Source organism: Anser anser (assembly GCF_964211835.1).
Source record: "Anser anser genome assembly, chromosome: 3".
Classification (NCBI taxonomy): domain Eukaryota; kingdom Metazoa; phylum Chordata; class Aves; order Anseriformes; family Anatidae; genus Anser; species Anser anser.
The window spans coordinates 60,072,574-60,216,752 of NC_139722.1; the positions used below are offsets into that span (position 1 = coordinate 60,072,574).

Consider the following 144,179-nt stretch of genomic DNA (forward strand, 5'->3'; position numbering starts at 1 on the left):
AACAACAAATGGACATAACATATATGGAATGTACATTACATATATGGGATGTACATGACATATATGAGATGTACGTGACATATATGAGATGTATGTGACATGTACGAGATGTACACAACAACAAATGTACATCTCGTGTCAGGACACGCTATCTGGATGCCTCCACTGCGTACAGGGCAGCTGGACAACAGCACACCGCAGAGTACAAGCTGCAGGAACAGCACAGGGCACAACACACAACCGAAACCCGCGCAGGGAACCCTCATTCCCCTCAGCGCCGCCATGAGCGCCGCCCCTGGGCGGGCCAGCGGCGGGGCGGGGAGCACCGACAGGGCGGCCCACCCCCGCCCCTCCCGCCATGCCCCACGCGGGGCTCCGCGCGCGGGGCACGCCGGGGGCTGTAGTCCCGGGGGAGCGCCGGGCCCCGTCCCCCGGCCGTCCCGCAGCGGGGCGCCCCGCCGGCCCCGCCGGGCATGCAGCGGCTGCTGCGCCGCCTGCTCCCCGCGCTGCGCCCCGCGCTGCGCCCCCGCGCCCTCCTGGCCCCGCCGCGGCCCATGGCGCTGCGCCCGGCGGCGGCGGCAGCGGGGGGCGGCGGGTCCCCCCCCGCTGGGTCCCCCCCCCGGGAGCACGGTGAGGAAGCGGCCGGAGGGAGGGAGAGGAGGCGGCCGGGCCGGGCTCGGCACCCCCGCGCCGTCCCGGGGCTGCGGCCCGCGTAACGGGACCGGGTGGGCTCCAGGGGACGCCCGGGCCTGATCCACCCGGCCTCGGGCGGGCAGGTGGCAAGTAATAAAACGTGGTTTACGGCTCCCCGCTGGGTGAGCTTCCCTTTCCGAGCTAGGTGTATCTTTTTTTTTTTTTTTTCATGGTTATTTTTTATTTCCTGCTGGAACAGATGGCTCGTGGAGATCAGGAAGCACTTAAAGACAAGCATGGGGATAACGTAGATGCCTGCTCGTATATAAACCCCAGGCAATACCATTAAACGTGCAGTTAAAAAGAGTTCATCCTACAATAGCTTGGTGATCAAGGAGCTCCTACTTCTTGGGTTACTGAGGTCTCAGGTTACCTGCATTATGTCAGGAATCCTGAAAAGCTTTGTCCTCACCTTGTGTTAGTGACTAGGGTACAATCCTTGGACTTTGTTGCTGCTTCCTGCGGTATTTTATGCCAGGAAAGGGGTGGGATGAGGCTTTCTGCCCGGGTCTCAGCGCGTGTTCAGCAGCAGTGCCCCTTCGGACGAGCCGGCCGCTCGGAGAAGGGGCGCTGCTGACGGCAAGCTGTGCCGCTGCCGTGCCCACCTGCCCCTGGGAGCCGGCAGAAACGTGCAGGCTGCCTCCGGTGTATGGCTTTTCCTGCGGACGTCTGCAGTATACACCCCTCAGATTCATGCGAGCCCCGGTCTGCAGCCGGTGCTACCATGACAGATCCCTTTTGCTCTCGGCTGGGCACGGTTCCGCATTTCGGGATCTCGTTGGTAACTTCTGTGCCCCAGACCGACCTACCTGGTTGCCAGTTTCATGGATTTTTTTTTTTTTGCCCCTTACTTGGTGATCTCTTTGAAGGAGAAAACATTGTTTTCTGTGTGCTGGTAGTTCACCAGCAACAATCTGTTGCGTAAGCTTTAATGTATATGTTAAGTAATAAATTTATTATTGCTTTAGCATCTCTTTGTTGCACATAGTTTTTAGTGTCTACAGGGGGAACAAGCAACCAGACTAAATAGTTTGCTGCTTTTTAGTTAGCCTCTGGCACAAAGTTAGGTGTCAGATCACAACCACAGAGTGATTTATGCCTCCCTACTTTAGGCTGGAGTGAATTAGCATTGAACCAGCTTGTTCTTTTACTTATCATCCCTAGCATAAAGTGATAAACACACACACACACAAAAACACTTTGTAGGGTGCTAATAGCCCAGGCTGGGTCTGTACCATTGATTTTACACGGATAGTGCAGCTTTGCATGGCACAAGAAAATAATATGCACTTTCACTGCCAAATTTCCCCCTTGGGCCAGATTTGGACTATCTGCACTGGTCACAAGAGGAGCTTTGAAAGTGTGTTGTCTGTAGTAATGAGCTGTCCTGGGATAAACTGCAATTCTGACATAAGGCTTCTGCCACTACAGTAATCCCATTGTGGAGTTGTCCCAGAAGAATATTGCTGGATGTTTGGTTACGTGCACATTTTCTGTTGCTAGAGGAGATTTTGATTTTTTATTTCTTGAGGTATAGCTTAGTACACAGCTATTAGCGTTTACTGATGCAGAAATATGAAGCAAATATAGGGAAATGACTCTGCATAATTAGTACTCTTGGGGAAAAAAGGCCTTTTTGAAAACTTGTTAGTAGAGTTTGTTCTGTCATTGTGGTATTTTTCTGAGATTCATGTTTATACATGCACGGTGAATTTAGATTTGTATTGATTCCATCTTAAATGCTATTAGTTTCTAGAACAGGTTGAAATCGTTGCCGTCTATAACATGTTAATACTGTGTGGGAGATGCAGGAATAGAATAATCATCTCATTCTTGCATGATGTAGTCAGCTGAGAATTCTTTGTTTTATCTGGAACTGTAGGATTCCCGTTGTGCTCCTCCATGCCTCATTTTCGGTGTGTTTACACTGCAAGTCATTTGCCAGTGTTTGTCTGCATTGAATTTCATATGCCACTGCTGTTATCTAGAGTGAACTTTACATGATATGTAAAGGCTTACTGTTTTATACTTGGCCATAACTGTCCTCTTTGCACGTAATTAATTGCATTTACTTAGAACTGAACAAGAACAAGTTACTAAACATAGAAAGCTAAATTCGCTTTTTATGCTATTTCACATCGAGTGTTGAAGTCCTTTTGCTGATATGTTGACAAGGAAATGCTGGTAAATAGAGGAATTTATAAATTGTATATTGCTTGTGTATAATGCCACTTGGCTGTTTATATTGAAAACTCAGACCCAGTGTCTTAAAATATATTACAGATGGGCTGGAAAATGTACAGCAAAAGAAGAAAATTTTTGCCGAGATTAAAAAAACGACACAACAGAGAAAAAAGCCACGTCCATCTGCTGATTCAGTAGACTCTCTGATGGCAGAAATGCCGTTTGCCAACACAGATATCGAAGAAGAATTTGCTAGTAAGTAAATTTAAACAGAAAGAGTGTTTGTGGTTCTTGGTTCTGCCTGGTGGAGTGCACAGGTGGGCCGTGTGCGTGGGGTGGTGGAGCTCCTGCAAGCAGTATCAAGTCCGGTGTATCCGTTGTTAGTAGGCAGTCCTGCAGGTACATGAGTGTATTAAAAACTTACTATTTTATGATCCGTTGCAAGAATGAGTTGCAGAATAAAGACAGCTTGTATGTCTATTTGCATTACTACATGCGAACTTTTCAATTGATGGCTTCCAGCTGATGGTTGGAAGAGCTGTTTTCCAACACGTGTGTTACCAGCACGTAGCTATGAATTAGCGCACCTGACATTGGACAGTGGATGACTGCATTCTGGTCAGCTTATGGATGTGTATCGCTCCATGTGGTGGGAGAGGGTCTGCAAAGTCTTGAGGAAATAAGCTGGGAGAAAAGTGATTTATGGTACAGAGAAGAACTGAGCGCATGCACTTTTCTTCCTGTGGGAAGGAGTCTTTGGGAAAGGAGACAGACAGTAGGTCTTGTTTGGAATAAATCTTCTTCTGGGCTGGGTTTGTTCCATGAACTGTAGGTTGGCCAGTCCTAGTCTATTGCAACCTTTTCCTTTAATAATCCTGTGTATGATCTTGTTTTGAAGTCACGTCCATTTTCATGTGTGGGCAGTTGCAGGCCAAGTCCGCTGCAGAGAGTTGACAAAATGAAACATGGGAGTAGCTTGGAAGCTGTGTTAGCAGTTTATGAGCCCTGCTTGGAGGTAGACGCTTTTATTTCAAGTATGGTACTCCACCTGCGTGACTGTTAATTCAGGTTGGAGTCGGATCCCAATCAGACAGTTCAGTGCATGGGCAGATCAGATGCTTCAGTCAGTTGACTGAAGGCAGTTCCTGTAGGCATGACGTTATGTGTATCTTTGTTCCGATTTGTCCATATGCTGATTTTTTTAATTAATTTTTTCTTTTCAGTGCATGCAACCTCTGAAGTAAATACAGAAAAGAAAAGAAAGAGGACTACTGGAAGGGAAATCCCAGAAGGCAGTGAGAGAAAGAAGAAAAAGAAAAAACAGTATCAGCCAAATTATTTCATTTCTATTCCAATTACTAATCCAGAGGTGATGTTCTTTATGATTGTAATTTGGTATAACCAGAATTACTTTGACAGCTATATGTGTTTGTAAGAAGAGAGGTTTATGTTTGTCTTTTTATTCAGTTTTATGGATTTCATCCTGTTTTGATTGAGGCTGGCTTAGATTTCCCCTCTGCACTTTTCCAGTATTGTATATTTTGTCATTCATTTAGAATAAGGAAGAGAGACATTTCATTTAATAGGAAAAACTCTGCATTATTTTTAGCTCTGCTTATAGGTAGGAATCTAAATTTGGATCTGTTGTTGTTTTAACTAGGCATTTTGCAGTTTAAAAGGTTTCCCGTAGAATAGATCATCTTACTTAAAATTCAAACAAGCTGTTGTTTTAGTGACAAGCTGTTTAAATGGATTCAAGAAGTGCGGTGGACTTTTAAAGAACATGTATTTTCCTATAGTTGGCGTATGTTGTTTCATTTAACCTAACAGTGAACAAAGATGATGTTTTTATGTGCTGTGGGATGTGTCTGATACAGCTTTGGCATCTTTTGTGTCTTCAGCAAGGAAAGTAGGTATGTTATGTTTAAAAAGTTAAAAACAACAGTTTACCACCATTTCCAAATTTAGATTTATATTTTAATATCAGAATCTATATCTTTCAGGTGATTTTTAACTCATTCTACATCTGTACTGTTTTCAGAGAAAGTCGAAAATTGAGAGAATCTGAAATGAAAATGATGTAATCTGGATTTGAAAGTTATGATGCAGTCTTTGATGCTTCAAAAACATTGTGTGAAGAAGAGATTGCAGAGGCTCTCTTCTTCCTCTTCAGAATAGATCTCAGATAGCCTGACACAACTATTTTTAATGCCATCTTGGTCTGAAATGGCTTTTCTTCCCATCTCTTCCATGATTTAACAGCAACAATTAATGTAAGGGTTACCTAATCTGTTCATTGAGAATTGCTGCTCACAATTGTTATGTTGAATTGCTGGCTGAGTAGAAAAAAATCTTAACTAAACATTCATTTTTATATGCCCTGTATTGTTTACAAAGGTGAAGGAACAACTCTAAATCTCAGAGCATTTGGGAATTCCAAGACTTTGCTAAAAAGTTTTGTTTATACTTGCCTCAGATGTAGAGTTGTTATGAAAGTACAAAATACACGTTGGAATTTGTATAGGCAACATTAGCCAAAATGTAGACTTAAGACACCTGGCTTCTTGATAGCCAGAGGGGATCTGGTAATTACTAGTAGCATTTCAGTTAGTAAGGAGAGGTCTTCCCTTTGTGAGGATCTAATTTTATTCCAGTGAAGTGTTTTAGGCATTACTACTCTTCCTTCATATTTTATATATGCTTTTAAGCTTTACACAATCATTTTGTAGTAAGGAATATCCCTGGAACATTTAATGAACTGTTCCTGCTGGAAATTAAACATTTTCCTTGCTTTCATTTTAATTATGTTTCAAATCTTCAAAAGTAAAATGAGGTATTCCGTTAATTTGGGATTTATATTTAACATTTTATTGGTTCTGTAAGAATAATTAAATGTTATCAGTTGGTAGGTTAGTCTTTCGGGTTCTTCCAGTCTTGATTATAATTTCAATTAATCTGTTAAATCTTTAAAGCTCACAGTATTCACTTCCCAGTAGCGATCTTGCAGTAAGCAGAACCATTTTTTTATTACTCTTCGGAATAACATATCCCAGGAAGTGGGAGAGGTTACCTTGAAATCACTATTTCAGTTCTTATTTTGGGGGAAGTTTTAAAAATAATCTGAGTGGAGAATGGTTGAGTATGATCTGCCCTCAGACGTTTCTTTTTGGAAATGAAAGTTAGGAAATCTCAGGTTAAATGAAGTTGTTGTCAGCATGACAGCAGTTGAAATTTAACATAAAATTTCATAAGGTAATGTAAATAGCAAGTTAAAGCAATTTAAAGTTCTCATTCGTGCATGGGCTATAACTAGGTATTACAAAGATTCAGGAAGAGTCCTAGCTAGCTTGATTAAAATTCAGTGCTCTCAGCTGTTAAAAGCACCTTGGATTTATTGAAGAGAACAGAATTGGTCTGAAGTCGTGACAGCACAGCTAAGCTCTAGCTGTTGTATTACATTTTGATCACATAAGTTCTGGGAAAACACACTTAAAATAAATTCCTGAATTCACAAAAATGGATTTGAAAAGTTCTTTTTTCCCTTCTCTCTATACAATCTCAACATAGATCATATCGAATGTTGTTGTTCCAGCCAGAGAACACGGTCAGTCGTCTTTCTATTTTGCTGTTACCAAGAAGGCAGCTCATTTTATACTTCTCTGCTGGGTTCAACAACAGCTTGTCTCTGGACCTGCTAACTGTCCATCTTTGGAATTAATCTTCTTCCAAAGGTGCGTTATTCATTAGGTTTTAGCTTGTCAGAGGTCCTAATTTCCTACGGTGTTTTGTGGAATTGTTGGTGAAATGAGAGCCTTGAAGGAACGTGCTTGTGTTACAGGCTGCAGTGTGAGTATGGCAATTACCTGTTCTTTGAGATCTGACAGACAGATGATGAATAAATATATGCATATTTTTTAGGCAGTCAACCCCCGATAACTGAAGATCCGCCACAGCATGTGTTCTTTCTTGCCTGAGCTAGAACTGAGCTATAGGAGGGACCTGGGGGTAGTGCGGGGAGTTTAGGAAATGAGTAGGAAGAGATTTGGAAGTACTACTGAAGGAAACTGTATGGGTGAGGGAAAGTGGAGTGTTGGCTGAATAACTGAATGCTGAGTAATACTGATCTTTTTCTGAGCTAGGATATGGTTTTATCACTGTGATAACACAGCTCCAAACCTGTTTAATGTATTCTGAAGGGTGTGTATACTTACACATAGATATATTTTTTTTCCTTTGCCAGCTCTCATGTACAAATTAAATTTAGAAACAGTAGTCAAAAATAGTTGAAAATGGAACGAAACTGCAATTGTTATGATAGAGCATTTCATTTTTTTTTTCCTTTACCAGGGTAATTGCATTTGCTTTAGTTTATAAACTTAAATAATTATGCAGTCAATACACTGTAGCTATCAGGGATTGTGTTTACCAGTTTCTTGTGTAAACATGGGTTAAATTTCTCCTGCATCTTAGACTACAATAGAAGCATCACGTATCTATGATAAGTTCTGACTATGAAGGAAATGGTCTTATTACAACAAGAGTTATAACCAGAGTGCTGGTGCAATTTTCTTCATGTGTCTCATACTACAAAGACATTTCTGATTTTGTAGGTGCCATATTACTTTTTTTCTGGCAAGTGGCTTTTCTTTCCTCCTTCCCATCCTTCCTGGAGTTGGTCCTCTTCAGCTATAACTTGTTTTTATTTATATGGTGCTTTACCTTAAATAAATAAAGTGCTACTAGATATATTAGGTAAATCTCCTGCATGGCAAAACTCATGATAAGAACGTGGGTCACAGAAGTGCTGACCACTCCCATTATAGTGTACTTTTCCAGGAAATTTGTGTGTTAATTATCATTAGCAGAGTAACTCAATTATAGTTTTTTTTTTTTAGCCCAACAGCTACTTGTGCTTGTTGTAAAAATTAATATATATAGTATATTCGTTAAGCATTCACCAATGAGTTTCAAATAAAAATCAGATTCAAGTTTTCTACATGCTTCTTTTAGACTATATACCCCAAAGCTGGTTTGACTGTAATATCTTTGCTTACCATCGTTTAGAAATAACTCATTTTGTCATGTGGTCAAGGTTATTGGATTTGATTTAATTTCCACTAACATATTCAAGCATTCATGGATGTTTTTTAAAAGTACTGTAGTACAAATATCATAACTGCAAGCACAGTAAGCAATTTGGATGCAATTTATAATGCATGTATAGCTGTACAAATAATTTTAATTGAAGAAAAATGTGAACCAAACACTTTTAAAGAAAAAGACTGGTGGTGTTAGAACTGTATAGGTGTTACAGAGATTCATTAAAACGTTTGAAGAGAGTATATAAATTATACAATCTTTTGGACAGTATGATCAGAATTGTAAATCTCCACAAATAACTTACTATTTGCGTGTTTCATATGTGCCTGATACTGCAAAGACCTCTTTAGCTTTTCAGACACTTGTCTGCTCATAGCAGTATACGTGTTTAGCAGACAGTAGAGAAGCTCCCTAAAGAAGCCTCTGATCTGGACTACTGGAAGTGTAAAATTGGATGATTTTAATCTGTTCCGGGAATTTGTCATTTTACGGAACCTAACTCCTGTTAAGATGTGATGGGAAATGTCCTCCTATTTGTTAATCCCTGCATTTGTACCCACTATGAGTTTACTCAGGCCGATTAGCACAGCTTTATCAGAGGATAAAACTTCCTTCTGCTAGGATGGTTTCTGCATAAACATCTGACTTCAGTTTGTGTGCTTTCTTGTTCGCTTGCATTACGGGATGCTGTAATTGCTAACTGCTGTTTCTGTGCCTGTCTGTCTTTCCAGATTACTGATGGTATTCGGGCCGTCCAAGATGCAATAATACAAAAGGATCATAGGCTTTCCAAAGCAATGGTTCGCTGCGGCTCATTGCATGTCACCATGTTGGTGATGCATTTATCCGGTGAAGAAGAAATTGGCATGTAGGTATTTTGGTGTTAAATATGTAAAAGTAGTTTTGTTGGAGGAGTTCGTAAAAAGACTAGGAGGGGTAACTGATGCTTGTTTTTTGTCATCCCTAAATTACTAGGGCTACTGAACATTTAACTCACGTTGTTCTTAAGCTGCTAATCTTAATATCAGCTATTTTCCTAACTTACGGTATGTCATAAGCTCTGCACAAAGTACTCTTTTTGTTTCCTTACATTTTTCATAACTGTGTGCTGAACTTGCATGCACAAATCTTATGTTTGCTAAAGTAGTTATTTCAAAACAATGTTTTGTTGTAGGGGACGTTGAACAGATCAACAGAGGAGCTTTCAGAATTCCGTAGCTCAGCAGATATTATAGGCCAAATTAGTCACTGTCACTGAAAGACCTCAATGAAATAAGCCTTAGCTGCAAGGTAATGCCTCATGCAGTTAGTTTTTAATGCCTCTAAATGAATTTGTTTTACTCAAAATTTAAGTACATTAAAAGAGTGGTGTTCATTAGGCCTTATCAAAAGTACAATTTTTATATTGCTTTAGTGAAATAGCTGAGTTTTTGCTTATATAGAAGTCCTAACCGTCATGGAAAGGGCTATGTGTTATGTGATGTTATCATGTATAAGTGTCGAGTGTGACTATTTGCTTTATAAAAAATGCAGTTCTTTGATGGCTTTTACTGTTTATCACATGCTGTATAGCTCTCCGACAAGCCTACGTTAAAGTACAAGTTCCATGGTTAACATGAAGAAATTCAGACTTTTAAGTCTATACGGTTATAATTTATGAATGTTTAGAATAATAGTTTGTGTGTCTAGCTGTACGTTTGACTTGAAAACATACTTCATGTTTCATAGTCCTGCTTCACACAGACTTTCCTGGCAGTTTCTATTGCGATGTGGTGCCCAGTAGCCTGCGTATTTGATGTCTATATGTGTACATGCTAATTGCAGGATTAGAGATCACAAACACTTGGGTACCTGTAACGGTGTTAATTAAAATGCTGATAAATGGCCTGCTGGCGTTATACAGACATCTGGGAATCCTCCATTGCTTATGTATCAATTTTGAAGAGAATTGGTAATGAATCAAAAGTCCTTACATTGTAACTTTGTGAAAGAAAAGCATTACTTTTGCATCTCCCCAAGATGAGTTCTTTCAGGGGGCTTCCGTCATCTATATATCATAGTGGTTTTCTCTGCAGTATTAGAAGACATGCAGTCCGTATGCTGAATTACCCAGATCAAATAACGAACAAGTGCAGTGAGACATTGCTTGGGTTATGGTCACACAGTTACAAAATAATGTGTATAATAAGTGTGTGCATTGAATCATTTCCCCCCCCGAAGGTTTTGCTGTTGAAGTACAGATCGCTCATAGGAAAGCCAGAATCCAAGGTAGAATGTGAAAACAATTAGTAGAAGGTATTTTGGCTGAAAGCATTTATCACACCTAAAAATAATGAGATATCAATGTATCTAAATCAATTGCCCTGCTTGTTTTTTCACACCTTTCCTTGAATGTTGCAATATTGAATCATTGAGGCAGCTATGCTCTCACCTCTTTTGTGAGGTTACAAATCTGTCGGCTTCTTCCTCCAACACTGCTCTGAAGGGAGAGACAGAGACAGCCAGGAGCAGGGAATCAAAAGGAGAGCAAAGGATTCTAGATTTGCTGGGCTCCCTCTCCTCTCCACGTTCCTTTTGTCTCCTGGAGTTGGCACCCAGGCTTCCTTCTCTGGTTGATGAGTGATCTTTGGTAGCACCTGAAAATCGGAGAGAACAATCACCAACTGTGTGAGCACTTTTTTTTTTTTTTAAGGGTTTTAAGTATGAACTTTTGAAAAAGGGAGTGTGAGAGGATACCTCAAAGGCAAGTATGCCTCCTCATGACTGGAGTCGTGAATTGTGTAACAGAATGAATATTGCCAAGTTCAGTGTCGTTGGCTACATCCTTTGCAGCTCTCTGTCCAGCTGCCACTTGGGCACTTACTTATGGAGTTCTTCTCTGCCTCTCCCAGCAGAACTCCACAGTCCAGGCATGCAGGAGCTGTCCTCTAGTCGGCAGCAGCTTCCCCGGGGATTCACCCCTTTCCTGGCCAGGTGCCTACTACAGGTATCTAGCTCAGCTATCCTCAGGTTGCATTTCTATTATATGGAATTCTTATTTTTCTCGTAACTGATGTTTTCTGCTTAATATTCTGTGAGAACTTGAAGAGTTAAAACTTGAATTTTCCTTTCCTTGCATCACCAATTTTTGATACCACATTAATGGAATTAAATCAAAATCCAGACTGGCAAAAGAACCTGTGTGTAATGTCAGGTGACAGTAATTCCCCAAACAAAGGGCAACTAGTCAACTAGACTTCTAAGAGTTCACAGATCCAAAAGTTCGGATGCATTATGTAGATATCTACAGTTTTTATACTGTATATGCACGACAGTACTTCTGTCTGTATAGAAATGAAATGTGTTGAATGCTATTTGAAGTCCAAATGCATGATAAGAATGTTCTAAACATAATATTCAGTTCAGCACAAAGCTCTTTGTATGATGTTTTAGTACATACAGCTTTTGCCTTGGAAATAGAAGATCTGCATTTTAGGTTTCTCCTTCTAAGGGAATCCAGACCTGGCAATTTGCATGGGAATTTTCTAACTCACAGGCTGTAGTCTAGCTTTTGTGAGCACACATTACATCTGTTTTTATAAGACTGCATGAAATCAAGAATGTGAGGTTTAAAATAACATAAAGAAAACAAGCAAAAAAGAGTCATGACAGCACACCCTTCAGGCAAAGCAGTTGTAGTCCATGCTAACAGCATGTCTTTTATCCATTTACTTTAATGTCAAATGCATTCGTAGCATACTTGGGATCAGGTATTAGAAATTGGGATACCAGCCTTCGCAGTAAGTGCCTTCATTAACAGACTACAGCGTTAAGTTCCTTTTGCTTGTTACTTGTCAAAGACTGTGAATCTAACCTTTTTATTATAAATATGAAAGCTATTGAATTCTAAAGTAACAGTTCAGAAATTTCTGAGAAGCTACACCAAACAAATGCTATAATGTTTACATTAGAACAATACAGAAAACAAGAAGCACTGCTTCTGTGACCCTTGTTTGTATACACTTAGAATATACTGCCTTTTTAAAAATTTTTTCCTTTTCTAGTTTGAAGCAAAATGCATGTAAGCTCTTTTGTTATGTTTGTGGGGTAGTTGCACTGAGTGTAATTGCTGTTTGGCATTGTAAGTACTATTTGGTATGGAATAAGAAGAAAATACCACTGTTGTGTTCACTGCTGTTGAATTCAGCGGAAACGTTTGTCCTTTGTGCTTTATTCTTACAAAGCAATTGTCAGTTCACAGATTCACAGATTCACAGATTTTTCTAGGTTGGAAGAGACCTCAAGATCATCGAGTCCAACCTCCGACCTAACACTAAGTACTCCACTAAACCATATCCCCAAGCTCTACATCTAAACGTCTTTTAAAGACCTCCAGGGATGGTGACTCCACCACCTCCCTGGGCAGCCCGTTCCAATGCTTAATAACCCTTTCGGTAAAGAAGTACTTCCTAACATCCAACCTAAAACTCCCCTGTCGCAACTTTAGCCCATTCCCCCTCGTCCTGTCACCAGGCATGTGGGAGAATAGACCAACCCCCACCTCTCTACAGCCTCCTTTCAGGTAACTGTAGAGAGCGATGAGGTCGCCCCTGAGCCTCCTCTTCTCCAGGCTGAACAAGCCCAGCTCCCTCAGCCGCTCCTCGTAAGACTTGTTCTCCAGACCCCTCACCAGCTTGGTCGCCCTTCTCTGGACTCGCTCGAGCACGTCCATGTCCTTCCTGTAGCGAGGGGCCCAAAACTGAACACAGTACTCGAGGTGCGGCCTCACCAGAGCCGAGTACAGGGGCACAATCACTTCCCTCGACCTGCTGGCCACACTGCTTCTTATACAGGCCAGGATGCCGTTGGCCTTCTTGGCCACCTGGGCACACTGCTGGCTCATATTCAGCCGACTATCAACCAATACTCCCAGGTCCTTCTCGGCCAGGCAGCTTTCCAGCCACTCATCTCCCAGCCTGTAGCTCTGCTTGGGGTTGTTGCAGCCCAGGTGCAGGACCCGGCACTTGGCCTTGTTGAACTAAAAGTTGTTATAAAGCAATTGATGGAAAAAGAAAAATACAAAATATTCTCAATAGAGATGACAACAATTTTTTAAAAAAATAATTCAGTGTATTTAAAGATTATTAAAAAAAAAAAAAGTAGAGCTAAATCTTCAGTGACAACAGTGCTAAACTGAAAACACACTGCTCTGTTTGAGTTGACCTTTCATAAACCTCACCAACTGGAGTTGGGCTGGTCAGTGAGTTCTGCAGCACACCCTACAGTATGGAAATAGAAATCTTTATTCAGTTAGGTACCAGAGCTTTCTATGGCTGTCTGTGTACCAGTTCTCAGATGTAAAAAATCCAGAGAGGGGTATTAGGGCACGATTCACTACTTAAAAACCCACTAAAGTCTTTGATACTGTTTATTTGTAGTACCTGTACTTATTTTGGAATGATTTTCAGGTTCATGTCAGTAAATAAATACAGAAATAATAATCTGTAAAATAATCTGACAGGTATAATCAGTATTAGATGGTGTTTTTGAAAAGTCTTGAAGTATAGCAGACACGGAAGGCACTCAGAACAATCTCGTCTTAAGGTGATGAAGGTGGCAGAGATAATGCTCTTTGGCAAAGAAATATCTTTGCCAAGGAACAAGTAATAGCATTGTTGCTTAAAGTGATCATACAGGAGCTAAAATACTTCCACTTTGCAGATTAAAGTCATAAGAAAAACCACAGGAGAACGATATCAATCGAAGATTTTTTGTCATGTACTCAACATGCTTTCTTAACGTGGTCTTGATTTCAATTAACTGCATGGTTCTCATCAAAACTCTGTTTTGTTAAACATAATGGAAAAGTGAGTAGAGTTGTTTGTATATGTACAGGATTAAAAAATAGATATACTTCAGAAATCATGGTGATGGCTTTCATGCAGTTACTGTAGAAAGTAAAATAAACCCTCGAGAGTTTTAAATCTGTTACTGCCATCTAGCGTTGATAAAGTCAACATTGGCTTAGTGAAAAGTTTAAATTTAGTTTCACTGAATAGAACTGAAAACTTGGAGCATGCGAGAGATTTTTAGAAGACGCTAAGAATATATATATTTTTTTCCCTCATGAATCATTTCAAAACAAGTACATGTACTTAATAGGGCTAATTAAAATGATTATTAAAAGGTTACCAGGCTTGCTACAGTTTAAGTTACATGTAGATTGTGTGTGCATGCAACTTCTCTCTTAAAGGAAGTAAGCATTAATTTAGATGGTACCTCCTGATAGCTCTCAATGAGCTTAATAGTAATTTCCATCTAATTCCATCTAATTTTATCATTATACATATATTACATATAAAATGTCACTAACCTCTGTTTACAGTATTAAGTAATATTCTGTAGCAGGTTTGAATGAAGTAGAATCTTAGAGTGTCCCACTGAGATGTCAGGAGATGAACAAAAGTAGGCTGCTTTCAGAATGGAAAACCAAATGCTTCTGAATTAGCATCTTACTAAAATGATATGCACAGAGTAATAGAAATATTGTCATCTTATTATCTAGTCACCTTGAGAATTGAGAGAAATTCTTTCAAGGAATTGTACCTGCTGCTAAGTCTGCTTTGTAGTTTCCATGATTTTACAACAGGGCGTATGAACCAGTTTCCCATTATAAAATGATGAGAGTAGTACTGACTGCATTGATAGGAAGTAGTGCAAAAGTACCCGAGTAGCTAATAAACTAATACTAATAAAGCTTTCTGAGACTTTTGTATGGAAGGATTAATAGAAATGTAAACGTTAATATATTTGACTTTCACACAGATATTTTCTTTCTTCTTGACAGAGCAGTTGATGCTCTTTCAGACAGCAAGGATTTTGTAGAAGATCTCCTAAAAGGAAAAACAGTGGACTTGTCTTTTCAAGGAATTGATCATTTCAAAAATGAAGTTGGATTTGTGAAGTTGACAGAAAATGATCATACAGCTATACTTACAGAAATAGCAGGTAAAAAAGTTATTTCTTACACATTGTGAAAACAGGCTCTGAGAGTTGGGGTTGCTCAGCCTAGAGAAGAAAAGGCCCAGGGGAGACATTACAGAGGCCTTCCAGTGCCTAAAGGGGGCCTACAGGAAAGATCGGGAGGGACTCTTTGTCAGGGGGTGTAATGATAGGACAAGGAGTAATGTCTTTAAACTAAAAAAGGGGAGATTTAAATTAGACATTAGGACGAAATCCTTTACTCTGAGGGTGGTACGAAGTGTGAGAACAGGCTGCCCAGAGAAGCTGTGGATGCCCCATCCCTGGAAGTGCTCAAGGCCAGGCTGGATGGGGCTTTGGGCAACCTCGTCTAGTGGAACGTGTCCCTGCCCATGGAAGGGGGGTCGGAACTGGATGGTCTTTAAGGTCCCTTCCAACCCAAACCATTCTGTGATTCTGTGATATATGTGCACCTGCATGTGCACTAACTCTCAGTTCTGTCTTAGCAGTGGAGCTAAGGCTGCTTCATTTGCCAGTCAGGTAAAATGCATCCAAAATATAGTTCTCAAGTCAGTAGAAATATATAAATTAAAAGGCGTATAAATATCAGCTGAGTAACAGTAGACAGTATGTAGATCAAACCAAGGTACAGTGGAGTTTTATCTGTGTACAAGACTGTACTTAAATTATGTTGTTTACAGATATTAAAGAAAAATTATCAGTAAACAGTACTGTCTGTAATTCACCAGTGTCCTTTAAAACTATCCCAGCAATTCCAGCTATTCTTTGAAAAGACTCTTTAAAAGAGTTTTTCAGTATTGATGAATCATCTTTTGTGTTCTGTGGAATGTGAGGTCACACCATTTTTTAATAGTGCAATAACCCATATCAGGCATTTTGCAGAACAGCAAAGACTACTGTTGTCACGCTACATCTTGTGCAGTCCAGTACAGAGAAAAAATGGAGAAAGTCTTCATTAATACAGTGCTTTATCTAGCAGTTCATTAGGTTAATTTTTGAAGTGCATTTCCAAAATGTTTAGTATTTTTTAACTTACATTTTGAAGAGAAGAGTGTGTGAGAGAGCTTTCCAGCTTACCAAATTGCTTATGTTATGATTAGGTGATGCCTTCTTATTTTAAGCAGTGTTTAATAGAGAAGTATTTCTAATATTAATTATGGTAGGAATTGAGCAGTACTTAGAGTTCCAGAGAGGCTTTGGTTGTCAAATAATACCATAATTATTTTAGGGATTTAATGTACCAAGTATTTTTTCAGTCATTTGGAAGATACACTTCCTCATCCTTGTCTTTGAGTTTGTCTTTAGATTTCTTTTAAAGGTGACAGAATACTGTGTGTACGCTGTTTTATGAACAGTGAGAGTTCATGCATAAGCTGAGTTCCCTTTCAGTACCTCTTAAGAAAGGAGATGAATGGTTTCTGTTAGTCACCGACTTTTGATTTTAAGGATTTATAGTAAATTATTAAGAACTCTAAAACAACTGAAGTTGCTAGACTCAGACAGCCAAACATCTTTTGGCTTCAGGAAATAAAGAAGTTGTTATAAGTGATTTACTATACATTTTAGACCAGTTAGACAGATTTTTATCAGAATATTTGGTAAAAGATGAGGTCAGATTTCAACTTTTGTTTTATGTTTGAAGGTCCTTCCCAGTGGATGAACTCATGGTACAGTCAAATTCAGTAAACAAGCAAACCTATGTTTTCTAAAGTATAACTACTGGTACTCATTGGTGAACTTCCTTTGCTTATGTTAGAATGACAGCTGTATATTACTGTTTTCATTAAACACTGCTCTTTAGTAAAAACGTTTATTATTTTAGTGCTTACTTTTGCCAACTGAATGGAGTGTTTCTTGCCTTAGGACTGTCTTTTAATTTGTAGACTTATACAATGACATTTGTTTCATCCAGATTTGATTCTGAAACAGGGTAGGGAGCTGAACATTACCAGAAGAAAATGGTAAAATGGCCAAAAGTGTTAAATGGATATGACTTAGCATATTCTCTCCTAACATTTCTTTACTGGCTGTCAGAACTGTAACTTCTCAATTGCTGCTGATTTCAAAATATCTTTTGTTGCTTTCTTGGAAGTGCTGGTATTATTTCATAACAGGTAGCCTATATTTTGTGAAAGCAAATTCAGCTATATGTTGATACTTAAGCCAGGAAAAAGTTTTCAGGTTTATGATCACTGGATATCAAGTATTATACAAGTTTTTCAAAAGTTAGTTTAGTTGCATGTTAAATTATTGGAAAAATGGAGGAGGAAAGTAAACGCACTAAATGTTTTCAGTCTATGTCTTCATTAAGACTGAATTGGAAAGACTTTAAGATAAGTAACCTGGTTAAATAGATAAATTGTTAATACACATATATCACAGAATCATCCAGGTTGGAAGAGACCTCCAAGATCATCTACGCCAACCTCTGACCTAACACTAACAAGTCCTCCACTAAACCATATCACTAAGCTCTAAATCTGAACGTCTTTTAAAGACCTCCAGGGGTGGTGACTGAACCACTTTCCCTGGGCTAAAGGGAAACATCCCCACAGGTTCTGCTGAGGCTTGAACTCAGATCACTGGATTCAAAGTCCAGAGTGCTGCCCATTACACCACAGAACCAAATCTGTGGGTAAGAGTGATTTTGATCCTGTAGCTCACAAGACTGTTTTATCATTTACTACTGCATAGCCCGGCAAGGATAAGCAATTTAATTGATAAGCGAAGGCACCCCACACAGAGCACTTCGCAGGAAAGGGCTTGTTCCTTCAAGGTAGTGTGATTTAAAATAGTAAATAATATTAAACAAAAGAATCTCTGTGAACTCTTCAAAACTGATGAGGCAAATGGGAGTCATTAGGGTCCCCCCATCTCCCAAATGTATCACATATATAGTTCCTTTAGCATAATGATGCACTTACAGGGCTAATTACAGCACGTTTACTTTGCAAGCAGTTTTTACAAAGCATTAGCGGACAGTCCCCTAGTGGCCAAAACTCCTACTATGGGTAGTGTATTTTGGAAAAGATGGAATTATAACAGCGTTGATCTGAATGTTTTTAAAATCCTGCAAAATTTAAATAATGATGTATACATTTTTTCCAATCACATCCACAAATTAGGAAAAAAGTAAAAATGTCATCAGAAATTAGGATTTTCTTGTGGTCAGTGGAGGGTAGACGTATAATAAAAATGGTATTTTTCAATTTTTCATCTCCAATAGTAACCACCTCCTTTGTGTATAAATGAGAACTAGGTATGATAAGAAGGGAAATGCATTGTAATCATCCTTCCTCTGCCTTTATGAATGAAATGAAATCAGATGTTATGGGTAGAGTGCAGGGAATTTTAGGCTGGCAGACTGTGATTGTCTAAAATATTATCCCTCTTACTATGGAGAATCAGAGAGCAAGATAGAAAGATGCAGTAGAAACTGAATGAGAAGTCTGTGTCTTGCTACGCACAGAATTTTCCCGAACTGGAAAAAGGGCGATCCTGGTTTGCAGGTTATTCGTCTGTTATATTTCATGGTTGAGTTTTATAACACTTACACAATATAGTAGAACTACTTACTGTGAGAAAAGAACTTCTTGAACTTTTCCTAACGTTTACAGCAAACAGCAATTTGTATTGACATTATTGTAACAAAACAGTAGGCTTGAATATGAGGCAAATCACAAAGCATCTAGTGTAATGAACCTACTTTCCTTACTGTTCAACCTTTTCTAGTTGACTATACAGACACTAAGCATACAGCTACTAAAAAAAAAAAAGTGAGTTCACAATTGTGCTAAATAACTGTTTTCTGAAAAAAAAAAAAAAAAAAGGCTAAATTCCTTGAGGCAAAGTGACATTTTACATGATCCTTCACATGCAGCAAGAATCATCTTGCCTTTTAAAAAAAAAAAAATAAAAAAATTGTGGAACTTTCAAAATGTAGTAACATACCATATGGATGCTAGAGCTGAGGCATCCTTTTTTTTTTGGCTGTCAGGAAGTGTTTTTAGTACTTGCGCAGGAAGTTGCAAGTACATTAAATGAAACTATTATTTGTCTCCACTTAACAGTATTGCTTTGTAGATGGCATGAAAGGATATTAATCATTTTCTCTCAAATTTAAGGATCCAGAGATCTGATGGTACAATTTTGCATACTTATGAAAGAATTTTTAGTGTATCATTTTTATAACACTTTGAAGATAAGTTGGCGGAGTTTTAAAAATTCTGGTAAGCTTTAATTCTCTTTCTACTTGGAAGCTCTTATTTTACTGAATGTGCATTTGTTCATTCAGCTTCATGCTGCACATAGTATATGACTTTTTTTGTATGAATTGTCTTATCACAGTTTGAGTGCTCTGCTTCTCTCCTTCTGAAGTGGAAACACCTTGGAAACACCTAACACAGCCTTTCCTTATGACTATGGAAAATCTGAATTTTCTTGTCATTTTTCTCCTGGACATGATTATACAGCTTATAGAGGGCTTTTAGAAGGATAAACCCACGTTTGATTCTGTGATATACCAGCTTCAATTTTTCTCCTCCTATATTAGTTCCTCTTTTGTTGTTTTCCCTGTATGTTTTTCATGTCACTTTTCTTAGCTTGGCGTTCTTTTTAACCATCATTTCTAGACACCACACTTTCTGCTTTAGACTCTAATCTTAGGAACCATTGTCTCCCCCACCCCCCTTTGTTATTAAAATCTAATTTCCTAACATTTCTTTTTTCCTTCATTCTGCAGCTTATAATTACTTAAATATTTTTTCTCTTTTTTAGCATTTCTATGTATTTGTGGCATGCGTTTTGTTTGATCTGGATTGATTCTTCTTAGGCTCACCTGTGTGAACTTTTATCTACAAGTGCTAAAATTGTGTTCTGTCATCGTAGAACTGTGCTCTGTTATACTCTTGCATGTTTTTGAGTTCAGAATGTCTAGAACACAATGTCTTGAATTAAATCTGAGTATGTTCCACATATTTTCTGAGTTTGTGTTTAGTTGGAATTTTGTGATCTTAGTGTTGTTTTTCAAGTCCTAGTGAGGCTTTCAAGGTCTGAAATATAAAGAAAAATCCTGACACAGCTTATTGACAGAATTTATAATAGGAATGTTTTTTCTTCGATGTTTTTCTACATTTTCTTCACTCTGATATCTTTTGTTTGAGTGTGCCCTATTTTTGGAATATGCTCTTTCCCTCTCTAATACAGTCACTGTATTCCAATCATAGTTGTTGACCTTTAGTTTGTATTATAGCCATTGAAAAGAGTGGATGAGTATTTTTTTGTTATTTTAACTTCTGGGACTGGTAATGTTACCTTTTGCTGGTTTGGATGTATTGGATGCTTCATCTGACAGGTTGCATGGGCCCAACAATGGATATTTTTTAATGCTTATGTTATCAGCAAAATGAGTCCAATAAAAATGATCACATATTTCATCTATAGTTGTTTTCCTTGTATATTAGAGATTGTATTTTGCTGCACTGCTCCTCCGCTTATATACCATGTAGTACTTTCTGAACTGTACTTGAAATAATAAATACATTCTAATGTGAAGAAGCACATTAGCAAAAATGTACCATTTAGTTTGTTTTCTGTAATACATTTCATATATTCATTCAAAAACAGGCCGTATGTCAAAAATATGCCTAGCATTCCTGTTTTGTGGGTAGTGTCCTGAATACATGATTTTAGGGACACAGCTACCAGAGACAATACCAGATACTCTTTGCTGCTGGGATGCTGGTACCAGGATCTGTATGATGAGTGCTGCTCACAGCCTACTGCTGTGATGCTGTATATGTTTGACATAAACTAATTGTTGAAAATTTATTCTCTTGTCTAGTACAGCTTGTCTGTGATATAACTTGTGTCCCTGGAAAACTAGTTTTAAAACTGAAGCTTACAGAAATTAAAAAAATATACAGTATTGCTGGTAGGTTGTTAATCATTTTGTTGTTATCCATGAAGCAGTAAAGAGAGATCACTCATGTAGTTGGTTTGATTTTTGGCAAGAACTAATCTTAGTTTATTACAGAATCACTGTTCTACTACTTCAAAATTATACATGGTTTCTCTTGTACTCTAAAGTGAATTCTGACTTAACCTGTGATTTTGTTTTCTGTGAGGATGTTGAAAGAAAAATATGGATAACACTAGAAAATATATTAAGTTCAAATTAGCTTTCTGTCAGATAACTCTTAGTTCCATAAATTACATGGAAATTTGATACTGATAGTGTCTGGATATGGTAAAATATTATAATGGTAAGTGCATGTCTGGTAATACCAATGTAAATAAAAGTTTGCCGGAGACAAAAGTTAAGGAAAAGCAGCATTAATACGGATCTTCTGTTGTGATTTGCGATTTATTCCGTAGCAATCCATTAACAAACATTAGCATTCTGTAATTATGTACTAGAAATAATGCAATTATAGATCTAAAGTGTTAAGTCAGAAGTTTGGAAACTATTTTAGCACTTTTTGTCCAAGACCTCTTAGAAATCCTGAGCTAAATGGTACACATACAGTGATTCAAACAATAAATAAATCATTTCTTGTGCTTTTCGATACTATGGAATATTTGAAATACTAAGTGAATTTGGGAAATATAACAAATTATTTGGCTTAAATTTTCATTTTGATAATTACATTAAAAATACTCTTTGAAGCTGATAAAGTAAGCAGGTGAATCCCGTTTTCTTTTTTTAACCATAAGCTTTGCAGTGTTGGTTATATGAATGAACGATGGAGTTTATACTCTGACCATTAGAGGGAGCCTGCATTCCATGAACAAGTTACTCTTCTGTTTACGTGGATAACTATTTCATTTGCTTTTGATCCTTTCTTTTTTTTTTTTAATAAATACTGATTTGTTGGATTAAATATTTTAATTAGAATTACAGAAGGAAGACAAGTAGTCACTTCCAGTCACTGTAGTTTTCTAAAAATGACATTTAGTCTAATCTCGCTAAATTGGTTTTCCTAACTGTTGCTACTAGAGAGAGAAATGGAGAGCAAGTCACACTGCCTATCAGTTGCTTTACATACATTACAGCTTTACGCAAGCTTAAGTTGGCATTGCCACCATACCAAAGCAGCCTTTATCCCCGTTGTGCTGGGGATTTCTGCAACCACACAGTGAATTCAGATGTGGTTAAATTAAACATTTGTCCTTTGCCAGGTAACTTTAACCCATTCAGTTTCCCAGTGCAGTTTACTGAAAAGATGCATGACTGTCAGCACAAAGGACAGGAGTGGTGGCTGGCATGGGGCTAGAGAGAAGCAGCCTGTTTTGGCAAGGATGGTGGTTTATGCACTTCTTTAAAGATTATGTAACCACAATATTTAGCATCTGTTTTAGGGTGAGAGCCTAGAGAAATAGTTTAATTCAGTTAATTTGGTTCACTTCAGTTCCAGATGGCTGAAGCTAAGATAAATGAATTTTGCCTCTTGTCAGTTACTCTTAAGTCGTGTCATGTGATGTAGAGTTAGTGTTAGGTCAGAGGTTGGACTCGGTGATCTTGGAGGTCTCTTCCAACCTAGATGATTCTGTGATTCTGTAAAAGTTGCAAACTCAAACTGTTGTAATTTTCCATTAAAATAACTCATTTGTACAAATTGAACAAAAAGCTGCTAGTCCAAATCCCTAACAATTGTATTGGAAATACCCTGCTGTGGTGGGTTAGATTTTCTTCTAATCCACGTGCCCGTGTTAGTTGTAGTCCCTGTGAGCGTCTGCAGCAGAACTTCGTAGGTCTGTGTAGAAACTCGGTTCATCCACAGCACAAAGGGAATCATGCTGTAAAGTTGAAAGTAACTGGCAACGTTTTTCTATCTTAATATAATCATCTGTGTCAGCAAATACATATATACTGTATCGTGCGATGAATATAAACATCAGAAAAATACAAGTGTTTTTGCTGATTTTATTACAAGAGCCAAGACACCTCCCTGCTGGTAGTGTTGAGCATTGTTCATGCCTTTTGATGCTATGTAGTTTTCCGCATGCCTTCTTTTTCTAACTAAGCTTTGTGCTACACAACAGTTTTCTTCGTTTTAGGTCCCTTGACCAGACAAGTGCTGGCAACAGGCACAAACATTTTAGTGAAGATAAACAATTACCATTGAGGCCTAGTTTAACACCAGTTAATATTAAGAGTTTGTACTTCCAATAGGTAATAGTTACAAAATACTGATAAGCTCTTGAGCTGAATACTTCATTAGCTGCAGTGGGCTACGAATGCTGTGACCAGCAGAAGAGGCTGACGTGGGTATGAGGAGCATTGGGCCGGGCCGGGGCCTGGCTCTGGGGTGCCGCACTGGGCCTCTCTTGCCCTTCGGCTCTACGGTGCTTATACTTCACACGAGGTCTTAAAATTTGGGTCCAACTGTGTGGAAGGAGGCCGAAAGAATGGAAAAAAAGAGTCTTTTCAGTTTGATTTGGCTCTATAATAGCGGTGTTTTCAGGGAGGTACAGAGAGGGCAGTTAACAGGGGAAGAATGAGGTTTTACTGGAAAGGAAGACAGGTTGGCAGGGATGAGTGGAGGATCTGTTTGTAAGGCAAGGAGAAGGTTAATCTCCCAGAAGTTTGTTGGCATTTACAGACCAGGTAATCTCTGCTTTGCTGTTGTGTAGTCAGGTGGGACTGGAAGCAAAGTTTTCAGTTGTTGCAAGTAATTTATTTAAAAACTAGGGAGATTTAAATATCTACAGTTTGTCATAGTTTCTTTTCTTTGCACTTTAATGTCATTGTGACTTTTATTGTCACTTTAACTGTGGAATATATGAAACTAACTGGCAGGCTCTCAATCTGCATATTAATTTCTCCTTGATGGTTTACTGTGAGATAGTTTTGGTTGTTAACATCCCTCTGATGTTGCCTGAACACAAACAATTATCTGGGTAAAGGCTGCTGAGCACTGCTCTATTGTTTAATGAAACTGGATGTGCTGTTCACGATGTTCATTGCCTTCACTCCTCTAAAATACCTTTCAGTGATCACCACATTGGTTCTTTAATGCTGAAAATGTTGAGTCCCACGGTCCCTTGAAAACAAGGACAGCAAATGCTTTTGGGTTTTCATTTATATTATTTTGTGTACTGCACTACCAAACACAGAATAACAGTCACTGTGATAAACACCTTATTAAAATGAAGCAATACGATATGTTTTTGTGGAGAATTGAGTTTTATCAAGAAATCTGACATAAGTTTCTATTTCAGTCTAGTACTTCAAGCCTTCATACTATCACTGTCTTGTAAGGCTTACCTTACACATTGGCACCTGTGCACAAAGTGTGGATTGCTTGGTCCAGGTGTTCTTTGGATCCTACCGTATGAATGAACACGTTTTTAATCTATGCTCTTGTGTAACAATGGGGTGAAAGAGAAAAAGCCACAAATATTGATGATACGTGGTTGAAAGAACCATATTGCTTGCTGATACATGATAGTGGTGTTGCATGTATGGTGACAACTCACTATAGAAAAGCCTAAACAATACATAACCAAGTAACCATGAAGAACCATTGGGAATCATCTTGACTGTGGTTTGCCTGCTGGCACAGTGCAAAGCTGAATGAATATTTGAGGAGAAATTCTAGGGATGATGGGGAGTAAAAATAGCCACTGTTCATACAGAGAAAAGAGAAATAAGGTCCTTCCTTTTCTTATATTCTGGAGACCAAAGCACATCAGGTAGTGACTGACCCTGGTTTAACCACCATTTTTTTCCATTCCAGAGATTGAGTATTGCTGAGCTGTTCATGAGTCAATAGGTCTTGTCTGACAGTAGCTAGGGTCGCTCGTCAGTCTGACACAGTCCTTCCTTACCCTGTTAAGGGTCTTAGCAGTAAGGCGGTGGGGAGATTGGTGCTTGGTGCAGTGTTTGACTATATGTTCCAAGGATAAAGTGATTTCTGAAGTAATTTTTTTATCGCTTGGTACTCACTTCTCGTGATTCATAGATGAGGTTTTGAAAAATCTTACCATCTGAAGTGGTTGGTGTAGATTTCTTCACTGGCTTAGATATTGGGCCTTGTGAGGCTTTGTGTGTTATGCTCAGTACTATTACAAAAAGTAAGGATAACTAAAAAGCTTCTTTGTAAAAACCAAACTTCTGCCAGTTGGTAGCCAACACTCTCTATACTCTTAAAATACTCTTAAATACAAACAAACAACTGAAGAACTTAACAATTTGAACATGACTTGACATGCTAAAGTTATAATCGTAAGTTAGCTATGCTTAGCTTCCTCTCTGTCTTCAGCTTTGAGTGTATAGTCAGAAATCTTTCAATAAAGAGACAAAATGCTGTTTCTAAATTCTAAATCTTTTAATTGAGGTACAAGCAAAAATTAATAGACTGGAAGAAAATGTGTGTACATAGTAGTTTTTCATATTTAATGAAATCTTGGAAAATAAAGCTACTTGCTACTTACTTGTGGAATATTGCTCAATGTGCAGATCTTGTATGAATCATTCTGTATTGATCTGGCTGTTTAAGTTCTGGGCCTTTCCAGTATATAGCTGTTCTGAGTGAGCTTCATATATCACATTTCAAGTCTAATTATGGGAAAACAGTTGTCTAATGGATTCAGCCACATCCAATGTAAGAGATGCAGATGACATTTCAGTAATTTTGACATTATAAAAATAACGTACAAAATGGTATTGCAGAGTACTTCAAATTGCATGAAAGATGCTCTGAAAGCTGTCCAAAAATTTGTTCCAGGAAGTCATTGAGCATGTAAAAATAGCCTTAATTTTTCAAGGGTATACTTTGAAGCTGCAAACATCGGTCAGCCTGAAATTAATGAGGGAAAACACAGATTCTGTTTTGTTTTCCAGTCCAGCTAGTAATGCTGAAGTCTGGGGTAAATATGGCAGATCCTTATCTGTTAAGACCAATCTGTCTATCATTCTTATAACTGGCCTTTTTAATTTACTTCAGTTTGGGTAATCTCCATCACGGAGTTTAACCTTCGTATACTTGCTTAGTCTTCAAATCGACTTTCATGCTGTCCCGTAAGCTTTCTCTTGCCCACAATATCAATGCTTCCTTCCCCTGTTCTTTTAAAACCCTCCTTGTAACCACCTCTTCAAAGGGCTGCGTGGATATTAATAGCATTGCATTATCTTTTACCCTTCCTGTACTCTCAGGATAACGTTTCCCTTTGTTTCTTCCCTGAGACGCACACACACACATTGCCCATCTCCTCAGATTTCTTTCTGTTTTCTTTATCTTTGAGGGGGGGAACACTTTGGTAGTTATGTCTGTAACTCACCTTAACCAGCAGAATGTCACGCTTTCCTTAAGTGTCAAATACTACAAAACTGGAGCTATTTGTAGTGCCAGCAGCTGTGGCCAATCTCTTGAGCCAGTCTATGCCATGACAAAGCTGTGTTAGAAGGTTATGTCTGATGACCGTAGGAGCGTGTGGACACACATACACGTGCAAATCAATCACATTTAAAACGACAATCTCTCTGTAAATCCATGTTATCTATTTTCTCCCAGTTTTTCATTATGTGTTTTCTTTACTAGAATTCCCAGGTAGGAAAAAAGATGAATTTAGGAAGATGAATAGAAGCAGATAGCAAATAAAGTTGGTTTATTTAGCACAAAGCAAAGATACCCAGGCCATGTGGTTGCCGTTCAGCAATATAAAGTGAAGGTGCCCTGCTGTCCAGCTGTAACACACATTATATACCATAGGATCATTTTACACTGTTGAAACTGCTGTGTTTAAAATCCCATGATGAGATGTGTTGGGGCAAACCACTGGTCTGACACTGAGCTCTTAAAGGAGTTACGGGGAGACCTCTAGATGTGCCAGTCTTCACCACTACAGATGTTAATTGCAGAGGTGAGAGATAAAACATGCTGGCCGTAAGACATGGTAGCAGAAAGAATTGAGCTTTTTAGGGGAAAAAAGCTACAATCCATGAGACAGAGTATCAGACGGTAGCATGAACTTTTTTTTTAACAAGACTAATCCTTTGCTGGAACATCAAAGTCGATGAGTCCCCAAATGATGCTGTTAAGGGAATGAAAGAAAGGGACCAGAAAATGGGTTTGTTACAGATCATTTCAGTTTTAAATAAATGTAACACTTTTTTCAGCACTTATTCAGCTACCAACATCAGAAAATAAGCAGGCCATCTGAAGCATAGAAATACATGCACAGCATTACTAAATGACTTGATTTGAACTTCTGTATCTCAATTTGAAGAAGCAGCAAACATTTATTTATAGTCTTCTCTTTTGATATGTTAATCTGTTGTTCAATAACATTTGTGTGCACAGCTCCACAATAGTTTAGCGGGGATTTAGTGCAAATTTAGAAATGTTTCCTGCAGACACAAACAAGTAGGTAAGCTGTATTTAGCTATACATACATGCCTATATGTATAGATATACAGTAGATCTAGATATATAGATCTAGATATCTGTGGATCTACAGATGCCTGTATATACATATATACGTACATATGGAGAGGGAGGGAGGGAGGGGGGGGAAGAAAAAGGGGAAGGAAGGAAATGGGCATAAACTGAAACCCAGGAGGTTTGGGCTGAACATCAGGAAACACTTCTTTACTGGCGCAGGTGGCCCAGAGAGGCTGTGGAGTCTCCCTCCTGGGAGATCTTCAAAAGCTGCCTGGACGTGGTCCTGGGCACCCTGCTCTGGGTGATTTGGACCAGATGGCCTCCAGAGGTCCCTTCCCACCTGTGATTCTATATTATATGCACGTGTATATATGTGCATGTATATGCGCTTTTATATAATCCTATCTTGTAAATAGAGGAATAAAACCAGAGGAAAGCATAACGACATCCAACGTAACACAACAGGTTTGCATCATTTGTGCAAATGAAGTCTAGATCAGTTTTGTGCCTCATCTCTTGGGCTGCATCACACCTTCACCTTCTTCTGTGTTACGTGCCACATATACGTATGTCCTGCAGCGAGAGGAATCTTGCAGCTGAATTTGAAACCATGCACTCAAACAATAAATGTTGGTGCTCTTCTTCATCTCTGTTTTCTCAATGTTTATCACAAAAGTTGTAATCAAAAAATGATTGTTTACTCCACTGACTCTTAGAGTGTTGTATATTAATGGGTAGTATAGTAATAATTGCAAGAAATAAATGTAGATGATAAATGAGTGAAAAATAAAAACAAAAGACTGAAAACAGATCTAAATGCACTGACTACCTCGGAGGCAAGTGACTGTTTATAGCATGTGTTGTTACTTGTGTTTTGAACAGTGTATTGTGGATTTGCCTGAATTAGTTATGGAAGAAGGTGGTTGCAGTGCTGAAAATTCACTTTGTCATACAACCAAATTCTCTTCTGCCCAGCTGTTCAGTTTTCCAGCAGAGGCCTAATACTAGCTTCAACGAAGGACTGAAAGAGCTTCATGAGTTCTGTATAACTTTTTGTCTCTGTTCAATTGAAGTATATCAGCTTTACTGTTTTAAGACTTCTGTTGTTTGGCAGAAGAGAGAGGCAAAATAGTTTTGATGCATTATATATTCTGCTCTACTGGTAAAAGGCAAAATTTTGTCTTCTAGTAGGTCACTTTCAGTGTTTGTGATGGTAATGTGATCCTGTTACCATTGTCTACATGCTTCATGGTTTTTAATCCTACTGACTTTTCAGCTTTCTGTGAGGTAGAAAGAAAAGGGTATACTTTTTTTTTTTTTCTTTGTAAAATACATCAGTATCTTTTAAGTGGAGAATGAAATTTGAAAGAGAATCTTCAAGTGGGCTTCTCTAGGAAGTGCCGTTTGGGTCTTTGATTTCCTTGGCATTTTTCAAAATCCCAGCCTCAGCTGCGTAGGCTGTGGAGCCTAGGTTTATACATCGTACGCAGCAGAGAACAAGAAGTGAATTTTGATCTCCAGGTCTGAGGAGGATACTCTGAGATTCTTTTAGAACTTTTCTGTTGTGAAGTAATGCACAAACTTGTAAAATCTCTTTTTATGTGTGATTTCCAACTAACTCACAAATACCTCACTGAAGCAATTAAAAACAAAGTAAGAGTAAGGACTCTGGAACGACACGTCACATGAGTGTGAGCTGGCAGACTTAGGCTAACCAACTTTATATGCCTGAATTCCTCTTCCTTGGGCCACCCCTTTTTTTTTCCACCCATCTTCGCTGTGTACTTCCCAGTGTAACGCATTTCCTTCCAGGCGAGAGAATAATGCGGTTTCTTTCCATTACAGCTGAAACATCTAGCCAAAAAGTAATACACTTTAATGCAAACACGTCATTATAGTAAGGGCTGATTAAATTCATGTGATAGGATTGATTTTTTTCCTTATTCTGCATTTAGCTCAAGGACAGCGTGAGTCAACTAGACTTAGAGCTAGAGAAACAGTGTAAGCTGTATTTGCAAAGAAGGAAAAAGATTTACAGTTTTTCTGTTTCTCAGTAACAGAAATAGTGTACTTACCATTATTATTTTTGCCACAGGTTTTATTAATTTTTATCTAAAACATTTCTTTTCAAAATTACAGCAGATATTTTTCATGTAAAGTATTTCAGTTAAAAAAAGAAACAGTTCAAAAATGAAACTGAAATTTACTTCCAAGAAATGAAATATTGTATTGAGCAGATAAGCTGCAAAATAGTAAGCTAGGTCTATGCAGTAGAGTTGCTTAGGCCTTTGCTGTAGATAGGTAAAAGCGTACTTTAAAAATAAGAAGTGAGCTTCAAAGGCAAGTGAAGCTTAAGGAAAACATAAGAAAAATCATCCAACTTCAGTATACTTGATATGTCCTCAAACTCTGCCATGTAAGTGGCAGCTCAGCACCAGATTTTATAGCTTCCAATTTCAGATTTCCTTTGGTCTAAGTGGGAGATTACCCAAATACAGAGAGTAGAGCTTACCACAGAACAGTGTTTTTGAAGAGGGAAATTTCCAATATATTCTCAGAGTTTTCCTGAAGTTTGCAAATTTTTTTCAGTGGGAGTAACTCCTGAACTGTTTTATTGTGAAATTCCTAATTTGATAGCAAAAGCAGACAGCATGAACAGCTTTTTAATTGCCATTATTTTAATAAAGCCAAATTGTGACCCATATTAACTGCAAATGCAAGAATATTTTCATTTGGAATAATATGCACCTTTGAAGCTAACTAGAAGATCTCTCTGCCTGATAGTACTCTTGGTTGTTTTTTGTTTTTGCTTTTAATGTGGTGTGGCTGTGACTCATGCTACAGTTGCACATTTTAAACATTCTGTCATCTAGTATCTGAGTTCCTCTATATTTTTCTTCCCACCTCAGAGACTATGAAGAAGATATTTCAAGAAAAAGGCATCTTGGCAGGAGAAGGAAGAGCTTTTAAACCCCATCTGACTTTCATGAAGTTGTCAAAATCAACACAGCTACGTAAGGAGGTGAGCTCACATTTCACATAGCTCAGCAGCAATCTAGAAAGCTTAATTTGGAGACAAACACAGGAGTTGCTTATGCTGTAGCATCATAGTTATTATGTCTTTGTAACCAGCTGAAGAGGTAAGACTTTAAAATGCTGATATTTTAGAAAAAAGAATTAGTACATCTACCATGTAAACAGCAGTCTTGTACTGTACTGCAGGTTAATAAACTTGACATTCTCAATACAGTAAAGTCATGGTCTGTTTTCTTCCATGAAACTACACAGAGCCAAAGGACGTAAGTACTTGCTCAAAATTACAGAATTAGTATTAGGGTATAGATTATATATTTATACATGCTTTCACAGTATTTGTATGCGGTTTGTTTGAATAGTGTTGTTATACTGTATGAGAGAAAGTAAGCAAACAAACAGTAGAATTTGTATTTAGATGATACATAATATGCAGACTGTCACTTCTCTCAATTGAATATGCTTTGGTGAATTCCAGGGTAGTGATGAAACGCAGCATTTATATTCTTTCTTGCAGGTATATATTTCTTGAGCATTTATTAGCTTTTTTGACAAGAAAAAATAGACAAATACATACAAGTTACAGTAACTGTAATGAGAAGTACATAGACTCAATACTAGTATATCTAGGGTTTTATTTCCCACTAGTTTATCAGTAATATAGTATTTAACATAAGGTATATCTCCATAAAATTTCTTTGCTGACATTGCATAGAATACTTTATGTGACCCTTCAATATTGACCAGGAAAATAATTTTCAGAATAAATAATTTTTTTTTAAAATAAGAACTAAAAAGTATGCAGTATGAATATCTTCAGTTAGCAACCATTAAAGAAAAATACTTTAAAATTTTTGTTAGAAAAAACCTCTAAAAAATAATAAAGGTGCAAATTTTAATTAAGTAGTATTGTGAAATCATTTGGAAGAATGGAGTGAGTTCTGAGATACATCAAGAAACTTCAAGGACATAACACATCTGCTCTGAAACAGAAATAAGTTGTATAAGTGTACACAGGTTGTAGGTGGTATGTTATAGCTCTCAAAACTGTAAGTTCAAATAAGCTTTTGCTTGTATTAACAGCTGCTTTTAAAAGTACAGCTCTTCTAGAATATTAATTTAACTGTTTTGTTAAAACCTCTCAGATAACCAGGGTGCTTTTTTTATTTTCCATTCTGTTTTCTTTTTTTTTATAGCTATTTTTTATTATTTTAATGTTTATCTACCTTTCATGAACTATTGGCCAGGATACATATTTTCTGTGTTCTGATATTCATGGCTACTGACAGAACCAGGTCAGTGTCATTCCAAATCATCTTCCTTAGTCCTCCACAATACTGGATAATGCATATAGTATTCTAAAGATATACTGTTTGGAAAGATATTATGTATTAAAAATCTGTAAATTATTTTAACAGGAGTTTGTCAATCCACTGTCTGTCATAAGCATCATAACCATTATTTCTAGTTGCATTGTCTATGAATTCAGTAAGACAGTTTCATGCATTTACTGAAAACAATAAATACAAACATGAAGCACAAAAGGAAAAACTGTTTTGTAGAACATTTTAACGTAATGTTTAATTGCATTCTCCGATCATTCAACAGTATGAAAAACAAGAAATGGGGATGGAGAAACGAGAAATGGTGGATGAAATTTGCATGAAAACACGTAAAAGAGCAAATAGAATGAAGTAGTTGACTATAGTTCACAGCTACAGCTTCATAACTATTTTAGTATTTTTAAAATGTATGTTTTCTAATTTGAAGCAGTACCTTAAGACACCCTCCTAATAATGACATCTGAGTTCCACCAACACTTCCTTTTGGAAGAAAAAAATCAAATTTCTTCAATGCTTAATATAGATAAATGCATTTAGAGATGCATATATTCTGAAAAATATTTGAGCTTTCCCTAGTTGTTACTGGTATTTAGAAAGAAAAGAGTGTGAGAATACAAAATTAATAAAAGAAAACAGCTTTCCACTTTGAGGTCACAGCATTAAGCTAAGAACAGACTAAATGGTAAATGCAAAAAGAAGAAGAAAAATCCTTGGAAATATAAATTAATAAAGGGTAAAAATTTCAGATAAAGTCCGTGAGGAAAGAGCTATCTGAGTACTCTTAGCTTTTCAGGTTAAAGAACCTTCTTAACTGCTCAGAAGTGGGAGCAACTCACAACTCGATTTGACAGTTCCAAAATCTCATGTGCCACTGAAAACTTCCCCACTTGCCACTGAAAATTAAGAAGGCACAGTATGCCTGTGGGTGTCCTTGTGGAAGGAGATAAAGGGAGATAATTTACTTGCATGTGCTTAGCTGTTTCCACACTTGACTGGATGATAAGAATCTTGGATTGGTATCATTATCTTCTGTACAAAGAACCTAATGAAACAGTGAAAGAAGCAATTGGAGCTTTCCACTTAAAGAAAACATTCCTATTCCTGCTTCCCTTACAAGCCTGCTGTGTTGCTGTAGGTCAGTCACACCTTCTCTTTTTCATTCACCCAGACTGCTGTTTATTTCAGGGAGTGGTGTGAGGCACATTAGATAAATGCTGTATGACATTTGGAGATCCTTTGATACATAGTGCTGCCAGAACTGCAGATACGGTGAAATGGATTTTTTAAGTAGATGACTGACAGCTAAACTGCTCAGATGGCATCTACTTGGTTAGTAAGCAGTGTATCCTTAGCCTAGACAGAGGCTGACAAGGAAGTATTCAAAAAATACCACCTATGAATATTTAATATATTTAATATATAGTACATATTTAGAGTGCTGCGTGTATAACTAGTAAAATATATTACTGAGAAAAATGCTTTTGTATTTAAAACACTTGTAAGAGTTCTGCATGGCCTGTACACTGCTACCGTTCAACTTCAATGGTAATGTTGCCAATATGTTAGATATTATCTTGCAGAGGGTATTATTGTGATAGCACTGACAATAGCAGCAACTGCATGATTCAGTCATTTACTCGTGTATTTTAGTGTGAATTATGTTAAACTTTTGTCTCTATCCTAGTTTCATTAGAGATAACAAAAGTTACTTATTTTGTAATACTAAAGCACATCATAAAGGAAGAAATTCTGCACTGAATCAAAACCAAAGCAGTGTTTCTGAATCCACATCTTTTGGGGGACACATTTGTCTTTTTGCTATCTTCAGTGAGACATACCAAATAAATAAGATGTTTAATATTGATAGTATGAAGATAATTATTTTTTTCTCATATATTTTTTCTCTCACTGTATGTGACTAATATTTTTGGTTCTTGAAATCAGATACAACTGAAGAGAGATGTAATATATCTGCTGATGTCTCTTATGAGCCATATTGTAAGCAGTTATAGCAAGTTTTGGCAGTCAGACAATTGGTTAGAAATATGATGTCTTTTCTGTCTTACTCTTAGGTAAGGAATCTCAGGCGCTTAGCCCATTGCAGGGAAGGTTATTACTTCTGTGGTACTTAGATATCACGGCTGCTGCTTCATTAATTTGTTCATGAATATTTTTGGCAAACTAATTCATCAAGTGCTGTGTTCAGTAAAGATCGTTTGCACTGACAGAAGTGAAAGGGAATGCTATGGTTCTGGTATTATTCCCTTAACCATAACTTTTACTCAATACTTTAAAATAGACTATAAAATGTCAGTTTCTGTCTTACATCCCTAGTATAGTTTTCCATTTCCTAGACTTGTAATTTTGTTTTTATTTATACTCATACAGTATAGATAGTAGTCTTACAATAGTCCTACAAGTCCTATAGATAGTAGTCTTACATTATAGGACCTGAGGAGAAGAGAGTGATTCTCAGTAAAACCAAAGCGCTTCCCCTGTAATCAGTCCCTGTTGATTCTGACTTCCAGCATTCTTTTTATAGCAACTCTTGGGATCTCTGGCATTTTAGCCAGAAATGCTGTTTTAAGAAAAGCCACAGAGCTCATTAAATCCCTCTCTATATTTCCATTAATCAGCCTTTACTTCAGAGGTTTGTATTGCGACAACTGTTACTTGCTGATCTGGGAGTCTGAGGCACGTATTTGTAATGTTTTGATGCTGATCCTAAAATAGCTGAAACAATCGCTTTGACACAAACACAAAACAATAAACACTTTGCTTATACAGTCTCATGAGACCAGCAGAAATATTTTGTGATTTTTCTACAGTATTTTTTTCAGTCTGGGGATCTAACAACAGGGGCTCAAAAAGCACAAACTGTGTAATCCAACAGGTGGAAGAGGTTCTTGAATTCTCTTTGTTCAGTCTTCTTGTTTTCATATCATAGACCATGTTGCAGAGATGCCTAACTACAATACTTGTTTTAAACAAGAAGAAAAGACGTACACTATAGATAGTTTTTTACAAGTGAAATGTAGTGTGAGGTGTTAGTCATTGTCATCATTGCTTAAATTACCAAACTGGCCTACTAAACGTGGTAGATACCATGTAATTCATGCTTTTACACAAAGCCCTGTTACAGAACTGAGGCTGCAGAAGGCAGCACCTCTTTACGCATGAACTCTTCTAAGTCCAGATGGGGATCATCAAGGTCTAGACAAAGAAACTTTTCCACAACAGACTTGCATTTTTCCATCTGGTCTCCTTTTGAAGGATGATCGATACGTTTGATAGCTTTTCCATTGCGAATCAGTTCTGATACTTCCACTCCTCTTTCAATAATTTTGGCTGGCATTCCAGCTAATGCAGCGATGTTGGCAGCATGACTGACAGTGGACACGCCTTGTTTGATCTGATAGAAAAATACCAACTCGTCTCCATCTTGGTGGGTCTCCATGGTCAGGTACTCCAGAAGAGGTGTTGCAGGCAGGAGTTCTAGCTGCATTAAACTGTGAAAATTCGTGGAGACAAAGACCTGCGGACAGCGGGTTCCTTGGTTGATCCAGTACCTCAGCACAGCAGCCAGAAGGGACAGCCCATCCAGTGTGTTGGTCCCTTTACCAAACTCATCAATAAGCACCAAGGACCTCTCTGTAGCATTGTTTACAGCCTTGGCAACCTGGTTCAGATCAATCATGAAAGTGGAGAGCCCTACAGAAACAGATTCCCTACTGTGGATTCTTGTGTAAATCCCGTCAATCGCTCCAATCTCTGCCTCTGCTGCAGGGACATAACTGCCAATCAGAGCCATAAATATTATAAGACCTACTTGCTTTAAGTAGACACTCTTTCCAGATGAGTTGGGCCCTGTGATGATCTTTATTCGTCTGGCAGCCTCACCGCTGTTCACAGAATTGGCCACAAAAGTCTTTGCGCACAGTTCCATGAGCGGATGTCTGCCATCCTTGATGTGGAAGCCGTGGCGGTGAGTAAAGCACGGCCGGCAGTAGGAGTTCTCCCGGGCCATCACTGCCAAAGCCAGCAGCACATCAAGGTGTGCAGTGTACTCGATCACGCTGCTAAGCACTTCAGACTTCTCCAAGATCTTTGTCTGCAGCTGGTGCATAATTAGTGTTTCCTGGTCTCTTATCTCACAGTGCAAGTCACCCAGCAGGCTGTCTAGCTCCTTAGTCCTCGCGCTTCTGTAGTGCAGTTTATCCTCTGACAAAAACATGAAGTCCAAGCCTTCGATTTCAAAGTCAGTCTTATCCACCATAGTTGGTAGCCGTGGAATGGAGAGAAGGAACCCAATCAGAGGAATGTAGATCACACAACAGGAAGGAATATGATCGTCCAAGGTTTCCAGTTCTTTTCGTGCCACTTCTGTAAGGAAGTCTGACAGTCCCATGAGCCTTCGTTTCTTTTCGTCAATGGTGGGATCCACGTTAGGTCTAACAGTGAAGCGGTTCTCTGAGATGCTGCCTTCGAAGTCCACCACTTTGCTGATGAGACTGGCAATGTAGTGCAGATCATCAGTGAAGACACGTGAAATAGTCTGAAAGAGTTCAATGTTACTGGGCAGAGAACGACACGTGTCTCTAAGGCACACTGCGCTATACAGTGTCTTATAGAGAGCTTGCCAGTCACTAACTTTTGTATGGGAAAGTGTCATTCTTTTTAGAATAAGAGGTACATTTTTTATATTCCTGAGACAGTCTTGAAGGGTGAGAACTGTTTCATGGTTCTGAGCCAGCAGGAAGAAGTGGATAACATCCAGCCTTTTATTTAGCTCTGTCAAGTTCCGAGTAGGTCGTGTAAGCCACAGCTTCAGCAGTTTTTCTCCCCATTTGCACCTGCAGCGGTTTAAAATCCCGTATAAACTGAATCCTTCTTTTAATCCACTAGACAGCTTGTACACAGAAGGATGGATATCACTTTTAAATATCTGTAGGACACAGTAAGCGTCTTGGTCCATATTCACAGTATCTGACAGCACAAACTTTTTAAAGGCCAAAATAGGAACAACAACACTGCTTTCTTCTAGCTCAATTCCAACCCTTCTCCTGTCTAGGAACTTAAGGAGCCCCCCCAGAGCTCTTATAACGAGTGGGCTCTCAAAAGGGATGACTGAGGACAAGTAGAGAATTTTCTCTGTTGCAGTCATATGGGATGGGATGAATGGAAATTGCCTAGATAGGATTCGTTGTTTGCTGACTTCTAGGCCAAAGTCTGTGTTAGGAAACAAGACAATTTCTGGTTTTCCCATGTCTTTATCACTATCACTAGCTGTTAGGTCGGTCAGGAATTTGGCAATATTCTGGTCCTGTTTTGCACTTGTCACTATGCATTGAGGATGAACTTCCTCAATTACTTTTTGCAGTAGGTCAAGGTCTTCATTATCAGGTGTGTCAGGCATGAAGTACACTGAGCAGTCTTCTGTATCATAGTAAGTAACTGCAAACTGCCCTGCGTACCACAAAACAGACATATGCGTCTCAGAACACTCCTGGTCCTCTTCTTCGGGCACAAGCAGTGATGGCAAGGGACAACTTGTGGTTGATGTGGAGCTCATTCTGTTGGTGAACAAAATTTTTATTCACAACTCATCCTAACAGTCCTGGGAACTAACTGTAATTGACAACAGCAAGTTAACACTTATTCTTCCAACCCTGGAGAAAGTAACATGCTACCAGTAATTGAAGACAGATGTTAACAGTTCCAGTGAAAAGATGCAGCCAATAGCTACAGATGCATCTTGATTCTAAGCAAGCTGTAACTGAGCTACTACTAGCAATGTTGGAATAGTTTTATAGTTTTTCTTCATATCTTTAAGTACGATCACACCCTTCAAACCCCTCATAATGCTCTTTGAACCCTTCTACTACTGACTTGGTGTTACAAGCCATAGCTGGAGAAACTCCAAACCACCTTTAGGTACTGAGCTTGAAAGCTCAAACATAATAGGTCCTGTCTATCTTCAGGTTGTGTAGATTGTGATTAATCTAATCTCATATCTAATACGTAATCCCAGCAGGTATCTAATAGCCTGCTGTATATCCTGTTTCCATAATGAGCTATAGAAATAACACTGTAGAAGGTAAAAACTTGCTGTCAGCCATGTGCTGATGGTTAAGGGACTGGAGCAACTCACATGTGAGAGGCCAACAGATCTGGGATTGTTTAGCCTGGAGAGGGCTCAAGGAGGGCTCTTACCACAGCGTATAAATACCTGATGGGGGGAGCGCAGGAGCCAGAGCCAGATCCTCCTCAGTGGTACTCACCGACTGGCAGGAGGCAGTAGACACAAAAAGTACAGGAAATTCCACTTAAACATGAAAAAACAAACAAACTTTCACTGTGAGGGTGATCAAACACTGTAACAGGTTGTCAGAGAGGTTGTGGGGTGTCCAGCTTTGGAGATACTCAGACCCTGACTGGACACGGCCCAGCTGCTGCAGGCGATCCTGCTTCGAGCTGGGAGTGGACTGGGGGATTGCCACAGGTCCTGCCCAACCTCAGCAACTCTCTGATTTGTATCCAGTATTTCAGAGATGCAGCTTTACTATATGTGTGCCCAAATATCCGTGAATACAGTAAAGTACACTCATCGGTTTCCCCCTACAGAGGCCGAAGTCACCGTCAGCTCCCTGCCTCCAGCCCTCTCCCTGCCCGCTACTCACCCTCCTCACTCACAGGTGGGCAGCTCCTCTCAGCTGCTGCTACTTCATGAAGTCCAAAACTTTGATCTCACCCCCTTTTCTCCCCTTCCTTCTCCGGATCGGAGCTTGGCTCCTGATCCTGTCAGGAGGGAGGTATGCCCTGGGCCAAGCCCCCTCCCGATGGCCTGCCCCTGCCGCTGCCAGTGACTGCCACAGAGGCAGCCTGGCCTTCTGCAGGCCCATTTGCACAGGCCTGTCCCTCCGCAGGCATCCACCTCCTGCTCCTCATCCAGCACCCAAGTACAGCATATCTCTGTAAGCGGCATCTACAACTTTCCCAAATGGGAATAACTCCTCTCTTTCTTCCCCGCTGCTCCAGACGCTTTGAAATAAATGAACCATCCTATGCACCTGCATTGGTTCATCCTTCCTTTCACCATCTGCATCTCATTGCAACCATTGCAAGCACTGCTCCATAAATTGCTCCAAATTCAGTTTTCCCTTGGCTGCTTTTCCAAATATCTTGTAGCATGGATGGGTTATCTTAATCTTTTCTTCATTTTCTTGGATGAGTATTCAAGGCTTCACATTTTGACAAGTGTTCTCCTGTCTGAAAAGGTCTTTTTTTATTACTAATTGATGTCTAAATGCATTTCAAAGAGCTGTCAGCCAGAGAGCACCAACTGATGATTTAATTTCAAAATAACCTTAGTACATAGGAACCAATATAGCCACAGAATATCATATTTTAAATAAAAATGACTATGGAATACATGTGGTCTTCCAGTGTGATTGTTTACCCTAAATGAAAAACATCCACCACTAGATGTCATCATTTCAGACATTAAGGAACTGGAAAGATGGTTTTTGACCTCTACTAAATTAGACGTCAGGGGAAAGAGAACCAGATGTGCAGGTAGTTACTCAAGCATAGTGCTTCTGAATTTTATCTAAGTAAAAAGCTCAGTAGAAATACCACCACTGAGCACATACGGCATGTGACTAATTGTGAAGCATCACAAGAAATGATTAAACATAATGCTCAGATGAACTGAGATAGCGTAAGGGTATGTGCAAGGGCAAAGCATCTGTCTACTTTAGGGCGCCTGGTGGAGGACCTTTCCAGTGCAGAAGGGGATAATAAAAGGAGGGGGAAGCCACAGACAGCAACACACAGAGACACAAAGCTCCCTGCCATACAACTGGGAGATATAGCGAGGGCGAAAACTGGTCAGTCACTCTGATTGCTAGGGTTCTGTGGATTGTGGGAATGCTTATTTCTGTAGGATCATCTGGTTGAGGGCCTTGTTAAATGGGACAATAAGGAAAGATGTAAACAAAATGTATGGAGACACAGAGCTGTCAGACAAACCGAACAGAGGCAAAACCAAGAAACAAACCTTGTCTGTCTCACTAATTAATGATCTATCAGGAAACTGCAGGCAAACCATAACTTTGCAACTGTTGGGGATATAAACTTGAGGGTCCAGGGTGTTTGCAATCCTGCTGACCAGTTTGCAGGTCAGTGGGTCTGCAAACTGACAGGGCAATGAACAGTGGAGGGAGATCAAGGAGGAACAAAGGAGGAACAGACAGAAGGGGTTGTAAAGGTGGCCAGTTGTGTGTAAAATGGAGCTTGTCTGACTTTAGCCCTGCGGCTGACCACCGCAGTCTGTCCTGTCTTCTTATTAAAGTCTCTTAACCATCTCTCTTTCTGAGTAATCTCTCTCCCAATCCTGTGCACATGCTACAAGAACAAGGCACCAGATACTGGGATCTGGTGTGGGTAGATTTGGAGCCAGACTGGCTGTGTGGGCACCGCGGGCCTGGAGTGGGGTGTCAGCGGCTGGACCCAGTGGGATCTCCGTGCCAGGCACTGGGGTGGGTGGGGTCTGTCCGCACTCAGCCCTATCTCTGGGGGCTGCCTGTGGCAGTGCCTTGTCTGTGGCAATGCGTGTGATCAGACACGTCCATGTCCTCAGTGCTTGTACCTGTGTCTCAGGGCTGCGTGCTCAGCTTCCCTACTGTTTGCATCTGCAAAGAGGAGAGCAGCTGGCCCATCCAGCAGAGAACCCATATCCCCACCAGAGACCCCGCGTCCCCGGGGCACTGGGCTGGCTCCAGCATCTGGGCTGGAGGGAGCCCTGGGTAGAGCTGCTACAGGCTGCGGCCATTGCTTACATCCCTTAGCACACCGTAACGGTTTTTAAAAAGGAAGTGACATTATGTTGAAGTACACTGAAGGAGAAAATATAGTTTCTACAGTCATCATCATTTTTATTGAAAACATGATGGAATGAGGGGCACTAAACTGCTAAAATACTAATATTACTGCTGATATTACAAATCATTAATATTTATCATTAGAATTGAGTCAGTCTTTTTGATAGGTAAAGTTCAGAAATATAAGTAAGTTTCTAGATTTGCTGAGATAAAAAGCCTCGTGTTGGTTACACAGAAACATATTTTCCTGTTCGGTGATTTTAAAAACACAGAAAACTTTCCTTGACAAACATTTGAGACTCTTCTATGCATGAGCACATGCCTGGTGCTGGCAGAGAATAATTTGCAGTTACATGTTCCATGAAGACTCTTGCAAACCACTTGAAGTTAAAGCAGTTGTAGTGTTGTACACAACTATAACATTGAAGGGGGATGAGTAGAAAGGAGGTGTAATGACACTTCTATTTCCATGTTTAAGTTCTGCAGCAGATAACTGCTTAACTGAAACAGAAGATTTGGCACATTATTGTTTCAGTATTCTTTTTGCATTTTAAAGCAATTTTCCATTCTGATTTCAAATATCCGTTTAACCTCTGGTTAAAACAAAAACTGTAGGAATTAAATGTGAAAATTCAGTCTCTTAGCAGAATGCCTGATTGAATTTTCTGTTGATATTTAAAGGTGAAAAAAATTGACTCAAACCTGTATGAAGATTTTAAAAGCCACTATTTTGGAGATGAAGTCCTTCATCGCTTAGATCTTTGCTCCATGTTGAAAAAAAAGCAACCCAATGGCTACTACTACTGTGAGTCTTCTGTTTTTCTTGGTAAGTACATCTTCATTTTCTTCCCATATCAATGGTGCCTATAAATTATATGCCTGAAAAGTCATTTTTTCTGCGGTGTATGTTAGGCAATTCTCTCTGTTGATTATAAAGCTAGCCTGTGTGACTAAATGAAATTAGATGCAGTAGTTTATTAGATTATTAAAGCTAAGTGAAATGTGTGGTTTGGCAAAGATGTGACCTTACTCGGACTGTATTCCTATACAGAGAGAATTTCAGTGATATAACAGATTTCGTGATAACTGTTCAGAGTACCATCAACACTTTAAACATTGTACCAAATACTTTGCCTAGATCATTGCAATGCTAGAAATTTCACTTGTGTCCTCCAGCTTCATCTGAACAGAAGTTTCACATCTCGGTGATTATTCTAGGCTTGTCTTCTTGTTTTTGCCATTTGTATATAGCTGGCAGTTCAGTTGGTGTGCATGGAAAGTCTGTGCACTGAGAGGCTATGGGATAATTGCTGTATAATTAATTAACCACCTCTCCGGGGTGGTTAGCTCTCACTAGATGATAGTGGAGTTTGGAGTTGGGGTTAGTTATATTAAGAACATGAGTTACAAGATTCTTAAATGAAGTAACTCAGGAGTGTTGAGAATTTTTCTTAATGCAGTCAGCCCTTTAAACCTAGGAGTGTATTGTGTGATGTGTTGAGAATATCTTGAAAGATAGCATTCCTGCACCTTGGAGATCTTCAAGAAACCAGATGACATGGGAAGACAGGCAAGTAGTAATACTGCAAAATAAGAGCTTTTTTATATTAATTTTATTTTTTACTTTCCTAATTTGTTTGGTTCTTTATATGTGCCATGTTAGATGTTGAGTCTTAAAAGAGGTTTATAGCAGGGAATAGGTCATGGTCTTAGGAGGTCAGTTGATATTTTTTCTTATTTGTACTGGTACAGCTTGATTTTTACATTTCAGGGATTTTTTTCCTGCATTCATGTCAGAGGTTGAATGTAGTGGTGTTGGAAGGCATGGGATACTGACATTCATGATGAAAGTTCATGTGAAGTTTGCCATTTTTCCTTAGAAATAGAAATTTAGAACTCTGTTGTGCATGTTGTCAATGAGCAATAGTTCTATTTCAACAAGAATATGGACAGCCTTAATAAATCTGAATAAATCAAAGTCTTAACTCATACTCAAGGGAAAAAAAAACATCTGTTCTTGTATGGATTCTCTAACAAGAAGAAAGAAATATAAAAAATCTTTTTACAGGGAGCCTCAACAATAAAATACTTAAAGACTATGATGCATTTCTTCTCATACACTTTGCAACATTTTCCAGATTTCTGCTAATAAACAAAAATATTCATAACAAAAATTGACCGTAAATCATTTCAACAAACAATCATTCAGTGGATCTAACCTCTCCCACTCCAAAGCATACTAACCTTATTAATGAAAATATTCACAACCAAGGAATGATCGTATCCTCAGAAAGAAAGAACAAAACATGCAACGTTAGGGAAGTCTTCCAAGACTGTTGCCATCCCAAGCAGTTGAACAGAAACATCTTCACTGGAATTCTTTCTTGTGTAGACAGTTTTAAAGGAAAAACGTGTCTTTATCCTTGAAAACTAAGAAATCTTTAAAAAAGATTAAAACAACTATTTGTTATGAAGATAACATTCTAAAGGACTAAAAGATCTTTAAAGGATGAAAACTTCTATTGGTTTTGAAGATGGATGTACCCTTAAGGACAAAGAAATCTGAAAAAAATGAAAACTTTACGCAAGTACTGTGTCCATCCCCAAATTCTGCAAAACCTTTAAAGGCGTGATGAACATAAAATAAAAGGAAAACTGCTGATCCAGGCACCTTTTCTGGTAGAGCTAATTTTGATGGAAAGATCCAATTTTCTAAGGCTCGTAACTGACAGGATCAATGCATTATACTTCATTTTTGCTTAGCAAATGCTGTGCTTTCATCATCATAAAAACTGTACCGGGTTCATGTGCCTCATCTGCTGTTTTTCAGGCACTCTTCAACACCTGAATTGTTTCATTCTTAATGCCGTGTCAAAACTAACACTGTAGAGGAGACAAAAAGTGTTTATGAGCAACTACTACCACGTCTAAGTTTCTGTAGTTTGGACCAGCTTTACATAAGCACTGCTATTAAAAGGTAGTGCTGCTTCTAGGACTCCATGTAGGGCTTTGGTGACAGCTTGCTTTGTGTCTTGTGGTGCCTTATTCCTCCTTGTGGTCCCCCTTGTGGTCCTTGTTCCCACAGCATTACTGGTGGGATATTACTGTTTTTGAGAGGACTGTTTTGAGGATTTATTATTAAATACTTATACAAGACTTTCAGCATTTCAGGCACTTTGTAAATGCTGAATATTATTTCCTGTTAATGTTTTTGTTTGCACTTAGGCCCCCTTTATTTAGAAGAGGTATACTGTTACAAAACAAATAGAAAGTAGTTGCCTGCAGTACAGAGGAAGAAAATTGTAGGATGGCTGTTTAAATTAGTGACAATATTGCAAAATCCAGATCAGTCAAAACCAAAAAGAGATTTATTTATACAGCTCTCTCTCTCTGTATATAATATTTATTACCTTGTGTTATGTATGTCCCATGTTTATATCTGTGTGTATATATATATATATGTCTTCTGTGCACATTTGTACATTCAGTTAGGTATTTGTGTGCATCCGAATGCTTAGAGAAATCACAAGATTTTTTAACAAATTTTTTAATTTGGATGAAATTAAGGCTCATGGATGAAAATAATCTTTGGATGAAAATAATCTTTTGGATGAAAATAAGGCTATTCACAAATATACTTGTTTTAGAATGTGTATCTGATTAATGAATTTGGCAAATAACTCATTACAAAGATGTTTAGTAGTATATTTGATAGATACTGACAATGTGTTTTTCAAACATTTGTTTAAGTCTCTCTTCTTGAACTTTTCTTGTTACTGACATTTCGGAATGAGATAGTCAGTCTTTCAGCTGTCTTTTGAGTCCCATTAAATGGTTTATAACAGCAGTCAATCAACTGGTGTTCGAAGCAAGGATCAGATGCTTGTTTGGCTTTAACTGAGTGGTGGTGTGACAATGCCTAAAGAATTTATGGGAATTGTCATTTTCACAATCTGAGCAGAATTCTCTGAATTATTTTTACATTAGTACTACGTCATGCTTTCTCTAGCCAGAGTATTTGAATAGATGTTCTTCACTGATACCACATTAAGAAAGTGTAGCTTTATTATCCCCGCTTCCCTCAGCCCTGCATGAATGTAGATGCATCTTGCTAAAATGTATGCATCTTGTTTTTCTGGTTTTGAATACATTAATATATACTTATCTAAAGCCAAAAGGGGAGGGAAAACATCTATATTGGAACAGAGTTTAAATGACTTCAAGTTTAATTTCAGAGAAGGAGAAACTATACTGCATTGAATTTTTAAAAACCTGATATTTAAAATATTTTAAAATGTTACATGAACAGGGGTTTTAGTAACTATAGATAATTAGGGCATTAAAATAAACATGTGGAGAGTTAATGCAGTTTTATTAATACATCAGAAACAGTAAAATTTGTAAATTTATACAGACAAGAGCTGTATCCAGCTCTTATTCTTTCTACATGCACATGCACTCAAGCACTTCTCTTTTTTTTCCTTGAAGTGCAAAGAAAATATAACATCAGTATTTACTTTTTGTTACGTAGAATTTGGGCCACACTTCAGGGTTATGCATCTAATAAGATGAAAAGATCTAAAAGGGATCAGATACAATGTTAGAAGAGAAACAGAAATCCATGCACAATGAAGAACTACGTACTACCATTGCTAAGAAGTGCCACTACACGTATCAGCTTGGTAGCTAGACATTTTAAAAACATGTTTAAAAGTATAGGAAGCACAAAAGCTCGATATAGATAAAGACAGAGGTGAAACACCTGCTGAGCTGCAACAACACGCACAGCAGGTAAATAAGCTTTGACAGTATGTTACAGAGAAACATCCACTATCTTCAGCAGAGCCAACAGACATCTGCACCAGAAGATTTCTCTCCATCTGCGTGCCAGCCCCACAGGGTATGTATTCAGGAGTTAAAATTTGACATGACAGTGACAATGGGGTAGAAGCTTCATTCTCAAAGCAGAGATCAGTTTATTCTTTAAAGCAAATAAATCAGCAAGCCGACAAAAAGTCCTTCAGACCACCCACCTCACGGCAGCTGTTGTATGTCACCTTGAATGCCAAATAGCAGTGAATGCTAGAATATGTTGAGCTTCTCAATATATACTCTTTCACCTGAATGATGAATCAGTTCTTTATGTTGCAGTAAAGATGTTCAGTAGACCCTCAAAGGGAATGTTATGTACATCTTGTTATGTTAAACATGCCTTTGACATTATGTATCCCACTTAAATATTTTTGGGATCCTTGTATTAAGATTTTTATAAACTTCTGTTTTAAAGAAAATGTGTTTATAGTAATATAATGTAAAATCAAATTATATGCATGTTAAGGAAAGTCGTCGCATGCCAAGCTGTATTCAGCCTGTAAACTGTGGTAAGTTTCTCCTGCATGGCTGGTACGGAGAAGGTTAAATATGAGATTTCCCATGTGCTGTCTCTGAGGCAGGAAATCTTCAACAGAAGACTGTTCGTTAGTGGAAAGCACCAAGCAGGACACTCTTACTTTCTCTTCAGCCAGAAGTCCTATCTCTGGACTGTGTGCCAGGTTGGAGGCTGAAGTGCTGTTATGGTCCCCCTTGATCCTTGCAAGCTAGCAGTAGCAATCTAGAAATCAAAATACCAGACCACAAACACCTAATTTATCTGAATAAAAGCATAAGAATATGTTAAAAGATATTGTTTCTTGCTCCTCAAATAATTCCTCATACAGATGGGTTTTAAGTAGCGGAACATTGGTGTGTCAGTCTAGATTTCTATGGAGCTACGTACAAGTTAGGTCTAACTTCCTCATCCAGGAACCTTCTGCAAGTCTCTCTGAAATGGGAGACACCTGCAGTCATTCATCCCATCCTAAAATATGCGTGTATGACAGGCAAGATCTAAGAAGTGTCTAAGATAGGCAAGATTAGAATCTGAGATATGTTACTTGAACAGTTGTTAATATTTGTTAATTAGTTTGCTTGTTAATTTTTTATACAGAAATGCGTAGATTCTCAATGAAATTTATATTTGCAAGCTTCAAGTTTCTGAGGAAGAGCAATAACCATATGAATGGAATGTGTTACAAGCAAAATATATTTTTGCAGATCTCTGCTGTTAGGCCATCTGAGTCGTTTAAGTAACTTTTTTAATAGCCTCGGTTTAGGATTTAGTGTTGCAGTTTATGCTTCTGCATTACATTTTATGGTTCTAGCCAGGCAGCTACTCAGCACTCCTGTCTCAAACAAGGAACAAGATGCTCCTGCTGGCAGCTTATAGAAGAGCTCTCTAGTTTGTGGATAGGCTTGCCAGGAGTAGATTTTGGGAATACTGACCAAGAAGAAAGGAATTACAAAGGAGGAAACACATCTGTACTGGATACAGAAAATAAATATGATAACATCACTTTATGAACTCAAAGTAATACTGAAAAGAAATAGTAGACTGAAAATAAAAGAATTGGAGACCAATGGATAGTTGGAGAGGTTGTCAACATCCCTTGGTTTGCTGTTTTAAAAAAATGCGCTTAGAGTGTCATGCAAGAAGTATGGTGATACCTCACCTTCATCATCAAGGAAGAAATGAATTCAAATACAGTGTGCAATATGAATTCTTCCCAATTTCTCTGACATCTTTTTAAAGCAGCATTGGCTTAAATGAAAAGAAAGACTGGCATTTGTCTGCTTTACGTACTGTCCTACTTCCCTGTCTACAGATGGTTTGACCTGACTGTGACTGATTTTATTCATACAGCAATTAAACATTTTCTCACATAGGAAGCAACAGTAGTAATGAAGTAAATGCTGTTTTGATCATCCAGATTCTGTTTCCTCCAAAAATATGCGTATGGCATTGAATCACTTCTAAAATACCGAATCATTCTTTGAATTTATCTGATATCTGTCCTTCTTTCTGCTTCTTCTGTAAATACAAAATATTTCTGTTAGTTTCACTTCTTAATTTTTCTCTTCTTGATAATCTGTTTATAGGCTCGCTTCTAACTTCTCTACTCTGTTAGGTTGTGATTAACCACTCTTGTGTTTCTTGCATATCTATGACACTCATCCTAAATTTTAATTAAAAACGATAGTCACACTGTTTATGGATAAAATGGCTTGGGCAGCTTACCAGGGGCTATTTCTTGACATTTGTAATTAGCAATTCATTCACTGTTTGTGATGAGTTTTTCCACAGCTGCTGCAATTTTGTGTGTATAGTATGCTAAGTAGCTCTTTGCCTTACATAAAAAGCAACAGGTATTGTGGGTTAATCTGTAGTCTTTCCCCAAAGCACTAATTCTTAACAGCATCATGTGGTCTAATGCTGACTTATAAAAGTGATTCCTTTAAACACGGCAGAGAAACACTCGCATTTCAGTTTATAACGTAGAAGTCAGACTCTTTATGTAAGGTGGATAGAAAATGGTGAGGCAGTAGTTTCATACACAAATCAAGTATCTTGTATTGACTTCTGAGAATAGAGTGGTCCCCTATTGCTTCCTTTTCTCTGGTCTTACACTGAAACTTGATGGATGTTCTCTTTAGCGCTAGTGATACAGCTCATCTTGTATCAGTACACTGGACAGTTTCTTCTGTACTTGGTAATTTTATGTTATTGAAACATTAACCATTGGTACAGTATTTTTCTTCATGATAGAGCATTTTTATTTTAGCTTTTTAATACCAGTCAAATAATACCATTATAACTTAGAAGTTATAATGACAAATTCTGTGTGGATACAAAGGAGAACAAGTTGATTGAAGTTAAAATAACCAATGTAAATATGACTTGAAAGTGGAAATTTTCATTTCATAGTAATATTCAGTTGTTTTGAGGGCAACTTTTAATATCCCCGACTTTGAGCTTTAATGTTGGCAAATGTGTAAGAAACTTTTCATTGGAAAGTGACAATGAATTTTAAAGAAAGAAGCATGCTTTGTATTCAATCATGCGTCTCCTAATACTGATGGTAAGGAAAACTTTCTCATCACCTTCCGTGATTGCAAATTGTGATTCAGTGATTATGGGGTATGTATTATTTGCTTTGTACAGGGTAGTTTTTGCATTTTTCTTTTAAGAATACCATATTATAATTAGAGGGCTGTTTAAAGACTAGATGCTGATATTTATCTTTTTATTTTTCAGCAAAAAGATGTTTGAAGTAGTGATGTGTTTTCATGCCAGTGCTGTTATCAGTAGTTGAAACTAAATGAAAGTATTTTCCACAAATGACTTTCAAAAATAAGTGCAGACAGTGGGAAAAAATTGGTGAAGTAAATCTGAAGGAAAACACAAAAGCATATTTCAGATCAGTAAGAATGTGACTTGTGAGTGAAAATTTAGTCAACTGTATAAAACAAACATTGAATTTTTCGCCCATGCTGTAAAGTACAATTTAATATCATCCAGCATCTTTTTTTTTGGTGTATTAAGTATTTCTGCTTGAAAGACATTTTTCCTCAAGCAGACTTCAGTTTCCAAACAAGTAATTTATTCTTAATTTTAATATATTTAAAATACTTTGAAAATAAGTAACACATTAATGTCAAGGTATGTTAATTGCATATATAAAAAAAAAGACTGCCAAAGTGGTGAGGAGTGTATTAAATATTTAGTATTCTTTCATTGAATAGATCAGTAGAACTTAATTATTTTTTATTATTAAAATTTTCCAAGCTAGGATGTTGCTCTTCTTGATACTTATTTTATAGTCGTAACATCAAAAAGAAGCTATGTTTGATTTACCATAATTTAATTAAGCTCTTCTGCAGTACTTGTGAGAAGTGTTTTTCAGTAGTTCAAAGGACATGGACTGAAAGGAAAAACATTATTCCATTGTTATAATGTCAGTATTTTTCAATTGTTGATGGTTCATGTAGATCTAAAGAGTTTATACAGTGTGCTGCAGGATTACATGGAGAGATTCTGCTATGCTTGCTCTAAAATAAAACATGGTTACAGATCAGTCCAGATCAGTATTTCAGGATAATACAAGCACTGACATAAAAGTTTAGTTATTAAATAAAAGGGCTTTGTTTTGCTTAATACCACAATTCACGTTCATCTTTCAGAACACTACTCGGCAATGAATAGAAACAGATGATAGTTTCATTTCCAGCACTTTTCTTATTTTAGACTGTATGTAAAATATTTTTGAATGCCCTAAAATTTATAAAGAGAAAAAAACAAGCAAACAACAAAAAAAAGAAACGTTTTCTTTCCAGTGGAGATAATTTCAAGATAAAATGTGACTGGTTTTAAAGAAGTATAGTTAATGTGACATATAGCGTCATTTTTTAATTCCTAGAAAGCAGCAGTGCACTGTTTCTTATGGAAGCAGTGGACTGTAACAGCACTTTTCCATAGCAAGATCACAACAATCACAAGCTGAAACATATCACTATAGTCTTAAGAGTAGTCTGCCAAATCACGTGAAGTTTTAATCTGTTCTCAAACCCATCAGAAAGAACAATCACAGACCCTGCAGAATGCATAGTACATTTGTATCAAACATTTAAGATGTGAGTAATGACAGGAGTGAAATCTGAAACACCCCTTTTTATAGGAGAGTTACACAGATCTGTTGGATATGAACGGCTGGAGGGTGTTAAGTCATGCAGCATGTAGAATTTCTGGGAAGGAGCAACATGCGTTTCATAAACAGCTTTGTTATACAGGTGACTCACAGAATCACTGAATGGTTTGGGTTGGAAGGGACATTAAGGACCATCTTGTTCCAACCCCCTGCCATGGGCAGGGACACCTCCCACCAGAGCAGGTTGCCCAAAGCCCCATCCAGCCTGGCCTTGAGCACCTCCAGGGATGGGGCATCCACAGCTTCTCTGGGCAGCCTGTGCCAGGGCCTTACCACCCTCTTGAGTGAAGAATTTCCTCCTAACATCTAACCGAAATCTCCCCTTTTTTAGTTTAAAGCCATTACTCCTTGTCCTATCATTACACCCCCTGACAAAGAGTCCCTCCCGATCTTTCCTGTAGGCCCCCTTTAGGCACTGGAAGGCCTCTGTAATGTCTCCCCTGGGCCTTTTCTTCTCTAGGCTGAGCAACCTCAACTCTCAGAGCCTGTTTTCACAATGTGTAAGAAATAACTTTACACAGCCTTTCATGATTTGTGAACTTTCCTCATCTGTACCACTGCAAGATTAAATGAGTTAACCACTGAAGACACAAGCTATCTGATTTCACTTGAGTGGTTTTAGGTGCTCTGCTTGCATTTGCCATGCAACAAAGAACAGTGAAGATCAGGAGAGATGGCAGTGCCTCAAGACGTCTTTCCTGCTTCTCAAGTGCTGGCTGTGGACTTTGGGCTGATGCTATAGTGTTTAACTACGTACTAATTTGTACACAAGTGTCCATAGCTCAAGAGACTTAAGTGACCAAAGCTGTGGTACCAGGCCTAGGTCAAACGTGCGTACATACTTACAGCCACCTAAAGTTAGACCTCCAATTTTTTATGTTCCTAACCATGTCTGCATGGTATTTTCCGAGTCGGTGTGAATTCACACCGCTTGCATTGTGAGCAGGTCATCTGGGTGAGCGAGGTCGGCACAGCGCTGAGCGTGACGGCGTGAGTTGGCACCACAGGGTCTGTTCACCTGGGTCCGCCTCAGCTGTGAGTACGGGAAGGGTGAGCTCCTCCTGTCCTCTCTGAAGGGCATGGTTTTATTTTATCTTAGGTAAACACCTTGATTTCTGAATTGCTGAGGCACTCCAGTTGAGCCTTCGGCTCAATAAACTTTAATAATCTACACTGTAACTTTGTGTTTTACAAAAAGCAGATTTGTTTTAAAGAGTTCAGACTAACCATCCACAGCCTACCAATTACAGCAAAAAGTAATTTCTGACCGAAGACTGTTTAAATAACCTTTTAAGTTTGAAATTACTTATTTAGGGAAACAGTGGAAATGCATTTTAATACCTAGTCACTGTTTCCATAGCTTGTTAATTTTTTAAAAATGTTTAACTTGTTTTGAATCAGAAACCCTAGATACTGAACTTCATAGCTTTAATCAAGAGAATAAACAAAAGGCTTCTTTACACATAAAACTGTTCCTGATTAAATACACTTGGAAAGTGGGTCAAGCTGAACAGGAACAAAGCACTCTTATTCCAAAGTAAGAGTGTTCACATATGGAATTATTCAGAAATGGCTCTTAGTACTTTAAAATTCCCAACCATTGTTAATCTGTTTTGTCTTTCAAATGCAGGCAAACCTTACACTTTTCCTTCTCCATTACTATTTATCGTATTAGAAACACAAAACATTGCATGTTAAAACTTACATCACTTAATTAGGACATATGCAACCCTTGGCAGAAAAGGAGGCTTGTTAGTGTATATGTAATATTAGAAATGCTATGTTTAGTACTGTATTGAAGTTGTATTGGATCATTGTGAAGATATTTTCAGGATGGAACCTTTACTTTTTATAGCTTTTTTTTTTCTTTTTTTTTTTTCAAGAGAGATATAACCATTCTTTGGTGAAAAAAATATACTAGGAAGAGTTAATGTAAAATTAAAGAACAAAACAAAATGACATGATTGTTAAGATATGACAATATAAACACATGAAAGCAAGTGAAAGCAATAATTACTTTACATGGCAGATATAGCTATTTCTCATGGATATACTCTTTTAGAAGCATACACTGAATTCTTTGTGATCTTTATTACTGACGAATTTTGTTTTCTGTAGTTTGTAATTTCCTTTCCTGACTTTACCCAAGACATATAGATGCTAATCTCCAAATCTCTCAGTTACCATCCATAATCTGGATTAGCTATTTGCATCATGTTCTGCATCATTTGCATCATCCAGTTGTTTTGCAGTTATCTAGTCAGAGCTTCTCATGTATGTTTTTTCTTTTGAGAAATACAGAGCACACCTTGATAATCTTCCTTAATAGTTCACTGTCTGTATTGGTTTGAGTGTACTTAGGCTAGATATATTCTCGGGATAGTTTTATTAATTATGAAGATCATACAGGTATACAGTTTCTCCAAATGGTGTTTAAAATATTATACTACAATTCCTTCTATATAGGTACGACAAACATGTATTTCAATGTAAACCTCACTTCGTAATTTGAAATACAGATATGTAAATACTAATGCCTTACTATTTTTAAATTTGTAAATAATTTACTGATAAAGAGCCATCTGTATTTTTACTGCTTCTTTGTATTATTGGGCTTTCATTTTTGACTTATATTACCAATTTACAGAATGGTGCTGCAATTATTGAAGTTGTTTATGAGGAGAAAGGGCTAAGAGTTTTTAAAACTTGACTTATTTCTGATTTTTCATTTGTCCTTTCAATTCTAAACTCTCCAATCACTTTCAGTTATTTTTTTCCACATCTTTCTCATTTTGGGACTTCAGGGCCAGTGGTGGTGAGACATACATAATGAAATTCTAAAGAAAAAAAATATTTTGGGAAAATACTTTGTATTAGGGTAGATTTCAAGGTAACAGTTAAAGTGGAGTGCAATAATCAATTACAAAATATTTCTGAAAGATAAGATTCTACTTAGTATCCCTTTTGTCTAGAGTCTAGATGAGTTGTAACTCTTAAACACATGGAATTAATCAGCTGTTTATATCTAATAAGCTCACCTTTTGTAACTGTAGCTATTCTGACTATTTTTTTTATTATTTGAACACTTCAGTCTCTATTGATAAATTAATTGAAGAATCCGTAAGGGTTTACATTCTGTCACATACATACATTTTTCAATGTAAATTTACATACAGGCAGACAAATTCAAATGTAATGGTCTACCAGTGCAATTATATTAAAAATGTTGTGCTATTAGTGCAATTGTAGTAACAATTCTCTCTACAGATTTTCTCGTAAGGGCTTTTCTCCAAAAAAATTCATACTACTAGTCCAGTCTTTTGTGTCATGTTATCTACCTGACTGAAAAGTGCATTTGATAGCTGTATTATGTTGACAAGCCCTGCTGTTCTGTACTATAGGAGGGGCCCGTTATACATCTTTGTGTATAAACAAAAATTACAAGGCAAAGAAAGAAATATCTTTGTAGGCATGTAGCCCCAGAATGAGATACCTCCATTTCCAAGCTGTTCAAACTGAACATGAGTACTACTAGTGCTGGCCAATAGTAGGGTAGGTGGTTTTTATTCTATTTTCAGATGCAGACACATCACTTTTGTCTAAATGCTCTGTTTGGTGCTTGTCCTTCACTGGTATTCACTCACTAGAAGCAAATTATCAGTACATAGGGTTGATACATACGTGTGTGTGTGTGTGTGTGTGTGTGCTTGCATGTTTGTGTATGTTAACGTGCATGCATACCTATATAGTGTAACTCCTAGAATTTACTTAACTAAAAATTCCCTTTAAGCAACTCTTTTCTTGCTGGAAACCTCTTAATCGGTTTAGCCACAGAAGGGTGGCATTCACATGGAGGATGTTACAAAATAGCACACCAGAAATGCGTTGAATAAATGCATTTTCGGACAGTCTTTGACTATGGGATTGTTATCACCTTGACATATACCAAAGCTGCTTCCTACCAGTTGTACAGTACAGATTCCCCACTACATACAGGCTTTGCACTGAGTACAGCCCAGATGTTCCTTTTCGCATGTGTTGTTAGTAGGTGATTCATTGAAATGTTCTTTTATGAAATGTTCTTTGGAAACAGCTAGGAAAGTCTCCTACACTGACGTGTTTAGGAATGTCCATTTAAAGGAGCATCTTTTTTATTTATTGCATGTTGTTATCTTTTGTATGTGATCTTATTTTTCAAGCTATGAAAATAGCTTTTTCAAACTATTGCATCCTTACATAAAAGCTTCATTAGCACATAAATGAAAAGTTCATGTTCAGCATTATAATTAAAATAAATATATAAATCCTATTTTATCAACTTGGGTAGAACAGCAATTTAAAAATAAAAGCAAATACCTAAGGTGTAACCACTGATTTCCGCTACATAATTTCTGTTGCCAAGGATGAAAACAAATCTCTCTTTGCCTTCTCTAGGAGGTAAATGCAGTTTTAGTTTGTACAGTACACAAAAAATCCAGAACAAAAGAAAACATTTTACTTCTTTTAAAGCCTGTTTATACATGCCTTCATTTTGTAAAAAAAAATATTTTCAGTACGTTGAGGAAGGGAGAAAGAATTTGTTATTTCACTTAACAGGTACTGTATCATCTCCTTGTTCTGACTGCAAATGCAGAATCCTGTTCCTTCTTTTAAAATCTTTATAAATACCACTGTGTCCTTGGAGTTAAGAAATATATAGGAATGTCCACTATACAGGGATTTCAGTCAGAAACCCCAATTCTTGAATTCTTTTTTTAAGAATGATTTTTTTTTCTCAAAATGCTTTGATTTTTATACAAATAGAACAGGTGTTCATATATGAAGCTAAAATTCTAGACTGCACTTTCCTCATAAATCTTAAAACCAGATTCAAAAACAATAAGCATGTTTCTACATGAAGATACAAGAAATTTTTACAGGTGTAGTGCCAGATGAGGCTTTTGAGAACCTTCTAGTAAATCACGTCTAGCTGCTGGCCTGCCTTTGACTCCATAGATTTCTCTTTTCAAATTACGAACTTTCTGTATTACCAGCCTTATATTAAGTAGATAACACTTCTGCATCTTTTGGTAGAGATGTGATAGAAAATCTTAATGGACAAGTGCTGCTTAACTTGTTCTTTACTTTCCTTTTTACTTTCTCCAGGTATAAATAGCATTCAGATTAATTGTTGTCAACATGCTTATGTGTAATGACTTACAGAATAACTTACATGTTTGAATTTGTTTGAAAATACATGTATTTCGATTTTAAATCTGTAAGTACATTCTCTTAACACTTGAGTCTCTCGGGTAAGTAGTGTAATTAGGTTTACATTATTTTAATGAACTCTAATGTTTTATCTCATCTCCAATGGAAAATAGAAAACCAAGTGGAACTATTTGTTTCATGCAGTATTAAACTGAGGCTGATGATCTGTAGCAAAGGAATGGCTGGATTCCAGCAGAAGTTTCTTTTAACATTGGAGCAGGGCATCATTTTCATTATATAAGTTTTTCTGTGAAGAGTATATGGGGGGAATAAACCAAAAAGAGTCCAAAGGAGGGCCACCGAGATGATGAAGGGCCTGGAGCACCTCTCATGTGAGGAAAGGCTGGGAGAGCTGGGACTGTTCAGCCTGGAGAAGAGGAGGCTCAGGAGGGATTTTATCGGTGTCTATAAAGACCTGAAGGGAGGGTGCAGAGAGGATGGGGCCAGCCTCTCTTCAGTGGTGCCCAGTGGCGGGACAAGAGGCCATGGACACAAACTGGAGCACAGGAGGTTCAGTCTGAGCGCCAGGCAGCATTTCTTTACTGTGCGGGTGACGTAGCACTGGCACAGGTTGCCCGGAGAGGCTGTGGAGTCTCCTCCTTGGAGATCTTCAAAAGCTGCCTGGACGTGGTCCTGGGCACCCTGCTCTGGGTGTCCCTGCTTGGCAGGGTGCTGGACCAGATGGCCTCCAGAGGGCCCCTCCAGCCTCAGCCATTCTGTGATTCTGTCCTAACAGGAGTATGGCTAACCAAAAGGAGTTCCTTTCACAGCCATCTGAGGAACCAAAGCTATCTGGCATTCACAATGCTCCCCTACTTTCTCCTGAGAGTGAGTTTTCAGCTTCGGTCTCAAGGAAACCTTACAGCAGACTACCATAAGAAAGGAGTCAGTGTTAACTGCCTGTTCTGATCTTTTAGTAGAGACTATCTGGCACATTTCTGTGTGGTAATGAATCCAATAGATTCACACACAGCCAGTGCGGCAGTGTTCTACTCTTTGGTTAACATAAAGGAAACAGTTAATCCAACTTCCAGTTCTTTGGCAAAGTGTTTAGGGTGTGTTGGTAGGCCATACGCTTAGGGGTCACCTGCAAATGAGAAATTCAGTATTCAGTAGACTTCCTGCAAAGATCTTGTAGTAACGAATGCATATTTTGCACCTGCTTGTGAGAATAGACATTTTAATTGCATGCTGTTTTCCACTGCCTTTTCATAGTTTTAAATAAAACAGGGAGGAAAAATCATAAAAGGAAAGCAACGGCTTTTAAAAATTATACGTAACAAATGACTGCTAAAATAATGTTTAAAATACTCTAAAATGTGGGCGCTAGATCCTGAAATATTTTCCGTTGCCCCATTTCTGTCTTTGTAGAAAGGACTGGGAGTAAAGTTGTTCCTGGAATAGGTTTGACTTCACTGCTGTACTCAGGGTAGAGTTTAATAGCTTTGTGTATTGGCTACCTGCAAAAGATCGTACTCCAAGTATCAGCTTTAGCTGGTGTAGATTTGGGCTTAACCTTATACATATTGCCTGAAGTTGCATTGTGCGTCTCAGATGGGAGCTCCAGAACTGTGCATAAATCAGATAAAACAATTCAGGAAGGCAGCCTGAAGGCTCCATACGTGATTTCTCTTCAAAACTTTACATGGAGACTGCTGAATTTCTGAAAAAATAGCTGTTGAAGCTGTATGGTGTATAAAGCCAGAGAAGGCTCCATAATCCAGTCTCAGCTCAGTTACAGCATGGGCTATAAACCTGCTTGGCCCTTTGTGGGGCTGAGTGAATTTAGGCAGTCTGAAAGGACAGTGCTCCCGTGGAACCTCACAGGTGTGTGGTACCGGCATGGCACAAGGACATCTCACCTGCAGGCAGTGGTCAAAGCCCTGCCAATGGTAGATTAAGCTGCTTTCTCATCTCATCGGAGTAGAGGACACTGGAATTCCTCTGGGCATCAATTCTTGTTGTCAGACTCACTTCCTGCAAGTTCCGTATGTGTGCACCAGCGAGGCACCTAAACCTGAGGACTTTCTATACTGAATTCAGTTTCTGTTCATAGCATCCCTCTTTCTTCACAGACCTTCGTCCTGCTGTGGTTGACTGTTCTGAAGGCCTGTTGGCTGTGGAAAAAAAAGGATATATATGTATTTAAGGATATATTCAGATCTTGAGATTTCTTATTTGGAAAGTTATGAGGTGAAATGTGTTAGATATTTCAAAGGAAGGGGAGTCAAGGGTTAATCTCTTTCTTTCAGAATATGTTTTTTCTTTACAGTCTAAACAAACAGATTGGTTGAGGTGTGTTCCTTGCTTAGCAGTACAGGTTACTAAGTTAATTGACAGTGCACAGGTAGATTTCAGTGAACCATATTAAGGTGCAGCAGCGTAGCCAGTGGTATCAGCTAACAACACCAAAACCTCATTGTATGAACTGTGGGGGTTTTTAATACATTTTACATGGATTGCTTTGGTGACTTGGTGCTGCTTCCCTGTTTTTCCTCCCATGAATCATGAAAAGCCTTTGATACAATCTTAAAAACATAGCTCTTATCATAGTAACTATCATTGGTCTCTTAATTTCTGTTCTTTAGAGATAAGTATTATTAGTTGCACTGCACCAAATACCACATTTTCACTGACGTATAGGAAAAATATAGCAAAAGGTTGAAAAATGACCTAAAATGCTGGGTCTTTGTTCTATCCAGAAAGTTGGCAGAAATAACATATTAGTGCTGATTTCCAGAACTTCTAAGAGCATAGTGCAGCTGTCTATTCAACATTGACTTTTTCTTCCAACTGCAAAAATACACATTTAAGGAGTCTTCTCCTGTTGTACTGTCGAGTACCTCTTGAATTACTGAAAATTTTACGGACAGTATTACATTAAATCTCATCTGCACCCTGACTTGCATTCTTATCAGCAGCTTTAACAAGGAAGAGCAAATGAGCTTTGTAATATTCTCAGAAAATTAACACATCTGTGCTTTGGAGCTCGAAATGTAGGAGACTGGGAAGAAGTTGCAATACACACGAGTGTTGCAACAGGAATGGAGTGGGTGTGGAAATCGTGGCCGTTCTGTGCAACCTTAGCAAGTCAGCTAAGTTTTGGGCATATTCATTGAGCCTATTTAAACATGTTCCAAATCTCAGAAGAATTCTTCATACCCAGAAGAACAGTAATGAATAGCAAGCAATGCACCAGCAATAAAATGCTAGCACTGAACAGAATGACAAGGGTCAGAGGTACTAACTGTGGATTGAATTCACAAAACTGTCGTGCAATGTCAGCATTTTATTTTCTCCTTTCTTCACAAACTTTGAAGGTAAAAAAGATTAGTACTCACTATTTTTTTATTTTTATTTTTTTCAGTTTGCGTGTTCTAGTGGAAAATGCATTCTGATTTTTTTTTAACAAGACTTGTTCTTCTGGGCTGAGCACAGTAGTGTTCCATAAGCCAACTTTTAACATTATGTGATTGGTAATACATGTACATTGCAAAAAATATCTCACTGTTCATGCTGCATTTTATTTTTAATGTAAGTGGTTGGCATGTTCAAATGGAGTTGAATGGAAGTAAGTACGGTAAGTACTGACAATTTGGTAGCCAGGTTTTCCTATTCATTACAATAAGCATTTAAAATAGCTAAATGTAATCAGGAAAGTAAAGTAAATATTCAGAATAATATTAGGGAAAAAAAAAAAAAGGAAGTCCTCTTAAAAAATGCAAACAATGTGGAGATAATCTGTTGGAAATGAAAGTCTACCAATTTAGATATCTGAACATAGTCATTAGCATCGTTCTACTGATTTTTTTTCCTTGTTTAATTTCCATACACAGAAGAAAAAAATCTTGTTATTTTACTATAAAATTTAAATGTAAGGGAACAGTTTTATTTTCTCCTTAGAACTTTTTTAGTATCCTCACAGTCATGTTAACCCTCAGTAAACCATTAGCGGACAGTGATAGCTGTGTCTAACTACTTACTACGTTGTGAGATTGCCATGCTAGGAACGTAACTCTTTTCAAGCCTCGTTATCCTCAACTGTTCAAATCACCTTTGACATTTTAGAAAGAAAAAGTATATAAGTACCAGCATTTTTGCCCTGAATTAAATTGCACAAGCTTTACATGGCATTTAGTAATTTTTCTCAAGCTAATAGGTTGTTTCTTTTTGTGTTTTTGGAGAGGTTTTTTCCCCACAAAAATACAATAATTAATATAATAAAATAATTAAGTAGCCTCTAGTTCCCCCTCTTGCTTTTATACGTTCCTTAATTTTTGTCTTTTCCACAACAGTAGGAACTAGCTGCACACTTTCAATATAAAAATTTTCATTTGGAAGGTTACCCTGCCATTTCTTAGTTATTATTTAAAGATGCTAAATGATCACGATACAAACATAAGCATCGCAGCACCCAAGTGGAGCCAATAGGGGTTTTGAATTAAATGATCACTTGGTAGATCTCAGAGGCTTGGGCTAGTAAGGTAAGCCTTGGGAAGACCCTCAAGTGTGAGGTGTGCCTTGCCCCTACTTTTCACATGGTCGCACTCTTGGTGCTTATGTGCACATCTGTGTCCAGGGGCTCATGTTCTTGTGTGCTGGCATTCTCTAGGAAGTCCATCTCATACGCTCACTCTCAGTCAGGCAAAATCACTGCCAAAGCAGGTAGGACACTTACCTAGACACCACTGCAAAGAAGGGTGCTGTGAGTACTCTGTAGACCTTGAATGTATTTGGGGTTTTCACCCAGAGGTGCTGTTTGACTTACACTAAATATGGCTCTGAATGCATTCCTGAGGGTAAGCAATCTGGACAGTTGGCAGATTTGGTCTTGAGTCTCGCCTTGAGGTTGCACTTAAAATAGAAGGCAGGCATATCAGTGGCTGACTTCCCAGCCTTTGCTGAAAAGGTACAGTATGTTCAGCAAGTGGAAGTACGAGAAGTAGTAATTTACAGTGAAAAAGAGCAATATTCTCTCTCTAGAAGGCAGTGTTGTAAAACACAAATTAGTGGTGAGACTCCCCTTAAGTATTTTAATGTGCTTTAAAAAGGCAAAGCTAAAATAGGCACTTCTATTTTAAAATGCAAATGTCGACTCAGTATCTCTTTTTCCCTACTGTAGATGTTTCTAGGGATGTTCTTAAACCATAAGAATAAGAAAATCAAATACTTTAAAATGAATTTAGTGTAGTCATTTAATTTTTTTTCTCCGTGAAAAATCAATTGTAATTGTTTTCAGAAGGACACAATGGAAAATTTGATAGAATTAAACAATGCATTATAGACCAAGTATTGGAAAGAAATGAGAGCATAGTCTGCACTGTCAAGCACAGTAAGAAGATGCTTGCATTTCAGGAAGTCCAACAGAAGGTATGTAGTTGCAAAGGCTTCCCTCATTTATTTCTGTTCTCTCTTCTTGATGGAGATAGTAATTCTGAATTGGTAGGTGCTCCCAAAACAACACTTAGTAGAGTGATACACTGTTTTCTGCACTGTGGGGTGTGTGTGCATATATATATTTATATACACACACATATATATAGATGCACAGGCTTGGGAACAGCTTAGGTTCTGAGTGCAGAAATAATTTTAAGTTCAAATGCAAATCAGCTTTTCTTCTTCACCCACTTTTTCCATAATTTGCACCACAAGCATCATCCAAGAAAAAGCTTTGCTAGGTTCCTTTTGGATCAACGCAACAGTATTCTGGATCATAAAGAAGGCTGAAATTCTCTCTACGTACCTTTAAGTTTCTGTTAGTCTCTGTCTGCTCGGAAAAGAGACACTTTCCAAGATTAAAAACTGTAGTTTTTGCTTGGGTGAGGCCAGTCGTTCTACTTGCTGGTTTTGTACAGGTTTAAATTGGTTAGTCTAGAAGCATCCTTGATAAAGGACAGTTCCTTGCCATTCCTTCCCCAGAAAAATGCCACACCTCAGCTACCGTCCCAAGGAGCCCTCACGCTTCTCTGGCTCCTGGCAAAATACATACCAGCATATCTTGGGGCTTCTTCATTTTTAATAAAACTGTGGCTGTTTAGGCCTCATACAGCTTGGGTGGTTATAATTACATATCCAGTCACACTCACGAGACTGTAACAGCTGAAAGCTTTGCCGCTGTGCCATAACTTCTGTCAAAATGTGCTTTATGTATCTCACCAAAATTTCAAGAGGTATCAAAATAGAGTGAACTAGAGGCTTTGAGCCAGCAAAACACTGAAAATGTGATCAGTCCCATTTTTGTCAGTGGATATATGTTCAAATACTTAAGGAGGACCATAGCCAGCTGTGAAGGTTTCAGCTGACTTCATGGACCCTGCCCATGGTCTCTTGCACGTTAGAGCACATACGCTGCTGATCTGGCCAGTGCCCTCCTTGAATCCTCTGTTTCTTCTCTGTATCTGCATTTGCGCTTATGTGCTTTGTTAGGTTTGGCTGAAAGATGACTTGTGGATGTATGAAAGAGATCTCTCACTGGTTGTGACTGTTCCAAAATTGCTTAGTAGGATATTGTCAACCTGACATCCATGAATTGCCAGGACTGCTTAGAAAGAGATGACTACAGAAAACTGTATGGTTGTTACATTTTAATAGAGGATGCTTGGTTTTGAGTACAACAGGACTTCATGCTTCATATGCTGCCTTGTATAACAAGTTTTCCAAAAGATGACAGCACTGGGAGTTTTCAGCTCATTTAGGTACTGCATAGATGTGATGTATGGGGATTGTGCCTACATAAAACTGGAAAATGTATGTTATTGTTTTGTGTATTCCTTGAACAATTCTGCTTTTTTTAACTTTACCTGATGGAGAACATTTATTTTCCTGCATAAAATTCTGCCTGTGTTCTTGTTTTCATCCCGAAAAGGATGGAAGATACCGCTGACTCTTAGAAATGGTCTCTCTGTGCTTTGATGACTGGCTTCATGTATGCCCTGTAGTATTCATGTTTAATTCACTCATATAGTAGAATTTGGGTCATATTCCTTTATTTTTGCTCGTGATTAGGCTGACAGCATCTCCTCAAATGAGGGAACTGCACAGCTGAAATTAAATTCTATGAATATAGAACTTAATAATTTTCATAGTTATTATTAAAAATTGTTTACTGTCCTGATTTTTTGTTTCTACTACTGGAAGAGAATAATTCTTAAAGCAGTAGATGATTTAATTATTACTAATAACAGAGTAGTGATGGAAAAGAATAAAAAAAATGACAAGCTGGCAACCTTATTTTAATGCATTTTAGTTTTGGAGTGGTACTTAGCTTAAGGACAATCCATTTTTCATAAGGAACAATGCCCTACAAATGTTTGCTTTAAATATGTCACACTTGTTCTCGAATAAGTTGACTTACCTCTGTAAGGAGTATGAAATATTGATAGGATTCTCCAGTGTGAGATTCTTACGTCTGGGAAAATAAATACGTAAGTTCATGAATCAAATAGTGCTTTGAATATGAAGCACTAGACATTTTTGTGGGAGTTTCTGCCACTGATTAAATTACTGCTTTTCTGGGAAGTGTCTCATGCTAACTAGAACCCTTAAAAAGTGCTGGTTAGTAGTAGCAGAATTCATACTCTCATTTTCTGGTAAATGGGTTCTTTTTACAAGTGTAAATGTTAGTCTTCAGAATAGAAATAATATAAAAAATGTCATTTAGTTCTTATAAATTACTTTATTGGATTGATAAGAAACACAAGTGCATGCTTCATCCATCCTTCACATTAATATTAGATGTTAAAAACCATTGATGTTGTAGGTTGTCTCTTATATTCAATGGGTACATAAATGTGTCAGTGACTGCCAGTATTAAGGGAGAATGTCTGCAAGATTAGGTCTTCTAATTGAAAATATTTTGTAGGTTTGGCTTCTTCTGGAATTTTGTTTTACATTCTGAATAGAGGAAAATTATACTGAAAAGCAAAGTGAGTGCAGTCATGGAAGAATGCTTTTCCAGTGCACTCAGATGATCTTTCAGTAGAACACCATGGTTTTCCTGGATAACCCGGGCAGGAAACTGTGTGCGGATTTTCTAGACTGTAATTGCATGATTCCTATGTATACCTGCGCTCCTTAATTATTAGCCGGGTTTCCTGATGATAGCTTGTGGGGTCATGCTTTGCTTCTGTACATGTGCTTGTGTTAACTGACCATTGCAATAACTTCTAAAATTGTTGGCAAATTTCTGATAAATTAAACAGGTGTAGAATTTTCAAAATTTTAAATACTTATATGTTAGTGGAAATAAACATACAGATAGAAGAGAGATTTAATTATTTTTAATTCCTACAATGAAGGGAAAATTGCAGTATGAGCTGAACTTGTAAGAGACGTGGGGTATCCGTGGTTGTCTGAAAGGCTTGCCATGGGTCAGTCATCAGCATGATGATTTCACTGGACACCAAAGAGTTACTTCTCAGCCACGTACCTCACCTGTAGTCTTTGCTGCCCGCAGAACAGCCTGTGATGACAGCCATTTTCAGTGAAAGCGGGGATATTTGCAATCTGTTTGTCCCGCAAGGATGCTGTGATAGCTAATAGCCTGTGAGCACCCCAGTGGTGTTTGTCTAATGCCATTAAAAATTCAGTGAACTACAAGACAAACCAGGTAGGAGGCCAGGCATTTTTAATTCGGGTGAACACAAGAATACTTAAGCAAAATACACATCTTTACGTTTGGTTTTATTAACATACTTTGCACAAGCAGGCTGTGTCGGGGCTATGCAGGCCACTCTCATTTACCATCATATCCTCCCTGTATACACCAAACTTCTAGTCTTATTTATGTGTTTTATTACTTATTTACTTTCAAGTGATTAATTAACATTGGTTGGTTCATGGTGGGGCTAGTACTAATGCCCATAGGACTGTCTTTGAATATTTTTCATCTTTAATTCCAGGTGCAGTCTTTGCTGACATTGACGTTGTATTTTGATGTTTTGCAACCCAAAATCTTGTTGTTTTTTTTGTTACTGTAGCAGAGCCCAAGCTCCGGGTTGCACCTGGTGGGTGCCCTGTCTCAGCCCCCGCTGCCATACAGGCTGCGCTGGGAGAGGCACCGAAGCCGTGGCTTTGCCTGGCATGTGGGCAGCCGACTCCAGCCCTACTGACGTGGGTGTTTTGGGGTGGCAGCCTCCAGCACCTCAGCTCAGGAGGGGAGAAGCTGGGCCCCTCCAGTAGGTCCCTCAGCCACGTTTCGCCCCTTTCTCAGCACGCCCGCGTGAGGTGGCGGAAGGGAGCTCTGGCCCGGGGGCACCGGGCCACCCTCCGGGCGACTCGCTGAAGGCAGCCAAGTTGTGCCAGGCTATTTTAAGTTCCTCAGCGCGGGACAAGGGCAGGCAGGGCAGTCGACTGGGGGCTCAACCGGCTGCCGGCGAGGACAGGCGGGGCGGGCAACGCTTCCCCCGAGCCGAGCCAAACCGGGCTGGGCTGCAGCGCCGGGACCGCCGGGGCTGAGGGTGGCGGGGCCGGGGCCGGGGCCGGTGGGGCCGGAGCCGGTGTGACCGGGGCCGGTGGTGCCGGGTCCGTCCCCGCTGGGAGCCGCCCGCGCCCCGCCTCGCCGCCCGCCCCGCTCCGCCCCGCCTCGCCGCGGCCGCCGGCTGCGGGAGCAGCGTGAGCGGGTCCCGGCTCGGTCCTCGCCGTGCTGTGCTCGGGGGCAGGCGGCGGGTGCCATGGGCCAGCTGTGCTGCTTCCCCTTCTCCAGAGGAGAGGAGAAGATCGGTGAGTGTGGCGGCTCGGCGCTGCCCTGCGCCTCCTCCGGGTGTGCCGCCGCGCCGGGGAGTTTGCGGCTGAGGAAGGCAGGCTGGCGTTCCCGGGCTTCATTTCTGGGGGTTCTGTTTGTTTTGCCATCTTGAAAATTAACTAACTGCTTTTAGAGAAAAGATGGGAATAGGTGGAGACAGATTGAGCAATATATCCACCAAGTAGATCAAGATTTCTTTGTAATACAGCTAATCATGCCTGATTCCACTAGCATCCCGGCGGTCCCTTTCCATAAGCAACTGTAGCCAAAGTGAATACTTTAACCGTCCTTTTTCACAAGGTCTGGACAAGCGAGGTTCAGAGTAAGAGGTGAAAAGGTTTTGGGGCTGGTGGCACAGGCAGGGTGGCGAGCACCAGGTAGGAGGGAGGTGGCTGGTGGCAGCGGTGCCGACAGCCGCTGAGTGGAATCATCAGGTCCTCTTGCATTTGGGTGTTGTTCGGCTGTGGCGTTTTAAGCTGGTCAAATGAGGGAATAATGGCACTTTTACAAATTCATTCACCTGGTAGTGTCTGGGCTGACTAGCAAGCGTGTCTCCCTGGTTTTGCTTTTGGTTGAGTAAATCCAAATTGAATCAGAGGAAGCAGTTCTCATTGCTTCGTCCTTTGCTGCTCCAAGTCGAAGTAGCTGCTTTGGCTGGATTGTTGTTTCTGTTAAATTCTCTGCTGAAACTGATGTGTGTCTGAAGTTGGGTTACACAATACAATATTTACTCTCAACTTGCTACTAAGTGAAATATTTTCAACCTTTCTTCTAGAAAATGCAGCCAAATTTCTGTCAACGTTGTTTCTGAAATCAATTTGAACTGAACTCTCATAATTCATTAGCTATAGGCTAGAAAATCAAGTTTTATGGACCCAGTTTATATTTTATTCTTGTTACTCAGGAAGCTGTCTAGGCATAAATAAAATTAGAGTTCATATCATTAATTAAAATAAATGTATACACCAATAATGCCATAAATCTAGAAGACAGCCTGAAGAAAAGAGTTGGCTGCTTTAAAATGTTTTTCCTTTCCAGGTCATGGTATGAGGATAAATGTTACAAATTTGTAGTGGAAAATGGCTAGGAATATATTTCCAAACTTTTTTTTTTTATCGCAAAGCCAGTACAGAATGTCTTTTTGTGCACCTCATTTCTAATACGCAGCAGAGGCGGGGACGGACGGCAAATACAAATTGTTCTTTAGGACAGCTCTGTTGACACAGAACAAAAGATACAAGGGCGATTGATCCTCCTGCATCCGGCTTCTCTCAGTCCTTTCACTTGGCTGCCTTTTGACTTTTCCTCTGGCATCACCTGTCACGTACCAGGATTATTCCTGTGTGCTCCTGCGAGTGCGCGTAACATACAGGGAATGTAGCATGTAGTGTAGCCTGACCTGACTCTGCTTGTAGTCGAACAAATCATTCGGGGGATGTCACTGTGCACGAAGGTAGAAGGGCTTTGGGAAGGGGCAGGTTTCTGACATGCAGCGACTGAAAAGTGCGGCACGAGCCCCTGGGAAGGAGGAGAGGACAGAGAGAGTGGTTACAGGGTGGTGGGGATCTGAAGCAAGGAGATCTGGTAATGGTTGAGGGCGATGTCTGAAATGAGGAGAAAAAAAAAAAGACATGGCACTGTGCTGCCAGTCTCTGCAGGGGAAAAAGGTGTACCGAGACACCTTAAAAAGGGGAAGGTAAAGGAAGTATTTGGTGAGGATGGTGGGTGACTAGATTTTTCCTCAGTCCAGCACAGTTGGGTGAAATGAGAGAAGAAAAGAGCAAGAGCCTTCCTTCCCTTTAGCTGCTGGTGCCAACTCACTTGTCCCATGGCTTCCCGGAGCTTGTTGTGCTAAGCGTGGCTCTTCCTCAGGGCGAGTTGGACTCGATGATCCTGGTGGGTCCCTTCCAACTCTGGATGTCCTACAATTCTGCAACTGCAAGCCGGAGCTGCACGTGGCAGCAGGTCTACCACAGCCGTGCCCTGGCTAAACAGGGTGTGAGGCAGGGCAGGCAGGAGGGAATGACTTGTATGTCCATTTGTTGTCTTCCTGTCGTATTATCATGATGGCCTTTAAACTGATTGTGCTAGGGTATTTTATTGCCCCCGCTTTAAATAAAGGTAGGCATTTGCAGGAAACAGCAGCTCACCATGCCAGTCGCTTCAGTCATGGTGAAGACGAAAGTGCCCAAACATTATTGTCTTTCCACAGGTTTGTTTCAGCTGACTGTTCCTCAGGTTAAACAAGCTGACAAATGCCAGTCATTACATCGCTGTGAGTTCATTACTTAGTAAGGCATTCACATTCACACGCAGCGTGTATTTCATATCCAGTCTCCTCAAATACAGATGCTACCTTGGGAAAACACTTAGCCAAGCTTCATGGTTGTGGTAAGATTTTAAGAATGGCAGTTCTGGCCCAGATTAAAGACCCCTCTCCCCAGCATTACAAGCATGGTGTGCCTAATAAGACCACTAGAAAAGGGCGAGCACAAGGGTTTTTTTCCAGAAGTCCAGCTCAAGTGCTCCAGTGGCTGGAGGCCTCCTGAAGCAGGCTGGCATTCTAGTTTTTGAGTTCTTAACTTTTTTCAAGTCACCTCTTGAATCTATGTAAACTTCTAGTATCTATACTGTCTTCTGCTTTACAGTGTAAATACGTATTTTGTAAAGAACCTTATTAGTCATGCCAACAAACACATTTTGTTTTACCGAGTGCTAAATGGACAATTTTCCTGCCACACTCGAGAGAAATCAGTTCACAGAATGTCCCTGGAGAGCAAAGAGCTAGGGTATTGTTCAGAGAAGGAAGGGAAGAAATACCTGCCCTCACCACTGGTTGTGGGACAGAGATACAAGTAAAGCCTAAACAAAGCTGTTGTAACTTACTCATTACAGCCTATTCGTTGCAGCTGTCTCAGTGGACGATCTTTTAACCACTCTAACACTGGTAGGCTCTCTGTAGGGATGCAGACACCTGATTCAGCATCTCCAAGCGCTGCCTTCCTGTATATTCATCTGTGCATCCTATGTTGAGCCCTTTAACATGAGTGGTGACTTAACTAGTCTTTATTAATTTTTAGGTACATAAACTGAGTCATTTTTCATGTCACTATCCTGATCTTGTGCAAGAGATCCCTCAGATTTCTGTAAATTTGAAGTTATGCTTGTGAATGGATATAACCATTTTAGAAATTACGTACATTTTGATAAAAATCTATGAAGTATTTTCTTTCAAATGACAATTACTAGGGTAGAAATAACTTGCTTTAAAAAACAAAGCAGAACTACAACCCGTTATTTTTGCCCTCATTCAACAATGTTACACGTCAAAGAAGTAGGTGGGAGTTTCAAAATTTGGCTTTTTATACTTAAGAAGAGACTTTTTGAAAGAGTGTAAATTACAAAAATATATTCTGAAATATATGTATAGTCTAACAGTTTTTGATATTTCTGTGGCCATGGAGGAATTCGCTGTATGATATATATCTTGGAGTTAGACGTAGTATTGATTTGATTGTGTCAGTGCTAAATGTGTGAGGTTTTCTTCCTCTCTTGTTCCATGCTCTGATGGGCAATTAGAGATTAATTACAGTAAATGTGTGAAGCCAAAGGTGCCAATTCACTGTTTTTAATACATTTTTTCCTTATTTACTTTGACTGAATTCTACTTGAAGTATATCTTTGGTACATGCTGAGAAGTAGCTTAATTATGTGTGTGTATTTAATACACACTACATCTTCATAAACACACACGACATATAAAACAGCCAGCACTGTGGGGGCTGTAAATATCATCAGGATTACGTATGTTACACAAAAACTTCTTTAACATATACTTCTGTGTGTTGAAATGGTCTTATTGGAAGCTTATTTTTGGTCTGAAGTTTGGGTTTGTTTCTTTTTTAATGTCCTAGTGTGACACCCTTTAATGTGGCATAAAAGAAAACATTTTGCAAAATAATCATTGTTATGCTACATTTTATCTGTGTACATCTTAGCCCATTTTCTACCTGGCTCCAAACAGGAAATGAAGGATTTGGATCTTGTACTGGCATGAAATTTTTGTTTGAAAAAGGCTATTAAATATTGAACATACCAGTAACTGTCTGAACAGTAATTTTGTATGTGAAATAAGGCTGGTCATATCAAAGTATCACGTAAAATGTGTTTGCACTCTAAGAAATGAACAACTTGAGAGCAGAGCAGAGCAATTTGAGCACTCTCATGCGTTTTGATTTAATGAGATTAAGCACTTAATTTATTATTTCATAGCTACTGTACAGTATTACTTATGGCGCAGATTGAGTGTAATACATGCAAATTGTTGGGGAGATAAGTGAATGAATGCAGGGACTGGGGCTACGTACCACGTGGGCAGGAACCAGGGAGGCTTGCACACACAGCCAGGTGAGCGAAACTCAGTCCCCATCTTGCTCTTGTGGCCTCACCAAAAATTGCCAAATTGCATCAAACTAGGGATCCTTTTTTCAGGCTAAATGAAAGGACAGTGAACAAAATGCAACCATTTTATTTAGGTCTTGAACTAATTCTGAAAATCCTGAAAGTTACATTTGTAAGTCGATGGCTTGGTTAAACTTATGATTTGTTGGAGGTTATCATCAATTATTTTGTGTTTGTACAATGGCCACATAAAAGAGCCATTGTCTGGCCTTCCGTCATGAGAGCCAGGACGGGTTTGCCTACCACAAACAGTAAGTCAGTCCTTGTTGTTAAACAGTCCTTGTGTGCTTGCCAAGCTGTCTAACTAGTTTCCAATACTCATAGGTCCCTATCCAGCAGATTGTGTGTCATTTTCACTTCTGTTTTCTGGGATTTTAATTCCTAGCTGCTCAAAGTGATACCCATTCTGGTACCAGAAAGACACTATCCTTTTCCCATCTTTTTCTCTGTATATGAAAACACCCACTCATCAGCTGAGCTTGAGAAGCCCTACACGCGCTCCATTCTTGAAGCAGAAGAGCAGTGCCTCTGTTCTTTACGGTCTTGCTAATCTCCCTGGGCAATTTTGTTTCTTCACTCATACACAAGGTATGTGCAGACAAAGCAGTGCATGATATGGATGAAGAACCAAATAGTTTGAAGGAAAGGTGCATTCCTCAAAATGACAACTGGAATAATCGCTAGCTGTTGTTTGTCTTCTTCCCATCACAAAGCCCATGATGAGGCTGCTAACGTTGCTTCCATTTTCTGCTGGAAGAAAAGGGACACCAAAGACAGCAGTCCCACAGACCTTGTTGCATTGTAAAGAAAAATGAGGCTGAAAAATGGGGCACGATCTTATCAGTAGTTCCTTTAGGATTTGGTGGTCCTCACCAAAACTAAATGTTCAGTACTCACTAAGTCAAAGTTCAAAGTTTCACACATCTCTCCTGCAACCAGTGATGTTCGGTTTAACGACTGGGCTCGATGACAGCCAAGGCTGTCATTTGTGTGTGTGGAGCATCGGTACGTGTCTACTTGTTTGCCCGTTCTTGGGACTGACAACGGCTTAGAAAATAAGAGAAAATAAGAGAGGGGAGTTGTAGGTACCAGTGAAGATGAAGAGAAAGCAGAGATTTAGAGAAAATCTGGGTGATAAAATAGGGGAGTTAGTTGAACTGTTAAGTTCATCCTCATCACAAGGTGTCCTGAAGGGATGGTAGAAGAACGGGCTTTCAAATAGAATGAAATAGATTTAGAAAAAAAATAAAAATAAAAATGAAACAACCCCCCCCAAGCAGTGGATGCCTATTTATGGCTTAAAAAATGGAAGAATATAGTCATCTTGAAGTAAAAAGAATAAAAATAATGGTGACTATGAAATTGGGGAGTTCTTACAATGATCTTAGATATACCCATATGCCTACATGTAAGCCTTCTTGAAATTGAAATGTTTCTACATGGTATTTATTAAATTAAAATTACTTACTGCTTGTATTAAATAGTCCTAGAAGGTGTTAACACATTGCTGTATTTCCTCCGCTGTCTGATCTGTAGTCATTTTGGGTGTATTTGACTTTTAATTGAAAAGAGAAAAAATTTCTTTTTTTCCCTTTATAATAGAAGATAAATAAGTCAAAACTTAAGTCCTATAAACATTTGTACCCCATGGAAAGAAATGAAATTCTTTAATTTTTGTTCCAATTTTTGTTTGGGTGTAAGGAATTCTGAAGCACAGAAGTCTGTAATTTTTAAAACTAGGCTACATTTTCCTGTTCCACAAGGATACAGCAGCCTATCTTGTTCTATAATGTATTAGGCTGCAGATGTTGGGATCTCTGCCACCTTTCTGTCAGGATGTTTTATGTAAAATGAATTGCAACTGGAAATTCTGGAGATGAGTCAAGTCAAATGTGATTGCCTTGCTATTAAGTTATGTTACTGATGGGGGAAAGTAGCAGTGTTTATTATAGAATTTATTTAGAGACATGGCAGAACTGCTTTTTTTCCTGAAAGGAAGTATGAACAAAGACAGGGAGTTCTCTGGTACATAATCTAAAAAAGTCCAGGCTAATTTGTAACAACTCTAGAATACACAAAATTGTAGAATCAGTTTAAAGTCTAAACTTTTATGTAACACGTACTTACGTGCAAAATGAAGATGTATGTGGACCTTATGTGGAAGTGCTTTGGACCACAGTGATCTGTTTCTGCTGAATACTGAGAAACTTCAGTGATGCCTTTAACCAAACCTGTTTGTATTAAAGGACATGAAGAATTACCCGTGAAAAGGTAGGAAGAGATTTCACTTTGTTTTAGTTGAAGCAAGCGGAAGACCAGGACAAGCTAATTGGTGTAGGTGACTAGTTTCATGTTAGGACAGGTACATTTCTTCCTGATCACACCGAGAAGAAAGTTCAGAAGAGCCTGATGAAAAACTTAAGGATCCCATTTTCAAAAAGCATGTTGGCAGAGAACCAGCCTCCAGTGATTTGTGACCCTGTAGCAAGATGAGAAGTGCAGAGGTCCCTGAGTGCAGCACACTGTTACTGCAAGGTATTGGTTGTTTTCTTTCTTCTACTGACCCCACTGGGAGCCTGCTGCAGAAAATGTCTCTGCTCGTGGTTTAGGCCCTTTTAAAATTTCCTTCCCAGATTTATTTCTGGGCAGTTTGTTCCTGTCTGGTGTCGTACCAGCACTGACCATTAGCTTAAGCATCTAAGGGTAAATAAACAGGTTAACGTCCATTTTATAACAAGCATAATTGCCAAACCATCACTTTGAGTAGGTGGAAAAAATGAGGACATTTTTGGCTTTCGGCTGATGAACAATATTTTGCAGCTATGTTTGCATAGGTTCCTCCTATGGTGTTGAAATCATGTGTTTGATTTCCATATTGAGGCCAAGCATTTGGGTATTTGCATGCTACAGTTACTGGCTCTTTGCATGCTACAGTTAATTAACTGTGAGTACCTCCACAACTGTGTTAGGTTCCAAAAATGTGCAGAGAGGGGTGTAAGATAACTATGTCTTTTGCTCTCCCCTTTGTTATGACTGTATTCATCTTGGCCCCGTATATGGGAATTGTGTGATATTTGGCATGCCCACCTCTCTGATGAGACTGTAAAGTTGAAAACTGGCCACACTTGTGATAACCCTGCCAGTGCTTTGAGGTGGGCTGGTGGGAAGGAAGAACCTTCCTTCTTTCCTAGAGAACTCCAGTGAGAAATACGTGGTTGTGCATGGTGCTAATTAACAACACAATTTAATGTGATATTGACAAAGTTGTTAGGCCGGTAGTTCTTAGATAAGCAAAACAATAATGGCTCTAAGGCCGTAAAACCCCATCCTCTTCTGGATTCAGAAGTACTGACCTAAGAGTTTACTAATCCCACGTGGTCATTGTTGCCACCATCACTGGTCACATAGACCATACACTGGTGATGTATGCTATGTATACCATCCCACAGCAGAGCAGGTTATGTGGGCCCTTCTTTAAGGCAAAATCACGCCAGTGAGGTTAAACACTTCTCCTTCTTTGCTCAAAACTAACCCAGCAAATTTTGATTGAAGTGTATTAAGGAATTGTACAAAACCCAGAGGACAGATGATGGTAAGAAGCAGCTAGGCACTCTAACTTCTTCCAGTGTAGGACTGGATCAAGTAAAAAGTAACTGTATATTGCTTCAGGAATGTATGGGCTCAGTCTTGCAAAGCGCCGAGCAGCCTCGATCCCTTGTGTACGCATACAGACATGATAATGCTGTCCTCCTGCTGCCAGCAGACGATGCTTGACCAGACGAGCATTGACCAGAACAGTTTGGTTATGGTGTCTTGCTCAACAGACTCTTAATAATATTTATATTGAGATAAGGTTTAAATAAAACTGTAGTCCCTTGGCACAATTAAAGGGATTTTACTGTCTAAAATATTAAGCTTTGCTTCTGTGCAGATTGATCTGGTGATAGTTATGGATCAAATATTAAACTGAGTAGACATGAAATGGGAATTGGATGGAGAGAACAACCGGAACGCACCCAATTGTAGTCCTAATGCTTTTTGGGAACTGCAACAAGAATAGCTGGAGGGGCAAATCTCTGTGAGAGGTGTATAGACTATGTGTCTCCCTCTTGCCATCCCTCCTAGTTGTATTGCCTCATGGCTGTTGTCCAGCAAGATAAAATGCAGTACTCTTCATTGCTTGGTTAACTTACAAGGTGCTGTAAGGTTTATCATGTTTACATTTCACAGAAAGGTTACCTTCATATCTCTATGCTTCCCCATCCTCTTCTGATCTGCCAAACTGTAATTCTCTGAGAAATAAGTTTACTGAGAAAGAAATGATAGTTAATGCCCATCTGGGACTGCTAAGAGCCATGGAAGAAAACGAGATGGCTGATGCAAGTTTATACCTCATTTCTGCAGTGAAGGGCATTCTATGAACCACTGATGGATTTTTAGGTAAAATAATCTAATTATACAAGAGCAAATTCTTCACTGTTCTGTCATGTTAGTGCTGCAGCGGATAACTCAGTTACAGGCTTTTTCATTGAGTAAAGATGAGAGACAAGATTAAAATTGGTTTGTTTACAGCTGAAGGCTTCTTTGCAGATTATGGGAATTGAACCTACGATCTCAGTCAGCCAATACAAAGGTCACCACTGCTGGAACTCGTCAGTGCACTCGTCAGTCTAACTGATTGAGTGGGTTGAGAGAAATGTACTGTTATACTATGGCTGTACAACTCTTTCTGGGCAGAAACAAAACACGGTAAGAGGGCATGATCAGTATCGTTTGGTGTTGCTCCCATTGTAGGTATAACACTGTAAAGAACATAAAAAGGAATCCTCTGTCAAGGAGAAAGGCCTTCCTTAATATTTATTTTACTGCAGGTTTATGCCACGAAGTATTTCCGTCACTAGTTTTCTTGCATTTGATCACTATTTCAAAATTTATGACCAAGTAACTTTTTAGCACACTTCACTACAAGGTCAGGCAGTCCATGTGGAGAGGTAATGCACTAGAAACTTGCTTATGTGGAGATATTTCTAACAGTGACATTAACCAGATGTTTTATTTGTTGTCTCCAGTAGGTATTTCGTTCAAAGAACTGCACAAATGAAAGAGCGTATTCCAAAAGAAAAGTATTATATTCTTGATCTCTTTACTGAGCGCACCGGTGCTCCTTCCATTAAATCGATTTGCGAATCTTTGGTGCAGCACGAAGCTTCCGTAGATGCGGAAATGAGCCTTAAATTCCTTTGGTTTTATAGATAGCAGCTTAAATGCCATGCACAGTGGGTCATTTCACTGCCCTGTTGGGCAGCAGGAGGGAAGGTCCAAGACTGTATCAGAAATACTCTGTGTCAGTATTGGGAAAAGGAAGCTTTATGATGACTTGCAGTATGAAGGACTTCTGCTGCAATAGAATTCAAATGGCCCGGGGCATTTCTGTTGGCCAACAGCTGCAGTGGCAGATTTTAGCTGATAATTGCATTTAATATTCCAAATTATGCTGCTGCTTGCTTCAAAGGACCAAAACAGCACAGACCAAAGAATGGTGAATGCCGTCTCTCATGGGGCAAAATCTTTTGACTGCAATTAGTTTATGTGTTGTAAATCTCCAACATGAAGTTAGAACAAAAACTTGAATAGAGATGAATCTCTCTTTTTATTTATACTGTAATGGGCCTTTTATATTTTGTAAAGGGGTAACAACTGATTATTTGTCAATTTGCAGTGTAACATAAATAAGAATTCACATTGCTTTTGCCTACAAACTTACTCTGTATAACAAAAATGATTGCTTTCTACTAGTGATAAAATCTCAGATAATTTTCCAGTGTACATTAAAATTCCCAGTTAGTTAATAATGGTTATATTCATTTAAAAATAATAATTTTGATAACATACAGTTTAGGTACTGCAGTGCTTAGAAGCTGTCTAAAAGGATACTTCAGCTGGAGTATTTAATTAGAGGCAAGTTAAGTGTTTAAGGATATTTGCTAAACATGCAAGTAAAACCATGAAAGTGAGACAGATTATCTGGGGCGTGAATAAAGCGGTAGTGAAATGTCAAGTGAAATCCTTAGCAGCTGTAAGCAAGAATAGTGCTGATTTATACCAACCAAGGACCTGGCCTGCCAACTGTCATGGCTGTGACAGTCTGCTGGCAGTCCCTGGAGTCAAGGACTGCAGCGAGATGGATGGGAATATCAGCGAGCCCATGTAAAAGGGACTTGCTATAAATAATACCGGAGGGACTGGTTCATATGGCAAGCCGACAAATGGCCAGCTTCATCTGGAATCTACTTCATAAGTACATAGCAAGAAGAGGAGGACAGGTAAAATACTGTTCTTTCAGCCCTGGGCAGAAGAAGTCAGGCTCCCTTGGAAGAAGCCTGGTGTTCTGCTCGCACAGCTGTTGCAGGAGACGTCCAATGTGATTTCTTCAAGGGAGAGGAGAGTGAACCTGTAAGGCGAATAAGATCACTTTAAATGTTCTGCATTTACACCAGTTCCCTTAAGCAGCTTGTTTAGTGCTATCCTGTATCGTCTTGGGTTTGAAAAGGATAGCAGACAAAGTAAATAAATACAAGTATATTTTAGGTGAACTGGAGGGAGTAACTTCACTGATTGTCCTATATGCAGATGTTTCATTTAAACAGAGAAGCACTGTATTGGATTTCTCATACTTCTGTAAGTATGCTGGTCAATCAACATCGATTACTTATGATAAGATGTATTCTGTATTTACCACATACACACTTAGATATGAGATATTCTGTCTTTTAAGCTGTTAAGATGGTTTAACGATAATCTTAGTAAGACCATTGCTGCAGTAAAAGGAAGATAAGGTGAGACTAGCTTCTCAGAACTGTGCTTGCTTCACACTAATGTACTATTGAATAAACCAAAGGCTACAACTTAAATGCTTTTATTGATTTCCCGAAGTGTAAATTAGAGGCTGTTGCTATCACAGATACTATTAAAAGCTGCCTTATATTCCCTGTGAACGTATGAGAACAGCATCCAAATATTATCCTTACTCTGTCTGAGGGAGGTCCCCTTGCTCAGTACTGTTTCTCGTATTCATATTTATTCTCATATACTCCTTTCTCTGTTTACTGAGCTTTATGTATGCTCTGGCACAATGCCCCTAAACTCACTATACACATTGAAAAAAAGAGCTCGTGCTACATGCTACTCGCCAAACAATGGAAGGAGCAGCATGTTTTTCTTAGGTCCTGTAAGACCTGCCCTGAAAAGCAGAAAGTGTCAGAAAGTCTCAAGGGTTATGAATTTTACCTCTGTACTTCCTTACTTCTGAAGATTAAATCAGAAGTACCGCAGGAGGATTTCATTGTGGTGGAAGAGGAAATTGGCTGTGTTGTTCCCACAGCTTTATTGGAGTCTCAAGCCAAATCCCGTCCCCTGTCACTTGTGTTACTCCAGCTGCTGCTGCACTGCGTTGTGAAACTGTTCTTGTTTAATATTCTTGGTTGCCTGTGCTCGTAAATTGTTACTGTGGACCCCGGTATAGTTCCTCCCTGGAGAAAATTGCTCTCTGAAATAGTTCCTAGACACTATTCGGGAGCTAGCATCGACCTGAATCCAGTCCCCCAGGCAGGTGGGAGGCAGCTGTGCTGCTGCAGAGGTGAGCACAAGTGGGTGGCGTGGACCCGAGCTGCCTCCTGCTAACGGGCCTCGCTGCCAGAGAGCAGACACTGGCACTGCGTGGCTCACCTGTATCGACACAGCCCCGTGTGTCTGAATGAATCGCTGGGCTTCAGAAATTACTTTCACGTTACTTTAACGACAGATAGCTTGCCAGATGACAAAAGGGAACCGCCTAAGCGGAATGCTCCTTCTTGGCTCCGAAGTGATGTGCGAGCAAACCCGTGTTACAGCCAGCCGAGAAGGGTGACACGCTGAGCGCCAAACACCGCTCTGGTGCCGGCACAAACAGCCACCCCAATTTGGGTGCCCATTTACTGCGACCTGTTGTGCTGCTCTGTGGCAGGTCGTACCGGCACCTGGTCCCTGTGGGCTCAGAGCGGGGCCAGTCGCAGCGTAGAAATCGTAACATATGGAGAAAAACGTGTGTTACAGGAATAGAACAGCCTCGCTCGGGAGGGGGAAAGTGTTATATGCCCGATATGTAGTAGTTGTCTCCTCCTTCCTAACCTGATGTTTTGAATGTGCTTTTTTTCACTCTTGTACTGCCTTGATTGTAATGCTTAATGCCTGCTAATTGTGTGCTTTGTTTTCCAGTGGAGAGTGGTATTCCTGGAAGCAGGCAGCGTGCTTTAACCTTTCTTCTGGAAACATTTAAAGTATTACAATGAAAAAAAAAAAAAAAAAAGTCTGCACAGCCTCTCTTAAAGATTACTTTTTTCTTCTTAATTATATATGGTATTTCATTTTGTTTTGTTAAAGATCTCTAGGAACTGAAATCTGGACAAATAATTGGACTGTCAAACTTGACATTTTCCTGCTGACCTGGAATGATCAGGAGGCTGTACTCTGATCCCTTTGAAAAAGGGGAGAAAGCAGGTTTCATCCATAAGAAAGGTTCACCTTTGGGAAAGAAAAAAACACCAAACGCTCTCTCTTCTCCTTCCCCTCCCAGCAAGATAGCGCATCACCAGACCTATGTTTTAGCATAAACGATGTGCATGTGGTGCCAATTAAGTCTGCCCCAGAAAAAGCAGTGTAACTTTTGTCCTGGAAGTGCAAGAGGCACAATAGGAGCGGCGGAGGGCACGGCCAGTGTTGCACTGAGAAGGCTGTGTTCAGCTGGGGCCATCGGGGTTAGGGCTGGTAACGTGCAAGAAGTTTGGAGGAAGGGTTGCTTCTGCTACAGAAGAAAATGCTCCACAAGCATTGTAGGAGCCCAGGCTGCTCTTCCAGAAAATGGCTGGGGATCCATGGAGCTACAGCCGATGTGGTTTCTGAGTAGAAGTTTAGAAAATAGCTACAAAGCCAGAAGGCAGGAGGAGGAACTGGTTAACATGATTAAGCAACTGTTAAGATATCATGGGATTACTTCTATTACATCATGCAAAATAAGAACAAGAGAGAACATTTTGTATGTATTTCGGGAAAAGCTTCCTGACAGTGACAGATGCTGGACTGCAGAGCAGTCTCTACATCTTGCGGTATTGGGACTGAGATTTTCAGATGAATGCAGACAAATAAAGCAAACGAGGCAGACAAATAAAGTAAGCAAGGCAAACAAAGGTCCTTGGTCCAGTGAGTGGTTGTCCCTTAGATAACACTGGTCTGCTATTATTTGCTAAACACGAGGCAAAATGGAAAACAAGGTGTGTTGAAAATTATTGTAATAAGGCGTACAGACTTGGTGTTCAGCAGCTAATTATTACTGATTAAGTAATGTTTCTAATTGTTCTTGCTATTCCTAATACTTGAGTAAAGCTGTCTTCGTGTTTCTGAAAGCTCGAGTTGCAGAATTGACAGAAGGGACTGACTTAGCAAGGAGATTGGGGTCTAGGAGGGGGGTCGCTTATGCTGTGGAAGTCAGACTGGAGAAAGGGATAGGAAATTATCCTGAATTAACAAAAGGATAACGGGCTAGATGCCATAAATATTGTTTAAAATTTAGTTACCTCCCACCGAAGGAAACATTTGAATATAGACTAAGTCCCCGGGCCTTAAGAATCTAGAAGTGTAACACACTAGCACGCTTCTGGGGCTGCCAAAGTTTTGTAATAGTTGGTGCTTTTAGGCTTGTAATTCTGCTGTTAGCGCACACAGCTGAACTTTGTCAGGCTCATGCCCCTGCTTGGAGCCCTCGTGAACCTTAGCATTTGCCATTTTACGTTGATACAGAGAAAATTTGCACCTTATTATGTATCTTGTCTGGATCCCAATCTACAAAGTCTCCAAATCCACTGTTAGCTTTATCTTTCCTGCAGATGATTTAATCTCTCTGAGTATCTGCCAATCTCAGGTGAAATTCACCTGGCCACTTGCTTAGTTTCCTCTGAGTTAAAACACTGAGGCACGGATAATTCATTTACTCTTGCTAGAGAACTTGTATCCTCTTGCTAAGAAGAGAAATGTATTTTGTCATGGTCTATTACTGTGTTACTCATTCTGTTTCACATAATAACAATAATTTTTTAAATGGCATTTTATTCAATTTTCCACTTTAGTACAAAGCACAAGGATTGAACAAAGCCATATTAAATATCAGGCATGTTTTCTGCAGCACTTACTGTGGCTGAGGAGAATCAGCAAATGCATAATATTTTTTGCTGTCTTAAAAATCCATTACCACTCAGCGTAGACTAATGCAATCAAAAAGGTTTCTTTCTTCCTCTCTTCTCTCTGCTCCTCTTTTACTTCTCACAGACACATCAGTAATAGAATGCAAAAGTTTTTTTCAGCACAACGTGAAAGTTTTTCTTGTAGTTCCTCTAAACATAATCTGAGGCTGAGGTGAGTGCGATGATCAAACACCTTCCAGAAGTCCCGAGTTACCTTCTTTTTGTTAATGTGAAATTAAATACAGTGTGTGCATATTTCAAACTACTCAATCCTCTAATTTAGTGAAGTAAATGTTGCTTTATGTTGACCCCACTGTGTGTGTTCTCTCTCATAGTGGGGCTGGAAAATGTGGAATGAGGGCCGGGTATGGCAAGGATGAAGGGCCTGATATAACACAGCCCAGGCCACTGGGACATTGCCTGTCATGCTCACTTCAGTGCAAGTGAATAGCAGTAATACTAACTGTGTTCCAAATGAAGCTCAGCATTTTGCTTTGAAAGATGAATTTAATTCCCTTGATCCTTTTTTTAGCCATAATCTCTATACAAGGTGTAAAATAAGAAGAGATTACAGGATTAGACTCCGGATAAAAACCCGTTATGTGGTAAGATGCATCCAAGTGTGAGGTCCTACAGCAGCGGCAGAACAGCTGGCTCCAAGTGGTGCTGCACCCAGGCCATGGGCTAATTCTCAAGAGCTCTGGTTACTGCGATGTGGTCACTTCGCATAACCCCCTGAGGTATAGATGTGCTCGCATTCTTGGAGTTAGCACCGCATTGCATTGTGCCATGTGACCGAAATGTGTGTTTACCCATCTCAGGAAATCTCAAAGCCATGAAAAATATGATCCGCTCTTACGGGGAACTGTTGCCCAACTCCTTCCTTTCTCCACATCCTACTGAACTTTTCTTGGCACTTCTAGCCAAAAATAAAGTGGGGGAGCTTTTTCTGTGTGGAAATAGAAAGGCAAAGGGAACTATGGAATCAAATGCACTGGTATTTAGCTGGAGTGAAGAAAAAATGCTACTTCTGTTTTCAAGGCTAGTTCTGAATGTAGTGAAGAGAGATGAAAAAACTTTTTAGCTTGAATATCAAACCTTTATTCCTTTACCTTGAGTTGAGAAAAGACTGAGGAAAAATATTACTTTAAAATAAGAGGGGAGGAAGAGGCAAAGATGAAACTCCAAATGAGAGCTGTTTAACCTAATAGAAATAAAGGACCAGAAGAATGGGACAGTTACAATTATTAGGTTGATAAGGACGAAAGAATCAAGTTGGGAATACTCTGTCAATAGAAAAAATAAAATCTGAGAATGGAAGAAGGAGCAGAAAGAGAACAGAACAATCAATTCTAAGGCATGGTAATCAGCAATCAGTTGTACAGTGTAAGCTGGTAAAAGTTGTGATGGTTAGTTCAGTTTTTGGCATTGTAGAGGTATTTTTCCAACTTGATTTCATTGAAGTGCTAGTACAATAGGCTTTGATTCACTGAGTTTGAGGAAATAGAAGTATGGGGGAAAGAGAGAGTGAGTTATTCTCTTGGTGGAGTGCATTTGTGGAGCTGTAAGGAATCTTGTGAAAGAGGTGTTGCTGTTAGGTAGAGAAATATTAGCTATGTTCTTAACAAGTTTTATGTTGTTTATGAAGAAAGGGATTTTACGGCTCTAGGTTTTTCACATAGGAAGGATGTGAACAGTAAGGCCCACTGGTTTAAACAAATAATCAGGACTCAATGGTTCTTGATTTCTAACAGTGAAACAGACTGTAGAATAATGTTATGTTTGATTAAGTGATTGTTGATCAGCTTCAGATATATGTGTTATTCATACATAAAATAGGAAAGAAAAAGAAGTGTTGTCTTCTAGAATCCTTATTCTAGTGTGTGTGTGTGTGTGTGTGTGTGTGTGTGTGTGTGTCCCCTAATCTGGTTATTTTATGTAAAGGATTGATTACATTAAATTTAGGTTTATGACACAGTAAACTGTAAACTATTTTTTTTTCATCCATACATTTAAGTGGTCTCTCTTTACACTGTGCTCTAGCAACAATTTTTAGATTCCTGTGAATTAGATTAACTGTGGTTGTACCTTCATTATTATTAACAACTCTCTAACTAGCAGCCACTCTGATATCATATGGCTAAGATGACCAAAAACCCCATGACAGAATAATTTATTATGACCAAACATTTATCTGAAATCATTGCTTAAAATACCAGATTTCTTTTTTATTTGACATCAAGATTGTGTTCTTGCAAGTGAGTATATTTGGACTTTGAGAGAAATTAAAGCTAAGGAAATGTTTGTGAGTAGTTTTGAGTTCAGAACTGTAGCATGTAAATACAGGGCTAAACTTTTATGGACTAATCTTTCCATGTGTCAGAAATGAATTTCATATTTACAAGCCTTTCATAAACCTATATGTGGTAGAGCAGAGGACACGTACACACATATGTGGCAAACAAAAGGGAAGTAAGAAAGAATCATGCTATATACTTAAGGCAGAATATAAATAAAGGGGATTGAGATAGGAAATGCTCTGATGAGTACTTAATGATGTTTTTTGCAATGAGATTCAAATTGACTTAAGGGTATTATGTTAGTTTACCCAAAGCTGTTAACAAAATCAGTCAGATTCTGGAGGCTTGATCCATGAAACAAAAGTCAGCAACAATACTACTCTTACATTCAAAAATACATAACTTCATGGTTTGCCCAAGAAGCTGATGAAGTGGTTTCAGCTCCTTCATGCAAGATTCTGGGAAAGGGGTGAGACTCATCTGTTTAGACAACTTTGGGTTCATAGAATCAGAGAATCATTAAGGTTGGAAAAGACCTCCAAGATCATCTGGTCCAACCATCACCCTACCACCAATGTCACCCACTAAACCATGTCCCTAAGCACCACGTCCAACCTTTCCTTAAACATCCCCAGGGACGGTGACTCCACCACCTCCCTGGGTAACCCGTTCCAATGCCTGACTGCTCTTTCTGAGAAGAAATTCCTCCTAATTTCCAACCTGAAATTTGTAGTTGTAGTGGTAGTTGGGTTGTAGTTACACGGCCAGTTCAAGCTTGCGTGAGATGCTTCTACCAAAAGAACTGCCTTTAGCCTTCTGTTAGATTTAGGTCCTAATTAATTATGATTAAAGAGATGATAAAAACCATCTTGCAAATTGCATTTTCCATAAAAATTGCAATTAATTAAAGTATTTTATGGACACTATTGGGCATTCTCTTTAATAGCAATTATATCTACAAAATGGTTTTTTTGGACAAGATTTCACCTTCCTTCTGCAGTTCAAGCAATATGTAGCTGTTTCGCAACTCACGTTGCAGTAATTGAAATAATGAAATGTTAATGCTTGTTGATTAAAATTTGACTTTTCTCTCCATAATTTACAAAATATATTCAAAACTGGTTTTCCTGAGGAAAGCCATATTATGTGAGAGACTGTTTGATAGCATGAGTTTGTATGGAGTCTTGGTCTGAGCTCAGGAGAAGCAGCCCAGTGCTGAACAATGCAGGACCAGCTTGCTGACCTTCACTTGACACTTGGTAAGATCCATCCGTCATATTTGAAAAAAACAGGTTGCTTTTTGTTTGATTTAAATCTACTTCATGGTAGCATTAAGAAGTCCCAGCCAAAATAGAGTCTTTAGGAATCAAAACCTGTGTATGCCGTGTTAGTTGCTGCATGTGTTGGGCCTACACCCCACGCAGCCTGGTGACCTGGCTGAGTGATTTTTCTGCCTTTGAGACCGGCCAGCCCTGTCTGTGGTCACTGACAAACGTGGTTGATGGGGGAGCAACATAAGCTGTTTGCACAGTGCGTGGCATTTCTTGAGGGCTGCTGAAGACCTAACCTGTGCCACAGTTGAGCTTTAGACAAGCCATGCTTCCTGAGAGGACAGGGAGGCCTGGTCTCTCTCGACTTCCTTCATGTCTGGCATGAAGCCACTGGACGTGGCTATGGATGGCGAAGAGGAGTGAATAAATCCATCCAGGGGGCTCAGTTCTCCTGTGGCCAGCATGAACAACAGGTGGTTGTGTAAAACCACTTTTGTGACCATGATGTGGGCTGTTTTCTCGACCTGCCTGTCAGTGAGAAAGTCGAGTAAAGCTTGGAGCTGTTTAAAGCAACCTTCTTTCCTTCAGCCATTAGTGTAATAGCAAACAATGATAACATAGACTTGGTTAAAATTAATGAATTCATAAGATTTTAAACTGCATTAGGGGAATCAGGAGATTTCTCTGTCAGCAGGTCTCATTTAATAGGAAAATAAGGAGAGGTAGAGACTTAGTTATCTTTAGTTATGATTTAGGTTTGTTGTTGTTTTGGAAGGCTCATGTCTGTGGTATCACATCCTTCACTGCTCGTAGGAGGATGAGTAGGTTTAGCAGAGCACATTCTGTGTTTCTCCACTTGTAGGTAGAGGTGTTCAGAAACCTTAGATCACTGAGCTTTGAAGGGTTTTGTCTGAAACAAAGCAAAAATTTTCCAAATTAGCCAAGCCTCCAAATCCAAGGCTGCCTGCAGGTATTGTTGCTGTCCTCCCTGAAACTGGCAAGAACATCATATTCCCTGAATAGGTACAAGAAGTTCCTCTTCACTAGAAATTCATGTTTTTGTTGGCTATATTCCTTGATGGATCAAATCAAATAAAAAAATTAAAATCCAGCAAACTAGAAACCCATTAATTCTGCACAAAGAGATGATTCGTATTACCCTGTTAGGCAGTCCTATATGTACAGAACAACATACTTAAAACCAAAAAAAGGCTTTTCAGATGTCCAAGATGAGCTAAACTACACTTGCTGCTTAGCATCATTTATGGGAATATGCAGCAATGCAAATGTCCTTACCGTAATGTCATAACATCATTATAATTTCACCCTTCCTCTCAGCGCTTTATTTGTGCCAATTTCTTAAGTGACCGCCTGAGACATTTCGTGAAAGTCTTTCCTAATTAACAAGGAATTGTTTAGGGTTGTGATTTTCCTGCTGATTCTTATTGTGCTGATTAGATATGGGCACATGCTCATGTTTGTGTTCATTACATGTTCTTGACTGTGCTGGATGATTCACAGTCTGCTGCAACGGGGGGAAGTATACGGTCTGCTGACTGGATGTAGCTTGTAATTCAGTTTATTACGGACTGCGGACTCTGTCTTGGCAGAATGAAGGTGATGGTATTTTTCTAATGCTAGAGTTTTGTTAATATATGTGGCCTATCAAATTTATCTGAAAGTCCTCAGTAAAGAAAATGTTGAACACATTGGACTGATACCTAGGACACTGCAGTTCGGTGTGCAGATATGGGAACCTCATCAGATTCTGACTGATGTCACTGAGATTTAATTTAATTTTGAATCAGATTCTGCAGACATAAAGGTATATTGTAGCACCAACTAGATATTTCCATGGGGTGAAGCAGGGTGTGGCAGCCTTGCAGTAGCCTACATCTGCCTGGATGTTGTGAGTAGAAATAACGTCTTCAGTCTTAAGTCGTTTCCTGATAACGCAGAGATAGTGAGCCATGTAAAGGCACAACCACCGACGTCACAAGCTACATGGATTCACATGGCTGAAATCTATCTGGCAATGGTTTTATTGGCCTTTCTCTGTTTTCTCCAACCCCATCACAGACAGAAATAAATGACAGACATCTGCTGAAGGTTTCTTAGTGTGCCAATAATTAGGATAGTGTCTCTTTCCTTCCAATCTCACCATACTACACACAAACAAAGCCTTCCCCTCTCTACAGAGGAGGTAATAATAAATTATCTTTTGGTTAGTGGTTATTATGACTTAGAGTGGACTTCTCAGTCACTGAGAGGTCACCCGCAGAAAGGGAGTCTTGGTGAAATTGAAAGCTTTGCGCGTATACAACAGTGACTTGACTCACTACCTGGGTGTCAGCAAGAGATACAGTGTAAGTAGAAAAATTAAGTTTTCTAGCGTTTCTTCCTTTCAGAAGGATTTTCTTAATGTTTAGTTTTTTGAAAGATGGCTGAAGTCTCTTGTGGGCTTTTTATTTCTAGATTTTGCAAAGAGAACATTAGAAAATTGATGAACTAAATGGGAGATAGAGGCATGTCTGTTACCACAGTAGTCCCCAGGGCACTGCCTGTAATCTCTGCTTTCAGAAAACAGACTTCCCAGCTGGTCTTATTCACCTATTTAAAATACCAGCAGTCTCCTTCATAATTTGCCGCATTTTTTGTGATGAAAGGTTGTTGGAAGCAAAAACAAAACCATCAAGTGTATTAAGGCCAAGAGACAAGGACTGCAGAAGTTTGTCTTGGAATGTAGCTGGTAAAAGGCTGTAAAACTGGCTTTTCTTGTAAAATGGAGGTACTATTGACTCTTTCACAAAAGAGTCAAAGTCACAAAAGGTAAATCTCACAAAAGCAGACTAGTAATATGAACAGGGATAAACTGTCCTGCCTCTCCAAACCACAAGGATACCTAAAACAGGCTGTATCAGGACCATGAAAAGTCTGTACCAGGACCACCAAAGGTGATTTGTTCCAGTGCGTTATTTCAAAATCCAGATCACAGTCTTGTAAAAATGTAAGGGAGTGTAGAATTGGAGAGTAAACCTAGTCCGGTAGGGAGATGCAACACTGAATTTGGTTGCAACGTGAATTTGGTCTCAACGTGGGTTTGGTTGCAGGGCTCCCATTCGTGTCCATAACTAACAGGAGCACGTTGTGGCATCATAAATCCCCTTTCAAATAATTCTGTGCATTCTCTTATGAGAAGAAAAATAATATTGTCATTTCAGGACAACAGGTATGCTTTAGTTTCAATAAATAATAAAAAAGGATGCATGAATTTAAATATATTCACAGAATATGAATTTATTTTCATCTTCTGAAAATTAGAGAATTCTGGGATAAACAAAATGGAAGCTTTATTTCATTTTTGTTCTGAGCCATGTGCAGGAGAAGGCAGTGGAAGGGTTTTTTATTTTCATCATTCACAGAAATATAGTAGTGACATAGTCCGTACTAATAGGCCTACTGCAGATGCAAATACAGTACACATGATACATCTGTTCCCTTTTTCAGAACAGAGTTTACAAAGTAATTCTGAATTGAATTTTTAAGCGTGCCCTTCAAATCCAAAACTTCCTTATCATCAATGACTTTATACTGATATTAGATAAGTCATGTAATATAAGACAATCTACACAAAGAAGCCTTTTGCAAACTAATTATACATATAAGAAGTAGGGAAGCAGCAGATGCAGCATGGAGAAAGATATATGAAGACATATACATTGAATATTCACATAAATATAGATGATCAATACCTGTTATTTTTACCTGACCTATTTCTTTTTGTTAATGGTCATGAATTACAGAATGGTTAGTTTTGTACCGCAGTACAAAACTGCCTTGCCAATGAACTTTAGCATTGCGCACATGCACGCACACACACAAGTGCAATTTAGGGAGTCTAAACACATAAAGAGATGATGAGTGAATCATATAGTCCCGTGTGCCAGGCCACAAAAGTGACTGGAAGATAAGTCCAGGGTTACTCTTCGTATAAGAATGTGCACGCAGTCACACGTCAGTCAGGTCCTGTGTAAGTCTTCCCAGCTGGAATGCAGGACGGACTTACAAGGTACTACAGACTGCTGGTGAGCCATGGAAGTCTCAAATATTAGAAATAAATAAAAGCCACAGATCTGTTTTTTAAATTTATAAACTGTACTTTTGGAAGGCTCATTTTAGATATTTCAGATTTTTTTTCATGCTTGAGAAATTAGTGAACCATCTACTTAATAAGAAGTTTTTAAATGCAGTTTGTGCATATATATATATATATAATATATATATATATGGACTTGCTATATATGTGGAAATGACAACTGTTTTGTAAGAATGCAGAAAATACTTGTGAAAGAAGAGCACCGTCTAGGCTTACAATATAAGAATAATACATAATGTACTATAAGTAAAACAGCATTCTGAACAATCACAACTGTTTTGGGGTATCTGAAGGCCTCTGTGGCTGATTACTCATATTCTGCATATTAAGTAGGGTCAGGTGTTGGAGTCGCTGAGCACCAATTTCCCATTGATTTTGTTTAGAGTTGCTTGGACAGATCGTTAGAGCTGTGTGAATAATAATTTCTGTGATTCACTGGCAATTCTGAGAAATCTGAAACTCTTAACTGGAAAGCACAGTGCTAGTCTGTTTATTTGCTAGGGAAAAAAAAAAGTGTCAACCAAAACATCTTGTTTCAGTTCTGAGTATCTTTAATAAAAGCAAAGGAAATTTGGAATCAAAGGGTTGCATTCGGAGAAGTCCATGGGATCAGCTCATAAAAGCTTGGAGGAGCTTTTCCCATCTTTTTCCAAAACCTAATGAAATGTTGTGCCCAGGTCTAGGCTGATCGCTCTTCAGCTGGAGACCCCAGTTCTTGCTGTCCCACAGTAGCAGCGCTGCAGAGGCCCAGAACTGGAGGAGTTTGGTCTGTCCTCCTGTTCCAGAGCAGGATGCTCTTGCTAATAGCTAACAGAGGCACTGCCTCTGGAAATGAAGGCTTCTGCATACCTCTCCCTCTTGAATCCCCATACGATTTATGTTTTATCAGTGAAATTGCTCACAAATTCTACAGTCCCCTAGGAAGGCTAATAAAAGTCTTTTATATCTATAATCTATATGTGCTGGCAAACTTGGAATAAATTTACATATATGAAAAAGAACAAATTTAGATAATTGAAGAGTACAAAGCTTAGTGCTGAGAACATACAATAGTATCTCTTCCACCAGATGTGTGTGACTAAGCAGCATCTTATTACTGGTTACAGAACGCGAATTCCAGAAAGGGCCATTAAAGATATGGCCTTTAAATGTACAGGGAGAGAAACGGTTATTTACCTAGTGCCAGAAATTGCAAAGTAGCAGGCACAAATTATATGGCCGGTGGAAATTGGACAGCAAAATCCGCTTTTCCTCAGTTACGTTGTTCATAAAAGGAGAATGCTGTAGTAGGCTGTGTAAGTGCTTAGGAAAATGATCCGTGGAAAAGTACTATTTCAAAATGTGTTTAGTGTTATATGGGAACCCTCATTGTGTGTACAGTTATTTAGTTGTGTGTGTTTACTCCTGTGAATTCTTAACAAAGCAGGGAGACGCCAGCTTCTTGCTTTTATCAGTAGATACCTATGAATAGACTCAGCACTTGCATTCCTTCAGTGTCAGAACTTTATTGAGAAAACTGGAGAGAGATTGGGAGGGGGTACATGTTTTTTCCAGGTTTTATGCTTTGTTTTAAAATAACAGTAATAAAAATTTTTAACCCTGATATTAGGGTATTTTAACCATTTTTTCCCATGAGAAACTCTTGAATGATAAGCAATGGATAAGTAAGGTAGAAGCTTTCAGATTTATTAAGCAAACTCACAAAACAGGGGCAGCTAGACTTAAGAATTTTACTAAAATGTAAATTGTGTGTCATATTTTTCATCTTTGCCCAGATGGCATGGATTATTGGTGACCAGAAGAAATGACGCCTCTTACTCTTCTAAGCTGACTCAGTGCTCCTAATGTTAGTCAGTGGCTTACAGGAGTGTTACAATAAAGATAAGAGTGAAATATTTTTAGTCTGATCTACTGTGTACATCTCATGAAACACTTGATTTAGAGCTCGTGGAGGGGGAAATTATTTTACAGTCAGGAAGATGCAGTCTTAAATCCAGCTAATAACTTGAAATCTAGATGTCCAGCTCAGCCAGAGGCTTCTGGTACAATTACAATTGGCTGCTGTCTTTCCGTGGCAATGAATTCCTTCTCTTGTCTGTTGTGACACATAGGTGAAAAACATGCAGCAGAGCCGGATGATGCAGAGCTGGTGAGCCTCAGCAAAAGGCTGGTGGAGAACGCAGTGCTCAAGGCTGTACAGCAATATTTAGAAGAAACGCAAAACAAAACCAGACAGACTGATGGAAGCCCTGTGAAAACTGAGGAAGCAGCTAGTGGCACTAAGAATGAGAGCGACAATGACAACAGCAAGTGAGCACTGTGCAAAAGCCCAGGAGCAAATATCCCACCGAGAATAACCACAAAAACATGTCCCGGCTCCTTGCTGAAACTTGCTAAGTGGTGCTGGGTGACAGGCACTCTGCTTTGTGAGTCTCTTATCAAAAGTTTGTTCTGAACCGAAGGACACTGCCGACGAGCCTAACAAGTGCTGGCGTTGCTGAAAATCTGTCGAATGCTGAGAGGGATGGACTGTGGAAAAAAGGCAAGAATGGTGAATCAGACAGCTCCAGTCTTCACTGGCTCTTCACCAAGAGCCCCTTCCTTGCTTTTGGAGAGAAACTGAGCCCTCTGTGTTTGCCTTTCGGGTTGTGATGAATGGCCACGGAAGGGGCCTCGCCGTATGTGGAAACAATGCCCTCCGTGCTGCTTGGCGCTGCCACAGGGCTGCTCGCTGGATGCGAGAGCACATTCTGTTTCGTAGTCAGCGGCGGTCATCCCAGGCTAAAAATTACCACTACAGATATTCCTCGCAGATACTGTTACACAGTATGTAATATAGCAGGAGTTTCTCTTAAATGTGACACTGTTCTGTTCTGTACTTTGTGGTAACATTTGTTGATGCAAATTGTATTTTTTTTTGACAGAGTACCTTTTTATAAAAAATCAATATGGGAAAAAGCACTTAATACTGTCCAAAACAGATATGATCTCTTTTTCTCTGTACATTAATGATTCTAAGTGACATTAGTTATTATAAAACGTTATATTGTTCTTCTCCTCTAGGAAAGAACCGTGAAGCAGACTTAGTAAAGGAAGCTTTGCACAGAGAAACACAGGCCCTGTTATCCAGACTGAATCAGATAAAGGAGCTGTTATCCAGTCCAGAGATCCGCATGAAAATTAGCAAAGAATTGTTTGAAGACAACTCTAACAGTAAATGGAAAAGTTGTATCAGCTCTGGATCGCCAAATGCATGATTGTAAATTGCTGTGATGTGAGATCTCACCAGGTTGTTCGAAGACGAAAAACATTTCTTCAAGAAATTTTCTTATCCCTGTTCATCTTTTTTTTACTGAAAATACGATTGGTGTAAATGGCTCATGAGGAATATACTGAAGTACTTGCACAGAAGGAGTATAGTTCATCATTAAATACAACTACTCCTCAGCACCACTTTGAAACACACGTGAGTGTGCAGGTAGACAACATGATTCCAAAGTGGAAAACTACTGGCGTCAAATACAGCTGAGCAAACACTGTGCCCTTCCTTTATCATTGTGAAAAATTTAGACTTTTCTCATAGATTCTTTCTCTAGCAGTGATATACGAATATTAAAAATATTGATGCTTTTAAATACTTTAACGTGTGTATTTGAAAAAAGCTCTTTTAATTATCTGCCTTTTGTATACATACTGGCATTTTGGGTTAGCACTGTCTATTTTTATTTTTTTTAACAGCACTTGAATACATGTATAGATGCTGATATGCTGTTTCTGCTTATGTTTACACTAACACAAGAATGTTTTAAATTTCAGAATGAAATTCAGACTCCACTGATCTCAATGTCAAACTCTTGTTGGCTTTAATGGAGTCAGGATGCTGCAATTAAGATCTCATGAAAATAATAATATTCCTCGGGGTGATATTTGCCTTTTCATTTTTGTAGAACAGTGTTTTATGTTTTCTGTTTTTGATGTCTCCTCCATCTCTACCTTCAGTTGCCTGGGGTGGGGTGTCAGTTTGCTCTGTGGGGTGTCATTGTTCCCTCCGTACACCCACAAGATTCAGCGAAGCTTTGGATGTACAATGCAGGAATAGGTCCAATATTTGAACTTTTTATAAATATTGTTTTAAATTTCCTCTGATGATAAAAGTTATTTAATACGTGTTGTGATTGGTATCAGTTTTGTGCTGTTAGAACAGCTGTGTGCATATTCTTCATTGGTCTCAAGCACTGGTCATTTATCTCATGCTTCATGGCTTATTTTTTTTTCCTCATTTGATATATAACAGTATATTCTGAAATGTCTCATACATTTCTCAATCCATGCTCACAATAAAGTATTTCTTCCTTTGCACTCTGTGTATGTTTTCACCCATCTCCAAATGGATTTTTAATAAAATGAGGTACTTTGCAAGTAACAAAACTGACAGAACCATTGCTTGGATGAATCACCCCCACAATGCTGACTGCGGGTCTCGAGCCAAGACACTGAGCTAGAGCTTGGATGCTGAAATCATGTGAAGAAATTTATGCAGATAAGCTAGTCCCAAGTCATGGATTTTAAAAAGCCACCAGGAATCACATTCTCTTCTTTGAATCACAGAGTCGCAGAATCATCTAGGTTGGAAGAGACCTCCAAGATCACCAAGTCCAACCTCTGACCGAACACTAACAAGCCCTCCACTAAACCATATCGCTAAGCTCTACATCTAAACGTCTTTTAAAGACCTCCAGGGATGGTGACTCAGCCACCTCCCCCTGGGCAGCCCATTTTAATTGCTAACTTCATCAAAAAAATCCCAGGGCAAAATTTTAAATGGTAAAACTTCACCGTTCTCTAGAAATTAACCTATCGTTTGGGCATTATGGGTTTAGAAGGAAATATGGCTACAGCTTCCTTGAGGTACATATCCAATCTTCAACCTCAAAAATTGTGTTTGAATTTAACAAATGGTCTAAATATTCTCTAGATATAAAAATAAAATCAGAATTTGCCATCCTGGCATAGGTCTGGGAAAAATGACAAACAAACCCTACAGGAGACCTGCGTTATTCTCAATCAGGAACTGCAGGTTCGAGGCTCCCCCATAGCCTCTAGAAAGACATTAGATGTCCCTGTTTAAGCAACTGAATCCCACCCTTGATTTTCAGATGTTTTGACCTGTGAAAATCAACTGGGCTTTTGTTTCTGAAGCACTGTTTCTTTTAAAATGCAAGCCATAGCCTTTAATTCTGGGTTTGACAAGGTGCCTCTACTAATTTACTCAAAATTGAGCTCAAAATAGGGTAAACCAAAACAATCCTGCATCTAGATTCATGCTCTTACAACAGCCCTTCTTCCCCTCTCTCTCTGTTTTGTTTTGGTTTTGGTTTTGTTTGCTTGTTTTTTTGCTTCTGGCAGCAGAGCCTGCTTGCCGTATTGAAGCAGAAATCTCTGGTACGGAGCTGCGAGGTGAGCACTGAAGAACACAGATACACAGAGACTGAACCTAATATAGAAAGGTGTGAAGCTCTGAGCAGCATATGACAGAACAAATATGCTGCCTTCCTCACACTCCTGAGTAATTTTCAGATATTTCTGATTTTTAATTAAGTCCTTCTTTTGGAGAACGTCTTGAGGTAGTGATGCACAGGTTATTCTGGGAAAGCGTTGGCAGATGGTGCAAGTTTGTCCATGTTCTGTTTTCAGTTCTACCTTCTAGCTCGCACTCAAGAGTATTTCTGTGCTGTTGGTTGTGGAGATGTCTGTGACAGCTCCAAAGCAGCTTCCAGGACTACTCTAGGTGGAACTCAATGGGCTGCTGTGACCCACTGAGAAACTGTCTGATATCAACACTTGCTCTGGGCGTAGACCACGAAATTTGCAGAAGCCATGCTTTTGGTACCTAAGCAGCCCGTGCCATACATTGCCTGCACTGTTGAGCTGTGCAATCAGAGGTGTTAGGGGCTGACAGAGTAAACAGAGAGATCAGTAAATCAGAGGATCCCAGGCTGTAAGGGGAACCACAAGTGTCATTGCTTCCAGCTCCTGAAATCTGTGTGAGTCCTGCCCAATAAGACACTAATTCTCTGATGTGGGAAGAGAGACTGTTTTAGAAGCCGATGTCTCTAAGCATAGGTGAACATGGCATAAGGATGCTTGGCCTGCAAGCTAGGCAGTAACAAAAGATGAATGTACAACAAGCTCTTTGTAAAAAGGAGACTGACTGGCGTTTCTGTGCTGACTGAAGGCGATACAAATCTAAAAGGTTTGGAACTTAAGGTCAGATTCAGGCACTGTGCATCCAGATACACAGATACTGGGATCCACTTTGGATAATACCCTGTATCTACCAACAGGCTTATTGAAATAACTACGATGCTTTCAATGGTAAAAATGCACCTTCATGTCAAAGTTATACAATCCGGAAGTTAGGATTGAAGAGACCTCATGGTCTGTATTTATGGAAGTTTCTGATTATAACTGCACACCTCTACCTGTGCTATTTTGGCCTAAATGCCGTGTGAGTCTGTGAGGGCTCAAGGGGTGTCAGCCCTATTTCGTTCCAGTGACAAGAACGATACCATTTAATTTTTATGTCAGTCTAGACATGTGACTCGTGTCTTCTTGTTAGTATTCTGATTTTGTAAAGGTCTCGATAGATGTCCTACATGTTTATATAACCAGCCAGCAGGAAAAATAGAAGAGAAGCAGCGAAGTCACCACACTCAGCTGAGCCTGTAAGTTGAGCTTCAATAGAAATACACATTTGCATTTTAAATTCAGTTATGTCTGAGAATATGCTGGTGTAATTAAGTGTAAACCGAAAATTTTCCAGTGCAGATGCGACACCACCTGCAGAGGCAGAGCCAGTCCTGTGGCTGTGGAGGGAGCCCAGCCACTGGACGCCTGGGGCTTCACTCTGCTCCTAACCGAGGGTTTTGTTTTGCACAGACTTTTTCAAAACAGCCTTATATCCATGGATTCCCCTGCCTCTGATCAACTCTTAATGACACGTTGTCTTAGCCTTAGCAAATGAGCGTCTGAACTGGCTGCGTGGCTTTCAGCAGTTTCTCTCCCTGCAGAGGAGGGGAAAATCTGCCACTGAAATCCCAAAGACGTTGTCTTTGCAGAGCCACTCCTGATGCTGTGCGAGGGCAGAGGAGGCTGTCTGCTGAAGTCTTTACCTACAGGTGACTGCTGTCTAATCCTGAAGCAGCAGGGACAGCCTAAAACCACCAGGCAAAAGCAGCTCCTGAGGGATGCACCCTCCCAGAACCAGCCGGCCAGTGGTTGAGCCGTGTGGCCAGGGGCCAGTCAGATGAAGTAAGTGGTTCTAGCCTTGTGAAAATTGTTCCCAGCCAGGCTCACCCCGTCACTTAACACATGAGCACCTTTTGGACTTTCAGTTCCTCCGTAAGGTTTCACATAATGATAAAGCGTGCTGTCTGAGATTGGTGAAGACTGCCTTTGCTTGCAAAGAACTCCTTGGAGCCATACAACAATGGCCTATAATAATCACAGGAAACAATTTGCACCTTCTTTTCCAGTTAAGTAAAATCGTCAAGCTGACCTGCTTTCAGGGGCGAGGAGTCACGCCACTCCTATGGGAAAGGAAACTATTTGAACGCTGCAAACGGGAGCGCGTTAATGCTGGCATGTGTTTTACTCCGCCACTCCTTTGATCAATACAATTTCTGTATAAGCAAGTTCTGAGTGTGCACGCATCCTCTCATTTATATTCTCCTCATGTTAAGTCTTTATAATGAGAACATTTGTACAGAATGAAAATCAGTCCTGAGAGACAGCAAGGCTGAGAAGTAAAACACATTCGTAGTGGAGCAATAATTAGAACAGTACCTAGGAAAACAAAAAGCGATATGGCTGCCATTCCTGGCATAGCAAAGGGGGCACGCTGGCATTGATAAGCAAATAACTGTTACAGCAAGAGGCTGGAGTTCGACTGCTGGGGTCTGCACTCTGCTCCCACTGCTGTTTCTGTTTTGTTTAGCGACTTTTGGATGCAAAATGCATTAGCAGAGACTGGGATGTGGAACTATTTCTTCCAAGGGTCTGTCCTCATTACTGGAAAATAAAGTCCCCTTTTGCTCTTGGTGATTAAGGATTATCCCAATCAAAAATGGAGAATTAGAGTAATTAAAAGAGTTGATTAAGAAACGACACATGAAGATTTCAGCAGAATCTTATTTGAAATAAAAGGAGTTTTTCTTTCAGATAAGAAAGGCAGAGATGTTTTGAGGTCAGGATAGACTCTAGAGATTCTGGTTTTTCAGGAAAATTGCAATTTGAATTAAAACTCATGGAAAGCACTTTCAGAATCATTTTTAAAATTATTTTCTTTCCCCAGCCATACAGAGAACTTCAGACACTGAAACCTTCAGAAGAGAAGAAGAAAAAAAACAGATGCTGGTATGAGTTTACTTCAGTCATAACTCAGACAACCAGAATGTAACAGAAAAACAAAGTCAAGAGAAAATACCGTCAGCTACTGGTAAAATCAGAATGTAGGTGCCAGAGTAAGAAAGGTTTGATAAGTTAAAATGTTTGGAAGAATAACTGATGAAAGGAGGTGCTCTCTGCATCTGGCCAGTCAAAGGGTGCACACCTGCGTTTGTCACTCAGCAGCACTGTTATAGGCAAATGTCACAATATCCAGTCACATTTTCCAATCAAATACATCAGAGAGGAAAGGCTGAATGATCATGTTGCTGTGAAATACTACTCTGGCAGAGTGCCGGAGTGAAGTGATATATGAAATGTTGCAGGATAGCGGCTAAATCAAGACAAAGCAGTCTGAGATTGAATCTGCAAGCTCAAGGCAGTGATCTCTGGGGAAGCAAAGAAACAGAATTTGCATTTGAAACTCCTTTAACTAATAAATTTTGCCATTGTGCAGGTCCACTGAAGTGCTGTGTCTAGAAATCAAAGGGGACCAAGTAGTCAAATCCCTAAATGTGCACAGAAAGCAACAGAAACTAATTGTGAATGATCTTATAGTCCCGGGCTGCCCACGCTCCCAGCCAGCAGAGCAATGGCACAGAGCAGAGTGGGAAACAAATCTCCCTCCCTGCTCTAGGAGCACATTTATGACTGAACGCTTGTAAGTGGCTGGGTGTGATGACTGCAGCATCAAGCTCTGCGTTGTGTCATGTTATGCTTGTAAAGCACGGACTACAAGAGGAAATGAAATGTCTGTTCTTTGTATAGGTAGCATCAGCAAACCTATTTAGGCTGATTACCAGCCACTGCGCAACCAGGCAGAATCATCAAGCAAATAGGATAACTAGATAAATTAAAAGACTCCTTACCATTACGCTGTAAAATGGGTGCAGTGAACTGCACCTGGGTGCAGTGAACGATTGCTAACAAAGGGACAATGTAGAGAATCGCTAAACCACTGTGCTAAATGAATAATACTGCAAAGATAAGGAAGAAATTTCAAAAGTAAAGGTGCAAAAAGGAAAATGCAGATTAATTTTTAAGTAAATATATTTTATTATATTCATAACTTCACCCTTCCTGTCAAAACTTCAAGTGCAGGACAGCTCTCGAAAAGCTATTGCTCCATTATGCTAAAACCATAAAAAAACTCTAAAGTGTTAATCAAGGAAACACAACTGAAACTGCTTTTAGAATTAAATCTAGCATACATGTAGAAATAGATCAATTGCTCATCAAGCTAGCATTTATTGTAAATTATCTAACATTTTCTTTACATATGTATTCTAGAATTTTCTGAGTAGAGACAGTAATAATCTTTCTCGAAATACAGGAAAGGGATTGAAATACACAGGACAGTCAACTTGTACCTTAAAAGAAGATTAAAAGTAGGAAATGAAGTTATGCACTTTTTTGAGAGACTGGAAATGGGCTTATCCAGTTATGTACTAGACACTTTTCCATTTTCGGTATATGAGGATTTATTACTTTCAAAATAGCAGAGGTTAAACATATTACTGGACATTACTGGATTTAGAGAGTCACAGAAAAATGCATGGAGAACCCACAGATCAATTTGTGTCATTTTGTCTTGTTGCTGCCGTGTAATTTCAGACTGTTGGAAGACCACTCTCGTCTGTGGTAACTATGGGGATTCTCCTTCATAATTATCTACTGAGCTTCTGGCTCTTTTCCTAGTGTAGCATTTCTGGACCACCGATATGAATTAATAATTTATGTAAATTAATAATTTACACTAGGGGGGGTCTGATGAAATAACAGCGCCTAGAGGCCACGGGATCAAAGTGAAGATCTTCACTGTAGTCACTGAACTCATCTGGGTCATGAAGAGGAAATAAAAAGACCTTGTGTGGGAGTTTCCCGTCTTCGTGGAGAAAAGCAACGATGTGCTCTAGCAGGCTGGATGAACAACCGACCCCACCAACATCCGCTTCAGGGCTCAGCTGAGCAAGGGGGGCCCAGCGGGGGGCTCAGCACCAACACCCAGGCTGGCTGGGCCTGGCCGTGCTGCCGCGTGGGTCGGGGAGACCCACAGCCTGTGCCTTGGGGCCTTCGTCCCGTTGTTCCCACCCTACAGGACACCCGTAGCCACACAGCAGCTGGCGGTGTAGCCAGGTCTGCGGCTGTAACGAAAGTCGTTCTCACTACCAGCAGACGTTTCCGCCCAAATACTGCGTTAGCTTATGCATGACTGCATTAATGTTACTATTAATATACCAGGCTCAAGCTGGTCCTCGCAAGAATTAGGAAAAGGAGGTTTCAGAGCAGTGCTAGCTAACATTTGTTAATCATTATTCCTTGCAGAAATCCCTTGGCGCTTTGCTCTGCCAAAACTCTAGGCACTTTCTTAACCCATCTCCTTTGCCAAAGGGAAGATTCCTTTTGCCGCGGCTGGCCCCAGGAGGTTAGTCACGATGGCACAGGAGGCATGCGGCCAAAATCAATCAGAAACCCTGAGGAATGGGTGTTGATCACATACATAAAACCTCCATATTGCATGTAGCCTTCTTTGTGCCTTCTTTTGCCCAGGAATCACCTTACAGGGTCTCTGGTGGGGGCTACATGCTGTCGTGGAAATGCTCACGTTCGGCTGCTTTATGTAATTCATCCCTGACTGTGATGCTTGCATTTGTGGGTTTGTATAAGACCAGTTTAAAAATAAACACCTGGCGCAGCAGAGACCTGGCACAGACCAGGGCAAACACGTTGGTTCGGCTGACTTGCACTGCCCCAGTACTAACGAAGCTTCCTACCTTACCAGCACTCTCCCCAGAAACCATACAAGTAAATTAAGAAGCTTTCAAAAGAAACCATTTCTTAAGCAAGGGAGAGAAAAGCTTACCAATGGGCTAGCTGCTATCTGGGCATTCCATTGGTTGTGTGAGTGGGTGCATTAGGGTAGTTCACAAGGCACAGGCCACAGAGTCTCACTTTTATAGTTTCCGTTGAGACTCAGCACATGGCCACACATGAAACCATGTTCACATCATCACTTGTGTTCCCTTCACTTTCCAGTGCAGCAGCAGAAGCCCATGGCATATAAGTTACCTGTGTGACAGGTGGGTTTTGCCCGTACATGTGAACACCGTGAGGTTCTTCCTTCCTGCCCTTTATTGCCCTGCTAGAAATTAAAATATACTCATATTGGCAGCACACCGAAAAGACAAACAAACCTGGGCTAGGAGACACCAAAGTCAGCAAAACTTTATTCAAATCAAAGTAATCTTCACAAAAGGGTCTTTTATCACTAGGGTTTCTGCATTGAGAGGATGTAGGAGCAGAATCACAAACCTGAACCAGTAAATTTTAATTAGGCAGTTGTTTATAGGCTGGGCTGCTGGCATGAAGAATAGAGCAACTTTTTTTTTTTCTTTTTTCTTTTTTCTTTTTTAATCAGACTACTTCAGAGTTGTATTTAAAAACTGAAAATGTCATTGTCACCCAGCTGAGGTGACAGTCTACAGGAAAGATGCATCCAGGATGGGACATTTATATTAACAAAAATGAAAGTACACTTAGGCCAACAGTGAACATTTTTTTAAATTGGTGATCTGAAACTCTGGGTTAAACACAGTTAAATAGTGGAAAAGTAAACCTGTGAACATTTTTATAAATGCTTTCCACAACTCACATTGCTGTTTTAAGGGCTCAAAGATCATTATGCACAAAATTATGCATGAATAATCAACCCAGCTCCAATGACAAACATAACATTAGAGAAGCATAACATTTTGAGTCTGTTCAAGGAAACAATTTTTTCTCTATTTTTGATAGATTCCCTGCCGATAGCCTTTCAGAGCCAAATGAGAATATGAAATCTATCCCCTGCCCTAGCAGGTATTCCACACATCAAACTGTATTTTACAAGAACAAACACATTATTTCACACCAGAAGTTTCCCCTGTATTCTTTACTCATGAAAATGTAAGAACTGAGTTAAAGCAAAAATCCACCTTTAACAGTAGCCAGGAGCAGCTGCTTAAGTAGTGGCAGCTGAGTGTTTCTTCCCCTGGCAGATCCTCCCATTTTCCAGCAATCAACTTTTCAGGGATTTTGTGAGTGGGAGCTTGCGTCTGGAACTGGAGGCTTTGATTACAAGCCTGATTACCAAACGTGAAAATGATTTCCAAAGAGCAGTGAAGAAATATAAGAAGAGAATAACAAAAGACAGTCGGTGGCATAAGTGAATTAATGAACTAGAGAGAAACCCAGTTCTATTTAACAATAACGAATTGAGTATTATTTGGTATTGTCCCAGCTCTCACTGAAGGTGGGCTGCAAAATGCTGAGAGGCTTGGTTTGTGCATATATGCTACTACTTTCTGCTGTAGATGTGTACCTATAGCACGCACAGGAGGTGGCAAAGCACATACTATATCACAGTCTGTAGCATCACGTAGCAAGCCTTGCCCAAAGTATTTAAATACTTAGATTGAAGGCTGTCTTTTTATTGCCATGCAGAATCAGAAATGTTCAGCTGTTGGGGTACAAAGGATGTGCTAGCATCAAACTGGTGAACAGCTCTGTTTTTCAAACAGGACAGTACAAATCCTCGCCACCTGGATGAGAGGCCACTGCTACCAGCTGAGGAGCAGTCACGTAATTCTGCCTGGAATGGATGTGGTGCCGTTTTCATAGGTGAGCAGTTTAGGTAATTTACACTCTCCCAGGTCAAATGGATTTCAGCTAGACCCGAGGGTCGAATGCAGTGTATTAGGCAAAATAGCTACCACAGGATAGCTTTTTGGCTGCAGGAAATACAGATGTACTTTGAAAGAAAATGTTCTTACTGCACTAATAGGTCAGGAGAAATGTCACATGAAAAAAAATTGTAATTGAAATTCTGGCCAAATACACTTTTGTTTTTCAACTTGGTTTGAGGGTGGAATAGCATTTATTTTTTTTTATTATTATTATTTTTTACTATATCTTTCTTTCTCAGAATTGTAGGGGTTGAAAAGGACCTTGAGAGATCATTGTGTCCAACCCCCAGCACCATCACAGCTAGCAGAAGAGTCTAATTCTTCTTGATGTACCAAATCTGCTAACTGGACAGAAAATATTATTCATAGTCCTTTTCTCTTATGTGCCTTTCTTATTCACATTCTTTTAAATTGGAGTCCTTTTCAAACACATGGCAACAGGCTGGGGGCATATTATTCTTTGGTGCTTCAACGGACCCTTTCTATACACTGTGTTGTAGTGAGGGGCATCAAAAGAAGCTGGCCGGAAACAGTCTCAAAACAAAAATAAGGAATTTGTCGTGCAGCAGATAATTGACCTATGGAATCTATTGCAAAAGGCTCTTGTTAATGGAAAATCTTTATGTGCCTCAAGGGAACAACTGGATGAGTACTTGGAAGGGAAATCCATCAGGGATTGATACGGAAACCATATCCTATTCAATAAAGTTCCAACAGTAAAACTAGTCGGAGGTTGAGAGAATATCGGTGGAAGAAGATTATCTCATGGTCTTGCTCCTTTTCTACTCCTTTCTGGGCATCTGCCTGCCTTGGAGACAGGATGTTAACTCACGACACCATTGGTCTGACTGTTCTTAAAATCCTACTCATTTGAAATGTTGCAAGTGTCTACACTGAAGAACAAAGTATGGAGGTTCTACTTCCATCTTTTAAAATATTCAATTATTTAATACATGTTTTTTTACAAATAAATACAAAAATATTTAGGCTTTTAATTCAGCCACTCTGTAAGTGCTGTGAGCTTTGTTACCCTGACTTCTTGGACTTTGGAAAGTTGTTGTACTATGAATTTGAATATCTATGGGAAAAACATTGCTGCCAAGCTACAAATAGATTACCTGTAAAAATATAATCATAGACTTGGTAAATTCAGGACAGCCCATTGAAGGTGATAATATGTGCAGTTCCCTTTTCTACAGCCTGAGGGGATTTTCACGCTTTGGTGGTATCTGGCACACCACTGGCACAGGGAATTATCCTCCTTCGTCCCTTTCCGCTTAGTTCAATTTAGAGCTCTTTACTAACACGAGTAACCTACCTGCTATTTCTCTTTTATTTAGGAGCATAACCAAGTATGTCAATGATGAGGGCTCCATGCCCAGAGAAGTCTTCTCCTTCCTCTATTCCCTCCCTCTGTACTTTCAGTTTGTGCAACAAATTGGACGAGAAGGGCCCGCCATCCCCGCCGCCATGTGAGTGCTATGATGAGCTACAGAATCACAGAACAGCTGAGGCTGGAGGGGCCCTCTGGAGGCCCTCTGCTCCAACCCCCTGCCAAGCAGGGACACCCAGAGCAGGGTGCCCAGGACCACGTCCAGGCAGCTTTTGAAGATCTCCAAGGAGGAGACTCCACAGCCTCTCTGGGCTACCTGTGCCAGTGCTCTGTCACCCGCACAGTAAAGAAGCGCTGCCTGGTGCTCAGACTGAGCCTCCTGTGTTCCAGTTTGTGTCCATGGCCTCGTGTCCTGGCACTGGGCACCACAGAAAAGAGTCTGGCCTCATCCTCTTTGCACCTCATGTATTTAAAGATATTGATAAGATCTCCCCTGAGCCTCCTCTTCTCCAGGCTGAACTGTCCCAGCTCTCTCAGCCTCTCCTCATAGACGAGCTGCTCCAGGTCCTCAATCACCTCGATGGCCCTTTGCTGGACCCTCTCCATCTCTCTCTCTCTCTCTTACGGGGGAGCCCACTACTGGACTTCAGCTGTGGCCTCACCACTGCTGGGTAGAGGAAATATTCATAGTGACACCAAGATGTTTTTCCTGGGTAGTAATAGCTAAATTAGAGACCATTATTGTGAAAGTGTAAGTAGGGTTGTTTTTTCTTCATGCATTAATTTATATTTATCAGGATTGAATTTCATCAGCCACTGCATTATCACCGACATTCTCACAAAATCCTTTTACAACTCTTTATGGACTTAACTTTGACTATTGTGAGTAATTCAGCATCCTCAGCAAAAAATTTCTCCAAATTCCTCATGTTCTTATGTTCACTTACAAACATTAATGGAATTATACAGCTATTCCATTTTCTATTCACTAATTTTATACTCGTAATTAAGTTTTTTTTAAGGCTCTTTGAGGAGACATTGTTAAAGTGATTTAGTGATTAGCTCATCCTTAACTGTATGTTTTTTGATATCTTCAAATAACTCCAACAGATTTTACTCTAAAAGTCATGTTGATTCATTCCCTTTATAACATATTTATCTACAAAAGCACTAATTCTAATTTTTAATACTGTTTCCACTATTCTGCTCCTCATAGAAGGCAGATTTATCTCCCTGTAACTCTCTAAATTTCCCTGGGGGTCTTATTAAATATTGATATGACATTTACTGTTTTCCAATCCTTGGGATCTGAGGTAATTTTAAGCAAGAGGGTGCAGATGGCATTTGACAGCTTGGTCATTTCAAACCATTCTAGGATTGAGTCAAGCAGAAATTATTCATGGTCAGTTAGCTGGGCTTCACAGTGTCTGTTCTGTAGCATTGCTGTGGGAAATTTCAGAGGAAAAGCAGTGCCAGGCTGGAAATTTCACCACCTGTAGATGAACACCACCTCATCCACCTGCAGATGAGCATACCTTTCATTTCTGTTAATTACTTAATTACTTATAGTGGCTCAGGAAACACTCAGGAAACAGGAAATGCAGAACTCACCTGTTGCCAGTGGCCTTAACTGAGTGTAAGACGTACTTCTAATGGAAAGGTTTTAGTGATTTTGGTGTCAAAATATGCTGTGAAGTCTGGGTTAGATCCTTTATCAACACAACCTTTACAAAATTATCATGGATTAGTTAATTCTGCTGCATGAGAAGCTGAACAGTTGAGGAGAACCTTGAGCAGTACATGGCCTTGCAAAAAAAAAAAAAAGAGAGAAAGGAAAAAAAAAAGTATTTCTTCTCTTTCAGTTGAATAGTTTGATTAATAAGAGCTCCAAGCAAGGTGAGCCCATGCTCATCCTGTGAGAGAAAAGAGAGATGAGTGGAGGCCAAATGGAGTGGGCCTCCCCTTTCAACCCTTTGCAAGGACTCATGCAGGTAAAAGTTAGGGTAAAAAACTCAGACAGCACTTCATTGTGTGAGAGAAAAGATAAGGGATCATCCAAACATTTACAATAGCTTTGGTCCAGAGCCACTTTCCCCTGACTGTATTTAGACTTAGGCAATTTGAGGGGTGGCAAATAAGGATGAGAGAAACAGAATTTAATAAAAAGAAAACCCCCACATAGAGAAGGTACATATTTAATGTTTCATAAAAGAAAGATTATTTTGGGGCTTCAGAAAGAAAGCTGCATTCAATTTTCTGTCATACTCAAGCCATTTTTGTACCATCTGGACCTTCAATCCACTTTTCTGGCAGGAAATGCTTTTGATGCTGTGTAAGCATTGTGTCCTAGTTGCAGTGATCTCTAGAATACAGTTACAAAAATACTATAGCTAATATAGAATAAATACTGAGCTTCAAATATTAGATTGTCTCTCCAGAGATTCCATTTCCTTAATGTGCAACTCATTATGTCTTTGCAAGGAGCCTTTTATAGCGCTTTGCCTTCTGGCAACACCAGAAAAGAACCGGGATTCCCCCTACGGCTTGCTCCTGAACCCACTGAATGGAGTGCAACGCTGCCTGACATTTTGACAGTAGAAAAAGAAAAGTTGAAAGATCCTGTCCTGCTTTCAGCTGTGATAGATCTGATTTTCTTATAGTGGCTGGTATGGTGCTGTGTTTTGAATTTAGGCAGAGCACAGTGCTGATACCAGAGGGATGTTTCAGTCGCTGCAGAGCAGTGCTCGCACAGAGCCGAGGCCTCTCCTGCTCCTGGTGCTGCCCGGCCAGGAAATGGGCTGGGGGTGCCCAGGAGCTGGGGGGGGACACGGCCAGGACAGCTGGGCCAGGCTGCCCATGGGGATGTCCCACACCGTGTGGCATTGTGCCCGCTGGGTTAAAGCACAACAGACCCAGGGTCCCACCAGCTTTCTGAGGGATGTGACAAGTGTAACAGGTGCAAGAATCCAATTTACGATTTATTTTCAAATACAAAACTTAGCGCTAGAGCAGATCTTTGGCATATGTCAATGTAATTGTATTGACTGGAGTTTATTCTACATCAGTACAAACCCACCTGAAAATGTATTTTTAGAACTACACTTTCCACACTTACAGAGAAACAGATCTATGCAGGCAAAAATTTTCTTGTATATTCAGACAGCTCACAGTGTACAGCACCTCATTTGCAAGAGTAAAAATGTTTCAGTTCTGGTTCACAGGGTGTTGTCTTAATGTTCAAAATAAAGTAATGCTGGAAAATCTGCCCAGAGTTAACGACAGGTGATTAGATATGCGACTAACCAAGGACCTAAAGCTTGTGGCAGGATTAGGAGAAAGTTTTTTGTACCATCACTGGGGTTTTCTGTTTCTGTTCGGGCTGAAAATACTTTGGGAATAATTTAAAACATCTATACTGTACTTCCAGTCCCAGCAGCATCTGAGAACAGAGGACAAAGCTTTAAAAGTAAAAATTAACAAAAGTCTAAACGTTTTTATGAAGTCTGTTTCGCATCAGTTATTTTTTTGAAATGAACATCTGAGGCAGAAAGCTCTCTTTTGGGAAAGCCTGCTCTCACATTTCTTTTCTTAGAATGATCTGACTTCCCTCAGAGAAATGATAAAAATATCCATAAACAAACATAATATCTTCATAAGTTTTTCTAGCTGTGTGTCTTTGATTGGTTAAAATATTCTTAATCTCTTAAGTGTGATCTTATGTCACTTTGTATGCTGCACAAGTACTCTTCCGACCTTGTAAATTGAGTTTTAGATGTACGCTTATCTACAACCCTCATTTGTAACGCCAGAGGCAATTTAATTGTTCAATACTTCCATTAGTCTGCTATTGACCAGTTCCTTTTCTTCCCCGTTGTGTGGAGAAAGGTACATTTCCTTTTGCTATTTACTATCTAACAAAACTCTCTCACTGTTTCTTTGGCATTTTGATGATATTTGATGCTAATCTTGCCTAGTGGCACTTCAAGCAACACGTTCGTTTAACATTTTATTTAAAGCAACCTTCCAAGCAGTTTTACCTGGCCTGTCAAGTTCTTTTACTCTGGGCCCTCAGTAACCCGCTTCTACTCCCTGCCTCCCTCCCAGCACCGATTAAACCCAATACTGGGCTGGGCCGGGGGAAGCTTTCCTCAGGTAGCTGAAGGCATTCATTAGCTGATGTTAGTTAATGAGCGATGGCATGCCCTCTATGGCTAGTCTCCAGCCTATACCGGGAAGCAGAGCACCCTAACAGACTGTGGGTGTCGGTAGCCATGACTTTGGGACCCCCAAACTCTCAGAGCAAAGTGTGCCGTCGCAGTGCACCAAAACAGAGCCATCGGAGCCGGGCCTGACCTGCCTTATCCCAGCCAGAGGGCGTTACACGAGATCGCTACCATACACTAACCTAAAATACAGTTGGTTATTTGTTATACAGGCCTAAGCTTGCTTTCATGGCATGATGCCCCCCTGGAGCAGCTGCTCCCCGCAAGACTGGGCATTTCAGGCATTTGGTGCTGACAGAATGAGAAGAGTGGAAAAAGAGAGTGATTTACTTATCAAATGGTCTCGTAAGAGCTAAAGCAGCATACACATGTTTTAGTATGCCCCATTTGGTGTCTCACCCTCAAGTACTGCAGGTGGGGACAGGCTGGTACCTATGGGACACAGCCAATGTGTCCTGCAGGTGCTGCTGCTGCCAGGCACGGCCAGTCTCTGCTGCGAGATGGGGACACTTTTAGGGGGTCACCAGTATGGGGCCAATAGTGTGGTGGTTGCCACAGTCTGGTACTACAGACGCCACACAAGACAGAAAGCAGCTGTAGTATGTCCCTGTATGGTAACTGCCAGCAAGCAAGAGGGCTGTAGTTGTTTGACAGCATCATGGACTTCAGGCGGTTTTACAGATCTATTAATTTAATATTTTTGATGAGGCATTGAGACACATAATTCTCATAGTGACCTTAAAAGTCTCCCAGGTGAGAAGCAAGACTGAGGCCAACACCGTGTTTTTTGAAACGAGTGCTATGATTTAGGGACAAGGGAGAGTTGAGCTCTCTAGCAAGGCTTGCTAGTGGGCTTACTGCCATGTTCTGTGTTTTCTCACTTTCCCCAGCCTGTGCAGAACTGGACCAAAAGTCACTGGAAGTGGCAACAAGCCACTGCTTCAGTGTCGAATCCTTTAGCCAGAATGACTAAATTTCAGCCAGACATTATTTAAGAAAAAAAAAAAAAAAAAAGCCTTGACATTGATTCTTGATATTAAATATCAGATCCTGAAATTTGAATTTTTGAATTTTCATTACTACACTTTTTATTATAAAATGGAAAAGCTCTGATGAAGAACTTAACTATTTCAAAGGCCTTTCCTGATTGTTGGCAGAAAATTTCAGCCAAGTTTCTGCCCTGGTCCAACAGAGAAGTCCTCCTGTCAAGGTCCAAAGCTCCAGCATGGAAATTCATGAGTTTCATACTGGTATATCACTGAGAGTTTAGCATTGATATGGAAATGCTGTTGATCTATGCTTAGTTTCTGGCTTTTGCCCATGCTTCCCCACAATTAACAGCTGCCCACAAGGTTTGTTTGCATGGATTTCTTCTCTTTCCTCCTATGCTTCATGGTTCAGCATAAGAAAGGCAGGCAGACACACAGAACTGCGGTTCAGCAACCCACAAATGTGTGCTGGGGTGCTGAGCATCCCTTCTGCCAGAGTTTGTCACGTGCCAGCTAACAGAAGAAACAACAATTTCTCCTGCTGCCATTATTGACCAAACTACTGCCTGGTGCCCCTCATCAGGTAAAACACCTTTGCAACCAGGGTCCACGTCATGCTACAACAGCTTTGGTGGAAGTCGTGGGGTAGACATCTGGAAAGAGCCTGCTGCATCTTGTTTGTGTACCAGCCACGGCTGGCAGAAACAGGGACTGAGCATTTAGCAGGGAAAGAGGAAATACAAGAGCAAGGTCTAAAGCAGCAGGAGGAGGCTCAGGGAAGAGACACCAGCACATGGCCTATTTGCCTTGGCTCTGCCCGCAGTGACACAGACAGGTTTTGGGACAAGTTCTTCTTCGTTCAGGGAAGCTGTGTGTCCCGTGTGAGCCACGGCCATTCCCTGCCCCGAGTCGCAGGCCTGCCACCGCCACCCCTGCGCCTCTCTGAAGAGCCCTGTAGGAGCTAAGTGACATGGCAATCGTCCCCAGGAAACCGAGTGCCTGGTGCTCCCTGGAGCCCCAGGGGAATGTGACTGAAATACTTCTATGCCCCAGGCACTTTGCAGGTGATGGCAGCCAGCTGGGTGGGTTACAGCCACGCAGTCCTCAGCAATTCCAGTCCTTAAAGCAAGTGACCTTCTCCCAGCAGCAGCTTGTGTGAATGGGGAGGTTTTAATGGTACCCAGAGCAAAAGTGGTCTGTCCTTCACTTCTCGTGTTTTTTCAGTGCCTCAGCCCCTGTGCCATGCCACAGGACTGCCTGGGGCTCCTCTAGTTTCTGTCATCCTGAGCCGAGGAATTTCTCCCCTTGTCCTGGGCAGAGCACGTTTGGCTGGATGTGATGTAGAGGGAGGGGTGCTATGGGGCCAAGGCAGTGAAGCATTCATGTACCCAAGAAAAAAAAACAACACAAAACATATATATATATATATATATAATCTGAGGTTGTTCTTGAGACCCTGCAGAGTCCTGAGCAGTCTGGGGACACTGCCCGGCACCCTGGCTTTGTCCCCATCCACCCTAGGTCCCTTTGACCATACAGTAGCAATATCAGTGATGTACCTGTGAGGGCTGCATCACCACTTATAGGACAGGGCACTTCCTAGCTCCAGAATACATATCTACTTTTTGCTTACCTAACTGGGCTTTCCTTTAACCCTCCAGGTCCAGCTTCTGCCCTGGTACTTCAAACTGGACCCTTCTCCTTTTAAGCCTTCTCCCAGTCTGGGGGCTGCCGACCAGCTCCTTTCCCTGGACACTGCAGCCGTGTGCTGCAAAGCTGCAGTCATACAATAACCCTGGTGTTCAACGGATTTTGAAGATTTAATTGTGAAGAGCATTTGGTCTTCAAACCTTATATTTTGCAGGTCAAAAATGATACTTTTAGATTGAACAAGTCTCAACCGCATTTCCTGAAATCAATACCAAGATCAATGTTTGCAACCTGCTGTGGGACAGCAATGATAGCACAGAAGTGTAATGTACTCTGAAATATTTATCTAAATAATTGTGGATGAGTAAACAACTCGCTGATCACCTTTTAAGCTTTTGAAGAACTGGAGAGCATTTCCAAGTACTGCTTTATGAAGATTTGCCATTAAACTGCAGATTTGAGCTCTGACCTTGGGATTATGACATATTAATGCTTTCCCATCAGTCACAACACCTCAGGAATACTTTGTGTGGGTTAGCTACGATTATGATAATTTACGAAACTAAATGAAACTCTTAAATTCTGAATACACCATTTATTTGCATCAAATACATACCTCTCTTAAAGTATGCTAGTTTTTACGTGGACCATGCAGAGTGGGTGGGTCTTTTTTCCTCATGCCTGAAAACGATGAAATCCACACAGAAAAAAAAATAAAAACAGATGAAGTCATTAAGTCATTAGCATCATTTCATGGCTGACCCCCTAAACAAAAATGGTAACAAGAGACCTCCTATAAAAGGGTGGCTGCCGTAGCCAGGGGAGGTCTGGGTTTGGCGCAGGCAGGACTCCCTATCCCTGGCTAACTCCCCCTGATGCCCTGCTGGCTCATTGATGTACCACAAGAAAGCTCTGCTGCACAAAACTGCCCATCCCGCCTGAAATTAAGAATCAACAGGAGGATTATGTGAGGAAGACATCACAGCTGCAACTGAGATAGGGGATTCTTACCTATGGGACAAAAGTAATAAGCACAGGATAAAATCCAGGTGTGAAAATCGCAAAATAATAAGTATCAAATAGACAAATATAAAAGAATGTTGTGTAGAGCCTTCCCTGTGGGGTCATTTGACTTTCACTGTCTTCTCCCTAGTCTAAGAGGGAGGAATGATCCTACTGAAAGAGTCCACAAAAGTCTTCCCTTCACAAGCTACAGATTCCCATGGCACATATGGTCTAGGAAAGTGAGCATAACAAAAACCAACCAACCAAAAATAATTCATATACATGAAGATCTTCTGTTCACCCTCACAAGAGAGGCAGGAACATCTATAGGCAAGCATCTCCAGCTTTGTCAATAGGCGTCTCTCCACTGTGATCATGCTCTGGAGCCTGAGTCAGGATTTAAGTCTGTGCTCATTGCATTGCTTCTGCATTCATAATGGCCCAAGAGGAAAAAAAAGTTTAAAAAAATCTGCTTCAGGACACTTTAAAAGTCAGATTCAAACACCTTTTAAAAACTGTCACTTTAAATTGGAGCTATCAGTACGAAGAATTAACATTTGTCAAGACACATCTACAGCTTTCAGAGTCCCTTAGCTCAAGGATGTCTGTTGCAGTGTTGCATTTCCTCACATTTGGAGTGTTCCCCCTCAGCAGGGAGGTGGCTGCAGACAACTGTGAATGAGAAGGGTGGGAAGGGGAGAGCAGGACCTGGGGAAGCCACAGGAGCTGGGAAAATCTGTCCCCAGGCCTGGGACTTTTGCTTGCCTGCGGGAGAGTTTGGTTGTGAACCCCTGCTGCTGGGAGGCCAGGATGGAAAGTGATTTGGAAGAGTCCACGAGACGCAACCATGAGCTCTGACAAAAAGAAAACCACTCTCAGGAGCTGCAAACACAGCCTCTGTCGTGTGCCCTCATCCCAAAGGGAAAGGCACGGCTGTCGTAACCCATGTACAGGCTCACACATGCACAGTATGAATGCAGTGTGCCCCAGAAGGGTGTCTCACACTGTGCTCAGGCCAGGCTGGGCAGGCAGTGTGACTTTTCTACACCTCTAATTTGAGGCTGTAGAGGAATGCAAACCGATGGAGTCTAATTATTGTGACTTTATTGTATTAGTCATTTCAAATCAAATGGAAAAAGGAGGAAAAACACAACCTTTTCTTCTGCAAATGGGCAAGTATTGAAATAAACAGACCCAGTCTCTCACCATTACTCTCTAATTGTGTTGATTTCTCTGTGCCCACTGTGTCGGTTAAGCTGAAAATGTTTTCAAGAGGCAGGAAGACAATGAGACAAGTATCTGAGAAAAATCTTGCTGTTTTGGTCCTTGCCACACGTTATGACTTTTACTGGTGCTGTATTGACGGAAGAATACATGCGACATGTCCTGAAAACACAATTATGCACTGCTAGCCCTACTCCTTTGCTGCAAGAGTCAAGTGATCTGCTCCGAACTGAGCATCCACGGCAGAACGCAAAAGTTGAGTGCAACACGGAGTACTTTCTAAAGGAGGGACTTCAGTTTTGCAGCTTTTCTAATGCAATCTGTGCACTTCAGGAGCAGAGCTTCACATTTCCCCCGGTGCTGACTGGGGGCATAGCACAGAGCAAAGCGTCACTGGGATGTCTCTTCTCCCACGTACTGCATTGTAAGTATTAAATAGCATCCTCTTACTCCCTTCCAGACATCTCTCATCACTCAGGTGGGAGCTGGAAGTAAGAGAAACTGCCCTTTAACCCCTTGCGCCCTTTCCTTTGGAAACAACTTTTCATCCTCTTTAGAAGACACATCTCGGTGCTTTCACCAGTGACACCAGCCCTTTCCCTCCCTCACCAGCCTCCTACAGCGTGACCACAATTTCAGAGCAAGCAACCAAGAAAACAAAAGCATTAACGGCTCTCAGCTCAAAGGAAAGCTCTGCAGCACTAGAGGAGCAATGCTATGAAAGGGCGGGTTGCAGAAGGCGGCCTGCAGGGTTACGCAGGCTGAACATGAGGCTCATTTCTGGAGCCTCTCCTCGCTCTCCCTTGGAGCACTGCCTGCCCAGTCCATGCCGCAGAGCTCTGTGTGAGGTGGGAGGTGGGGCAGGGGCCAAGGTCCCACTCTGCACAAACCCTGCAAGGAAGGCTTCCCCCTCACTGAGGTATTTCCCCTTCCCTTGTTCAGGTCAGGCTGCTTGGCTTGACAACCTACTTTTTAGCTAAGTACCACGTTTTAACTACAAGGTTCCCAAATCTGCAGATGGAGGGTATTCGTGGTTCCCACTAGACCTTCCCACGTAGAAAGTAATTTGTATTTCAATCAGGGTAGCAAATGTAGCGTATGTGCAACAAAGCTACTGGAGGCGGGCTGAGGAAACATAAATGTGCTTCATTTCTGCTGCTTTCAAGTCGTTTCTGTACAATCTCTTCAGTTCTTATTTACTGTAATCAACATCCATCCGATGGCAATTTGTAGGTAATTGTGCGCTACAGTTTGTTCAATATTCACAGCAAAACTGCATCTCTCTGAAACCTGGAGTCAAACCCTGCAAGTGCTAGAGCTCCAGACAGGAGATGAGAAGGTCTCAGCACAGGACGTTTGTTGTTCTGCTCCAGAGAAAGGCGCGGAGGCAGAACACACAGGCACCGGGGGCTCAAAGCAGCTTTTTACACCAAGATTACTCCAAATGCAAAGCAGACCGAGTGCTGGTGCTCTTCCCTCCGTGAGTGCTGTCTCAGGCTGAGTCGCAGGGTTTCAGCATGGCTGCACGCAGCTGGAGGATGTTGGAGAGTTTTTCTGCCGAAAGCTTTTATTCCCGGTGGCAGCACGTGAGCGTGGCAGTTTGAGCTCTGCAGTGATAAAGTCAACAAAGTCACCTGTGTCCTTCCACATGTGGCTTCTCTCTGATTGTGCTTCAATAGCTCATTAACCTTGGTTCAACTGTTCTCATGGCACAGCCCTTTCTGAACTGATAGGGGCCTGCCTCGGAACAGGAATGCTGTATTTATGTTTGTAAAGTGCCGTGTAAATTTATAGCGCTGCCTAAGTGATGACCCACAATAAACATACCAAAGGTCAGCGCAGCTGCCAGCCTCAGCATGGCTGCAAGCGATAAGCCTGGCATGAAAAAGCTGTTTGTGTTACACAGAGATAACATAATCCTCTCAGGTAAACCCACTGAGATGCTATCCTCGGAAGAAGATGGAGCAGGCAGCGTGAAACATGGCCACTGACAGGGACTAAGCAGCACAGGCACGTTTTAGGTAGTGACTGCAGTTCAAAAGACCTTTTCCCTGCAGCGGTTGTCATTGCTGAAAATGGTAATGGACTGAACAGGTTTAAGATCTTGGGGCAGGCTGTGAGCCAATTGTCCTCTGCCTCCACGTAAAAGGTACTTAATTTCTGTGCGGAGGCTTTATCCTGGAGCACAGGCCTTCCTTTGCATTTAGATGACTGGGGAGAGCGCTCTTTGTGATAAGCCTGGAGCAAGTCTGATTTAATTTTGAATAAACCTTTATTATCAGACAGATCGGCTACTGCCTCTGCCCTGGTCTGGTGAAAGGGCTCTTTTGCTTTGCAGCCAGTAATGTTTTAAAGCTTCTTTAGCACCCCAAATACCTAGATCCTTGCATAAACAAACCAACAAAGCTGGCTTGTGTGAAGTCAAATTCTCCACGGAGGTCTGCACACTCTGCAGCTGAGAAGTGTGTGTGAAATCTGCTTTGGAATAGATAAACCCATTTAAATCCATTAAAAGGCTTCACAATTAAATTTGCATGCAGCCAGCGCCTGTTCCGTCTCTCCTGAGTAGCAGTGGGCTCAGCAGCCCGGAGAAAGCCAGGCCCACGTCTCACTGCCTTCATCTCTGTCATCTTGGCCCCCACCTGGCTTGGTGAGGCAAACCTGGTTGCTCCCAAGTGCTGTTTTCCCACAAAAACAGCCTCCCCGTGGTGAAGGCGGGGTGCAGACGGATGCCAGGGCTGCCTCGGAGGAGGCTCTCTGGCTGTCCAGCAAGGGGAACCCGCGGGGGCTCTGGCTGCACGAGATGAGCCCCCAGAGGCTGCAGGTTTGGGCTTGGTCGTGTCCTCCCTCTGCAGGTGGCACGACCTGGGCGCCTTCGGTGAAGGGGGTCTTTTCCAGACAGGCTTTGGGAAGAGGGCAGTGTTGCTAAAGCAGCTTGGTGACAGGGAAAATTCAAAGCAAGCAAAGTGCAAAGGAGAGAAAAGGCCAGATGCTGGCTGTCACAGCACCTTCAGCAGTCACTGCTCCTCATTAGAGGGCTAATGATGCCAGGGGGGTCATGTGGCAGCTCTGCATTAACAGGCAGAGCAGAAGCATTTGCTCTGCCATGCAGATTTAGGGTGCCACCTCTGTCCAGGTGCAGGGAACCCTTACTGAAATGGATGGATAAATTGCTGAGGGTTTGTGCGTCAGGGTTAGGAAAAGCACATCTTCCCGCAGCCACACAGAAATCCTGGGGATGGTTAAGCGGGCATTTCTGTCTGCTTTCAAATACGGGCCAGTGCCATGTGTAACAGCAGCTGTGTGTTCCCAAAACATTTCCTTGCAATTAGGTTGCAGGGAGGCAAAATCAGCCAGCCCAGCTTGCTTCTCCCTTCCTCTGCTGCAGCCTCGGGGAGCTGCGATGTGCTGACACCAGCCGCAGCAGAGATGAGCGCCTGAGGCTTTAATCGGCTTCTAATTGAACCTTGCTGCCTAACTCCTGGAGCAGGGCAGGGACACCCTCCTTTCCTGAAAGTCATTCAGGGGGATGCTATTTTTATTTTAATTTTTTCCTGGCTATTAGGAGCATATTCATAGTACGTTATTCTGGGTTTCAATCAGGGAGAAAACATGAAACACTTTTAGTCTGAACATCACTAATGAGTAAGGAAAGCTCAGTGACACAGTCTGTATTCAACAAAATCTGTGAATTTTAAAAGCTTTTTTCACAAGATCAAAATGCAACCATGCTTTCTTCTCCTTCCTTCCTTCCTTCCTTCCTTCCTTCCTTCCTTCCTTCCTTCCTTCCTTCCTTCCTTCCTTCCTTCCTTCCTTCCTTCCTTCCTTCCTTCCTTCCTTCCTTCCTTCCTTCCTTCCTTCCTTCCTTCCTTCCCTCCTTCCTCCCATGTCCTTTGTCCCCCTGCATTGCATGCCCTGCTGCTCCAAGTAGCTGCAAGCAGACATGTAGAGCTGGTTGCTAAATGCCTGCCATACTGGTGATTCATGCAGCAAAATACCGTTTGTGCTTTGTGGAGTAAGCTTTTCTTATCCTGGTGGGTTAAGCTCTCTCCCACCACTCTCAGCTGGTTTGGACTTCCAGGAGGAAGGCTGGCTGCAAGGTGATGGGTGAGGAGGAACACGGCTGGGAGCTGGGCACTAGCAGCTGGCAGCCCCGGGAGAGCTGAGAGCACCTAAAGGGAAGGAGAAGCAAAACTCCTGACTATACATGGCCTCAAGGGCTAAGCTCATTGCAGATGCCAAAGGCTGGCTCTTGTTCCACTGGAAAAAAAAAGTAGACCCTAGCTGACTTTAGGTATGACCAGCTCAGCTGTTTGGTATTCCTTTTCCCACTGTAGAAGGCAATAAGATGCATCTTTGCCTTTTCAGTCACTTCTGTGTTTTCAAATAGTCTTAAGAGAGCCTTTAAAAGCTTTTTCTTTCACCAGGATCAGAAATAGTTTGGTTTTAAGTTCCTGCAGTAGAATTATTATAATGCTGGAGCATTCATTCACACAGTTTATAGTGCAGACTGCTGAGGAACAAAGATTTGGTGGTGGAGGTGTTAAAATTCTTCCAGTAAACTAGAGAAATGATTGTTAATCCTCCAGCTGCTCAGCAATGTTGTCAGAACATGTGGATTTAGCAGAAGAGAGAAAAGATGCTTGTGCTTGCAAGTGGATTTGCAGCATTGCTCCTTCAAATTCTTCAGGCATGAACACATTACATGTCTAATGAAGTGGCAATTACAAATGCAAGAGTCCTTATTAGTCCCTTTGGCGACAAGGATATTTCTAGATGATTTTCATCCCACCTTTTGCAGATCCCACTGAAATTCAAGGTGAATTTCTGCAGTTTTACCACGAGCCTCAAAGGAACGAACATTCAGTCCTGATTGCAGAGATGGATCCTGTGCACAGGTCTCTGAGAGGCTGCATGCCTACCTGCCTCTCGAGAGGCAATAACGCCGATGCCGCAGACACAATTTGTGGAATATATTGCCAAAGCGATGTGAAAAATACTCCTAGGCTTTACAAACGGATGCCCTAGAGCTTTCAGCTGGGATGGGGAGAAGTCGATTTACACTTCAAAAACTGAAGAGTGCCCTTGGATATATTTGCCCAGCTCCTTCAGAAGTTAACAAGGACCATGAAATTTAAGAAGATATAATTTAGCTTAACTGTGTCTTAGTAACTACACTATTTATATGGCTAATCCTTTTTATTCTGCCTATTTTACAACTTCCACAACCCAGTTTTTCAAATGAGTTTCTGAACGTTCAAGCTGAGGTATCTTAAGAAGAATAGGTAGTCTGGAAGCATCTCCAAAAGTTTCTTAAAAGAATGAATTAGATGCCAACAAAATAAACAATCCCCAAATCTCCAGCTTCTTCTGAGATTAGGAAGAGGGTTTATATATCCAAAAGCTTATTTTTTTCCAGCTAAGCTACTTCATTCAATAACAGATTAACTCTACCTAAAAACCTTGTCTTATCAACATGTCTAAGAGTAAGCTACGTTTTAAAAAAAATCACACTCTACTCTAAGATGCTCCAAATTCTGACTGAAAACAAAAACCCTTTCCTTGTTAGTTGACTGGAGAGATTCCTAACATCGACAAAAATCTAAAATAAGTTCAGATCAATAGAAGAGCAATGGAACATGATGACAAAAGTTTCTGTTTTTTTATTTCAACCCTTTCCGTACAATGAAGTAATGTAGGGCAGATATCAGATACTCCTCAACTCCTGGAAACCTGTGTCAGGTTGTGCCCTGCTGTAAAACAGGGAGATTTATTTTTTTTTCCCTACAGACACTTAATATCAGTGTAGGATTTTCTAAAGCAGCAGCAGGCCTAACCTCATTAAAAACAATTATGGATTCTTCTTTAATCAGTTTGTCTCAAGACAGTTATGCTGCCTTACATCGGCATACTAAATATACTGAGGTCGGTTTAGCTTTGTCTACAGTAATTAAACAGAAAAGTCCATATAAAAAGAAATCGATTTGATGATCTGATATAAACCGGGAGTGCAGGCACAGGCCAAGGCATGGCATTCACTTGCTTTGTCCTGCCTTGTTCTTGAGACAGGCGTATGTGACACTGCCATGGGCACTATGGAGGCTTCTGTAATTCATGGAGACATTACACAACCAGGGCCAGAAACGGGAACATGAACTCTCTTTATTTTTTAAAGAGGTCAGATCAGAGAAAATATTTTAAAGCAACTTTTGTCGTTGTTTTCCTTTAGATATTTTTTTACCACAATGATTACGTACCATTCATTCCTCTTCCTTCCCCTCTGCCCTTCTCTGTCTTGTTTTCTGGAGGGGGTTGAAAAGCTGCTGGTGCCACAGACCTTGCAGAACAGCTCTGAGGGCCTTCCAGATGGCATGGGAAAGTGGGAAGTAACAAAGGAAAGCCTCAAGGCATGGTTTCAAAAGTCTAGTAGGAAATAAAAGTGCTTGGATGCTTGAGCAACCTTCCTGGCTGCTGGTCTCTGCTGCTGGCTGCACCTTCCCATTCATATTTGCTGGAAGCTGAGTCGACACTGCTGTGCTTTGGCATCCCTTTCCCCTTCCGTGCAGGGACCATCACTGTGACTGTTTGCCTATGTCCCCTCACAGAACAGCTGTCTCCTCTTAGAAACTGTGTGATGCTGAGGATCGCAGCAAGATTTTGAGTGTGGCTCTGATGGACTGCGCCTTGCACCACTTTAAAACCTAAGACAGGCGAATGTGATGGCAATGATGAGGTTGGAATTCCTGGATTAGAAATAAAATAATCGATTTTCAGCATCTCTACTTCTAAACAAACTCTAGTCATTTGCTATATGGCAGGGCATTCAGAAAATGTGCAATAAAGAAAAATAAATGAGATTTCTGGATATTAAACCTGCATGAGAGCAAATGCTTCGATTATAGGAACATAATAGGAGATGAAAGCTTCCCCCCGCCAGTTTTTAGGCAGGTCAGACATCACTCTTCTTGTTGATGGTAAGCGGGAAATGTTATCACCAAAGTGCAGATGAGTAGGTGCAGCATGTATTTCTGAAAATGTCTTAGATGGGAAAAATGCTTCTCATATATACCAGATCCCTGGTCATTGATTGACTGAGTTTCAGAAGCAGCAACAAGCCCCATGCTAGGTCTTGGCTTCCCGGGGCTTGTTCCTACACATACACCCAAAGCACGGTGCCTGCCCCGTGCAGCCTGCCAGGTCAGCCCACGGTCAGGCAATCGACCGACAGTGGATTTCTCTGCACAAAGTCAGTAGGAATTTTTCAGCTCTATAAAGTCCCTGAGGCTAATGGCACATCTATTATTCTAAAAAGAGGAACACTATGGGCAGATTGAAATATATAGGGTGTGTAATACAGCCTTTGACATAAAGCGAAAAAGCACATCAGGAGTCCAGCATGAACCTGGTGGGACATGGTGCTACTGTAGCCACGCCACCAACTGTCACTAGTAACACAGCAGGAAAATCAGGACATTTTGGGTCAAAACCAATGAGAGAAGTCTAGTCAGTTCACATCTATCGCTTAATTAGATGTAGTAAAATTTTTGATTTTCCCCTAAGAAAATATTTTTCTACCAAATTGAAAAGCTGAGCCCACTGATTTCACAGGATCACAGAATGGCTGAGGCTGGAAGGACCCTCTGGAGGCCCTCTGCTTCAAGCCCCAGCTCAAGCAGGGACACCCAGAGCAGGGTGCCCAGGACCACGTCCAGGTGGCTTCTGAAGGTCTCCAAGGAGGAGGCTCCACAGCTTCTCTGGGATTTGCTGTTGTCTCAGCAAAATACTAGTCCACATTTACTTGGTCTGCTATAATAGTACCCACTATTGCGTCTCAGTGAATAGCCATAAAATACAAATATAAAAAGATGTGAACAAGAGCTTATTCTCTTAGTGGAACGTGCAGTGTGGAATACGACTTCTAAGAAAGCCGTACTGTGAAGTTTTCCTTTTAATTGTGTTGCTGACTGACAGCTCCTCCTGAAAGGGGGAACCCTGTAACCTTCCAGGGTGCACATCAGCATCTGTAACCATAGAGACCATAACAATGTCTCCTTAAAAATATTACCTATTATCTGTCTTTATCTCTTACCCATGAATTATCCTGAGGTATAGGATTATAGAACAATTTCAGGTGGAAAGAGCCCCTGGAGCAGCAAAACATAGATCAGGTTGTTCTGTGTAGCGTGTAGTCTAGTTGCAAATATCTGCAAGAACGGAGGGTGCTCAGCCTCTCTCGACAACGGGTTAGCTGATGATCTGATTCTGAAGAGGACTAGGTAAAATTTTGTATTGTCGCATACCATTTGCCCTCAGCACCCCCAGCTGCACCCTGCCTGGTCCGATGGCCTGCTCTAGGCTCCCGCACCAAACTGAGCAGCTTCAGCCCGCAGATTGTGTGCAAAGGGAGGGTGCTGCTGCCTGACGCTGAACTGGAAAATGTTTTCCCAGGCCACGAGAAAACACGACATGGTTTTTGATTTCTTAATATAATAATCTACTGCTCTGCCTTGCTGGGCTCCATGCTGCAGATCTGCAATGTCCATTGCAGTTCTGACCCTGATGTTATCAGCTCCTCCTCTGAAACATGAGTAGTATCTATTGCTTGCAATGTTTGGCAGCTGTAGGAAATAAATCTATTGTTGCTGCAGAATATTTGCTTCCTGAATAAAGTGAGTAAAGGCAATAGATATCAGAAATCCCACTGTGCTTTAATAATCCCGTGGCTCAGAAAAGCCACCTGGATCTTGTGATTAAAATACTGATGAGCCTGGTGAATTAATGCTGTGGTAGCACAGCGTTGCCTTTCAGCATTTAGCTTGACTGCTGGGTCTGGTGTATTTACGGTGGGCTAATCCCCAGTTTTACAGATGAAACCGAATTCCCTGGGGCAGCGTGTGTGTGTGAGATTTTTTTTAATGAGAGATGCTGAATGCAATGAAAACACCCGGCTGCACCTATAGGCTGGGGAGACACACAGGGCTCTTATTTACATCTCCAGGTGTGAGCAGCTTGCAGCCAGCACGGCCAGCAGGGTCCTTGTTAGCTGGCATCCCTCACCATGCGTTATGAATGCAACAGTGGAAGATGCTTCAGTACGTGCAAACCTTGAACTGACACCAGCTTGATGCCCGTGTTGGTGTCTCCAGGATAATAAAGCTGGCTTCCCACCAGAGAAAGCTGGACCTTGTCCAAGCCCGGCTTCAATAACATGGGAAATGGAAGCAAGGATAAGAGATATAAGAGATAAAACAGGGCTGAGAGCAGACTGTAGGAGACGGATCATCAGATAGTGTAAATTCTGCTAACACCATGGATGTTAATGGCTCATCAGGACATTTTCCTCCTCCAGACCCAGCCAGCACAGAATATCTATTGCTTTACTGTAAGCTCTCGCTTAATGCAGTCTAGATTCAATAACAGAGCTCAATGATAATGTGGAAGTGGAGTTAGAAGTTTTCTAGGAATTTATTTATTTTTTTCAATGGGCTTCATTTCCATACAGGCATATTCCATTTTAAGGCATAAGCCGGAGCAAAAAAAGGAGAACAAGATGCAAGATACCCTTGTTTATCATTAACCCAATTACTCCTGGGTGCGCTGTTGAAAATGACCTTAGATCTTGCATAAGATGAATGGAACACAGTTCAAGGGAAAGAAACCTTCCAGATTATCACTACCTGGTCCTCCCTTCCCCCCTCCATCAAAAAAAAAAAAAAAAAAAAAAAAAAGCCTTCAGAAAACAAAGCACAGAAATTTCTGGTGCTTTGGTCTCCACGTGTATTGCCACGGATATCCTGCTACTTTAAAAGACCCAGGGATCAGAGCTGTAATTTCAGGAGCACATCAGATGTTTCAAAACGCATCAACCTGTGTGCCTGGCAGCATGAGGCAGTTGTCAAAGCCACGATGTTGCTTGTGGGGCTACAAGTTGCTTTTTCCACTTGCCTTTTTGACATCTGAATGGATGACAAGAAATTGGAATTTGGCACAAGGGAGCTAGAGCAATGGCTTTAGTGTAAGGAAAGGAGGCTCTCTGGTGCCTCAGCTTACCCTAGTTTAAACTAGGAAAATTCTGCTACTTCACAGCTCTCTTGCAAAAATTGAAGTATGTGATGTATTTGCACATTTCTGCATGTAAAATGCCATTGATAAGACATTTCTTCAAAGTATTCCCAGACAGTGCTTATCCTTTTTTCTGATGACATGCCTCTGCATAATGGAAATGATAAAACATTCTTGAAAGCAGGGCATCCCCCACCGTGTACTACCTGACTTGCTGGTTCAGGCAAATTCTGTGCACCTGAGGAATGAGCTGCCATTCAATCTGCTGTTTCTCTTTTCTCCCTCCTGAATTTTCAGTTGGCTCAGGGCACTTCAAGGTCACAGTCACACACCGCAGTCACACAAACAAGAAGCTGTGCTTTGCATCAGGAACCTCTGAGGCTCAACATTAAAAAAAAAAATATATGAATAAGCCAATAAAAAGATGAAAAGAAAAGCCTTTAGAAAGGTCAATAAGCTGCTTTTAGGCAGCTAGGAGTAGAATTTTAACCATGATTATTTTTTTCCCCATGAATTATTAACGTGTGCCATAAAAATGCTATCAGCAGAGGACAAACAGGACATTCTGAGAGGATTTTGGAGTTTGATATTTTCAGCTAGAAACCGGAAGGAAACACCCTTGATGCAGCTATTAAAATACGGCCAACCATAAAAGCTGTGAAACAGTTTTACTCTCTTACTGCTACCTCAAAATGTGGTAGATGTAGAAACTGAAACATGTCTGCTCCTTACGCATGAGTGACAAAGTTTATCATCTTACCACTGTGAGCAAGGAACTAAGACTCAGGGAATTAATCATACTGCTTCATCATATAAATGTCTTCTCCTGAGAATGATTTTCTAAGATACTGAAAGAATACAGATCTGCCAGAGGGCAATAGTTTTCTTTTTATAAACTTATTTCCTGTTGTAATTATTTCTGAGGAAAAAAAAATATTTTTTCCCCAGAAAATCATTTCAATGCATGTTTTCTGAACCTCAGAATGAACAGCGGTGGTCCCGCCTGGCCCTATTGTTTTCTAATAGTCTGAATGACGCAGCCTTTAGCTCCATCTTGGTACAGAAATTTCTTTAAAGAGGTCATGTACAGAGGACTTGCGTGTTCTGTAATGTTTCCAGGTTTGCCTGACTCTAGGGCAAAATATGAATAGTTCTATGACTGATCTGGAGTAATGAAGGAAGGAACGGGTCCCTGCTCTAGCACATGAAGGATTGTGACCCCCACAAGTGACACCATGAGTCTTCCCCTACCAGACACTGCCCAGGAGCAATCTGTTTTCCCAGTGACGCAGATTTCCTAGCTCCAAGTTAAAAGAAGCCCTAACCTAGCCTAAATAACACCAGCAAGAAGGACCAGCAAGAAAGCGAGAGAACCAAAATGTTGGCTTGCCAGCTCCTTTCCTCCTGTAAACTCCATTTTCTCCAAACTCCAGCACTGTCTTCAGTTCTCCAGGCTATTGATTTTCCAGCATTAATCAGTACCCTGCCCTTAAGTCCATCCAGGCAGGGAATTACACTTGAGAAAAGAAGAGTGAAAAGATGGGCTGCAATTGAAGGCAGCTGCCTCCATAACCCCTCAGGTGCTGCAGCCTTCAGTAAGCATAGATATTAGATTTTAGAGGACCCGGACAGCTATGAAGAGTGCAGGTGTGGATAATTTGGTGAGGCCATTAGTCCCCTTTCCCCACAGGGTTCAGCCCTAAATTTGTGATCGGTTACAGGACCACTCTTGAGGTACACCACAGGATTCAGCCTGCGAAAAGGGAGAAAAAAGCTTCGTATCCACGCCGTGCCAGACTTCGTCCTCTCTCAGACTCCTGCATAATAAGGTCCCCAGCTGGGAGAGAGGAAGCTTTGGACTGCTTAACTCAAAGACCAGACAAAGCCGTAGCCCTAAGCTGAATGTCAGCCTACAGACCCTCCCAAGGGCGCGTGTAACGACCCCCCTCAGTTAACCATCAGCCACATTCCTAGTGGCATTCAAAGTCATATGAAATTCATGAAAAAAAATCTGGGCCTTGTGCCATTATTTGTAGCCCTCGTAGAAGCCATAACTTGGCACAAACTCTGCTGAGAAAGAAAAGCAAAGCCTTTGGCACCTAAATTAACCGTCTGCTTCCCACCACCTGGACATGGGAGACTGCCATGGTGAGGGCTGCCTCCTCCAGGGCCTGGTGGGTTGGGAGCAGCCCCAGAAGAGGTCTGAGGGAAACACCTTTACTATCTCGCAGAGGGAATAACTCTGGTTAGGTTTCCCATGAAGGCTACTCAAGAAAATTCCCCTAAGAGCAAAGAGAAGGGTGCAAGTTGGGCTGTGACCAGGTGTCTGGTCTGCCCAGGCTTTTTGAGGTTTGTGTTGGTGTTACAGTTAGTGTCAGAAGATGGACAGGCTGCAGAAGGCCCCAAGGTGATGTAAAAAGAAAGCCAGCGTTGCTGAGAGCCAAGGGTTTGCTCTCCTTGCAGAGCAGGGGCTGGTTCCCAGGCCAGCCCTGCTGAGGGGTGCTGGGAGGACAACCAAAACCATGCCCTCCAAGGGCTGGAGGGATGGCGAGGGTACGTGCTTGTCCTAGCCTAGGCCTTTAGATTGCGTGATTTGGGGGAAGGTGTCAGCAGGCTGTGGTTGAGCTATGCCTAACGGCGGCCTTAGGCTTACCATAGGAAGTGGAAAGTGTTTCCAGAAGGGGGGGTGGGGGGGGTCTGCTTCTTCAGGATAAAGTGAACGATGAAGAGGTCTTGTATTTTGGGACCTAAAGGGACCTGGTATTTTTGGGATGTATTGGGCCTTAACACTAGTCATACAAAAAATCAAAAGAGTATACCTCACACTGTTCTGAATTAAATGCTTTTAGAATAAGTAGAGCCGATGGATATATCAACTAGAAAAATAACACATCTGTGTTGTACAGGCTGAACACACCGTGGATGTAATTAAAAGCTCAGCACCTGCTGCTTAAGTGATTGTGATACAAGCAGCATTAGAGTGGTAAGCAGAGATGCCCATGGCAGGGGATTTCTAAAGGCGTTTGCTGTATTCTTGTCAGGAATAACAACGGGAGTGGGACAACATGCTGAGCGGAGACAGAGCTGCGCCGAGTTGTGCTGGTGGGGAGGAGAAGGCAGCCAGATGCACACCCGTGGCCTCTTGTGGGGAAGGGGGAGAAATTGTTTTCAAGAGAGGGTTTAAGCGCATGCAGAGGATGCTGTCTAACCCAGTGGTCTCCAAAGCAGGGTGTGCATGCACCAGGGATTTTGCAAGACAAGCCATTGGATTAAAGGAAGAAAATACTTTTTTATGCCATTAATAAATAAAATTTCAACAGTTTTTATTTCACCTTTATCTCATCCTTTTTGTTTTATTTTTTTCTGTGTTTTATAATATCGATAATATATTAGTGCGGTGTACATATATATAACTCATAAGTAAATAAATACAAATATGCGGAGGGTGCATGCTCAAAAATTTTTTTGCAGATAGGGGTGCACAATTAAAAAGGTTTGGACACCACTGGCCTAAACTGCCCACCAAAAATTTCTAGGGAAGGGAGGTCTTAAAATCCTGCCTCTCACCTACAGTAAGGTGCATAACATCAGCCCTGCACTAGAAGCTTATGTGAGACTGAAACCCATGTCCTCACCGGGGCCCTGCCATTCTGTTTCCAGTCAAGGTATCACCTTCTGTTTCATTGCATGTGGAAGTCTACAAAAGACCTAAATTAAGGGTGCTGTTTTGTACTGGGTTCAGTCGCCCCGTAAGGCTTTCCCCGCTCTGTGGTGCGGGCACAGGTCAGAGCTCCTGGCTGGCTGCTCTGCCTCCTCACCCACAGAAACAGCCCTGGCAGCAAACACAATTTGTGAGGCCCCTGTGACGGCATGAGCAGCTTCCATATTTCACAGCAAATGTTACATAAATAGGCATGTGAGCTGCTGCTGGCGAGTCCATGATATCCGTAACTGGCACTGCAGTGGGTCATTAAATGTGTGATTTACACCCTCTGAAAACTGCAGCAGGTGCTGGAAAGGGACTCCGTGTCTCTGGGTGAGGAATGCAGGAAAAAGAAAACCAACAACAAACGCCACACATCAAAACTTGAAAGACACTTGAGGAAACTTCTAGCTAGCACCTGAGATTAAAAATTGATGAATATCTCACCAGGGGGAGCAGAGGCCATTTTCAGCGGGGGGACTGATGCGCATGCTGCAGGAGCTGCAGGGAGGAGAGCCCAGCTGCTGGGACTGCCTCCGCGAATCAGTGAGTCACGGTCAGAGCCTTCTCAAATCCACAGTGGCAGTGGAAAAACAACCAATTCAGTTTTGTTTGTACAGATGACAATGGCAGTAGGGCTCCGTTTTGAAGTGCTGCTTGCAGCGTTGCAGCATTTTGTCTTGCTGGTCCTTCCAGCACCGTTAATAATTCCTCCAGCTTTTCCTACAGAGATATTGAAGGGATACATTTAGGGGTCTGTGGTGTGTCAGTCTGTGTCAGTCATTCTCTCTCAAATGAGAAAAACTAACCACAGACTTCTTTTTTTTTTCCTCTTTCACACCCGTCAGCCCAATATTTATGTCTCTGTGAAATACATTTTCACACTCTTTCTGATGAAAGCTCTTCATTTTTCTGCTCTTCAGGTGGAAAAAAACCTGAGTGCCATTCCAGCAACTTCAGTGAAATTAAGCAAGCTATCACTAGTTCATGAGCTACTCTTGTGTATTTTTCACTCCACGTTGCACTCCTCAACTGCTGCTGTCACGCACGCATTTCATTTATAATTTTCATTTATAATCTGATTTTGTTAACAGATGAATCTCCACATGGAAATTCATTCTACTCCTCTCTAATTCCCCCTTTCCCAGCAGAAAAAAAAATGCAGATGAACTTCAGTGCCTGATTTATGCATCTTATTCTCTCTATGGAGCCAGAAAGCAGTAGTCACATTTGAGAAGCTCTCAAGATGATGCAGGAGAATCAAAAATGTGCTGCCCAACTTCATAGGACTTAAATCTTTAGTTACAATATTAAATTTGAGAAAGAAACAGTTTTTACCTAGCTTTCTTCTGTTCATAATAGAAACCACAGAAACATCTCTCAGTCCTGTCTAGAAAAATTAAATTAAGGCTTTTCAGTGGAAGTAGATGATGCTTACAGTACAAAAATAGACTGTTTCTAGTCAGCGGGATTAAAGGAAAGAAAAGCTCAGCAAGAATGAAGTTTCATTGCAGAGTTATCTCTATCTAGGCAGCAGAATGCAATTTCCATAAACTAAAGAAAAATTTCTCTTCTCATCAATGTCTTGCAGGTCAAAGACCCATTTTGAAATTCCCTTATCTTTCTTTCCCTTAATTCCCTCACTGCCTACTCATCTGTGCTTCATTTGAGAACCCAAGAACAGCAACGTGCAGAAAAAAATGACTCTATGATTTTATAGTATTTTTGGTTGTCTATATAACAGTGCATTTTGCAGGAGCAAATTTAACAGAGGAGAGGGGAGAAAATGCCCTCTGACAGCACTACCTATTGCAAGCCACTCTCTGAAAGGGTGTTATCGTCCCCTGGTCACTTAAAATCAAAATGTGATCAGGATTTCGTTAAAAACGTTGGTCCTGTAGACCTCACTACCTTCTCCCAACTCTTCTTAGTGCCTCCTTTGCACCACCACTGCCTTTGCCCAGGAAACAGCTAAAAATAGAAAAGTTAGAAAAGTAAAGATTAGCTTTGAGCCAGACAAATTGTGTGATCCAGCTCATTGCTGGCCATGTGAATACTGGTTCCTGCTCGAGGGACACAGCAACAACACAAAGCCTGTGGCAGACTGAAGGGTGACTGAAGGAGGATAAAAGCACTTCTTCTGACACTAGCCCACCCTTAAATCAGCTTTAAGAGATTTCAGAGCAGAAAATTCAGCCGAGCAATGTGAGAGCAGTCAGGGAGCTCCCCCATTAAAGCTGTGGCTTGTGCTAGGTTATTTTCTGTACAGCACAGTGTAATGGGTTTCTGAGCTGACCCCGGCAATTACTTGTCCTTAATATAGTATGAGAAGAAAGCATCACTATGAAATACTGAAGCTGTAAAATAGTGCCACTGGTTTCTTTACTCCTTGATTCAAAATCTCAAGACTTTGAAATGTAAAAGTCGAAGGGTAAAATCCCAGATCTCTTGCAGTCTGTGGAAGACCAAGACAGAGTAAGGTTTATACCCTTGCTTGATGTTGTATTGTGAACATGGACATTGAACCTCCCAATGGTATGAACCCCATGGGTTCTCAAAAATATACTCAGATTAACCAAAAACACCGAAGAAACTGTAAGAGGTAAAGTATTTCTCCCAAAGGTAAAATTGCAGGAGGAATTCATGGCAAAGCAAGCTGCTGCTGGCTCCCTTCCCCTTGCAGAGCAGCCATCCAACAGGGGTTGTTCTCCCCTAGCAGCAAGATGTAGCATCCTCCACTGCTCTGCAGGGGATCCTCAGGATGCCCTGGCCCTCTCTGCATTATTTACCAATATTATTATTGTTGCTATTGTTATTATTTATTATTTCTATTACTGTTACTCTTATTATGACAATGATGTATTTTTCATGCCTCGGTCCTCAATAAGTTATTAAATAGTATCTTTGCCAACATCTGAAATTCCATACCAAAGTTCAAAAGAACAAAGACAGGAGATATTTGTTTTTACTTTTCCGTAATGATAACAACAACAACAATAAACTCAAGTTTTATTTATTCCTTTAAAAACAATATGCTTATTTAAGCTATTCAAGCACACACACAAAACAAACAAACAAACAAACTAAACAAACAAAAAAACGCATAGGCCAAAGACTGGTACTTTTGCTTTGGGAACATGTAAAATAAGCATTTGTTTGATGGAAAATTTGTGCAGAATACCTATACTGGGTGCATAGTTAGTATCTTAGAAACTAATTGTACATATTCTCCCCCAGAACAATATACATGCGGACAAATATCTAAATATGTAAAATGTTAACTATAGTGTATACAGTTACCTCTGTGGACAGCAATCTAAGAGAAATACCTATGAACAGAACATAATGAATAACATATATTCTGAATTTATTTATTCTAAATCTATTTATCCACATGGCTTGCTAACTAAATAACTTATTTAGTTCGTATACTCTTGGCTTGTCAAGCTGGCATGTTTTTCAACTAAATTAATAGCAAAGTTTATGGGCTCTGCTTCATTAATCTATTTAGGGATGGTACTTAGCACCAAAGGAAGGGGAAAGAGAGAAAATCATCCAAGCGACGTGGAAGGCTGGCTATTTCTGAGTCCCTGTGTGCTTGTTTACAGCTCAGGGCAGCCACCATGCAGCCTCCAAACCCAGCTCCATGCAGCTGAGCAAGGAGCTGACTGTCTGCCTGCCCTATGCAGTCAGCAGGCAGTGCCAGCCCTTTCACTCGCATGACTTTCCATCCTCCCACCGCCTCTGGTGGAGCCATGAGCTGGGTTAATGCCACCACATTTTTTGCCACCGCATGTTTTTGCACATCTGCCTCCAACATGGGAGGGGGCAGAGCCGCCTGGGAGGATCTGTGGCACCACCGCTCGGGAAGAGCAGGTGAGCAGCAACTACAGGGGCTGGAGGGCCCGCGGGGAGCTTCACTCTCTTGGACTGATGCATAGCACATCTCAGGGACCATGCTCCCTGGGAGCCCTCCAGATGGGAAGGGAAAGCTCGTTTTGCTATCACTCATGTTACAGTTAATACTGAAGTAATTAAAGGGAATAAAGATGGAAAAGCAAACCATTACAGTAATAAAAATTCAGGAGAATAGACACTTTTTATACTAATGAAGACTGGTGGGGGAACTCATTTGCATTTACCAGCAGTTTTAAAATATTCAAAATATTGTATTGTGATTTATATTTAGCACCTAATTTCTGCACATACACACAATTTTTACTCAGTGCTTGTAATGAAATTCCAACAAGGTTATCTAGGTCTTTCTATGCATATTCAGCTGTGATTGACTCACCGCTCCCGGGAGTCTGGAAAAAAACACATTCATGGCAGTTTTCTTAGCTCTTCACTTAAAGCACAGTTACAGACTTCTCTGAATGTTTGTATCAGTGTGATTGAAGATGAATGCAAAAAAAAGGCTTTATTCTTATGCTACATCTCACCACTATGAAGACACCACACTCTTGTTCTGCAATGAAAGGGAGGACAACATGACACATTTGTAGGTTAAACTCCAAGCAGCAAGCATGTTTGATACAGCTTTATGCATAACAGTTGTAAGTTCTGTTTTATCCCTGTTAATTTTTTTTTCTCTGCTGTTGACTAAATAATAAATTACAATTGTATACGTGAATCCTCAAATGCTGACAGGCTTTGCTAAGAGTGGTATACCTACTGAGTTTGTCCATGCTGGCAAACTGAAAAGCAACCCTTTTATGCTGGGTAGCTTAATCCCCACTAAGGCCTCCTCTCCAAAGCCCTTCTGAGGCCCATTGCAGACATTATTGCTGGAGTTAAGGAATTCTCCCAAGGCCACAAAGCTAATCTGAAGCAAACTCAGGCAAAGAGCTGGGAGTACTGGTCCCATCCCTCACTAACACACCTCTGGGGCAGAAAGAGATGTGTCCTTTCCACAGAGAAGGGATGACTGCTTTCAAAGCAAGTCTTAAACTTTTCTGGCTTCCAGAGAAAAGCAGAGCAAAACTTGGGTGCTGCCTTCTGCTCTGTTTAAGTCACAGAGAAACTGGTGCCATCCCGACTATGAGTGACATGCATACCACCAGCCTTTCCTTCTCCGTGCACAAGTTTTTCCTCAGTCAACAGCTTTGACAAGAGAGCCCTGGAAGTTCAAAGTGGAGAGTTTCCAGGGTCAGGTTTAGTGCCTTTTAGCAACTACAGAAAATTTGGCTTCGGATTTTTTTTTTTCCAATCCATCACTTCGACTTTCAAAGAGCAGCTGGTATTTACTTCTGGAGAATGTGTGGGCATAGAGCAGGGAAGGCTGAACAGACTTGGATAGGAAAATACAAAACACAGAAGGCAGGTAGCCGAGATGTAAGAGTAAAGGTCAGGACCATAGGGAGGAAGATATGAAAGAAATTAATGTGATATTTAACTCTGTAACACTATTGGCTGGCTGTGTTGATTCAGTGAGATATAATGCTATTAAAACCTTAGTCAGTGTTTAGAGATCTCCCCTGCACCATCCCCCCGAGCTTTTTTCTTTATTCCTTGGAACAAGCCCTGTAAATACTATCCTCTACTTGCACAGAAACTTTACTCTGCATTGTATTCTGTTTTCTGTGCTGGTGTGACGCCTTTTGAGCTGCAGTTTCTTCAGAAACAGTCATCAGCCCCTTCCCTTTGGTGTCTGCGGAGGAGCAGTGCAAGAAGTAGCAAGCAGTGGCAGGACAGGGGCTCGCAGGCCTGTGAGGCTTCTTCTGAGGCCCACCCTGTAGGCTGATGAGTTTTTGAAACAAGCCTTGTCTGTGTTGGGTCTCCACGTATTTAGGGACTGAGATCGTATTGAGATGGCAGGACAGTTACGACATTGCACAGTGGTGCTGAAAGGGAGAATTTGGGCTGTACCCAGGTTCATCCCTAAGGAGGCCCCAGCAGCCTGCACTGCTGGGGCTGGGCTGGTTGCACCAGAGACCTTGGGCCCACAGGGGCACTGCGAATTTCCAGTGTTTCCAGCGCAATGGACAACTTCTTGCAAAGTTCCTTACATCTATTCATTTTTTTGTACATTTATAGGAAAAGGAATTATGCCCCCCCAAAAAGCCTTCTAGAAAACACATCACACAAAATGAGCCTGCCGTTCTCCAGGGTTCGGCCATTTTTTCACTCAGGAGATGACGATACAGACTGCCTTATGAGCAGTGGTGCCACACCATACACAGCTGGACAGCTTTTGTCTTAGCCTGAACCTGAGCTGACAGCTTGCTGCTCCAGTCCCACACCAGCCTACCCAGAACTGGTGCTGCCCCGTTTCCAGCCTGGCCAGTTAAAGAGGGCCACGGGAGAGACAATGCTGCGGGCACCTCCCTGGTGCTTCCCTGGCAGCTCTGCTCACACAGCTCTGAGCAGCGAGAGCAGGACACAGTCAGGCCCAGCTGGCTCTTGTAAAACTGGAGCAGGGAAGTAAACTGCTCATTTTTCTCTGACATAGCTATTTCTCTTGGACAATCCTACAGGTTAAGTTGTTGGGGTTTTGTTGTTGTTTTGTTTTGTTATGAGTCAAGTGGTCATGGATTCAGAGACTGTAAGACCAAAACTGCTGCCACTGCCATCTCACCTGACCTTCTATAATACACAAGCCACAGGCCTGCTCTGATTCTGTCTTTGTTACTCTTGCTCAGGCTTTCAGAAAAACCTCATCTGGACCGAATGGGGCATGGACTGGCTGGCAGGCCAGGCTGCATGTGTGCACCAGCTGGCACTTGCAGTCAACAGCATAAAGCACCATTGCAGCTGCCTCACCCCAGCAACTTTTGTTGTAACTGGGCAAATGTGTTACAGATATTTTAAACTTGTCTTGGTAGTGGAGAAGGAGGAAAAACAAAGGGATGAACTGAAAGACGGAGGGACATCCCAATTGCAGAGACTTTGCTATCCCTGGGAAAAAATGAAAAAAATACTCTGCATTTGGCCAGCTCTATTTTCCAGCTTTTAATTGGTTTCATAGCTTGAAAACTGACTATCTAATCACTGTTCCCCGTGTTTAAAAAACTGTACAGGTTCCTGCCAAACATAATAACATAATAATAACGATTATTATTAAATTATTATTATTATTATTATTATTATTCCTTGATTTCTTTTCACCCTTTGATTTCTTTCTCAAGAGGTGAATTTTCTACTCCATAAATAATTTCTGTTTTTTTTTTTTTGTTTGTTTGTTTGTTTGTTTCCTGAATCCTCTCCAATTTCATCAGCATCTTCCTTGAATTTGTAGGCATCAGACTAGACAAACATTTTAGCAGCAACCTCCCCGTAGGCATGAAACAAACTTCTTTGTTTCTTTTGTTTTGTACTGTTAGAAGCAAGATAGAGCAAAGATAATATCAGGTGGTTTGGCCATCATCATTTTGAAGGTCATGTTCAGCAGGACCACCAGCCCTTGCTGCAGTCCTCCCCATATCTTAACTTACAACCTTTGTAGAGGCATATCTTCATTATAGGCCACATTCAAATACCTACTGTTTGTTTGCATCTCATTTACTTTCAGAAACTTTCCCCTACATTTTAAAACTACTAGATTTCTCTAGACAGATAAGGAACAATTTCATATGGCATAATGCTAAAAATTGATCTCTGTGGGAATCAGTAGAAATGCAATCATTAAAACAGAAATCCACATTAAAATTTGAGACATACCTGCCAGTTTTTTATTCATTCTGCCTCTTAATCAAAATGCCATGCTGTACCATATAAAACACCCTGCAGAGTCTATGACAACAGCCCCAGTTAGGTTTTGCAATCAGTCTTGTAACATTATCAACAAATAACAAATCTGCTATTCGTTAGTTTTGCATAATTGCACTATGTTCACTGTTAAAAATACCACTTTATTTTATTTTATTTTATTTATTTATTTATTTTATTAGTTGACTCTCATATCAGCTGCAGAGTATTTTACCTGGGATTAGTTTCAGGTTATCAGGCTTATATTGTCATGGACTGCTCTGTTTGTCTTGTTTGAGAAGATTGACAAGATATGGCTGATTATTATTATTATTTTCCACATGTGCAGCAATAGATATTTATTCAAAATATAACATGACCTCACCCAGACTGTTTTCAGAATATTTCAGATGCAGTATCAGTTCATGGGACATCAGCCTCTCAACTTGGAAATTGCTGGGTTCTGGTCCACTGCACAGGTCCTGCAGTTTTTCCACACTGAAGTATTTAGGAACTAAACATATCCTCCTCCAAGTTCAGATGAGAGTTATTCAGAAAGAAATGAGTGGAGGAAACAACTGTCCTAATGCCAGAAGAGCAGTAGGAGTGAGTGCAGGGAGGCTGCCAGAGCACAAGGAGTGTGTGGCTGGGGGTCCCTCCGCAGCAGCATTGCCTCTGGTGGCCCTGTACGGTGCAGAGCGGGACCAGCCCACAGGCAGCAGGGAGGACCTCAGTGTCTTTTCTGTGGCTCTTCTGCTGTTTTTTACTCCTCCATCGAGGGAAGATGCCAGGAACACTTCTACTTCAAATGTGAGGAGGCTGATGGTCATAAGGCTATGATACCATCCCTACTGTGACTGTTCTTAATGTCCCATATATTTCTCTGTGCGCACCCGTAAATACGGTTTCTTTCTGTGGTCAGATGGGCTCCTCAGAAGTGCCAGACTTCACCATACATTCCTCATCATAAATGCTGTTTGACTCTTTCTCTCTTGAACACCAAATGGTGTCCTTGTCTGCTGGCTGCACAGTTCCCACAGGCTGGGGATGTAGGGGAGGAGGTGGAAGGCAAGGGAAGTGCTACCAAAGGAGCTAGTCCGTTGCCTCCCTTGCACCAAGACCCTGAGCAGACTGCTGTATATTCTGTCAAGGAGTGCAAATGCTACTCAGATTTTACACAAAGAAACTTGCAGCGTCTGATGGGCCTGGAGAGAGGCTGAAGCCTGCTTGAGGTTTGTCTGAAGTGATGATGCTGCTATTCTATTTTATGGACAAATTAAAATGAGTCCTGAGGAGGGCCACAAAGATGATCAAGGAGCTGGAGCACTTCTCCTATTAAGACAGGGTGAGGGAGTTGGGGTTGTTCAGCCTGGAGAAGAGAAGGTTGTGGGGAGACCTTATAGAGGCCTTACAGTACATAAAAAGGGCCTTCAAGAAAACTGGGGAGGGACTCTTTGTCAGGGAGTGTAGTGATAGGACAAGGAGTAACAGTTTTAAACTAAAAAAGTGTAGATTTAGGTTAGGTATTAGGAATAAATCATTTACTCTGAGGGTGGTGAGGCACTGGCACAGTTTGCACAGAGAAGCTGTGGATGCCCCATCCCTGGGGGTGTTCAAGGCCAGGCTGGATGGGGCTTTGGGCAGCCTGGTCTGGTGGGAGGTGTCCCTGCCCATGGCAGGTGGGGTGGAATTAGGTGGTCTTTAAGGTGCCTTCCAACCCAAACCACTCCATGATTCTATGATTCTATGTTTCTATTTTTCCCTTCGGTTTTCTCAAAAATATTTTGATGTGCATTGGAATTGTAATGGGAGGGGTCTTCTATACAGCCTGAAGCCAGGAACAATAGCTTTGGAGAAGCTGCAAGCCTGCGTTCATTTTCGTTAACAAAGTGTGGAGTAGAGCCATAGCTGGTACAAATCAGGACAGCTGGTGTGTCTTCAGTGGACCTGTCCCTGGTGACATCTGTTGTGGGTTTGACTCTAAAATGAAGGACATACTGCACAAACAAGTATAGGAGCAATTTATTTTTTTTTCCTGATTAATTCAAAATATGTAGAGATAGGTTCTTTATATAACAAGAATGAAATAAAATAGCTGAGATAATAAATGTGCCCTTTTTACTTTCACAGGCAAGTAGAAAATAAAATCATCCTTTTCATTAAAACAATTTGGCACTAGAATGGGATTTGTTGGATCCTTGCAGTTATGCCCAAGACCTTGTCCCAGTTTTCCCCTTTTCTCCTCCACCTGCTCCTTTAGTAGCTGCTGAATAGCTGTAAAACAAGGACAGTGGAGGATATCAGATGCTTTTTTTTTTTTTAATAAAGCAGCAATTTAAAATCCCCTACATGAATAAATAATCCATATGTTGCCTGAATTTTTTATGACATGAATTCCAAAAAAAAAAAAAAAAAAGCAACTTAAAAAGCTTTCTCTGTGGTTTTGGAACTGGGTCAGGAAACTCGCTCAGGGAATTTTTAATGAGCAAGGCAGCTTCTCAGCTCTGGGTTACTGGTTCAAACGTGAATCAGGTTAGTAGGGACCAGAATTTGTCGCTGCAGTTGAAGAAGTTAGACCCACTCCTTAGCTCAGATATCCACTTTGCCATGGGCAATAACAACAAGACAAGTACAAAAACCTAGGGAAGGATGGAAACAGAGCCTGGATTATCAGTCATTGAATGTCCTTTCTCTCAACACCTACTCTTTAGCCCATGCCCTTGCTTGGACATTGCCCTCCTGTCCTCAGTTCCTTCCAAAACCTGCTCTGCTACCTCTGGCTGTGAGGGGACCATTACCCTCAGTCAGCACAAGGATAATGAAATAACCACGTGTCTGAAGGGCAATCTTACACAGTTAGATTTTTTTTTTCCCCAGCTTTCAGGCATTGACCACAGTCACTCTCCCTGCCTCTGTCATTCACCTCAACCTTTAGATCCATCACTGTCCCAGGCATCCCATCTTACTACTAGGTGATAAAAGCAGAAGGGAAGCACAGGTACTGCATGGGGCTGCCCCATCAAACCAAATGTCTTACATGGTCTGCCTGCCCTCCTTAAATGCTTCCTCCAGCCCCAGCACTTCTGTGGCAATGAGGAAAACATTGCCAAAGGGTCAAATGCAGATTGGGAAATCAACAACTGTTTTGTGTATTTATGCCTTTTTATTATGAAGGATCAATAAATACGTAACAGATGAGCTTTCACACATTAGAAGAAAACAAGTAAGAATTTAACTGCACTGCAGATGCAAAATGACATTTCTTTTTTACCTTTAATTTAACAACCACTGTTTTATACCACCGGTGCTACTTTACCAATCTCAGTAGAAGAGCATTAAGGAAAAAGAAGGCAGAAAAAGAAATGGATCGTGGAACTGTAGTTACATTTGGCCACATTTATTTGATTGGATTTGTAATTTATGGTATTTTTAGACACATCTACAGACATACAGAGAGCAGCTTTTAGGGCTGTACCTCCTTCTGTCTGACTGAGATATACATGTCACAAAGCCCTGTAAAAATCAATAATAAAACTTTCAGGACGTAGTAGACAGCATCACAATCCACTCATAAATTTCATTATCTGGTTGTCTAGCTGATGGGAATGAGAAGGTCACCAAAGAAAACAATATCTGTCAGGTTTAATCATTTTCTTTATGTATTTTTGTGGAAGTAGTAAAATGGAACCAATTAGTATAGGGGGACAGCCAGTAAAGATTTTTTTTTTTCCAGAATTGGAAAGAATGAGAAGTATCTTTCAGACATCACAGCCAGAGGGAGTTGCTGCCTGCAGGACCTAGCCCAGTCATTAGGAAGCCAGTGGAATGGCACTCTTCATGCATACATCAATGGAGACGGGGATTATGCCCTAAGTATCCAAACACAGCATTTTTGCATGTTGAAGGGAAGCTGTGAATTGCACTGGAGAAATTTTACTGAGTTATTGTAAAAGAGAACTAGCAATAAGAAAAGAATAGAAAATAGAAATAAAACAGAAAATAATTTATAGTTTATTTTAGTTGTTTCTTTGATCATTTGAAGAGCAAAGATAGATATATTTACACAAAAGTTGTTTGTTTGTTTTGAGACTTCTACAGCTAATACCAAAATATACACTCCAAATGCAGTGGCCTGTTTGCATTAAGGTAGCCGAGTGCTATTAAGGGTGGAGTAGAAAAAATAAGTCTCCTATCTCTCCCAGCTAGACCAGAGTCAGGCACTTAAGATGCTTTGTTTACCTATAAAGACAAAAGCCAGGGTTGGGGTTGGCTGGCTGACTCAGAAAGAGTCATTTCTGGAGGAAGGAAGGAAGGAAGCCCTAATGAGACAAGTGTTGGAGACCACCAGCATAAAGGAGAGTTGTTGGGCTGGGAAAGACAGGGTCAGAAAGACAACTCTAAGAGGAAGACGGTGGAGTCTTTATTCACTCTAGGGAACTTCCTACACTAAATGAACTAGACCCATATAGCTTAGGGAGAGCTTAGCTTACTTAGAGACACAGAAGATGATTGGTATCAATCAAACATCTGTTTTCAGGGACCTGGAAATAATACAGGACTGAAGGACTGCCAAGGTCACTGAATCGCAGATCCCAGCAAATGCATCAGGTGATCTTCTTCTGAAGTGCTTTGTTCTAAGCCCAGTTATGTTCAGGACTGATATGCATGTCAGCCATTCCCTGTTTACCATTCCTCTGTGACTTGCAGGCAAAATTTCAGTAAAGGACATACATCCTATTCTTATGTGTGTCATGTTTTGACATGATTTAGTCCTGAAGGGTGTGGCAGCAGCATTGTATCTCAAGTGCTGGGAGTGGGAAGAAATATCCTGAGAAGTGATTACCCAGAAACATCAACTTCTCTGCTATGAAAAGAAGCTGTGGATGCCCCATCCCTCAGAGTGTTCCAGGCCAGGCTGGATGGGGCTTTGAGCAACTTGGTCTGGTGGGAGGTGTCCCTGCCCGTGGCAGGGGGCTGGAATTAGTTGGTCTTTAAGATCCCTTCCAACCCAAACCATTCTGTGATTCTATAATTCTAAAAGGTGTAGAGGAAGACATTGGACTATTCTTGTCCTGAGTTAAAATTCCCATTTCTTTAGTTCATACCTTCCCTTCTAACAGGGAGAAATCTGTTTCTAGTCAGTAAGAATTAGTACTTCAGGTAGTTATGTGGCAAGAGAACTGCTTTCCTCTAGTTCAGCTCTCTCAATGTGTGTCACCCAGCTCTATAATACGTAGTCACACAAAAGAGTTTGTGACAGCAACTAGTTAAACACCATGATTCAAAATGTGAAGCTCTCTCTCTTAATTTTGACTTGCCTGAATGTTACTGTGTTGGTTGTTTTTTTTTTTTTTCATCTGAGTTTTGGAGGACTCCAAATTTCTGTTCCCAGAAAAGACCTTGCAATCGGATAAGTACAAGTGATTTGTTCCACTACTGATCTGGCTAAACATGCCCATTTTATTCTTTATGTTTCAACAACGAAGGCATTGTGCTAGCACGTGGCTCCTTGCCACTGAGGGAAGAAAGAACAGAGAGAGCCCCGCTCTGGTGCTGGCGTGTGGCCGAATGCTGCTTTGGTCAGAGCTTTCTGGGCACTCTGGGGCACATCACTGTGCCAGACACCGATGCATATCACACCGTTAAATCCATAAATGCTACCTGCTGCTGGTGTGCAGAGTCATGAGTTTTTGACAGACTGAAGTGAGATAGAAGGAAATTGCGTTGACTTGCTCATGGCAAAATTTTTGTTTAAGGAATTACAAGGGAAGTCTGTGAAATCCTTTGAGATCTCCATCTTCACCACTACTTTCAGTTGCTCTGCAGTCCTTTGTGGATGACAGCAGGCTCCAAGACAGGAAGATGACTACACTTTACACAGCCTTACTGAGCTGCATTTACAGCCAGAGCTGGGAGAGAGACTCAGCCCCACAGACAGTTCTGTGACTGTTCTTCAAAGGGAATTGTTAGCAGGAGTTTGCTTGAGGAGAACAAGTCATTGCTTCTTGGAGAGGAAGGAATTCGGGGAAAATTTCTGGATAAATTCCTGCCATATAAACTTAACTTTTAAAACTCAAAGATTTATCCAAAAGAGATATAGAGAGGGAGAGAGAGAGAATTTATTCCGAAGTTTCTTAGTGTAGTTTGAGACTGAAAAATCAAAAAATCATATCACCAAACTCAGACTGAATCACCAAAAACAAACACCAGAAACAATCAGTATTCCCATGGGAAGACATACCATCACTTCACAGCTTTAATGCTTAGAAATCTCCTGTCTCCATGCCATAGTTATAAATGGCTTGTTCCTGTCTGTATATTCTTGTGACAGTGCTGTCCTTTACCTTCAGTAACTCCTTTCATGGCTCTATCATGTTGGTATTTCATAGTACAGCCATGAGTAATGAATGCACCCAGGTCTTGGTTTTGTTCACGATAACATGTAGTGGAAATGCATACTTTCAGCTTTAAACTTGTGTAGCCGATGAGTAAGAGTGCCATTTAGGTACTAAGATGAGAGTGCTGTCAGTGCTTTTGGTTTGAGATATCTCAAAATAGACACAATTAACTTAAAATACTGTATGGTGTCTTATGATGGTATGCCCTATTTTATTAAGATCCCTTCACCTGAAAATGAGAATTTTTTCTCTTACTTTACCTGCTTTTCCTTTCCCATTATGAGCATTTCATAGACACTGTTCATGTCCTTTTTGTATTTCCTCTTGCATCTGCAATAAAGACCTTTCCTTTGTATTTCTTTGCATCTGCAATAAAGAACCATATTGATGTGCCCTTCCAAAATTTCCCTACCAGTAACAACAACAGCAGCGAAGCTAAAGATTAAAGAACAGCAGATACAGAGAAGAAGGAAGATGGAGAATAAATATAGTAGAAAGCAAACACAAAAGATGTCTGCAAGAATCATTAGGACACAGCAGTGCCATATACTTTAACAAAATAAAACAATCAAATACACATAAAAAGAATAGCTCTGTACCCAAGGAAATCAAAGCTTTTCCGAATCTCAGTTCAAAAACTACAATCCTCATTGAGGTTTCCATTTTTTTCATTTAGAATATTGCATCAGCTAACAGCTGCACTTGTCAAGAAATGCACACAGAATTTGTGCACCCAAACCCATGTTGTTAATGGTCAGCAATTCATGGTGAACACAACTCTGATGCAGAACTGCATACAAAAGATCAAACCATAAGCAACCACAGTAGGAACTAAAGCAGGTTTCTTGCCACACAACCCTTCATCTTTGCTTCAATGAGACGGACTTTTAAGCTGGACGATAACTTACTTTGCATCAGTCTGGGGGTGCAAGGGATGTTGCAGTCCAGCCTCAAATGATGAATAGAAAACTCCTTTGGTCTTTGAGTCCATTACTGGTGCCTCTATTGCACTCATGTCCCAATCCTTCTGTTTTAGGAATTTGTCATGAAAGATAAGAGTTAAAGACACCTTTGCACTAAAACCTACAAGGATTTTGTCAATGACAAGCATAGAACTGATTATTACTTCAAAGTCTTTGAAGTCTCTCTTTTCTTTTCTTTTTTTTTTTTTTTTGACTCTTAAGCTTGTTACTTAGACTTCTAAAAAAGTCTGACTAGACCTTACTGCCTAAAAAAATCATTTTGACTCCAATGGGATTATTTTCCTTTGAATCAGTGCCACAGGATTGGTCTGGCGTTAAGATCTGTGGAAATTCCAGATAGCACACTTATCTGTCCTCCCCTCCTGACAGCTCCTAATACCATTTTTTCTTTCTAGAGGATCAGCAGTTTAACTTAGTAGGGCACAGCACTGGTTTCTGTAAGATGTGCATAAGCTACAGGGTATTTAAAAGCACAAAACAAACAATCCAAAACAAAACAAAACAATAAAAATGACCTTAACTTCAAATGACCTTAACAGTCACAAGAACAAATCTTCCCTGGGATATTCTAAAATAGTGTTCTTTTTTCTTTCTGTGGAGAAGTTACACATCCATCTTGACCAAATCCTATCATTGCTAGGTTTCAAATTGTGAACTTATTTGGTTACAAATTTTCTGTCTCTGAATTGAAAAGAAATGTAACATTGAAGTTTTCAACTTCTGCTCTTACTACACCTTAAGAAACATTTTTAGGATTAAATATTGCATAACGAAATCATCCATGTCACCTGTCTGTGTAACACCCTTTGTGAATGACATGCTGCTGAACTCTTCCCCAGAGGAAACCGCATAGCCTGTTTGCTTAGAAATGTGGTATATGACTCAATCAGTGACTCCTCTGTGTTATTCTCTTGACAAATCATTATTTCTAATTAGAAATAAAAGCCTAGAACAGCACACTGGCTCTGCTCAGTTGGTTTATTGATTCAAAAAAAAAAAACAATAATGAATAAAGGAATACATTTTTGTCATTTCTGTAGACCCAAGAAACTTCATTGCTTCTAAGGGATGCTGCTAGGTATGGCTGTTCATTAACCCAGACTCAGTACTCTCTTTTCTAAGGTATTAATTTCCCTATTACTTAGGGTAACTGTTTGAAATAGCCCAAATAATGATATGTGCTACCAGCCACGAGCATTCAGCCCAGACCTGGAACTGGTTGTGGGTGACTAAAATTTGAGGGTTACCAGCAGAATACTCCTCTGATCTCAGTTCGGTACAATTTTAACATAAATAAAAGAAACATTCTTGGACTATGACCTGTACTTCCAGTGTTTATTTTTAGTGCAGAAAGAAAGGTTTTCTTTCTGTACATACCCAGGGGATTCAGAGAAAGTAGCACTGAACTATTGAATGCTAGAAAGCAAAAGACAAATGTAAGTGTGAAAAATACTCAGCATACAGGAGATTTGTCAATCTCTTAACTCAACTGAAAAGTTCAGCGAGATTTATCTTATTACTGAGAAGTCAGGAATCTGCGAGGAGAAAAAGAAGTGCATTTATCAGTATGTCCATTGTAACTAATTTATCTAGCTGAAAATAATAATAATGATGTTGTTATTTTGTCTTGAAAGCTTGGATACCAGCCGAAGATTTTGACTTCAAACAGTCTGAAAAATTGCATATTCAGAGCCAGGAATGGTGGAGAAAAGTACTCCTACATGACCCCCTATCGGTTAGTGGATTAGAGTTTGCTTAAATCAGAATATATATATATATATATTCTTTTATATATTTTTATATATATATATATTTACATATATTATTTTATATATATTCTTATATAGATTTTTTAAAGTAAATGCTATCTTGGTTTTTAATGTTAGCCATCTAAAACATTTCAAAGTGCGTCAGTCAGGTGGGCTACCCATTAGGGGGCTGACCTAATCAGCAAATGTCTATTGGTGATATGACATCAGTCTTCCATGGTCACCAACATATTTTTAAATAGTGCCTACTTTCAAATCTGTAGCCCCGTACTCTCAGTGTCAACACTGCCTTTCACAGGAGATTACACCTGTTCAGACAGCAGGTAGGGCAAAGAGTACATATGTATTCTCATAAGTAATTGTAACAAAAATGAGGCCAAAAAAAAAGAAAAAAAGAAAAAAAGACCTAAACTAGAAATAAGTTGTCAGGGCAACCAATTACTCTGCTTTGGGTTTGGGGCCTTGCATAGAAAGCAATGCAAACGGATAGGCACTGGGGAGAGTGGAAGGCATCAGTCAGCCTTCGCACCAGGGACATTTTAGCTGGAGTGTGAAGGCTAAAACCAAGGAGCTGCAAGTTAGAAAATAAAAGTCATATGTTTACAGAAATGTAGGTCCAAAGTAGACAACCTTCAGACTTCAACATGGTAATAAATTGCTTCACAGTGCCCAAATTATAAAAACTTGAGGAGAGCTTGTAATGTTGAAATAAAGTGCTCTAGCTTGGTCTATTTTTATTAAAAACCCTATCTCCAGAGTATTTTCAATACCAATTGTAAAAATCACTGTAAGAAGCCAGAGAAGAAGGGAGTAAACTACTGCTGTAGTGCTGTTATCTGTCCCTACTGCAGCAGTTTTCATGCAGCTTCTTCCTTGCATCTGCCACATTGGTCCCCACACCAATTTTGTCACCAGGAGGTCACGTTTCAATTTCCTTGCCTTTAGCCCCCAGCACATGTGCAAAAGCCCTGCTCAGTAATCGTGTGGGCCTATCCCAAGCCTTTTGCACCTATCTCTGCATCTGGAAAACGAACAGTTTGCGAGGCTTGGGAACAGCACCAAGAAGAGCTGCCCATTTCCTTTAGCCCTCGAACAGGACTCAGTGGCTCCCACCTTCCCAAAAGCTTTCTGAATGTGGTAGGAGCCTGGCTGGGTGCGCTCCTCTATGTGGTGGAGGAAAAAGTTTCTTACGTATTTGCGATTCAGGCTGTGCCTGTGGGAGTCCTGATAACAGATGTGAAGGAATGAGGGACACCTCCTTCCAGATGTCCCTATCGGCAAGGTCTTCAGGGCATCAGGTCCTTCAGCACTTATGGGAAGTGTGTTGGACACATGCATGCCTGCCCACCCAGGGACAGGACAGCTTGAGAGCCACAGTCATGTCCTTCAGTTACATCAGCCAGTGTTGGTTTTGGGTGGGGAGAGAAGTAAGGGATGTAATTCAGAGCCCTGAAGGAAGACAAAATTTCCTGCTTTGCCACAGGGACTGTGCAGGTCCTAGTCCAGCCCACAGCGAAGGCTCTGCCTGAAGATGCACCCAGCTCACAGCAGACTGCAGATCTGAATGGCAAAAAAGCACGAGGGGAATGAGTATACACGGGAATTAGATGATCTTTAAGGTCCCTTCCAACCCAAACCATTCCATGATAAAGGAAAACATGGAGGGTTAATCAAGAACGGAAATCAAGATGGTTTATGTCTCTGATGGTCTGATTTTTGAACATTTACACACACACACACAAAACCCACCCACCCACAAAACCAACCAACCAAACAAACAAACAAAAAAAGGAGAGCAAGGGAAAAAAAAAAATCTGGAAACATGTTAATGCCATGGCTTTTTATCCACGTGTGAACATCAGCCCTTACTGAGCTTTGAGCTGAGGATCAGAAAAAATGCTGGTTGCTCGAGTTTTCCTGTTGGAAAGACAGGAACCTTGCATTGCGCAGGAAACCCTCCCCCACTTGCTGGCTTGGCAAGAAGCAGAGATGCACAACCACAGAAGAGGGTAAACACATTTCTGAAAAGTCTCTTAATTAAAAAGAAGAGAAAAAAAAAAAAAAAGGATTGTATATTTCATCCACATGACACTGACACATTCAAATTTGTATTATATGACACATGCTTTGAATATGTACACAAGTGATAAGCATATTAATGAGTCAAGCTTTGACAGGAAAATATATTTCAAAGCTTGGATTTCTTTGACACAGAGTTATTCCATGCTAGAGATAATTAGTGCCGCCTGCTTTCCCCTTGCTCAGAGGAGAAATTTTTCCCTACTATAAAGATTAGTCAGAGCTCTTAAAAATCCTGTTCAGTGAAATCCAACTAGTAAAGAATTGTATAG

General features: G+C 40.5%; 2 protein-coding genes across 3 annotated transcripts; one reads left to right on the forward strand and one right to left on the reverse strand.

Moving 5' to 3' along the window:
• The first annotated feature begins 409 nt into the window (after positions 1 to 409).
• Positions 410 to 91,993, forward strand: AKAP7 (A-kinase anchoring protein 7). Of its 2 annotated transcripts, none has more exons than XM_083830699.1 (8): positions 410 to 630; positions 2,977 to 3,132; positions 4,101 to 4,246; positions 8,709 to 8,845; positions 14,804 to 14,964; positions 30,254 to 30,366; positions 41,284 to 41,428; positions 90,698 to 91,993. In XM_083830699.1, exons 1-8 carry the CDS (start codon positions 474 to 476, stop codon positions 90,889 to 90,891), a joined length of 1,209 nt encoding a protein of 402 aa, XP_083686825.1. In that variant the 5' UTR covers positions 410 to 473; the 3' UTR covers positions 90,892 to 91,993. The 2 variants fall into 2 exon arrangements, with proteins under 2 accessions (XP_083686825.1, XP_083686824.1); XM_083830698.1 differs by lacking the exon at positions 90,698 to 91,993 and adding an exon at positions 89,746 to 90,283 and having other exon boundaries at positions 411 to 630.
• Positions 30,373 to 41,260, reverse strand: MSH5 (mutS homolog 5). Its single transcript, XM_083830697.1, has one exon. It carries the CDS (start codon positions 37,290 to 37,292, stop codon positions 34,857 to 34,859), a length of 2,436 nt encoding a protein of 811 aa, XP_083686823.1. The 5' UTR covers positions 37,293 to 41,260; the 3' UTR covers positions 30,373 to 34,856.
• Positions 91,994 to 144,179: the final 52,186 nt, after the last annotated feature.

Excerpts from the sequence above, each read along its gene's own strand:
- MSH5 (XM_083830697.1), bottom strand. The coding sequence starts at position 37,292 with ATGAGCTCCACATCAACCACAAGTTGTCCCTTGCCATCACTGCTTGTG.
- AKAP7 (XM_083830698.1), top strand. The coding sequence starts at position 474 with ATGCAGCGGCTGCTGCGCCGCCTGCTCCCCGCGCTGCGCCCCGCGCTG. Across the intron at positions 8,846-14,803 it reads GGTGAAGAAGAAATTGGCAT|AGCAGTTGATGCTCTTTCAG; the intron begins GTAGGTATTTTG and ends TCTTCTTGACAG. Across the intron at positions 30,367-41,283 it reads CAACACAGCTACGTAAGGAG|GTGAAAAAAATTGACTCAAA; the intron begins GTGAGCTCACAT and ends TGATATTTAAAG.